General features: G+C 43.9%; 3 protein-coding genes across 4 annotated transcripts in view; all 3 read left to right on the forward strand.

Moving 5' to 3' along the window:
- The window catches only part of LOC106566385 (S-adenosylhomocysteine hydrolase-like protein 1), a 69,816-nt gene extending 65,267 nt beyond the window's left edge, over positions 1-4,549 (forward strand). The window contains exons 13-16 of one of the 2 annotated variants that reach the window (XM_045692884.2): positions 338-406; positions 755-833; positions 1,203-1,323; positions 3,633-4,549. In XM_045692884.2, the coding sequence (XP_045548840.1) occupies positions 338-406; positions 755-833; positions 1,203-1,323; positions 3,633-3,639 (276 nt within the window). In that variant the 3' untranslated portion in view covers positions 3,640-4,549. Of the gene's footprint in view, positions 1-337; positions 407-754; positions 834-1,202; positions 1,331-3,632 lie in introns of those variants that run through there. The other variant, XM_045692885.2, reaches the window with a different exon arrangement.
- An 87-nt stretch (positions 4,550-4,636) lies between these two features.
- On the forward strand, positions 4,637-8,400 carry hspa1b (heat shock protein family A (Hsp70) member 1B). Its single transcript, XM_014134360.3, has 4 exons — positions 4,637-5,243; positions 5,598-5,808; positions 5,918-6,022; positions 6,530-8,400. Exons 2-4 carry the CDS (start codon positions 5,629-5,631, stop codon positions 8,177-8,179), a joined length of 1,935 nt encoding a protein of 644 aa, XP_013989835.3. The 5' UTR covers positions 4,637-5,243; positions 5,598-5,628; the 3' UTR covers positions 8,180-8,400.
- A 3,230-nt stretch (positions 8,401-11,630) lies between these two features.
- kcnc4 (potassium voltage-gated channel, Shaw-related subfamily, member 4) lies at positions 11,631-79,432 on the forward strand. The gene is made up of 5 exons (XM_014134361.3): positions 11,631-13,033; positions 47,010-47,153; positions 49,476-50,271; positions 51,376-51,600; positions 77,209-79,432. The coding sequence occupies exons 1-5, from the start codon at positions 12,413-12,415 to the stop codon at positions 77,274-77,276; spliced, it is 1,854 nt and encodes a 617-aa protein (XP_013989836.1). The 5' UTR covers positions 11,631-12,412; the 3' UTR covers positions 77,277-79,432.
- The last annotated feature ends 26,940 nt before the right edge of the window (positions 79,433-106,372 follow it).

Raw genomic sequence — 106,372 nt, forward strand, 5'->3', positions numbered from 1 at the left:
ATCAGGGTGTACTCTGAGGTGTAGTATTAGAGTGTACTCTGAGGTGTAGTATCAGGGTGTAGTATTAGAGTGTACTCTGAGGTGTAGTATTAGAGTGTACTCTGAGGTGTAGTATCAGGGTGTAGTATTAGAGTGTACTCTGAGGTGTAGTATCAGAGTGTACTCTGGGGTCTTCGTTCATAGCTGGACTCATCTGTGTGTTATTCTCTTCTCTCTCTTCTAATCTCTGTTTTGATTTCAAAGTGCAATGTCAGTTTCCCTGTGAATGGCTACATGAGTGACTAGTTGATTCGTGTAATGTGTGTGCTTGCTGAGTGTGAATTGTGTTTCCCTATAGGGTCGTCTGTTGAATCTGAGCTGTTCCACAGTCCCCACGTTTGTTCTGTCCATCACAGCTACTACTCAGGTGAGGCATCTAGTTTATTTAGATGACAGTTGTGTCAAAAACACACAGAAAAACTATTTATTTTCTATTCCTAAAAATATTCATTTAGGTTTTTTTATGTATTTGTTCTTGCTTGTTGTATAAACTAAGACAATAGTCAGTACCAATAATATCTAAGCACCCCTAAATTGAATGTGAAAATACTGAGGTGTTTTTTTTATTAGTCATACTTGTTGCTTTAGAGGTTTGCTGAAGACAAGACTTGAGTTAGGATATCTCCTGCTCCCCTGTTGTTCTGCTGTTACCTGAGCTTTGTGGGAATGGGATGTTGGCAGCGTTGAGACTCTGTGGTGGTCTGTGTCTCTGCAGGCCTTGGCTTTGATTGAGCTGTTCAATGCTCCTGAGGGACGCTACAAACAGGACGTCTATCTGCTGCCTAAGAAAATGGGTAAGACCTGGGCCCATCCGTAATGGCACCCCATTCCCTTTATAGTGAATTACTTTGGACCAGGCCATAGGGCTCTGGTCAAAATTAGTGCACTATGTAAGGAATAGGGTGCCATTTGAAGAGCAGACCATTTATCTGCATACATACAAGTAGTCTCTCTGACTGAGCCTTATTGATGAAAATCTTAATGAATTCATGTGATAAATGTGTACCGCATAGGTTTCAATGGGTTTGTTGTATGTGGCTCGACGTCGCCACCTAGTGTTTTTTACCGCAACACTGCATTTTCCAAACAAGTATGTGTGGGTTATAAGTAGTGAACTACAAAAGAGGCGTCCTCTTCACATTCCACCTGTGTCTTCCATCCAGATGAGTACGTGGCCAGCTTGCACATGCCCAACTTTGATGCCCACCTTACAGAGCTGTCTGACGAGCAGGCCAAATACATGGGCCTGAACAAGAATGGACCCTTCAAACCCAACTACTACAGGTACTGAGACATTCTACTTGTTCTTTCTCTACCTGATTGTCTCCCTATTAAAACATTTAAGTGAACCTTGTCCGAACCAGAACTGTCCATATCTCCTGTTACAGGACATCTGGTCAAAAGGGCCTTGAGATCCATTAGGTCCCATTTTTAGAGTCTTTGGTATGACTCAACTGGGGATCAACTCTGCGATAGGGTTGGAGTGAGGACCACTATCAAAAGTCAATCTAAACAATTAGCCTAAGCTACAAACAAAGGAATATAAAACAAATCTAAAAGTGAAATAAGAAATTCTAAATGCAAAAGGTCAAGAATCAAGTCAGCAAGAAAAAAAAAGTAAAAATAATAAGTATTCTCTCCTCAAACATTTGAGGTAATATTACCGGTTGCCACGGTAATTACTCTGATGAGGTTGTCTGTATTTGAGTGAGTGTGGTGATGGGTGTTGGGGAAAACAGTCAAGTAGGATGTTCTGGGGTTTGGGTTTTAGATGTGGGTTAGTAAGTGGTACTAACTAGTTCTGGAAAAGGGAAAGTAATCATACACTCAAGGGACAGCAACAAAAATAAATCATATGGCATGGTACTGTATTACACGGATATTACACTGAGGGAAAAAAGTATTTGATCCCCTGCTGATTTTGTACGTTTGCCCACTGACAAAGAAATGATCAGTCTATAATTTTAATGGTAGGTTTATTTGAACAGTGAGAGACAGAATAACAACAAAAAAATCCAGAAAAACACATGTCAAAAATGTTATAAATTGATTTGCATTTTAATGAGGGAAATAAGTATTTGACCCCCTCTCAATCAGAAAGATTTCTGGCTCCAAGGTGTCTTTTATACAGGTAACGAGCTGAGATTAGGAGCACACTCTTAAAGGGAGTGCTCCTAATCTCAGTTTGTTACCTGTGAGTGCTCCTAATCTCAGCTCGTTACCTGTATAAAAGACACCTGTCCACAGAAGCAATCAGATTCCAAACTCTCCACCATGGCCAAGACCAAAGAGTTCTCCAAGGATGTCAGGGACAAGATTGTAGACCTACACAAGGCTGGAATGGGCTACAAGACCATCGCCAAGCAGCTTAGTGAGAAGGTGACAACAACGATTATTCGCAAATGGAAGAAACACAAAAGAACTGTCAATCTCCCTCGGCCTGGGGCTCCATGCAAGATCTCACCTCGTGGAGTTGCAATGATCATGAGAACGGTGAGGAATCAGCCCAGAACTACGCGGGAGGATCTTGTCAATGATCTCAAGGCAGCTGGGACCATAGTCACCAAGAAAACAATTGGTAACACACTACGCCGTGAAGGACTGAAATCCTGCAGCGCCCGCAAGGTCCCCCTGCTCAAGAAAGCACATATACATGCCCGTCTGAAGTTTGCCAATGAACATCTGAATGATTCAGAGGACAACTGGGTGAAAGTGTTGTGGTCAGATGAGACCAAAATGGAGCTCTTTGGCATCAACTCAACTCGCCGTGTTTGGAGGAGGAGGAATGCTGCCTTTGACCCCAAGAACACCATCCCCACCGTCAAACATGGAGGTGGAAACATTATGCTTTGGGGGTGTTTTTCTGCTAAGGGGACAGGACAACTTCACCGCATCAAAGGGACGATGGACGTGGACATGTACCGTCAAATCTTGGGTGAGAACCTCCTTCCCTCAGCCAGGGCATTGAAAATGGGTCGTGGGTGGGTATTCCAGCATGACAATGACCCAAAACACACGGCCAAGGCAACAAAGGAGTGGCTCAAGAAGAAGCACATTAAGGTCCTGGAGTGGCCTAGCCAGTCTCCAGACCTTAATCCCATAGAAAATCTGTGGAGGGAGCTGAAGGTTCGAGTTGCCAAACGTCAGCCTCGAAACCTTAATGATTTGGAGAAGATCTGCAAAGAGGAGTGGGACAAAATCCCTCCTGAGATGTGTGCAAATCTGGTGGCCAACTACAAGAAACGTCTGACCTCTGTGATTGCCAACAAGGGTTTTGCCACCAAGTACTAAGTCATGTTTTGCAGAGGGTTCAAATACTTATATCCCTCATTAAAATGCAAATCAATTTATAACATTTTTTTACATGCGTTTTTTTCTGGATTTTTGTTGTTGTTATTCTGTCTCTCACTGTTCAAATAAACCTACCATTAAAATTATAGACTGATCATTTCTTTGTCAGTGGGCAAACATAGAAAATCAGCAGGGGATCAAATACTTTTTTCCCTCACTGTATGTACGTAGACAAATTCAATCAAACTGTAGTCACATGATTGTTTTTTAATTAAATCATATCTACTGTCTATGTCTCCAAGGTATTGATGGGAATGGACAACGCGGCAACATCTGGAATAAGTGAATATAATATCTCTATTTTATTTCATAAGTTATTACAAAAGGGAAGAATAATCATTATTTTGCTTTTGCTTTTGCTGAATGTAAATGTTATTATTAACATTGTCATGCATAATAATATTGATTATAATATCTAACTTGCCTGTCAGGTACATGAATCTAACCATGCATATCAAACAGCAGAGACCAAGGACTTGTCCCAAATGGCACGCTATATCATTTGTAGTGCACTACTTTTGACCAGCGCCTATGGGTAGTAGTGCACTACATAGGGAATAGGGTGCAATTTGGGACTTAGGCTAAGAGAGAAACCATAAAAAAATGTTAGTCATATATTTTAGTCTGCTGGCTATGCTTTAATCTCTTGAAGTATCAATTTAGTCACAATCACAATGTTTATTAATGTCATTATGTCACTGTTACTGTGTATACACACACACACACCACCACACACTGACATTTTAAATGAAGTACATTCCATGAGCCAGAATTGGGTTTGTGATCCTAACTGGGCTGTTTTAATGTCTGGTGAAGCATTGAAGAAGCTACATGTCATTAAGCTAAGAGTCAATGTGTCTTCACAGCCACTTGCTATCAGATCATCTCAACGTTAAGTTAATTCGTGGCTATTTCTTATGTTTGAAATTCTTCTCGATTTTAGGGATTTGAAAGCACAGTTTGTCCTAGTTGATCTGTATATTATCTCATAGAAACTGTTCTGTTGAATTTGAAGTCGTATGTTGACAGATGCCTTGTGGTGATTTCTGCTTATGTTGATCATCTAAATAATTTCTACTTGTGATTGTTGTAACTGGATGTATGCTATAGCAGCAATAAGCTCATCCTATAATTAATAAACAGAAATATACGTTTATAATTAGTTTGTAGAATTTGTGTGTGTGTGTGTGTGTGTGCGCGCATTGGCAATTTTAGCATGTAAATCTTGTTGAGCAAAAAAATTATAATAAGTGGGATGCATGCCACTATACAACACAACTTTTGACCAGTAGTGTATATATATTTTATTTTATTTATTTTTGCTAAAAAATGTGGGGCTCAAAACAGGTGGTGCTCTGCCACTGTGCGTGTCAGAGAGAAGCGCCCATTTCCAGTGTTACATTCTTTTCATTCTTCCAGCTAGGCCCCGAGGCCCACGTCTAAAATGACTTTTCACGTTCATAAATGCTCTTTCGCGCACTTTCTCGAACCTGTTGCCTATTGCCTTTTCAAAACAGTCCAGCATGTTAGCTCTCCGCCCCTGTGTTCAGAGTTACTGGTGTGGTGTCGGGTTGCCTCCCGCTCTAGAATATTCACAGGCTTTCCCGAGCGTCGCAACGGCTGCAGTAACTAATATTAGCGGCTGTATCACAGACGTGTCACAGAAGAAGTGTGATCATTCTAGAAAGCTGTTTTTATGTATATAAGCCATGGATCTCTCTCAGTTGAGGTATATCTTTTTGGAATAACCACACGACTCAAGAGCAAAGACCCGACCAGGCGGGAGGAAACCACTCAGGACTCAAAACGAGGTCCATCAATATATCAAGAGAAGAACCAAGCTGTCTACCGTTGTAAGTTATAATGTTGACGCTGACAGGCATTTCGTAGACACCTTAGATGGATTGGTTATTGATTCTTCTGACTATGAACAAGAAGAGAAAAAACATGATATTACCAAAACCGTTAAAAAAAAAGTATAATCTAATGTAAATAAGCAGTTATTTACATTAGTTCAATTGTAGATATGTAGACTATATCCATGTCCAATATTAGACTATACACCTCTAGACATCTGAGTGAATCATATCTTAAAGTATAAACGTCATAATAATAATAATAATAATAACAGTAGGACCTTTAATAAAATACAGAAAATATTCAATCATGATAATAAAATGTTGTTGTTCTTAATCTTACTCATGCAGGAAACCAAAAAATCAATAATTATTAACCAAGATGTCTTCAGCAAAGGGAGTATCCATTGGCATTGACCTGGGCACCACCTACTCCTGTGTGGGGGTGTTCCAGCATGGCAAGGTGGAGATCATCGCCAACGACCAGGGAAACAGAACAACACCCAGCTACGTGGCCTTCACCGACACAGAGAGACTCATTGGAGACGCAGCAAAGAACCAGGTAGGTCCCACTTTGGAAAGTCTGTCTGTCTGTCTGTCTGTCTAATCTTGTAGATTAATGTATTTTGTTTTCCCAAAATAAAATTATATTTTAATTAATTTCAATGCAGGTGGCCATGAACCCCACTAACACTGTGTTCGACGCCAAACGCCTGATTGGCAGGAAGTTCGACGACCAGATTGTTAAGTCAGACATGAAGCTGTGGCCCTTCAAGGTGATTTGAAGTTTATTTTTTTTCCGTTTTGAAAAATACAAGCTCAAATGTATTACAACCAAGTGCTCATTCTTCTACAAATTGTAAGAGAAAAATCACAAACAAATACAAAAACACGTACAGTGTACATAGATACAGGATTACATACGGGGTTACATAGATACAGGATTACATACATACATACGGGGTTACATAGATACAGGATTACATACATACATACGGGGTTACATAGATACAGGGTTGTCGGCTCGGGGATTCGATCTTGCAACCTTTCGGTTACTAGTCCAACACTAACCACTAGGCTACCTGCTGCCCCAGGTTACATACATACATACATACATACATACAAGGTTACATACATATGGGGTTACATACATAAAGGTTACATACATACATAAAGGTTACATACATACAGGGTTACATACATACAGGGTACATACACTAAAAGACATGAAAAGCTTGAGTATATCAATAGACTTCATGACCTTGTTGTTCTCACTCTTCTAGGTGATCAGCGATGGTGGAAAGCCCAGAGTCCAGGTGGAGTACAAGGGAGAGACCAAGGCCTTCTACCCCGAAGAGATCTCCTCAATGGTCCTCGTCAAGATGAAGGAGATTGCTGAGGCCTACCTGGGCCAGAAGGTTTCCAATGCAGTCATCACAGTCCCAGCCTACTTCAACGACTCCCAGAGGCAGGCTACTAAAGACGCTGGGGTGATCTCTGGACTGAACGTCCTGAGGATCATCAATGAGCCCACGGCGGCGGCTATCGCCTATGGCCTGGACAAAGGCAAGAAAGGGGAGCGCAACGTTCTCATCTTTGATCTCGGCGGAGGCACCTTTGACGTCTCCATCCTGACCATCGAGGACGGGATATTCGAGGTGAAAGCAACAGCTGGGGACACACATCTGGGAGGGGAGGACTTTGACAACCGCCTGGTCAACCACTTTGTGGAGGAGTTCAAGAGGAAGAACAAGAAGGACATCAGCCAGAACAAGAGGGCAGTGAGAAGGCTGAGAACAGCCTGTGAGAGGGCCAAGAGAACTCTCTCCTCCAGCTCCCAGGCCAGCATTGAGATCGACTCCCTCTTCGAAGGCATGGACTTCTACACCTCCATCACCAGGGCTCGCTTTGAAGAACTCAACTCGGAGCTCTTTAGGGGAACCCTGGACCCGGTCGAGAAGGCCCTGAATGACGCTAAGATGGACAAGGCTCAGGTCCACGAGATAGTCCTGGTCGGTGGCTCCACTCGAATCCCTAAGATTCAGAAGCTCCTGCAGGACTTCTTTAATGGAAGGGAACTCAACAAGAGCATCAACCCGGATGAAGCGGTGGCTTACGGCGCTGCTGTCCAAGCGGCCATCTTGATGGGCGACACCTCTAAGAATGTCCAGGACCTTCTCCTCCTTGACGTGGCTCCTTTGTCCCTGGGCATCGAGACGGCTGGAGGGGTCATGACCGCCCTGATCAAACGTAACACCACCATCCCCACCAAGCAGACACAGATCTTCACCACCTACGCTGACAACCAGCCAGGTGTGCTCATCCAGGTGTACGAGGGAGAGAGAGCCATGACCAAGGACAATAATCTGCTGGGAAAGTTTGAGCTCACGGGTATCCCTCCCGCTCCGAGAGGAATTCCACAGGTCGAGGTGACCTTCGACATTGATGCTAACGGCATCCTGAACGTGTCGGCGGTGGATAAAAGTACAGGCAAGGAGAACAAGATCACCATCACCAACGACAAGGGGCGACTCAGTAAAGAAGACATAGAGAGGATGGTGCAGGATGCAGACAAATACAAAGCTGAGGATGATGCCCAGAGGGAGAAGATTGCAGCCAAGAACGGTTTGGAGTCCTACACGTTCAACATGAAGAGTAGTGTAGAAGACCCAAACCTGGCAGGGAAGATCAGCGAGGATGACAAGAAGAAGGTTGTTGAGAAGTGCAACCAAACTATCTCCTGGTTGGAGAACAACCAGATGGCTGAGAAAGAGGAGTTTGAGTACCAACAGAAGGAGCTGGAGAGAGTGTGTAAGCCAATCGTATCCAAGCTCTACCAGGGGGCGGGAGGGGCTCCTCCAATGGGGAGTTGTGGCAGCCAGGCTGGGGGCGGTGCTAGCTCTCAGGGCCCTACCATTGAAGAGGTGGACTAAATAATCAATCAGTAAATCAATTGCCGATCAATCACTAAAGAGGCCTCATAAGCTAATGGTGCTTCGAATATAAGTACTGTATGTCAGCTAGCTCAGCTTTCATAGCACTATATATGTACATAGATTTGCTGTCACTACAAGTGCACTTTATTTTTTGTGTCAAAACTTCAACCCTAAACTGTTTGCAGAAATTCATTAAATGGTGATTACGTGCATCAGAATTATGAGTGCAATATTTATTTGTTATTTATTTGACCACTTTAAGTGAAATGCCATGCTCAGTTTTGTTTTGTATCATTCTTCTCATGTACACTCTCTCACAATACAACCACAGTTCAGATAAATGTTTTTTTATTTTTTATAAATCCTTTGTATATTATATTACCGTTCAAATGTAAAAATACAAATACTATACTCAAGTTTATACTCAAGTAATAATCATGTTTATAAACAATGTACTCTACAACAGTAGAGTGATTGACATTGATATTCAAACCAAACGTGATTATGTATGTTTGGATGGATTATTCACTCAATACTCAATTAAATGAACATGAAACCCTATTCCCCATATAGTGCACTACTTTTGAACAGTGCCCATAGGGTAGTGGACTAAGTAGTGGACTATGTAGGGAATAGGGTTTCATTCAATTATGTGTTTAATTAAACCCTTAACAGTTTAAATGATTGGTTTCATTAGTTTATTCTCAAGATGTTATGCATCAATATGTACACTAGATGGCAGAGTTAGGCAAGCCAAAAAACCTCATTATTTCAAAATAGGTTATTTTGAACCTGTTCACCCCGTTGAAGCCGACTGTCTTATGTAATGAATATGAATATGCTAATATGCTCATCAGAATACTCTCTACAAGTGTAAACACTAAGCAGCCTATGTGAGCAGAATTAAATTGAATTTTACTCTGAAAATAAAACGCATCACAAGATGGGGGATGACATGAAAGTATTACACGACGCTGAACAAAAAATATAAACACAACATGCAACAATTTCAAAGATTTACAGTTCATATAAGGACATCAGTCAATTTAAATAAATTCATTAGGCCCTAATCTATGGATTTCACTTGACTGGGAATACAGATATGTTTCTGTTGGTCACAGATACCTTAAAAAAAAAGTAGGGGGCGTGGATCAGAAAACCAGTCAGTATCTGGTGTCACCACCATTTGCTTCATGCAGCGTGACATTTCCTTCGTTTAGAGTTGATCAGGCTGTTGATTGTGGCCTGTGGAATCTTGTCCCTCTCCTCATCAATGGCTGTGTGAAGTTGCTGAATATTGGCGGGAACTGGAACACGCTGTTGTACACGTCGATCCAGAGCATCTTAAACATTCTAAATGGGTGACACGTCTGGTGAGTACACAGGCCATGGAAGAACTGGGACATTTTCAGCTTCCAGGAATTGTGCGACATGGATTGCATTATCATGCTGAAACATGAGGTGATGGTGACGGGAGAATGACACGACAATGGGCCTCAGGATCTCGTCACGGTGTCTCTGCATTCAAATTGCCATAGATAAAATGCAATTGTGTTTGTTGTCCGTAGCTTATGCCTGCCTATACCATAACCCCACCGCCACCATGGGGCACTCTGTTCACAATGTTGACATCAGCAAACCGCTCGCCCACACGACGCCATACACGCCGTCTACCATCTGCCCAGTACAGTTGAAACTGTGATTCATCCGTGAAGAGCACACTTCTCCAGCGGGCCAGTGGCCATCGAAGGTGAGCATTTTACCACTAAAGTCCATTACGACGCAGAACTGCAGTCAGGCCAAGACCCTGGTGAGGACGACGAGCATGCAGATGAGCTTCCCTGAGACGGTTTCTGACAGTTTGTGCAGAAATTCTTCGGTTGTGCAAACCCACAGTTTCATCAATTGTCCAGTTAGCTGCTTGCAGACGATGAAGAAGCCAGATGGGGAGTTCCTGGACTGGCGTGGTTACACTTGGTCTGTGATTGTGATGCCAGTTGGACATGCTGGCAAAATCTCAAAAACTATGTTGGAGGTGGCTTATGGTAGAGCTATGAACATTCAATTCTCTGTCAACAGCTGTGAACATTCCTGCAGTCATCATGCCAATTGCACGCTCCCTCAAAACTTGAGACATCGTGGCATTGTGTTGTGTGACAAAACTTCACATTTTAGAGTGGCCATTTATTGTCCCCGGCACAAGGTGCACCTGTGTAATGATCATGCTTTTTAATCAGCTTATTGATATGCCACACCTGCCAGGTAGATGGATTATCTTGGCAAAAGAGAAATGCTCACTAAAAGAGATGTAAACAAATTTGTGCACAGCATTTGAGAGAAATAAGCTTTTGGTGTGCATGGAAAAATTCTGGGCTGTTTTATTTCAACTCATTAAACATGGGACTCACACTTTACATGTTGCGTTTATATATTTCTTTGTTCTGCGTTCACACTTATTTCCAAAGTGGTCATGGCATTAGGACACAACAGGTAGCGTTAATGCTTATTCTATCCCCATGAAATTGTTTTTTTTTTCTTTCTTCATTCGGCAGTTAAGTTGATACAAGGATAACTTGGTGATAATGCGTTTATGTAAAATCCGCCTCCTCAAATGAAGGAGAATTATCTTAGTCAAAGAGCATCAGTGCGAGGAAGAGAACATTCAAGAGTGAAGTACAGGCATCGCATCATATTCGCTCCTGATTGCAAGGGCACATGTGTTACGAGAAGGAGAGGTGAAAGCCCCTCTTGCACAGCATCACTTTTTAATAAGATAGAAGAAAAAGAATCGTTGATAATATAGAAAATATAATCACGATGCCTCCGATTATAATAATTTCTAATGATGTTGTTATGAAGAGGTTATCCATGGGTAATAACGACTGTTACTTCTTGACCGTGTCTCAAAGGACTTGTATAAGTGCTGATCGGCATTGCACCATGGTAGCAACACATGAGAGGAATTTCTATAGACAATTATGTATAGTTTGAAGTGCACCTGCTGCATTACAGCAAAGGAAGCTACCCATCTTTCAAGGATCTCACAGTAGTGTAACTCATATCATTTCATATTTATAGAGGTGTTTGTGTGTGTGTGAATTCATTGTTTAGCTATCCTAATTGAGTCTCTCTCTATATATAATGAGGTGTACCCCCGATGTAGCCTCAGCCTACATTGCACAGCGTACCCAACAAGTAGTTGAAACAGGCCTGCATGAATCTACAGTCAGTGATATTTTAAAGCCCTTTTAGTCCTAGTCACGTTTTCAAATGATATCAACTGAGTTCATAAAGGGAGTGGTATAGAATAATATCTCCTTCAAATGACTCCTCGGCGCAAAAAGGGTTAATTTATTGGGGCTGTTGCACGCCCCAGGCAGCCTACAGGATGAGTTGGTTGCGTCGTCTCTGACTGACTATGGTGAGGCTGAGGGAGGAGGAGGGAGGATACTTCTGGTTGGAGAAGCAAAAGATCCTGAACCTTCCTGGAAAACAACCTCACACATCTCACGCGCCTCTCTGCATCGAGGACGACATCGTCGCAAATTGATGGAATATTCCAAGCGCGTTTATCCGTTTGGATCATAGGGGTCAACTTTCATGTTAAAGAAACTTGATCGAATTTTTTTTTTTTTTTGGGGGGGGGGGGACTCAGATGGATTTCGTGACTAAGGTGAGGACCTTGGGTTATTGCTTTTAAGCGGCTCCAATCATTTCACAAAATTCACATAGAAATTAGCAGCTCTTTAAATTTGCACAATTTGTAGATTTGATGTAGAATACAAAACTCCCAATATTCCATAAATTGAAACTGTCGTTTAAGGTCGCGAAGTCGGTATCCTTGATTGAACTGTTGAATTATTGAAGCTACATCATTTGCTTATTAATTTATATTATTACACAAATATTTTGCCAACAAAAGCTTTACAAGCCCAGATTTATAGAGATATTTTGAGATTGCGAACATAAGAGTATTTAGGGGAGGTGTAGCCAATAGCAGGTGGTTTTATTCAAGGCCACTCTGCCTGCAGCGCGCATTGGGACTTGTTGAAGCAGAGAACAACTGTCGACAGGACGAATAGTTGGATAAATGAGTAGTATCATAACGACTGACATGAGAACGAACTCTGAACCGTCACCGTGTACTCGTTTTTTATTTTGCATCAGGGGTATATAATAACGGATAAACACAAACCAACGGAATAACCAACCGTCTATTCAACTAAATCTATGATCAGCTCGGTGTGTGTTTCGTCTTACCGAGGACGAAAGTCAGGTAACAAACCTCCGTCCAAGACATGTCTAAAGGAAGAGATGACCAGGGGGGAAGACTCGGAAAAAATTGTTATCAATGTTGGTGGCACAAGACACGAAACCTACAAGAGCACACTTAGGACCCTACCGGGGACACGCCTGGCCTGGTTAGCCGACCCGCCAGAGCCAAACGCAAACAAGGAATCCCTCCCCGTAGGACCCATATCGACAACTACAAACGAGTTATTTTTCGACAGGCACCCTGGCATATTCGCTTATGTGTTGAACTATTATAGAACTGGCAAGCTTCATTGCCCCGCCGATGTCTGCGGGCCTCTTTTTGAAGAGGAGTTGGCGTTTTGGGGGATAGATGAGACCGACGTGGAGCCGTGTTGCTGGATGACATACCGGCAGCACCGGGACGCAGAGGAGGCACTGGACATATTCGAACCACCGGACCCAGATGACACGGACGATGAACTACCCAGACGGTTCGGCATTGAGGACTGCCCGGAAAGATCGAGGGGATGCTGCGAAGTTTGCCAACCAAAGATATGGGCACTCTTTGAGGACCCCTACTCATCCAGGGCTGCTAGAGTAAGTGTACCTTTTATTTTGTTTTTGCATAATAAACCATGCTTATAAACCAGGGTCGCTACAATACTATTGTAATTTGTAGGAATAGGCTTCCTGTTCATAAACCCCCACAGTTAATCATTAGAGTAATGCAATGCAATCAACAGGTGTTCTAGAGAGCGTGTCCGCAGACGCGCCACCGACAATCAACAGGTGTGTGTGTCTGTTCTCTCAGTTGCATCTGGCTGCTGTGGAACACCAAACAAGACAAGCCGCTAGCCGGAAAGAACGCGCTGGTGTGGAAATAGCATCGTACAGAGAATGATGTTGTGTCACTAAGTTCAAAGGCATATAATTTTCCTGGGGTCGTTTAATTAGCATAGGTTATACATATGAAATCACATTTTATTGGTCACATACACGTATTTAGCAGATGTTATTGAGGGTGTAGCCCTAAATGTTACCATTAATGACATGAGGATTCTATGACTGGAATGCAATCTCTGGCATTATGTACTACTATATGGTAACACACTAAAGTAAACCATTCAAGTCCAATTCAGACGTTGAAGTCTTATAGGCCTATTTTCAAGTTCACCTATGACTGTCCCTATGACTGTCCCTATGACTGTCTGGCCCTGGCACCTTATTGTAGCAGTAACAGCCATCAGCAGCATGAATGGTTGTTATCTTTCTGTCATGAATGTGTGTCATATTGTGTCTCATGCTCGTCACTTAAAAATAGACTCTTATATGTTTTTTGTAAGTAGGCAGGTTTCCATTGACCCAGGTTTATTTGACAAAAGCAATGCCGCAAAAAAAGAATATTATTGGACACGTCCCAGCTAGCACAGTGGATCTGGGCCGATTCCGGCTGAGAGTCAGGGGAACTCGGCTGAGAGTCAGACTCGGCCGACATCATGTTGCCGATCATCGGGCCGATTCTGGTGAGAGTTATCTGGCCCAAATGTATTACTTTGGGGCTTTAGCCGATTCCTGTGTGAGTTATCTGGCCCAAATGTATTATTTGGGGCTCGAGCCGATTCCAGTGTGCGTTATCTGGCCCAAATGTATTACTTTGGGCATGGGCCGATTCTGGTGAAAGTTATCTGGCCCAAATGTATTACTTGGGGCTCGGGCCGATTCCGATGTGAGTTATCTGGCCCAAATGTATTACTTGGGGCTCAGGCTTATTGGGTCTACTCTCTGGCAGATGATTACACGGGCTGCTTTATATAATTGACATTTCATGATTTATTTTTTCCATACTCTCTCATTGTTTCTATGATAATTGTATTTTTTTAACATTTAAATGACATTTTTTAAGAGTCCTGACCGCGTTCGGGAGACCCATGAGGCGACACACAATTGGCCGAGCGTCGTCCGAGTTAGGGGAGGTTTTGGCCGGCCCGGGATGGCCTTGTTCCATCGCGCTGTAGCGACTCCTGTGGCGGGCTGTAACGTTCGTCGTAGAGAGGAGACCAAGGTGCAGCGTGGTAAGTGCTCATGATACATTTTATTATAACTCAGAACACTAAACAAAACAACAAACAAAGGAAACCGAACGTCACGTTCTGCGGGCTTTACTGAGCTGTACAAAAACAAGATCCCACAACTGAAGGAGGGAAAAAGGGCTGCCTAAGTATGATTCCCAATCAGAGACAACGATAGACAGCTGCCTCTGATTGGAAACCATACTCGGCCAAAACAAAGAAATACAAAAACTAGATTGCCCACCCCACATCACACCCTGACCTAACCAAACTAGAGGAAATAAAACGCCTCTCTAAGGTCAGGGTGTGACACGGGCCAGGTGCATGCACGCTGACATGGTCACCAGGTGTACGGTGTTTCCTCCGAAACAAAATGTGTTTTTTTGTGGATGGGTATAATTTTTATGTATAAAATAGTAATATTTAAAATGACTAAATTGGTTAATTTTGTATACATTTATTTAAATTTGCATCGGGGGGGGATTCTGGTAAGATGCCGAAAAAGTCGGCTGAATTCCGATGGACAGAAACAGGCCGATTCTGGGCAGTCATTCATTTTGATTCCAGGCCAAGTCCGACACCCGATTCCGAGTCGATTCAATCAGTTCCGGCCCCCCCCATTGCTAGCTGGGATGTAATGGAAACGGCATATATAGGAGACATTTTATCTGTACGACAGGGGTGGATTTTTATTTTGTCTAACTTTCTGTATTACAACAAATGATGATGGAAACTGTGTTTTTCCAATAAATTATTATTGTAGAATACTTTTGAAAGTACAAGGGGCACGTGATGTCATCACGTAATTATAAGCTCTATCAAATCGAATTGTATTGGTCACATACACGTATTTAGCAGATGTTATTGCGGGTGTAGAGAAATGCTTGTGTTCCTAGATATCTAACAATTCACAACAATACAAATAAATCTAAAAGTAAAATAATGCAATTAAGAAATATATAAATATTAGGACGAGCAATGTCGGAGTGGCATTGACTAAAATACAGTAGAATAGAATACAGTATATACACATGAAATTAGTAAAGCAGTATGTAAAAATTATTAAAGTGACTAGTGTTCCATTATTAACCTCTCCAGCGTCTCATCCCGTCAGCGGGATCAAAATCCAGCGAAAAATCATATCGCCAATTAGCATTAAAAAAAAATCATAAATAAAATAAAATAATTTTTTTTTTTTTTTTTTTTATAGATACACCTCTCCTGAATCGACCCACGTCGTCCGATTTCAAAAAGGTTTTACAGGAAAAGCAAATCATTAGATTATGTTAGATGCGTCCCGGTAAACAATGCTACAATTCCCTAAATTACTATCCGATAACGATTTTTTAAATTTATATTGTCAATCTAACATTTATAGATGAATATCTCTTGAGAACACCTGTCATACCAGATTTTAAATTAACTTTACTGGGTAATCACACTTTGCGATAAAAGGAGATGCGATACTCAGAAAATGAGCTAATATACAGAGCTCGGCGCCATCTTGGCACAATCGCATGTCACATCTCATCTTGTATAATATTGTCAATAATCGCCTACCTTTAGTTGTCTTCATCAGAAAGAATCCCAGGTCCACAACAGATGTATTTTCGGTCGAAAAAGTCCATACTTCACGTTCCATTAGCCTGCTGTTGGTAGCGCGTCCTTGGGCTCTCTCCAAATTCTCCGATGTGCGCAGGGCTGAAGTTTCGGATAAAATGATTCTCCCGCCTGTAGGTTTGTTCAAACATGTCAAACGTTGTAAAACATTAATCTTCAGGGCCTGTAACACCAAGAGAGCCAATAAGATTCGAGGGGGATGATTTAATTGTCTTTCAAACCGTTTCCAAAGGTGGGGGTAGACATGGCCGCCGGCGTCATAATGGTGATGGCCCATCCCCTGTGACCAATTTCCAAAGAGTCTCATTCACTGAGTTTCGACTGTATAAGGCTCAAACCACTGTGAAAAGACTGGCGACATCTAGTGGAAGCAATAGGAAGTGCTCACTGAACCATGGTTAACGGTGTGATTTATAGGGAAAGATGAGAAGTCGAGTCCACAATTCTGAATTCCACTTCCTGTTTCAATCGGTCTCGGGGTTTTGACTGCCATTTGAGTTCTGTTATACTCACAGACACCATTCAAACAGTTTTAGAAACTTTAGGGTGTTTTCTATCCATATATAATAAGTATATGCATGCCCTAGCTTCTGAGTTTGATTAGTAGGCCGTTGAAAATGGGAACGATTTTTTTTCAAAATGCGCTGTGGCGCCCCCTATCCTAGGGTATCCTCAAGAGGTTTTAAAGTGGTCAGTGATTCCATGTCTATGTCTATAGGGCAGCAGCCTCTAAGGTACAGGGCAGGGTACTGGGTGGAAGCCGGCTAGTGATGGCTATTTAACATTCTGATGGCCTTGATAGAAGCTGATTTTCCGTCTCTCGGTCCCAGCTTTGATGCACGTGTACTGACCTTGCCTTCTGGATGGTAGCGGGGTGAACAGGCCGTGGCTCGGGGGGTTGATGTCCTTGATGATCTTTTTGGCCTTCATGTGGCACACGGGAAGGGTAGGGTAGGTAGCATGAGTTTTTACTCACCAAAGTAACAACGTGGTCAAAGACTTAGTAACTTAGTTGTAGTCACAATGTGGTTACCTATAACTACAAAAGTAGTTGTGTTTTGGGGTTTTGAAATATTTATCACCTTTTTTTAGGACATCTTTGAAACTACCCACAAAGCACTCTTTCACAACATCTTATGGAGAATCTACTCTTCGTTTGCTAGCTCGAGCTGGCTAATGTTAGCCAGCCATGCTAGCATGTAATTACATTCCAGACCGAGCATTGGCAGTGGTGAGTTACAATCCACCAAGCACAAGGAGGTGTGATGTAAACAACAAATCACATGATCTTGCTCGGCTATTCCAGGCAGCTCTGACTTCTCCTCTGCTGGCAGACTTGCCTCTGGCTCAAAATGAAAGTAGAAAATCATTCTTACCTGCTCTAATTGTTTAGTACCTTGTCTGTTCTTTCATTGTCCTATATTTGTTTTGTCAACTTTTAGACCTGTTCTCTGTGAACTAAGCTACCAGAGGTTTTCAACCTTGGTTTAGTGCTCGCTATATCACTTCTGGATTAGCTACCCTCACTGATTTCCCCTCGGCTGATGAAACTGCCTCACTCTCTGAAGCACCTCTCTTCTCGGCTCTTCCTTGTTAGTTACCTCAGCTGCTCTTTACCATGGTATGGGCATCAACCGTGAATCGGTAAGTATCCGCTCTGTCTATACTTTTTTATCTGAACGTACTTTGGTGCGAAAAGTGTGAATCAATCCCAGAACAACAGCAAAGTACCTTGTGAAGATGCTGGATGAAACGGGTACAAAAGTATCTATATCCACAGTAAAACGAGTCCTATATCAACATAACCTGAAAGGCCGCTCAGCAAGGAAGAAGCCACTGCTCCAAAACCACCATAAAAAAGACAGACTACGGTTTGCAACTGCACATGGCGACAAAGATCGTACTTGTTGGATAGTTTTGTACTCGTTTCCTCCAGCATCTTCACAAGGTCAGTTGCTGTTGTTCTGGGATTGATTTGCACTTTTCGCAGCAAAGTACGTTCATCTCTAGGAGACACAACGCGTCTCCTTCCTGAGCAGTACGGCAGCTGCGTGGTCCCATGGTGTTTACACTCGCGTACTATTGTTTGTACAGATTAACGTGGTACCTTCAGGCGTTTGGAAATTGCTCCCAAGGATGAACCAGACTTGTGGAGGTCTACAATTTTGAGTTTGAAGGTAGGCCTTGAAATACATCCACCTCTAACTGACTCAAATGATGTCAATTAGCCTATCAGAAGCTTCTAAAGCCATGACATCATTTTCTGGAATTTTCCAAGCTGTTTAAAGGCACAGTCAACTTAGTGTATGTAAACTTCTGACACACTGTAATTGTGATACAGTGAATTATAAGTGAAATAATAACAATTGTTGGAAAAATGACTTGTGTCATGCACAAAGTAGATGTTCTAACCGACTTGCCAAAACTATAGTTTGTTAACAAGAAATGTGTGGAGTGGTTGAAAAATGAGTTTTAATGACGTCGGCGTTAAACTAGACATTTTGCCTATGCCGATGTTGGCATTTATAGAAAATATCGGCCGATTCCAATATGAGTACCGATATATCGTGCATTCCTAATATTTATGTCAGAGTTTACATTGTCGGGAATAGGCTGACAGGACAAGGATTGCCCTGACTTTCAAGAATGTCTGAATTGCTTCACCTTGCTCTTCTGGTTGGCTGGCAAGCTTTACCATCCAATTATTTCAGGTCTACCGGAGTGCACGTTTCACCATGGCACGGACTGTGGCAATACGTTGGCACATGAGGAATATTCGAATATGGCAAATATTTGTCAATTAATGCATTCTATCCATGCTGGCTTTCCTGGGCTACCAGAGACATGTAACAGAGAGGTGGGATGGCTGAGACATGTAACAGATTGGTGGGAGGGCTGAGGCATGAAACAGATTGGTGGGAGGGCTGAGACATGTAACAGATTGGTGGGAGGGCTGAGACATGTAACAGATTGGTGGGAGGGCTGAGACATGAAACAGATTGGTGGGAGGGCTGAGGCATGAAACAGATTGGTGGGAGGGCTGAGGCATGTAACAGATTGGTGGGAGGGCTGAGACATGTAACAGATTGGTGGGAGGGCTGAGGCATGAAACAGAGAGGTGGGAGGACTGAGACATGAAACAGATTGGTAGGAGGGCTGAGACATGAAACAGATTGGTGGGAGGGCTGAGAGATGAAACAGAGAGGTGGGAGGGCTGAGACATGAAACAGAGAGGTGGGAGGGCTGAGACATGAAACAGATTGGTGGGAGGACTGAGACATGAAACAGATTGGTGGGAGGACTGAGACATGTAACAGATTGGTGGGAGGACTGAGACATGAAACAGAGAGGTGGGAGGACTGAGACATGAAACAGATTGGTGGGAGGACTGAGACATGAAACAGATTGGTGGGAGGACTGAGACATGAAACAGAGAGGTGGGAGGACTGAGACATGAAACAGATTGGTGGGAGGACTGAGACATGAAACAGAGAGGTGGGAGGACTGAGACATGAAACAGATTGGTGGGAGGGCTGAGACATGAAACAGAGAGGTGGGAGGACTGAGACATGAAACAGAGAGGTGGGAGGACTGAGACATGAAACAGAGAGGTGGGAGGGCTGAGACATGAAACAGAGAGGTGGGAGGGCTGAGACATGAAACAGCGAGGTGGGAGGACTGAGACATGAAACAGAGAGGTGGGAGGACTGAGACATGAAACAGATTGGTGGGAGGGCTGAGACATGAAACAGAGAGGTGGGAGGACTGAGACATGAAACAGATTGGTGGGAGGACTGAGACATGAAACAGATTGGTGGGAGGGCTGAGACATGAAACAGATTGGTGGGAGGGCTGAGACATGAAACAGAGAGGTGGGAGGACATACAGGCTGTCACCAATATGTTATTGCTAAATTTTCCTACATGGGTAATATAACACTTCAACCAATATATACTTTGTCAACACAGTAGGTTTTTGCGAAAAAGTTACATTTTGTGATTGATGATAACACTTTCAAATGAGAACATCACTTCAATAGAATATAATAGCATTTGGGAGCCTAGAATTAGGAACATTTACCTTTTGATCATGCCACAACGGTTACATGTCATTAATTAATGACATCATACTGTATCACTTATAGCCAGCCTATAAATATATTCTTTGGTAGACTATAATTTGGAGAATTTCCCTTCGATTTTGCGACTACTGTAACCTATATAATAATCATATAAAGTGACCATAATAAGAACCACAAAAGGTGGATCAGGTGGTATTTTGTGTGTAATTCACTGGATCATCAGTGGAATAATTAATGTCAATATTTCTAGCCAGTTGAGATAATCTTCGATTTTCAGCTAAATATTTCCCAGAGGACGTCACATTATGAGGCAGACGTGTGAGAGAGCAGAGTGCTCCACAGTTAATGGCTAGCATCTAGCCGCTAATGGCTTCTCAACCAATGAGAGAGAGAGAGAGAGAGAGAGAGAGAGAGAAAGAGAGAGAGAGAAAAAAAAGAGAGAGAAAGAGTTGGAGAGAGATGGAAAGAAAAAAGAGATGGAGAGAGAGAGATGGAAAGAAAAAAGAGATGGAGAGAGAGAAAGAGAGAAAGAGAGAGAGAGAAAGAGTTGGAGAGAGATGGAAAGAAAAAAGAGATGGAGAGAGAGAGATGGAAAGAAAAAAGAGATGGAGAGAGAGAGAGAGAGAAAGAGAGAGAGAGAAAGAGTTGGAGAGAGAGATGGAAAGAAAAAAGAGATGGAGAGAGAGACAAAAGGAAAGAAAGAGAGAGAGATGTAAAGAAAGAGAGTGCTTATTGAGGCAAATGCGAAGGCAGGTATCAAGTTACATTATATCAGCAACTACCTCATAAATGGGAAGCAAGGCCAGGCTGCTGTATATATATTGTCATCAAGTGTATTTATCATTTGATGGACCTATGATTGCATTGCATTCAAGGAGAATGCATTACTAGCCTAAGGCTTTCGATCAGGTCTATTGACAGTTTCCTAATATTTAGCTTTTAATGCCTTGGTGGAAAGGTGCCACACCAGCCTTCTCATCTCTTTATAGAAACAGGATATTTCCCATTCATATATATTAAGTCTATAGGCCACACTGTCCTGTTCTACCAGACAGCTTAGTACCTCCTGGTACATACAGTCTGTCACAGTGCAGTGCAGAGAGCAGACAGACATCACAGTGGCTTGCAACCGTATGTCTTGTCTGCTGTCATAGCTGAGCTTCTAGAATTGTGTGTGTGTATGTATGTGTGTGTGTGTGTGTGTATGTATGTGTGTGTGGTGTATGTATGTGTGTGTATGTGTGTGGTGTGGTGTGCAGCGGTTGGAACTGGTTCAGGGATTTTTTTCTTCTTCGAGGTACAGAATCAGAACCGGGTTACGAAAGTGATCTATACTGGTCTGGGACGGAACCGTTATTTAAAAGCATGGGAATCGGAACCTGTTAGGGACCTGTTGGGGATAGAATCCCACTGACGGGATCGCTAGCATGGCGGGAAATTCAAAACAGCAAAAATCTAATAATTTCAATTTCTCAAACAATCAATTTTACACCATTTGAAAGATAAACATCTCCTTAATCGAACCACATTGTCCGATTTCAAAGAGGCTTTACGGCGAAAGCATAAAGTTAGATTATGTTAGGAGAGTACATAGCCAAAAAAGTACACACATCCATTTTCAATTCAAGGACAGGCGTCACCAAAAGCAGAAAACCAGCTAAAATTAAGCACTAACCTTTGACAATCTTCATCAGATGACACTCCTAGGACATTATACATGCATTTTTTGTTCTATCAAGTTCATATTTATATCCAAAAACAGCATTTTACATCGGCGCGTGTCGTTGAGAAAATGTGTCTCCCCCAAAACTGCCAATGAATTTACAAAAAATACTAATTAGAAAACGTGGTTAAAGTATTAAACTGTTATTCAAAGAATTATAGATTAACATCTCCTAAATGCAACCGCATTGACAGATTTCAAAATAATTTTACTGGGAAAGCACACTTTGCAATAATCTGAGTACTCTGCTCAGAAAAATACACTACGCAATACAGATAGCCGCCATTTTGGAATCATCTAAAATCATAAATAACATTAGAAATATTCCCTTACCTTTAATAATCTTCATCAGAAGGCACTTCCAGGATTCCAGGTCCACAACAAATGTTGTTTTTTTCGATGAAGTTCATAATTTATGTCCAAATAACTCCATGTTGTTCCGTGTTGTTAGCGCGTTCAGTAGGCTACTCAAAATGTAGGGTGCGGGAGGGAAAAGTCACGACGAAAAGTAAAAAAAAAAATCTATTTACGTTCGTTCAAACATGTCAAACGTTGTTTAGCATCAATCTTCAGGGCCATTTTTAACGTGAAACATCAGTAATATTTCAACCGGACCTTTCCTGTGTCTTGAAAAACGTTTTGAAAAAGGTCTCATCTCACATGAACGCGCATGAATGCTTCTCATCCGGTCTCTGTTCATCATAGACGCTTCAAACAACTTTATAAAGACTGTTGACATCTAGTGGAAGCCATAGGAAGTGCAAAATGAATCCTTTGTCACTGTGTGTTTTATTGGCAATGACTTGAAAATAGTACAGCCACAAGATTTTCATTTCCTGCCTGTATTTTTTCTCAGGTTTTTGCCTGCCATATGAGTTCTGTTATACTTAGAGACACCATTCAAACAGTTTTAGAAACTTCAGAGTGTTTTCTATCCAAATCTACTAATAATATGCATATTCTATTTTCTGGGCCAGAGTAGTAACCTGTTTAAATTGGGTATGTTTTTTATCCGGACGTGAAAATACTGCCCCCTAGCCCCTAGAGGTTTTAATAACGATCTTTTACATTCTGGGCATTTTCTTTCCAGTCCCACAAAAAACGTAACAAAGTGCCTATGCAAAGCCCTCACTCTGTCACTCAGAAACATATCCCAGTGTCTGCATGCCAGCTGGAAATCTTTGCCAGTGTGTGTGCGCGTGTGTAGGCAACTTGCCCCTCGCACGCTTCATGCTCCAAAGCATTGTCTAGTAGCTGTTATAAGCGTGGATCAGAAATTAGGGAGAGAGATGTTTCATTAGAGAAGAATGGATTAACTTTTTCAATGCTAGTTAAGGATACTTTAGTTATCACATTTCACATTGGATTTATTAACTACAAAAAGTTAAGACATGTTTTTAATTCTGATACCACTCTGCACACACACGCTTGTTAGCTAGGTAGCTCTGGTCCAACGGTAAGCCAACTCTCTGAAGTTCAAAGACATTTAAAGTTCCTTCATAGAAGCCACTCCTCCGTAGGTATAGTTCTGTGGGCCTAATTCAGATAATGTATGTCATAACAAGATGCCCAACGCTTCAAGCCAAGCCTCCATCCTCCACTCTCTCTCGCTCCCTCCAAACTCGCAAAATTTCAGTTGCATTGGACAGACAAGTGTAGGACGCGAGACGCATGTAAACAACTATAGCTTGCCTGCTCCACAGCAAGCTGCTCTATCCGCATTGATTGCGGAAGTAATTTAATGTCGAGCTAAATGTAAAATAAAATTGATTTTATAGGTTTAAAAAGGAACAGAAAGTAATGATATAAACCATAACTTTTTTGGGGGTTCAAACCGGTTCAGAACTTTATTTTACAGGTCCTCCTCTCCTGACTGCATCTGCAACCAAATTGATTGAATAGATTGCAAGTGTACCACTAGGAGCAAAGCAGAAAGTAAAAGCAGGAAGTTGTTACCCACCAATATGTGCTATGAACTCGGATAGGCGAAGTCAAGGTCTGTACTAGCATCCCAGCTAGCAATGAGGAATCGGCCCAGAAGCGGCCCTCTTCCGGGGGGGCCGGAACTGATTGAATCGGCCCGGAATCGCGTGTCGGACTCGGCCTGGAATCAAAATGAATGACTGCCTAGAATCAGCCCAAGTACATCGGGTCGTTTCCGTCTACCGGAATTCAGCCGACTTTATCGGCATCTTACCAGAATCCCCCCAGAAGCGGCCCGATGCAAATTGAAATAAATATATACAAAATTACCCGATTTAGTAATTTTAAATATTACTACTATACATTTTATACATACAAATTATACCCATCCACAAAAAAACTGTGTGTGTCGGAGGAAACGCCATACACCTGGTGACCGTGCATGCCCCTGGCCCGCCACAGGAGTCGCTACAGCGCGATGGGACAAGGACATCCCGGGCCGGCCAAACCCTCCCCTAATTCTGACGGCTCTGCGCCAATTGTGCGTCGCCTCATGGGTCTCCCGGTCGTGGCCGGCATGGGTCTCAAACCAGCATCTGTAGCAATTCAGTTTGCGATGCAGTGTCTTAGACCACTGCGCCACTCGAGGCTCCATCCACAACGTTTTTAGTGCTTATCAATTGCCTTGCACAAAGTATCAAATTACTAAAATACTATCCCAGCCATAAGCAATACTGCCGAAGGCGGCCCAGAGTCGGGCCACATGACGTCGGCCGAGTCTGACTCTCAGCCGAGTGCCCCGACTCTCAGCCGGAATCGGCCCAGATCCACTGTGCTAGCTGGGATACTCACTTAAAATGCCTTCGCTTGAAAAACAAGAAAAAAGCGGCAACATTACTGTTTGTCCCTCTTGAGATTCCGTAGCCAGTACACTTCCTCAAAATAGTCTGAATTAATCAAAGATAACTCAAGAAATCTGTCATTGATTTAGAAGTTTTCCAAGAAGGTCTTAGTCGCAAATTATTTTACTTTTTTGGTGCAGTAGTTCTTAAGTGAAAAAATATACATCAAAACTAGTCGTCTGTCATTGAACAAACAATTAATTCAAGAATTACATAATACATAATAGTAAATAAGGTTATCCAAACAATAATTACATCCCTAGAGCAGTACAATAACATACATACATACATACATACATACATACATACATACATACATACATACATACATACATACATACATACATACATACATACATACATACATACATACATACACAGTAAAAACAAAACAGCTCTCAGGCATAACCGCCTTCAAACAGGTAACACAGAGATGTCAGTCTTTTGGATGTTATTTGACTTTAAAGCCCCAGTTCTGGGTCTGAGTTTCTGTCCAACAGCAGCCTCTCCACTTGGTTTGGTATACAGTGCCTTTGGAATGTATTCATATCCCTTGACTTTTTCCACATTTTGTTACGTTATAGCCTTATTATAAAATTGATTAAATACATTTTTTTTCTCAGAAATCTACACAGAAGTCCACCTGTGGTAAATTCAATTGATTAGACAGGATTTGGAAAGGCAGGTCCCACAGCTGACGGTGCATGTTAGAGCAAAAACCAAGTCTTGATGTCGAAGGAATTGTTCGTAGAGGTCCAAGACAGGATTGTGTCGAGACACAGATCTGGGGAAGGGTATCTGCAGCATTGAAAGACCCCAAGAACACAGTGGCCTCCATCATTCTTAAGTGGAAGAAGTTTGGAACCACCAAGACTCTTCCTAGAGCTGGCCGTTGGGCCAAACTGAGCATTCTAAAGATAAGGCCCTTGGTCAGGGAGGTGACCAAGAACCTGATGGTCACTCTGACAGAGCTCTAGAGTTCCTCTGTGGAGATGGGAGAACCTTCCAGAAGGACAGCCATCTCTTCAGAACTCCACCAATCTGCCTTTATGGTAGAGTGGCCAGACGGAAACCACTCCTCAGTAAAAGGCACATGACAGCCCGCTTGGAGTTTGCCAAAAGGCACCTAAAGACTCTCAGACCAAGAGAAACAAGATTCTCTGGTCCAATGAAACCAAGATTGAACTCTTTGGCCTGAATGCCAAGCGTCACGTCTGGAGGAAACCTGGCACCATCCCTACGGTGAAGCATGGTGGTGGCAGCATCATGCTGTGGGGATTGTTTTCAGCGGTAGGGATTGGGAGACTAGTCAAATCAAATCAAACTATTAGTCACATGCGCTGAATACAACAAGTGTAGACCTTACCATGAAATGTTTACTTACAAGCCCTTAACCAACAGTGCAGTTCAAGAAGAGTTAAGAAAATATTTACCAAATAAAGTAAAGTAAAAAAAATAACACAATAACATCAAATCAAAATCAAATCAAATGTATTTATATAGCCCTTCGTACATCAGCTGATATCTCAAAGTATTGTACAGAAACCCAGCCTAAAACCCCAAACAGCAAGCAATGCATGTGAAAGAAGCACGGTGGCTAGGAAAAACTCCCTAGGAAAAACTCCCTAGAAAGGCCAAAAACCTAGGAAGAAACCTAGAGAGGAACCAGGCTATGAGGGGTGGCCAGTCCTCTTCTGGCTGTGCCGGGTGGATATTATAACAGAACATGGTCAAGATGTTAAAATGTTCATAAATGACCAGCATGGTCAAATAATAATAATCATAGTAGTTGTCGAGGGTGCAACAAGCACGTCCGGTGAACAGGTCAGGGTTCCATAGCCGCAGGCAGAACAGTTGAAACTGGAGCAGCAGCACGGCCAGGTGGACTGGGTACAGCAAGGAGTCATCATGCCAGGTAGTCCTGAGGCATGGTCCTAGGGCTCAGGTCCTCCGAGAGAAAGAAAGCAAGAGAGAAAGAGAGAATTAGAGAGAGCATATTTAAATTCACACAGGACACCGGATAAGACAAGAGAAATACTCCAGATGTAACAGACTGACCCTAGCCCCCCGACACATAAACTACTGCAGCATAAATACTGGAGGCTGAGACAGGATGGATCAGGAGACACTGTGGCCCCATCCGATGAAACCCCCGGACAGGGCCAAACAGGCAGGATATAACCCCACCCACTTTGCCAAAGCACAGCCCCCACACCACTAGAGGGATGTCTCCAACCACCAACTTACCGTCCTAAGACAAGGCCGAGTATAGCCCACAAAGATCTCCGCCACGGCACAACCCAAGGGGGGGGGCGCCAACCCAGACATGAAGACCACGTCAGTGACTCAGCCCACTCAAGTGACGCACCCCTCCCATGGACGGCATGGAAGAACACCAGTACGCCAGTGACTCAGCCCCTGTAATAGGGTTAGAGGCAGAGAATCCCAGTGGAGAGAGGGGAACCGGCAAGGCAGAGACAGCAAGGGCGGTTCGTTGCTCCAGCCTTTCTGTTCACCTTCACACTCCTGGGCCAGACTATGCTTAATCATTGGACCTACTGAAGAGATAAGTCTTCAGTAAAGACTTAAAGGTTGAGACTGAGTCTGCGTCTCTCACATGGGTAGGCAGACCATTCCATAAAAATGGAGCTCTATAGGAGAAAGCCCTACCTCCAGCCGTTTGCTTAGAAATTCTAGGGGCAATTTTGGGACTTCACCATGTTTCATTGAAATGTACAGCTGTGTGTCGTCCGCATAGCAGTGAAATTTAACATCATGTTTTCGAATGACATCCACAAGAGGTAAAATATATAGTGAAAACAATAGTGGTCCTAAAACGGAACCTTGAGGAACACCGACATTTACAATTGATTTGTCAGAGGACAAACCATTCACAGAGACAAACTGATATCTTTCCGACAGATAAGATCTAAACCAGGCCAGAACTTGTCCATGTAGACCAATTTGGGTTTCCAATCTCTCCAAAAGAATGTGGTGATCGATGGTATCAAAAGCGGCACTAAGATCTAGGAGCACGAGGACAGATGCAGAGCCTCGGTCTGACGTCATTAAAAGGTAATTTACCACCTTCACAAGTGCAGTCTCAGTGCTATGATGGGGTCTAAAACCAGACTGAAGCGTTTCGTATACATTGTTTGTCTTCAGGAAGGCAGTGAGTTGCTGTGCAACAGCTATTTCTAACATTTTTGAGAGGAATGGAAGATTCGATATAGGCCGATAGTTTTTAATAATTTCTGGGTCAAGATTCGGCTTTTTCAAGAGAGGCTTTATTACTGCCACTTTTAGTGAGCTTGGTACACATCCGGTGGATAGAGAGCCGTTTATTATGTTCAACATAGGAGGGCCAAGCACAGGAAGCAGCTCTTTCAGTAGTTTAGTTGGAATAGGGTCCAGTATGCAGCTTGAGGGTTTGGAGGCCATGATTATTTTCATCATTGTGTCAAGAGATATAGTACTAAAACACTTTAGTATCTCCCTTAACATAACAATAACGAGGTTATATACAGGGGGTACCGGTACAGAGTCAGTGTGCAGGGGTACAGGTTAGTTGAGGTAATTTGTACATGTAGGTAGGGGTGAAGTGACTATGCATAGATAATGAGGGGGGTCAATGTAATAGTCCGGTGGCCATTTGATTAATTGTTCAGCAGTCCTTTGGTTTGGGGTAGAAGCTGTTAAGGAGCCTTTTGATCCAACACTTGGCACTCCGGTACCGCTTGCCGTGCGGTAGCAGAGAAAACAGTCTATGACTTGGGTGACTGGAGACTCTGACAATTCTATGGGCTTTCCTCTGACACCGCCTATTATATAGGTCCTGGATAGCAGGAAGCTTGGCCCCAGTGATGTACTGGGCTGTATGCAGTACCCTCTGTAGCGCCTTATGGTCAGATACCGAACAGTTGCAACCGGTCAGGATGCTCTCAATTGCGCAGCTGTAGAACGTTTTGAGGATCTGAGGACCCATGCCGAATCTTTTCAGTCTCCTGAGGGGGAAAAGGTTTTGTCGTGCCCTCTTCATGACTGTCTTGCTGTGTTTGGACCATGATAGTTCGTTGGTGATGTGGACACCAAGGAACTTGAAACTCTCGACCCGCTCCTCTACAGCCCCATTGATGTTAATGTGGGCCTGCTCTAGCCCGCCTTTTCCTGTAGTCCACGATCAGCTCCTTTGTCTTGCTCACATTGATGTCCTGGCACCACACTGCCAGTTCTCTGACCTCCTCCCTATAGGCTGTCTCATCGTTGTTGGTGATCAGGCCTAACACTGTTGTGTCGTCAGCAAACTTAATGATAATGTTGGAGTCGTGTTTGGCCATGCAGTCTTGGGAGAATAGGGAGTACAGGAGTGGACTAAGTACACACCCCTGAGGGGCCCCCTGTGTTGAGGATCAGCATGGCGGATGTGTAGTTACCTACCCTTACCACCTGGGGGCGGACTATCAGGAAGTCCAGGATTCAGTTGCAGAGGGAGGTGATTAGTCCCAGTGTCCTTAGCTTAGTGACGAGCTTCGTTGGCACCATGGTGTTGAACGCTGAGCTGTAGTCAATGAACAGCATTCTCACATAGGTGTTCCTTTTGTCCAGGTGGGAAAGGGCAGTGTGGAGTGCGATTGAGATTGCGTCATATGTGGATCTGTTGGGGCGGTATGCGAATCGGTGTGGGTCTAGGATATTTGGGAGGATGCTGTTGATGTGAGCCATGACCAGCCTTTCAAAGCACTTCCTGGCTACCGACATCAGTGACTACCGATGACTTCCTGGCTACCGACGTGATTACCGCTACGGGGCGGTAATCATTTAGGCAGGTTACCTTTGCTTACTTGGGCACAGGGACTACGGTGGTCTGTTTAAAACATGTAGGTATTACAGACTCAGTCAGGGAGAGGTGGAAAATGTCAGCCACTAGGAGCGCCGCCTCTGCATGGTCATTTTCTTGTTTGGTTATGGCCTTATACAGCTGGTTGAGTGCGGTCTTAATGCCAGCATCGGTTTGTGGTGGTAAATAGACGGCTACGAAAAAGAAAGATGAAAACTCTTGGTAGATAGTGTGGTCTATAGCTTATTATGAGATACACTACCTCAGGTGAGCAAAACCTCGAGACTTCCTTAATATTAGATTTCGTGCACCAGCTGTTATTTACAAATAGACACAGACTGCCACCCCTTGTCTTACCGGAGGCAGCTGTTCTATCTTGCCAATGGACCGAAAACCCAGCCAGCTGTATGTTATCCATGTCGTCGTTCAGCCATAAGATATTACAGTTTTCAATGTCCCGTTGGTAGGATAGACTTGACCGGAGCTCATCCAGTTTATTATCCAATGATTGCACTAATCACCCAAGACTGTTGGAAAAGCATTCCAGGTGAAGCTGGTTCAGAGAATGCCAAGAGTGTGCAAAGCTGTCATCAAGGCAAAGGTTGGCTACTTTGAAGAATTTCAAATATAAAACATATTTTGATTTGTTTAACACGTTTTAGATTACTACGTAATGCCATATGTGTTATTTCATAGTTTTGATGTCTTCACTATTATTCTACAATGTAGAAAATAGTACAAATAAAGAAAAACCCTTGAATGAGTAGGTGTGTCCAAACTTTTGACTGGTACTTTACATATAACTTGGAATAAAGTGACTTGGCAACAGGATAGATAATAAACAGTAGCAGCAGCATAAGTGGTGAGTCAAAAATTGTTATTACTAGGGTAATTATTAGGTTAATTACTGCTCATGAAGAATGTTTCTTTTCACTATTAAATCAGATATTGTCTTTCTACTTTTTGGCCATTCTTTTCACTTGAGCACCTTGTTTAAATGGACCTGTTTGATTGTGTAATGGAGTGTTTGTTTGTGTAATGGAGGTCTGGAATGTTCTACATTGCCATGGAGGATGTGTAACCAGGCCAGTACTGTACAGCTCGGCATGGCACCCTTTGGGTCAGTATGGTGAAAAGGGTACTGTCAACACAGCGGGCGGTAATAGCTGGTGAGTATTCTCTCTCTCTCTTCGAGGTGGGAGGTAGCAGATGGGGAGTCCTCACAGATTCCCATCACTTCCAGCTGTTTAGCTTCACAGTCTGTTAGCAGCACGGTGACACTGTTTCAGACAGACTTGTGTGGACAGCCTTGTGTGGACAGCCATGTGTTGACAGTCTTGTGTAGACAGTCTTGTGTTGACAGCCTTGTGTAGACAGTCTTGTCTGGACAGTCTTGTCTGGACAGTCTTGTGTAGACAGCCATGTGTAGACAGCCTTGTGTTGACAGCCATGTGTTGACAGGACAATGGAATAACAGCTGGAGACGTAATAAGAGCAGTCACTGCTGATTTCATGTCAAACTGGATCATATATCTGTAGTGAAACAGGTAGCAGTGAACCCAGGTACTCCTACTGTCTCTCTCAGTGAACCCAGTTAACCCTACTGTCTCTCTCAGTGAACCCAGGTACTCCTACTGTCTCTCTCAGTGAACCCAGTTACTCCTACTGTCTCTCTCAGTGAACCCAGGTACCCCTACTGTCTCTCTCAGTGAATCCAGGTACTCCTACTGTCTCTCTCAGTGAACCCAGTTACTCCTACTGTCTCTCTCAGTGAACCCAGGTACCCCTACTGTCTCTCTCAGTGAACCCAGTTGCTCCTACTGTCTCTCTCAGTGAACCCAGTTTCTCCTACTGTCTCTCAGAGAACCCAGGTACTCCTACTGTCTCTCTCAGTGAACCCAGTTTCTCCTACTGTCTCTCAGAGAACCCAGGTACTCCTACTGTCTCTCTCAGTGAACCCAGGTACTCCTACTGTCTCTCAGAGAACCCAGGTACTCCTACTGTCTCTCTCAGTGAACCCAGGTACTCCTACTGTCTCTCTCAGTGAACCCAGGTACTCCTACTGTCTCTCAGTGAACCCAGGTACTCCTACTGTCTCTCTCAGTGAACCCAGTTGCTCCTACTGTCTCTCTCAGTGAACCCAGGTACTCCTACTGTCTCTCAGAGAACCCAGGTACTCCTACTGTCTCTCTCAGTGAACCCAGTGGCTCCTACTGTCTCTCTCAGTGAACCCAGGTACTCCTACTGTCTCTCTCAGTGAACCCAGTTGCTCCTACTGTCTCTCTCAGTGAACCCAGGTACTCCTACTGTCTCTCTCAGTGAACCCAGGTACTCCTACTGTCTCTCTCAGTGAACCCAGGTACCCCTACTGTCTCTCTCAGTGAACCCAGTTACTCCTACTGTCTCTCTCAGTGAACCCAGGTACTCCTACTGTCTCTCTCAGTGAACCCAGTTACTCCTACTGTCTCTCTCAGTGAACCCAGGTACTCCTACTGTCTCTCTCAGTGAACCCAGGTACTCCTACTGTCTCTCTCTGTGAACCCAGGTACTCCTACTGTCTCTCTCTGTGAACCCAGGTACTCCTACTGTCTCTCTCTGTGAACCCAGGCACCCCTACTGTCTCTCTCTGTGAACCCAGGTACTCCTACTGTCTCTCTCTGTGGACCCAGGTACTCCTACTGTCTCTCTCTGTGAACCCAGGTACTCCTACTGTCTCTCTCAGTGAACCCAGGTACTCCTACTGTCTCTCTCTGTGAACCCAGGTACTCCTACTGTCTCTCTCAGTGAACCCAGGTACTCCTACTGTCTCTCTCTGTGAACCCAGGTACTCCTACTGTCTCTCTCTGTGAACCCAGGTACTCCTACTGTCTCTCTCAGTGAACCCAGGTACTCCTACTGTCTCTCTCAGTGAACCCAGGTACTCCTACTGTCTCTCTCTGTGAACCCAGGTACTCCTACTGTCTCTCTCAGTGAACCCAGGTACTCCTACTGTCTCTCTCAGTGAACCCAGGTACTCCTACTGTCTCTCTCAGTGAACCCAGGTACCCCTACTGTCTCTCTCAGTGAACCCAGTTGCTCCTACTGTCTCTCTCAGTGAACCCAGTTTCTCCTACTGTCTCTCAGAGAACCCAGGTACTCCTACTGTCTCTCTCAGTGAACCCAGTTTCTCCTACTGTCTCTCAGAGAACCCAGGTACTCCTACTGTCTCTCTCAGTGAACCCAGGTACTCCTACTGTCTCTCAGAGAACCCAGGTACTCCTACTGTCTCTCTCAGTGAACCCAGTTGCTCCTACTGTCTCTCTCAGTGAACCCAGGTACTCCTACTGTCTCTCAGTGAACCCAGGTACTCCTACTGTCTCTCTCAGTGAACCCAGTTGCTCCTACTGTCTCTCTCAGTGAACCCAGGTACTCCTACTGTCTCTCAGAGAACCCAGGTACTCCTACTGTCTCTCTCAGTGAACCCAGTGGCTCCTACTGTCTCTCTCAGTGAACCCAGGTACTCCTACTGTCTCTCTCAGTGAACCCAGTTGCTCCTACTGTCTCTCTCAGTGAACCCAGGTACTCCTACTGTCTCTCTCAGTGAACCCAGGTACTCCTACTGTCTCTCTCAGTGAACCCAGGTACCCTACTGTCTCTCTCAGTGAACCCAGTTACTCCTACTGTCTCTCTCAGTGAACCCAGGTACTCCTACTGTCTCTCTCAGTGAACCCAGTTACTCCTACTGTCTCTCTCAGTGAACCCAGGTACTCCTACTGTCTCTCTCAGTGAACCCAGGTACTCCTACTGTCTCTCTCTGTGAACCCAGGTACTCCTACTGTCTCTCTCTGTGAACCCAGGTACTCCTACTGTCTCTCTCTGTGAACCCAGGCACCCCTACTGTCTCTCTCTGTGAACCCAGGTACTCCTACTGTCTCTCTCGTGACCCAGTACTCCTACTGTCTCTCTCGTGACCCAGGTACTCCTACTGTCTCTCTCTGTGAACCCAGGTACTCCTACTGTCTCTCTCAGTGAACCCAGGTACTCCTACTGTCTCTCTCTGTGAACCCAGGTACTCCTACTGTCTCTCTCAGTGAACCCAGGTACTCCTACTGTCTCTCTCTGTGAACCCAGGTACTCCTACTGTCTCTCTCAGTGAACCCAGGTACTCCTACTGTCTCTCTCAGTGAACCCAGGTACTCCTACTGTCTCTCTCAGTGAACCCAGGTACTCCTACTGTCTCTCTCAGTGAACCCAGGTACTCCTACTGTCTCTCTCTGTGAACCCAGGTACTCCTACTGTCTCTCTCTGTGAACCCAGGCACCCCTACTGTCTCTCTCTGTGAACCCAGGTACTCCTACTGTCTCTCTCTGTGAACCCAGGTACTCCTACTGTCTCTCTCAGTGAACCCAGTTACTCCTACTGTCTCTCTCAGTGAACCCAGGTACTCCTACTGTCTCTCTCAGTGAACCCAGGTACTCCTACTGTCTCTCTCAGTGAACCCAGGTACTCCTACTGTCTCTCTCTGTGAACCCAGGTACTCCTACTGTCTCTCTCAGTGAACCCAGGTACTCCTACTGTCTCTCTCAGTGAACCCAGGTACTCCTACTGTCTCTCTCAGTGAACCCAGGTACTCCTACTGTCTCTCTCAGTGAACCCAGGTACTCCTACTGTCTCTCTCAGTGAACCCAGGTACTCCTACTGTCTCTCTCTGTGAACCCAGGTACTCCTACTGTCTCTCTCAGTGAACCCAGGTACTCCTACTGTCTCTCTCTGTGAACCCAGGTACTCCTACTGTCTCTCTCTGTGAACCCAGGTACTCCTACTGTCTCTCTCTGTGAACCCAGGTACTCCTACTGTCTCTCTCAGTGAACCCAGGTACTCCTACTGTCTCTCTCTGTGAACCCAGGTACTCCTACTGTCTCTCTCAGTGAACCCAGGTACTCCTACTGTCTCTCTCTGTGAACCCAGGTACTCCTACTGTCTCTCTCAGTGAACCCAGGTACTCCTACTGTCTCTCTCTGTGAACCCAGGTACTCCTACTGTCTCTCTCTGTGAACCCAGGTACTCCTACTGTCTCTCTCTGTGAACCCAGGTACTCCTACTGTCTCTCTCTGTGAACCCAGGCACCCCTACTGTCTCTCTCTGTGCGAGCACAGTACGGTTGCAGCGAGCTCAGAGCTGTGTACGTCACCTTCCCTGGGAGTGTATAGTAAAGCAGACCCCGTTAATACAGCCACCTTCCCTGGGAGTCTACAGTAACTTGACCTGTCATAAACCCTGTTCTTCATTTGAACAGTACGACCCTGCCTCACACAGGAAGCGGCGCAGGTCCTAATCCAGGCACTTGTCATCTCCCGTCTGGATTACTGCAACTCGCTGTTGGCTGGGCTCCCTGCCTGTGCCATTAAACCCCTACAACTCATCCAGAACGCCGCAGCCCGTCTGGTGTTCAACCTTCCCAAGTTCTCTCACGTCACCCCGCTCCTCCGCTCTCTCCACTGGCTTCCAGTTGAAGCTCGCATCCGCTACAAGACCATGGTGATTGCCTACGGAGCTGTGAAGGGAACGGCACCTCCATACCTTCAGGCTCTGATCAGGCCCTACACCCAAACAAGGGCACTGCGTTCATCCACCACTGGCCTGCTGGCCCCCCTACCTCTGAGGAAGCACAGTTCCCGCTCAGCCCAGTCAAAACTGTTCGCTGCTCTGGCACCCCAATGGTGGAACAAGCTCCCTCACGACGCCAGGACAGCGGAGTCAATCACCACCTTCCGGAGACACCTGAAACCCCACCTCTTTAAGGAATACCTAGGATAGGATAAAGTAATCCTTCTAACCCCCCCCCCCCTAAAATATTTAGATGCACTATTGTAAAGTGGTTGTTCCACTGGATATCATAAGGTGAATGCACCATTTTGTAAGTCGCTCTGGATAAGAGCGTCTGCTAAATGACTTAAATGTAAAATGTAATGTAAATGAACATCAATACTTCTTACCCCATTGAAGCTTTTTCATAGGCCTCCCATCCCCAGCTTGGCGTTACGTGTTTCATTTGACTTGTATAACACTGAGGGATTCTTCAGTCCAACATGGCAACGCACCCTGGAAAGAGTCTAACACTGGCAACTGTTCAAACATTGTGACACTGTTTAAATTCTCTGATACTTAATAGTCAACGTTAATATCTTTGTTTGTGCGTTCCAAATTTCACCCTATTCACCTATATAGTGCACTACTTTTGAACAGGGTCCATAGGGCTTTGGTCAAATGTAGTGCACTATATAAGGACTAGGGTATCATTGGGAACACTCCCCTGGTAGACTCTGTTGTCACGGTATAAACAGACAATCAGATCAGTGCTATCCAGGGGAATAGCGGATGTTTTGGGGGTATTGGTTGGTGACACTGCATTGGAGCTGTCAAATCGCTGAGCAGCTGCTCTTGCTGTCATTGTCACAAAGCCATACCTGCACCACTTTCTTTAGAAAATGTAGGAATAATATAATTCTATAAATAATTTACGCTTAAATGGAAAAATCATGAAACAAAAATAATGAGGATTTCTATCAACCTAATCCAGGGGTGGATTACATCTCACATTCCAGTGTTCGAACTTGTAAACATAGTCTGCATTCGATTTCTGTTCATGTCCGCATTAGGTATAATGCCGGGAGCCACTTGTGGATTTGACAGCTCGCAGTTACACCTCATGCGCATGTTGGCTAAAGCATATCTGATTGAATGGAACCCTAACACTCTCACCCATGAGTACAGATAGTATAGACGTCTAGGCTTGGTCTCTTTCACACACTGGCTAAAAGCCTAGGTAGAAAGGGTCATGCAGACAGACAGACAGACAGACAGACAGACAGACAGACAGACAGACAGACAGACAGACAGACAGACAGACAGACAGACAGACAGACAGACAGACAGACAGACAGACAGACAGACAGACAGACAGACAGACAGGGAAGGGTGCGTGCATGTTTTTTGTGCATGCTTGCCGTGTGTGCGTGTGTGCGTGCGTGTGTGCGTGTGTGTGTTAGTCTGTGTGTGCGTGCGTGTGTGTGTTACTCTGTGTGTGCGTGTGTGTGTGTGTGTGTGTGTAGTCTGTGTGTTAGTCTGTGTGTGTGTATGTGTGTGTTAGTCTGTGTGTGTGCGTGCGTGCGTGCGTGCGTGAACTACCATCTTCACTCCAAAAGCGTCTCGGTGGACCAGATTGTGTTCAGACCAGATCTCCAGCTCTGTTTATGTCTGGGGTGTAAACTAAACCGTGTTTCAATAATCCAGATGCTGAAATGGCCTGTTCTATTGGGCTCTCCACACAGATACATAGACAAGCTGTTGGGCTCTCCACACAGATACATAGACAAGCTGTTGGGCTCTCCACACAGATACATAGACAAGCTGTTGGGCTCTCCACACAGATACATAGACAAGCTGTTGGGCTCTCCACACAGATACATAGACAAGCTGTTGGGCTCTCCACACAGATACATAGACAAGCTGTTGGGCTCTCCACACAGATACATAGACAAGCTGTTGGGCTATCCACACAGATACATAGACAAGCTGTTAGGCTCTCCACACAGATACATAGACAAGCTGTTGGGCTCTCCACACAGATACATAGACAAGCTGTTGGGCTCTCCACACAGACCAGCAGCGGGCCTCCCCGCTAGACAAGCTGTTGGGCTCTCCACACAGATACATAGACAAGCTATTGGGCTCTCCACACAGATACATAGATAAGCTGTTGGGCTCTCCACACAGACACATAGACAAGCTGTTGGGCTCTCCACACAGACACATAGACAAGCTGTTGGGCTCTCCACACAGATACATAGACAAGCTGTTGGGCTCTCCACACAGATACATAGACAAGCTGTTGGGCTCTCCACACAGATACATAGACAAGCTGTTGGGCTCTCCACACAGATACATAGACAAGCTGTTGGGCTCTCCACACAGATACATAGACAAGCTGTTGGGCTCGCCACACAGATACATAGACAAGCTGTTGGGCTCTCCACACAGACACATAGACAAGCTGTTGGGCTCTCCACACAGATACATAGATAAGCTGTTGGGCTCTCCACACAGACACATAGACAAGCTGTTGGGCTCTCCACACAGATACATAGACAAGCTGTTGGGCTCTCCACACAGATACATAGACAAGCTGTTGGGCTCTCCACACAGATACATAGACAAGCTGTTGGGCTCTCCACACAGATACATAGACAAGCTGTTGGGCTCTCCACACAGATACATAGACAAGCTGTTGGGCTCTCCACACAGGTAAATAGACAAGCTGATGGGTCAGCATTTCATCGACCAACTAGCCTGATCCCAGATCTGCAGTATTGCTAAATCCTATGGTCTGTTAGTACAGTATTGCTAACTCCAATGGTCTGTCAGTACAGTTTCGCTAACTGCTATGGTCTGTCAGTATAGTATTGCTAACTCCTATGGTCTGTTAGTACAGAATTGCTAACTCCTATGGTCTGTTAGTACAGTATTGCTAACTCCTATGGTCTGTTAGTGTAGTATTGCTAACTCCTATGGTCTGTTAGTGTAGTATTGCTAACTCCTATGGTCTGTTAGTACAGTATTGCTAACTCCTATGGTCTGTTAGTGTAGTATTGCCAACTCCTATGGTCTGTTAGTACTGTATTGCTAACTCCTAAGATGTGTTAGTGCAGTATTGTTAACTCCTATGGTTATTGTCACATCAAGCAAATGTTTTTAAAAATAAAAACAGAAATACCTTATTTACATAAGTATTCAGACCCTTTGCTATGAGACTCGAAATTGAGCTCAGGTGCATCCTGTTTCCATTGATCATCCTTGAGATGTTTACACAACTTGATTGGAGTCCACTTGTGGTAAATTCAATTGATTGGACATGATTTGGAAAGGAACACACCTGTCTATATGAGGTCCCACAGTTGACAGTGCATGTCAGAGCAAAAACCAAGCCATGAGATCGAAGGAATTGTCCGTAGAGCTCCGAGACAGGATTGTGTCGAGGCACAGATCTGGGGAAGGGTACCAAAAAATTTCTGCAGCATTGAAGGTCCCCAAGAACACAGTGGCCTCCATCATTCTTAAGTGGAAGAAGTTTGGAACCACCAAGACTCTTCCTAGTGATGGCCGCCCCTGCCAAACTGAGCAATTGGGGGAGAAGGACCTTGGTCAAGGAGGTGACCAATATCCCACTGGTCACTCTGACAGAGCTCTAGAGTTCCTCTGTGGAGATGGGAGAAACTTCCAGAAGGACAACCATCTCTGCAGCACTCCATCAATCAGGCCTTTATGGTAGAGCGGCCAACCGGAAGCCACTCCTCAGTAATTGGCACATGACAGCCCGCTTGGAGTTTGCCAAAAGGCACCTAAAGACTCTCAGACCATGAGAAACAAGATTCTCTGGTCTGATGAAACCAATATTGAACTCTTTGGCCTGAATGCCAAGCGTCACATCTGGATGAAACCTGGCACCATCTCTACGGTGAAGCATGGTGGTGGCAGCATCATGCTGTGGGGATGTTTTTCACCGACAGGGACTGGGAGACTAGTCAGAATCGAGGAAAAGATGAACGGAGAGATCCTTGATGAAAACCTGCTCCAGAGTGCTCAGGACCTCAGACTGGGGTGAAGGTTCACCTTCCAACAGGACAACAACCCTAAGCACACAGCCAAGACAACGCAGGAGTTGCTTCGGGAATCGGTCTCTCAATGTCCTTGAGTGGACTAGCCAGAACCCGGACTTGAACGCGATCGAACATCTCTGGAGAAACCTGAAAATAGCTGTGCAGCAATGCTCCCAGTCCAACGTGACAGAGCTTGAGAGGATCTGCAGAGAAGAATGGTAGAAATTCCCCAAATACAGCTGTGCCAAGCTTGTAGCGTCATACCCAAGAAGACTTGAGGTTGTAATCGGTGCCAAAGGCGCTCCAACAAAATACTGAGTAAAGGGTCTGAATACTTATGTAAATGTGATATTTCAGATATTTTTTGCTTTGTCATTATGGGGTATTGTGTGTAGATTGATCAGTGAAAAAAAAATACAATTTAATCAATCTCAGAATAAGGTGTAACCTACCACAATGTGGAAAAAGTCACGGGGTCTGAATACTTTACAAAGACACTGTACATACAGACATAGATCTGATACACTTGTTGGTCTGTGAGTTTTGTCAAGTCTGAGATTCAATTAATTTATCTCACAGATGTAAAACAACACTTTATTGCTAGTTATTTAAGAGATATTACTGTGAAAGTGATTCTGACAGAATACAATTTCCTTTTCTAAGTACTTGTTTTCTATGTGCGGCCACAGATTGAATTTCTAGATAATTGTGTAATTTAATCAAAGAGGCGATTAGAACGGTCACTGAGAGATCAATTTGATTTGCCAAGTTGTAAATAGGCTACCATAAATCAACAATGCATAATTAAATTGAAAAAAATTATGCAGACAAACCTATCCATCCATAGTAAGTGCCATTCCCCGACACAGATTCAAGTGGAATTCATTCTCATGCATCCTATTTTCTACAGTATATAGTGCACTTCTTTTGACCCCCATAGGGCTAGGGAATAGGATTCCATTCAGGACAGCCTCAGACATCATTACCATGTTAAAATAGTCCATTCATACATTCTCAGAGCTTCGTATTATACACGATTTCATGTGTGCGCACATAGGATTATTGAAGTGATGAGGTTTCACATTCAGTAAATCTTACAGTATTGCGTCCTACTGGTTTTTCTGTATACACTCACTTTACTGTAAGTCACTTTTTGTCTTATTATTATTATTATTATTATTATTATTGTTATATTGATGACGTATATGAGTGTGATCGGCAGCCCCCAGTTCAATAGAGGTCAGTGTCTCTACAGACATGATACAAGCATCCCAGTTCAATAGAGATTAGTGTCTCTACAGACATGATACAAGCATCCCAGTTCAATAGAGGTCAGTGTCTCTACAGACATGATACAAGTATCCCATTGGCATATATATGACTGTATTATAATCATAGTGATGAGTAGTGCCATTAGAAGGAGTTACAGAAACTCTACAGACATGTTATTTAACCAGAGAGACTAGAGTGCAATATAAAGGAGTCAGTGATAAATAAGGAATGGCCTTTTTAAAAGTAGCTTTATATGCAAGTTATTTAACCAGGGGTGACAATGGAACAGACTATTGAGCTGGCCTTCATCCTCCATAGAAAATGGTGTGTTTTATGATTCTGGTGTTATACAGTACCTTACATATCACCATCACAAAGATATACAGTCGTGGCCAAAAGTTTTGAGAATGACACAAATATTAATTTTCACAAAGTCTGCTGCTTCAGTGTGTTTAGATATTTTTGTCAGATGTTACTATGGAATACTGAAGTATAATTACAAGCATTTCATAAGTGTCAAAGGCTTTTATTGACAATTACATGAAGTTGATGCAAAGAGTCAATATTTGCAGTGTGGACCCTTCTTTTTCAAGACTTCTGCAATCCTCCCTGGCATGCTGTCAATTAACTTCTGGGTCACATCCTGACTGATGGCAGCCCATTCTTGCATAATCAATGCTTGGAGTTTGTAAGAATTTGTGGGTTTTTGTTTGTCCACCCGCCTCTTGAGGATTGACCACAAGTTCTCAATGGGATTAAGGTCTGGGGAGTTTCATGGCCATGGACCCAAAATATCGATGTTTTGTTCCCCGAGCAACTTAGTTATCACTTTTGCCTTATGGCAAGGTGCTCCGTCATGCTGGAAAAGGCATTGTTCATCACCAAACTGTTCCTGGATGGTTGGGAGAAGTTGCTCTCAGAGGATGTGTTGGTACCATTATTCATGGCTGTGTTCTTAGGCAGAATTGTGAGTCCACTCCCTTGACTGAGAAGCAACCCCACACATGAATGGTCTCAGGATGCTTTACTGTTGGCATGACACAGGACTGATGGTAGCGCTCACCTTGTCTTCTCACCTTGTCTTCAACAAAAAATAAAAGCATGTACTGTATGACAGTGACAGACCATTTCATCAACTTGAAAGAGAGGATGGCATTGGTGTTTCTCTACAAGTAGGGTTAGTCAACATGTTTTTCTACTTGCACACACACACGCACACACACACACACACACGCACACACACACACCACGCACACACACACGCGCACACACACACACACACAGAAATCAGAACCATGGACAGCCACATCATATTTATCTTATTGGACTGAGTTGTTTTGGGTATATTTTAGTTGTCACTGTATTAGACTAAGCAGAGGTGATTTGATGATGTTGAAATGCTGCTGCAATAGTGGAGGCAGCTCCTGTTTTTCTTTACGCCTTACGGTAACTCTGTGGTTTTAAATCAATAGTTGTTTAGCCGTCCTAAAATATCGGAAATATTAACTTGCTTGACCATGCTGTAAGTAACTGTCTGTTACTGTACATGTAATATGCTTTGTGGACTTCACTGGACGGAGGATTCTATCCGGTTTTGTGATGAAACAAAGGTGTGGTTGAATTTATTCTGCTACTGTGTCTTCTTATTGTCTCGGCCTTCAGGCCTTTATATCACGGTAGAAAGACATATGAATTAACAGGTTATAGATCTAACACAATTACCACAACACAGAGGTTTTAATATGGTGGTGGGCTTGGCTTCCCCAGTGATTTTATCCCTGCACCACTACTGCTAGGAGCCAAGACCTGCACATCGTCTCCTGCTAGGAGCCAAGACCTGCACATCGTCTCCTGCTAAGAGCCAAGACCTGCACATCGTCTCCTGCTAAGAGCCAAGACCTGCACATCGTCTCCTGCTAGGAGCCAAGACCTGCACATCATCTCCTGCTAGGAGCCAAGACCTGCACATCGTCTCCTGCTAGGAGCCAAGACCTGCACATCGTCTCCTGCTAGGAGCCAAGACCTGCACATCGTCTCCTGCTAAGAGCCAAGACCTGCACACGCCCGCTGGGCCGCCTGCCCCCGTCTCCTGCTAGGAGCCAAGACGCCTCGCCCCGGAGCCGACGCACCATCCACGCCCGCTGGGCCGCCTGCTCGTCCTGCTAGGAGCCAAGACCTGCACATCGCCCTGCTGGCCCGCCTGCCACGCCCGCTAGGAGCCAGACCGCCACCTGCTGGGCCGCCGCCACGCCCGCGGAGCCGACCTGCACATCGTCTCCTGCTAGGAGCCAAGACCTGCACATCGTCTCCTGCTAGGAGCCAAGACCTGCACATCGTCTCCTGCTGGGCCAGCCGCCACGCCCGCGGCCAAGACCTGCACATCGTCTCCTGCTAGGAGCCAAGACCTGCACATCGTCTCCTGCTAGGAGTCAAGACCTGCACACATCACATCGTCTCCTGCTAGGAGCCAAGACCTGCACACATCATATCGTCTCCTGCTAGGAGCCAAGACCTGCACACATCACATCGTCTCCTGCTAGGAGCCAAGACCTGCACATCGTCTCCTGCTAGGAGCCAAGACCTGCACATCGTCTCCTGCTAGGAGCCAAGACCTGCACATCGTCTCCTGCTAGGAGCCAAGACCTGCACACATCATATCGTCTCCTGCTAGGAGCCAAGACCTGCACATCGGCTCCTGCTAGGAGCCAAGACCTGCACATCGTCTCCTGCTAGGAGCCAAGACCTGCACATCGTCTCCTGCTAGGAGTCAAGACCTGCACATCATCTCCTGCTAAGAGCCAAGACCTGCACACATCACATCGTCTCCTGCTAGGAGCCAAGACCTGCACATCGTCTCCTGCTAGGAGTCAAGACCTGCACATCGTCTCCTGATAAGAGCCAAGACCTGCACACATCACATCGTCTCCTGCTAGGAGCCAAGACCTGCACATCGTCTCCTGCTAGGAGCCAAGACCTGCACATCGTCTCCTGCTAGGAGTCAAGACCTGCACATCGTCTCCTGCTAGGAGTCAAGACCTGCACACATCATATCGCCTCCTCAAAATGCACCTGTTAGTCAGACTGATGGTTCTGTTTTAATTTTCTGGCTGTCTGGTTGTGAGTTTAGATGGTGTCTGTCTGTCTGTCTGTCTGTCTGTCTGTCTGTCTGTCTGTCTGTCTGTCTGTCTGTCTGTCTGTCTGTCTGTCTGTCTGTGTGTGTGTGTGTGTGTGTGTCTCTCTCTGTGTGTGTGTGTGTGTGTGTACAGACTGTAGGTCTGCAGTATCTCTCAGTGTAGTGTAAATATGCTTGCCACTGGTACTCTCCAGAGCCATACTCAACATTTCACGTTCTGAAAGACAAAGAGGAGCAGACAGGGAGGGAGGGAGGGAGGCAGACAGGGAGGGAGGGAGGGAGGGAGGGAGGCAGACAGACAGACAGACAGACAGTGAGGGAGGCAGACAGGGAGGGAGGGAGGGAGGCAGGCAGGAAGACAGGGAGGCAGGCAGACAGGGAGGCAGGCAGACAGACAGGGAGGCAGGCAGACAGACAGGCAGGGAGGCAGGCAGATAGACAGGGAGAGAGGGAGGGAGGGACAAGGAGGGACAGGGAGGGAGGGAGGCAGACTGGCTGTCTTTGTCCTCTGGCTGGCCCCACAGATCCACACTCCTCTGTTGTGCAGGAGAAACCCCAGGGACCTGCACTCTCTGTGGGGCAGAAGAGGGCCTTGTGAGTCACCCCTGCGGCTAGAGACCCAGGAGACCGTGCTTTACACACACTGATGAATGTTGTTATGATGATAGACTATATGGGCTCAAATCGATTTTCTGTAGATATTTGTCTTTCCATCCCAAGATTTATTCCACTCATTCTACGATCAAAAGTAATACTTATTGTAGTTCCCAGAACCTATACTCCAGAGACCAAAGAGACTAGAGACCAGGGACCAGAGACCAGACACTACAAAGACCAGGAACCCAGGTACCAGAGCCCGGGGACCAAGGGACCAGAACACAGAGACCAGGGACCTAGATACCCTGGACCAGAGACCAGAGACCAAAGACCAGACACCAGAGATCAGGGACCAGAGACAAGGGACCAGACACCAGAAAGACCAGGAACCCAGGTACCAGAGCCCGGGGACCACAGCCCGGGGACCAGGGACCTAGATACCCTGGACCAGAGACCAGACACCAGAGATCAGGGACCAGAGACAAGGGACCAGAGACCAAAGACCAGAGACCAGACACCAGAGACAAGGGACCAGAGACCAGACACCAGAAAGACCAGGAACCCAGGTACCAGAGCCCGGGGACCAGAGCCCGGGGACCAGGGACCTAGATACCCTGGACCAGAGACCAGAGACCAGACACCAGAGATCAGGGACCAGAGACAAGGGACCAGAGACCAAAGACCAGACACCAGAGACAAGGGACCAGAGACCAGACACCAGAAAGACCAGGAACCCAGGTACCAGAGCCCGGGGACCAAGGACCCAGATACCCTGGACCAGAGATCGGGATCAGAGACCAAAGACCAGACACCAGAGATCAGGGACCAGAGACAAGGGACCAGGGACAAGGGACCAGGAACTAAGTACCAGAGACTAGGGACCCAGAGACCCAGGGGACCCTCCCTCTGCTGTTTTACACTAACTGATTAATGTTGTAATGATGATAGAGGAACTAAAGCTTTTCTTTGTGGAGATGTACTTTAGATGTCTTTCTATCACACTTTTTTATTACATCAATAAAGATTGATGGTATTCATTCTATTAAAAAAACATCAAACATGTGATGTACCCATAATGATGGAGCAGTTAATAATTTAGCCTTTAGTGTGATTTATCCCTTAGTGTGATTTATCCCTTAGTGTGATTTAGCCTTTAGTGTGATTTATCCCTTAGTGTGATTTAGCCTTTAGTGTGATTTAGCCTTTCGTGTGATTTAGCCCTCAGTGTGATTTAGCATTTAGTGTGATTTAGCCCTTAGTGTGATTTAGTCCTTCGTGTGATTCAGCCTTTAGTGTGATTTAGCCCTCAGTGTGATTTAGCCTTTAGTGTGATTTAGCCCTCAGTGTGATTTAGCCTTTAGTGTGATTTAGCCCTTAGTGTGATTTAGCCCTCAGTGTGATTTAGGCTTTAGTGTGATTTAGCCCTCAGTGTGATTTAGCCTTTAGTGTGATTTAGCCCTTAGTGTGATTTAGCCCTTAGTGTGATTTAGCCCTTAGTGTGATTTAGCCCTCAGTGTGATTTAGCCCTTAGTGTGATTTATCCCTTAGTGTGATTTATCCCTTAGTGTGATTAGCCTTTAATGTGATTTAGCCCTCAGTGTGATTTAACCTGTAGTGTGATTTAGCCCTCAGTGTGATTTAACCTTTAGTGTGATTTAGCCCTCAGTGTGATTTCGCCTTTAGTGTGATTTAGCATTTATTGTGATTTAGCCAATAGTCAACTAGCTACTAATACCAGCATGGTGTTGATTATGATGCGGCCACAGTACGGAGGTTGACAAATGTCACCTATCGACTATCAACACATCTGAAAATTAGCTGTTTTCATATTCCCTTGTATAGTCTGAGTGTACATTCGAAATGACACCCTTTTCCCTATATAGTGCACTTCTTTTGACAAGAGAGCCCTATATGTCCCGGTCAAAAGTAGTGCACTATGTAGGGAATGGTGTGGAATTTGGGACGGCGCTGTGACTGTGAGAGGACTCAGGGGTTATTAGTCTTGACTATATCACCATGGACAGATTGGATTATCTCTCTACTGTACTTCTCTCTGCTCCTCCTCCTCCTCTGGCAGCTGGATAAATACGTGTATGTCCCGTCAATGCCATTCAGGTACTTAGTACCTGCCATCTCTACATTCAGCCCTCCCACACAAATCAATCAGCAGTACAGTACATTGTTTGGATTTGTTTTCCAATGGATAACACAAACACAAATGCTAACACAAACACAGACAGACCAGAGTTATTGTGGGAGATGAGCAGGAAAGCAGGTGAATGGTGAGCTTTCCAGTGGTGAGTTTAAGGTCAGAGTAGAGCTGGGTGATATGGGCCCAAAAAAATCCATATCCCAATAAATGGACTGAATTATCACTGTAATGATACAGTTAACGATACATTCATAACAATGTGTACCAGGTACTTTTATTTTTTTATTACCCAATAAATCTACTACTACTACTTTGAATGTTATCAGCTATCAATTGTCCAGTTAGCAATAGCCTGTACTAGCAGACTTATTACATTCTGTTAGTAAAGGCTACTTGTTGTTATTATCGATATCAGTAAAAAGTCCTCTATATATTCAGTCGGTATTGGTCAGAGGCAGAGTAGACACCCGTCATGATTATCTTCTGTAAACTGTTTAACTAGGGCAGCAGTTGAGTTGTACTATGAAGGCACTTTCTGAAATCTGCTGGCTTTATGAATACATTTCAATGATTGGTTAACTGAGTGATTGGTTAATTGAGTGATTGACTGGTTGATTGTCTTGTTTCAGGGCATAGCGTTTGCCTCCCTCTTCTTCATTCTGGTTTCCATCACTACGTTCTGTCTGGAGACCCACGAGTACTTCAATGACCTGCAGAACCGCACGGAACACGTGGTGGTGGGGAACCACACGGAGGTGGTGGTCTCGGTGGAGGTAAGAGAGAGGGATCCTCATTGTCAATAGACTATGATGCTTTCCAGAAAGAACCCAGAGCCTCTAGCCTCTAGTGGAGAACCCAGAGCCTCTACCCTCTAGACTCTAGTGGAGAACCCAGAGCCTCTACCCTCTAGACTCTAGTGGGGAACCCAGAGCCTCTAGTGGAGAACCCAGAGCCTCTAGTAGAGAACCCAGAGCCTCTAGTCTCTAGTAGAGAACCCAGAGACTCTACCCTCTAGACTCTAGTGGAGAACCCAGAGCCTCTACTCTCTAGACTCTAGTGGAGAACCCAGAGCCCCCCTCTAGACTCTAGTGGAGAACCCAGAGCCTCTAGCCTCTAGTGGAGAACCCAGAGCCTCTAGCTTCTAGTGTAGAACCCAGAGCCTCCACCCTCTAGTAGAGAACCCAGAGCCTCTAGCCTCTAGTAGAGAACCCAGAGCCTCTACCCTCTAGACTCTAGTAGAGAACCCAGAGCCTCTAGCCTCTAGTAGAGAACCCAGAGCCTCTACTCTCTAGACTCTAGTGGAGAACCCAGAGCCTCTAGACTCTAGACTCTAGTAGAGAACCCAGAGCCTCTACTCTCTAGACTCTAGTAGAGAACCCAGAGCCTCTACCCTCTAGACTCTAGTGGAGAACCCAGAGCCTCTACCCTCTAGCCTCTAGTGGAGAACCCAGAGCCTCTACCCTCTAGCCTCTAGTGGAGAACCCAGAGCCTCTACCCTCTAGCCTCTAGTGGAGAACCCAGAGCCTCTACCCTCTAGTCTCTAGTGGAGAACCCAGAGACTCTAGCCCTGCCTCTAGTGGAGAACCCAGAGCCTCTAGCCTCTAGTGGAGAACCCAGAGAACCCAGAGACTCTAGCCTCTAGCTTCTAGTGGAGAACCCAGAGCCTCTAGCCTCTAGTGGAGAACCCAGAGGCTCTAGCCTCTAGTGGAGAACCCAGAGTCTCTAGCCTCTAGTGGAGTACTCAGAGCCTCTACCCTCTAGCCTCTAGTGGAGAACCCAGAGACTCTAGCTTCTAGTGGAGATCTGAGATTGGACAGGTGAAAACAATATGGTGATCATTTCATTGTTTCTGGATAGGGACCTAAATGTATTGGACCTTTTTTCGATGTATTGTACTGTATTGTATTGTATTGTACTGTATTGTACTGTATTGTATTATACGGTACTGTATTGTATGGTACTGTAGGGTATTGTACTGCATTGTATTGTACTGTATTGTATTGTACGGTACTGCGTTGTACTGTATTGTACTGTATTGTATTATACGGTACTGTATTGTATGGTACTGTATTATACTATATTGTATTTTACTGTATTGTACTGTATTGCACTGTACTGTACTGTACTGTACTGTACTGTACTGTGCTGTATTGTGCTGTATTGTACTGTATTGTACTGTATTGTATTGTACGGTACTGCGTTGTACTGTATGGTACTGTATTATCTTGTATCTTTGTGGTATGGCCAACATTTTTAAGCACATTTTCGTGATCAAATGAATTTAAATAATATATAGATTAATAGATTGATACTTCAATGATCCCTGAATTGAAATCCAATAATCTAATGTATAATCTAATCTACAATGAAATCTAACATATACTCTAATCTAATGTATACTCTAATCTAATGTATACTCTAATCTAATGTATAATCTAATAGAATGTATAATCTAATGTATAGTTTAATCTAATCTATAATCTAATAGAATGTATAATCTAATCTAATCTATAATCTAATGTAATTTACAATCTAATGTATAGTCTAATCTATAATCTAATGTAATGTATAATCTAATCTATAATCTAATGTATAATCTAATGTGTAATCTAATCTAATGTATAGTCTAATGTCTAATCGAATCTATAATCTAATGTATAATCTTATATATAATCTAATGTAATGTATAATATAATATATCATCTAGTCTAATGTATAATGTAATGTATAATGTAATGTATAATCTTATATCTAATGTAATGTATAATATAATATATAATTGAGTCTAATGTATAATGTAATGTAATGTATAGTCTAACATAATGTATCATCTAATGTATAATGTAATGTAATGTATAATCTAATGTGTAATGTAATGTATAATCTAATGTAATGTATAATCTAACAATGTATAATCTAATGTGTAATGTAATGTATAATCTAATGTAATGTATAATCTAACAATGTATAATCTAATGTATAATGTAATGTAATGTATAATCTAATGTAATGTATAATCTAACATAATGTATAATCTAATGTAATGTATAATATAATCTAATGTATAATCCAATGTATAATGTGATCTACTCTAGGTGGTGACCAAGCCCATTCTGACAGTGGTGGAGGGCGTTTGTGTGGTCTGGTTCACCTTGGAGTTCTTTGTGCGCATCGTTTGCTGCCCCGACAAGCTGCTCTTCATCAAGAACATGTTAAACGTCATTGACTTCGTGGCCATCCTGCCCTTCTACCTGGAGATGGGTCTCAGCGGCCTGTCCTCCTCTAAAGCAGCCTCCGACATCCTGGGGTTTCTACGGGTAGTCCGCTTCGTCCGAATCCTCCGGATCTTCAAGCTGACCAGGCATTTCGTCGGTCTGAGGGTTCTCGGCCACACGTTGAGAGCCAGCGTCAACGAGTTCTGCCTGCTTATTGTCTTCCTGGCGTTGGGCGTCCTCATCTTCGCCACGATGATCTACTACGCAGAACGGATAGGGGCCCAACCGGACGACCCGCGCGGCTCTAAACACACCCACTTCAAAAACATCCCTATCTCCTTCTGGTGGGCCGTGGTCACCATGACCACCCTGGGCTACGGGGACATGTACCCCCAGACGTGGCTGGGCATGATGGTGGGCGCGTTGTGCGCCCTGGCGGGGGTGCTGACCATCGCCATGCCCGTGCCTGTTATAGTCAATAACTTTGGGATGTACTACTCCCTGGCCATGGCTAAACAGAAGCTGCCTAAGAAGAAGAAGGCGCACAATCCGAACCCGGACGCTCCCACGGACACGGTCTCGTTCGGGAAGTCTGTCACTAACTCTCCCAGGGACAGTACTCAGAGTGATACATGTCCTCTGGCTGCGGAGGAGACTATCAACAGGAACCGCTCAGGTCAGACCAATTCAAATTACAATCTGAATACAAATTTCGATGTTTTGGCACTAATTTTACCCTATACTCTACTTATTCATCACACTGTTACTACACACTTAAATGTTTTTGAAACATTGATATGAGAAAATCAGCTAGAACAACTCAGGTCAGAGACACATTCAAAATGATTTAAATCAAATTCAAATTCTGTTGGCAGTAATATCACTCCATACACCATGCTTTGTCTTCCCATCCCTGTGCCAGTATGTGTTTGAAGCATCGTTATGATATGCCATAGGCCACAATGATAAGTGGATGTTTCATTATTCAGAACCATCAACCATTCCACCCAATCACACTCAGACCATATTCAAACTTTTTCAAACCCACTACTCCTCTTTACACATCAAACTGAATCATTGTGTACGAACCAACGCCATAATGATAAATGGATTTACCATTCATTTATACCATCACTCATTTTACCCATTCAAACTCAAATTGAAGGCATCAGTAATGAATACTACTGTAGTGCATTTTTACACCAATAGGTATTAGATGATGTTGTATATGTGGTGTTGTTTTACAAACGGTAAAATAGAACTCTTTCTTTTGTACTGTAATCATGTACTGTAGTATCATGGCTTTTTTTGATTTTTTTGCGGTAATAAAATAGGCTTACTGTACTTAGCCCTGAAGACAGTAACACAACATGATACAATCATTCTCATACCCTTCCCAGATAATACATTAGGTTCAGTTCAGAGTTTACCCAGGGAGAAAATGTGTGTTTTCACAGTAACGTTACATTGTAGCTCTGTAGTTCAACCTTCTCTCTAAAACCTGAGGAGATGTTGAGTAAAATCTTTGGCATTAAACTGTCAGTCCGGGCCCTGTGTCTCTTGCAGACCTGGGTTCAAATACTACTCAAAACATGTCCAATAGTTTGACCGTTTGCTTCCAGATGGGCAGGGTTAGAACTTTGGAGAATAATCCATTGGTTCCATTGCGCTGATCATGGATCAGTTTAGCCATTTATACCCTAATGAATAAGATGATATGGACAGGGAGGACCTGATCCTAGATCCTATGCTTTATGAACCAAGTCTGTCCTCCTGTCAGACTCTAAGCAGAACGGAGACGCCAACTTGGCTCTGTCGTCGGATGAGGGGTGCAGCCTGACCCAGCCGCTGTCACCCAGCGAGAAGTGGAACCTACGGCACGGCCATGGCCGCAGACACGCTCGGTCGGTCAGGGGGAACAAGGCCACCAAGAAAGAGGCAACCTGCTTCCTGCTTACCTCTGGGGACTTCTCATGCACTGGAGGAGAGCACACCATACGCACTGGTAGGTTGACCCACAGACAGGCACGCAGGCACTGACACTCCTCTCTCTCTCTCTCTCTCTCTCTCTCTCTCAGAAACATGGAGCCCACCATTCTCAACCATAGGTCCTACACACAACGCACACTCTGAATTAGAGGAACGGATGGGAATGGTAACTGTGAATACAATGACAAAGGAGGCTGCAGACTCGAGGTCAATAGGTCGAAACCTAGACAACCTCAAAGCCATACTACTCATTGTATCCATTATTCAGAACCTTCTTATCCTCACCATGACAACCCTGAGAACCATAACATCCCAGAATAGAATAAGTCATGTTTCACCTGAAGCTTTACTGGAAAATCTATTGATCAGCTTTACATCAACTATCTGGTTCATCAGTGAGGCACAATTTAAACTCTGTGGGAATAACCCTTAGATGAGCACTGTGAGGCAGTAGTCCCAGGTCTGGTAACAGCCAGCTTCAGAAGTAGCATCATTTACATTTTTACATTTCAGTAATTTAGCAGATGCTCTTATCCAGAGTGACTTACAGTAGTGTGTGTATACATTTTCACTCTGGTCCCCCCGTGGGAATCAAACACACAAGCCTGGCGTTGCAAGTGCCATGATCTACCAAGTGAGCCGTGTGTATGTCCCTGTCCTTGTCCCCTGCTCCCTCTCTCTTGATTTGATAAATATGTTTGTGATGGCAGGCTACACATCCTCAGCCCTCAGGTAAATATTTACAACATCAACTCACCTTTTTAGCAGCTTTTAATTGGTGGAAATGGTATGGCACAATGTGGTTTTATCATTCACATGGTATGACTAGCCTGCTTTGAAACAGGATGCTTGAAGGGGTTGAATGAGACAGAAATGATGTCGGAGTAGATTTTCTAGCGTTTGTATTGTGACGGTATACCTTCTCAGGTGAATACTAGCAACACAATACAATGTATTTTTTGGTGGTGCATGATTCAGTGTTTTATCATTTAAATCAAGAGTTTGATTTGAAACAGGAGGCTTGGAGGCATTGAACAAGACAAGAGAAATACAGAAAAGCCTCTTCCGATAATTCCCTTCATTACCATCTGGCTGTCAGACTGGCAGCAATTATTCTCTGCTTGAATAGGCCTGCTGCTGCCTGAAATACATACACACACACACACACACACACACACCACACACACACACTGTGTAAAGCATCTCATCACAGCTCCCCAAAATCCCCAGAGCCTGGAGTGACAACCCGACTCTATATTTGGACGTAATGGATTCATTTTTCACATCCTGAACAAACATTTACCACCCATTAGCATCCTGAATCTTATCTACAGATGGTGTGTGTGTGCGTGTGCGTGTGTGTGTGCATACAGTGGTGCCTGGAGAAGTGGGTATACTCAAATCTTGCAAAAATGTCCCAAACGGCCCGCCCGAGAAACAGTGACATTACCTAAAATGATGATTTCCACATTGTTCTTTCAGAGTCAGGCCAACCCAAGCTGTACTGTTCAAGTAGGCTATTAGTAGGCCTACTATTGAAATAGATAAATGAGGCTGTCAACTGAGTCATAAATGCACAGGTTTCAAATTTGTTTATTTTTTTCCCTGTGTCAACTAAATTGGATGTTCTAAGTAAATCCATAACAATGTTTAAACCACGTCAGGAGACCACTTTGAGGTCTGGGAAAAATCTAGGGAAATGTCGATTTTTTTTTTTTTTAGTAAAGTTACTAAAAGTGCACAGGCAACTAGCACTGTTGTTTGGTTAGCACATGAGATGGAGTGTGCAAAACAAATGGCTACTGGATTGATGCAAATAATCATGCTATCATCATGCCAGGAAGGCCTAGCTAGTTAACATTTTATTGAGAAGGTTTTTGGGAAAGCCTTTCCATAGAGCAGAAGATGGTTCCCACTGGGAAAAAAAACTGATTGAACCAACATTGTTTCCACCTCATGTCAACCCAAACAAGGCAACGGTAAACATGTCTTCTCCCATGAATGATGCAGCGCACCCCCCCCCCCCCCCCCCCTTGGGCCAATCAGTGTCATTTAGTAAATGTTGGATCTCTATGGCAAGACAAGTAATTCACCCAAGTTTAGTCAAAATGGGGCCAGTAGTGTCTGAGCTATCACGTGGGTTAGCTATAATCATATCCCTGAGCATGTGTGCCAAATTTCATCACTCTGAGTCAAACAGATCAAGAGATATAAACATGTGCCTGTTATAGCACCACTGTGTGGTCGATATGAATGTTATTACATATGTTGAGTCTTGGCAGTGTTTGCAACATGTGCACCAAATGTTGTTACAATACGAATATCCTTGACTGATTTATGTGCCAGACCACGCCCACTTGAATGTTTATTGGTCAGTGTTGTTTTAGGTACTAGTCTGGAAAATATTGCGTTGAGAGATATTTGTCCATAGATACCACATATTAGGTTTTGTGCAGATCGGTCATTCAGTGCCAGAAGAGTAGCGTTTTAAGTGTTTTTCACAAAATTCTAAATGGCGGAAAATACATCATGGCAGATCTTAAACATTCACGTGGGAATCTGAGGCAAATTTGCTCCTTGTGAGGAGAGGGACCTATGTACCGAATTTCGTGACTTTGGGTCAAACAGGGTGAGGGGTGTGACCTTTCAAAGTTTGCATTTTTTATATCTTGTTATAGCGCCACCATCTGGCCAATCAGTGTCATTTTGTTAATGCCAGATCTCTATTTCAAGATGCATCATTCACCCAAGTTTCGTCAAAATTGAGCCAGTGCTATCTGAGATATTGTGTGTGACTAACTGGTACGTCCTGACCATAGAAAGCTTTTATTTTTCTATGGTAGAGTAGGTCAGGGTGTGACAGAGGGTTTTGTCTAGTTTATTTATGTCTATGTTGGTTTTAGTTTCTTTTTTCTATGTTGGGGGTTTTGTCTAGTTTATGTGTTTCTATGTGGGGTGATCTATGTGATCTCCAATTAGAGGCAGCTGGTCATCGTTGTCTCTAATTGAGGATCATATTTAAGTGGTTGTTTTTCCCACCTGGGTTTGTGGGAGATTATTTTTGAGTAAGTGTATGTTGCTCTTCTTCGTCACGGTTTGTTGTTTTGTGTATTAGTTTATTTGTATGTCTTGCATAGTTTCACAGTTTATATAAAATGTGTAACGAAACACACGCTGCGCCTTGGTCCCATTCTTCAGACAACCGTGACAGAATCTCCCACCACCAACGGACCAAGCAGCGTGGTCAGGAGGACTGGACCTGGGAGGAAATCCTGGATGGGGCAGGACCCTGGACAAGGCCCAGGGAGTATCACCGTTCAAAGGAGGAGATTGAAGCAGCGAGTGCAGAACGGCGATATTACGAGGCGTTATACCATCACGGCAAGCAGGCAGAGACAGCGAGAGAGGAACGGCGACAAAACGAGGAACTAGCATGGCAACGACGGAAGCCCGAGAGGCAGCTCCAAAACATTATTTTGGGGGGGGGGGGGGGGGGGGGGAGTTTGGTGGAGTCAGGTTTGGGACCTGAGCCAACTCCTCGTGCTTACCGTGGAGAGCTGAGGGGTGAACCAGAGCCAGTCAGGGAGACAATTGAGGAACTCGACGCCAGATTCCAGAGAGAGGTGTTGGCATTGAGAGCGCTGCAGAGCGGGCGTGCTGAGGAGCATGAAACCAGTCCGGTGTCATATGCACCAGTTTCACGCATCTGGCCTTCAGTGCGCCTCCCCAGTCTGGTACGTCCTGTGTTTCCTCCACACACTCGCTTGAGGGAGCGTGTGACCTGTCAGACACCATGTTTCGCGGTGATACGCACGGTGTCTCCAGTGCGCATTCACAGCCCAGTGCGTCCTGTGCCAGCGCCCCGCACTTGCCGGGCTAAAGTGAGCATCCAGCCAGGACGGATTGTGCCAGCCCTATGCTCCAGACCTCCAGTGCGCCTCCACAACCCAGTACGCCCTGTGCCTGCTCCTCGTACTCGCCCTGAAGTGCGTGTCACCAGTCTGGCGCCACCTGTGCCAGACTGGAGCCTCCTGAGACGGCCCGCGGTCCGGAGCCTCCTGAGACGGCCCGCGGTCCGGAGCCTCCTGAGACGTCCCGCAGTCCGGAGTCTCCAGCGACGTCCCGCAGTCCGGAGTCTCCAGCGACGTCCCGCAGTCCGGAGTCTTCAGCGACGGTCCGGAGTCTTCAGCGACGGTCCGGAGTCTCCAGCGGCGGTCCGGAGTCTCCAACGGCGGTCCGGAGTCTCCAACGGCGGTCCGGAGTCTCCAACGGCGGTCCGCAGTCTGGAGTCTCTGGCGATGATCCACGGTCCAGTGACACGAAAGCAGAGGGATCAGCTAGCGGAGTGGGGGCTACACCCCGAACCGGAGCCGCCTCCTATGCTGGCGGATAAGCAGGATGTGAGGGTTCTTCATCCCACACCAGAACCGCCTCCGATGCAGGAGGATCCGTGGGATGTGAAGGTTCTTCGTCCTGCACCAGAGCCGCCACCGACATTAGACACCCACCCTAACCCTCCCTGTTTTTTTGTTGTTGTTTGGCGTAATGCGTTCGGAGTCCGCACCTTTGGGGGGGGGTACTGTCACGTCCTGACCATAGAAAGCTTTTATTTTTCTATGGTAGAGTAGGTCAGGGCGTGACAGAGGGTTTTGTCTAATTTATTTATGTCTATGTTGGTTCTAGTTTCTTTTTTCTATGTTGGGGTTTTTGTCTAGTTTATGTATTTCTATGTGGGGTTCTAGTTGTTGTATTTCTATTTTTTTCGGGGGGATGATCTCCAATTAGATGCAGCAGGTCATCGTTGTCTCTAATTGGGGATCATATTTTGGTGGTTGTTTTTCCCACCTGGGTTTGTGGGAGATTATTTTTGAGTAAGTGTATGTTGCTCCTCATCGTCACAGTTTGTTGTTTTGTTTATTAGTTTTGTATGTCTTGCATAGTTTCACAGTTTAAATAAAATGTGGAACGAAACACACGCTGCGCCTTGGTCCCATTCTTCAGACAACCGTGACACTAACGTACGAATGAACGTACTAACGTACTAACGGACGGACACATATCAACAATCCCCTCACAGATTTTATTGTGGGGGACAGCTGCCTAGCAGCCAAAGGCATTATCGTAGTCATATTAGCAACCTATGCTAGTTGTTGCATCTTTAGATCTCCCCTCTTTCTAAATTTCGAACAGATATTTCCATCTCTGTCCATGAAACCACTTGCATGAGCGGTGCTCATTTTAGAACTGTTTTTTTCCCCCGCAAATTACATTTTGGAATATATGCACGTAGGCCTACTGCCGTGTGCACATTACTGCGCCTAAAATGTGAAGAAATAATAGTTTATCAACATTTTAAGCTAAACATTCTGATCTGTTCCATCAGCCTTAATAATTGATACGGTGTATACCTCCACTACACTACTTTGATACGCATCATGGGTATTAAGAAGCGAGTATACACAATATATAACAATATTACTAACTTCCCTCTCCTTGCCCCACCCTGGGCTCGAACCATGGACCCTCTAAACATATAGACAACAGTCACCCAAGAGTATCGTTACCTATCGCACAGCAAAAGCTGTGGTCCTTGCAGAGCAAGGGAAACAACTGCTTCTATGTCTCAAAGGAAGTGATGTCACCAATTGCAATGCTACTAGTGTGCACCGCTAACTAGCTCGCCATTTCACACCAGCTACACTCATCCCCCTTTGACCTCCTCCTTCAGAGCCCAACTGAGTGATCCGTGTCACGGCACCAATGTAACAGTATCGTTTCCGTCCTTTTCCTTGCCACAACCTGGGCTCGAACCAGAGACCCTCTGAACACATTGACAACAGTCACCTCAGAAGCAGCGTAACCAATCGTTCCACAAAAGCCGCGGCCCTTGCAGAGCAAGGGGAAACAACTACTTCAAGGTCTCAGAGCGAGTGACGTTGCCGATTGAAATACTACTTGCTTGCACCGCTAACTACCTAGCCATTTCAGACCGGTTACAAATGCCCATTGAAAAATAAATGGGTATAGAGCGTACACCACTGTGTGTGTGTGTGTGTGTGCGTGTGTGTGAGTCTGTGTGATGTGTTCTGAGCTATGTACCCATAGTATTGTCGTGAGACAGACAAGACCTCAAAACTCATTAGAAAAGACCACAGATGACTCACTTTTCTAAAGGTCTGATGTGAATGTCATCTTGGTTTTTCACCCTTTCTTTCTCACACACACATATCAAATGAAATTAGGGGAAGGGGAAAGGGGATACCTAGTCAGTTGTACAACTGAATGCATTCAACTGAAATGTTTTTTTAACCCAACCCCTCTGAATCAGATTTCAGTGTTTTGATTCAATCCTGGCCAAGTATGGAGGAACGTGTTGAGTGGTGGAGATGTGAAGAATTTGATTGTGTAGTGTTCCATTGCTCTTGGCTGATATAATCCATAATTATTCCAGAACTTTAGTCAAGAGGATGAGAGGGGATGTGTTATTGATGTGTGTAAACCTGTTGTGACAACCAAATTAGACTTTCTTTATTCTATCTTGCTCTAAGGTCAACTCTGCCTCAAGGGCAAGAATTCGGTAGAGCTGCACTCAGAACAAGATTGAATAAGGATTTTGTTTTTTTAATAAGGAACTACACTGAGCCTTGTCCTCTGAGTGATAAGCCTTGTGATTCTTCTCATCCCTCCCTGCCCCCTGCCTCTGACTCTGCCCCCCGATGATCCTCTGCCTGCCTGTCTTTCCTCTGCTTGAGAAGCCTTGTGATTCTCCTTACCCCCTTCTGGCCCATGCCTGTCTACCAGCCCAGAGAGAGAAAGAGAGAAAGAGAGAGCAGAGAGAGAGATAGAGAGAGAGAAAGAGAGCGCAGAGAGAGAGAGAGAGAGAGAGAGAGACCACAAATTCCAATTGGCTATACTTTAACTTTTTAACATCATCCTCAGCTCTGGCAATTTCCCCAATATGTGGAACCAATCCACAAAAGTGGAGTCAAATTTGACCCCAATAACTACTGTGGGATATGCGTCAACAGCAACCGTGGGAAAATCCTCTGCATTATTATTAACAGCAGACTCGTACATTTCCTCAGCAAAAACAATGTACTGAGCAAGTATTACATTGGCTTTTTACCAAATGACCATCTATTCAGCCTGCACACCCTAATTAACAAACAAACAAACCAAAACAAACGCAAAGTCTTCTCAGGCTTTGTTGATTTAAAATAATATTTTGACTCAATTTGGCATGAGGTTCTGCTTTGCAAATTGGTGAAAAGCGGTGTTGGGGGAAATACATACAACATTATAAAATGTACACAAAAAAATTGGCAAAAAAACATCAATTTCTTTCTTCAGGGCCATGGGGTGAGACAGGGATGAAGCTTGAGCCCCACCCTCTTCAACATATACATTATATCAACCAATTGGAGAGGGCACTAAAACAGTCTGCAGCACCCGGCCTCACCCTACTCGAATCTGAAGTCAAATGTCTACTGTTTGCTGATGATCTGGTACTTCTGTCCCTATCCAAGGAGGGCCTACAGCAGCAACTAGATCTTCTGCAGAGATTCTGTCAGACCTGGGCCTTGACAGTAAATCTCAGTAAGACAATAATAATGGTGTTCCAAAAAAGGTCCTGTTGCCATGACCACAAATACAAATTCCATCTAGACACCGTTGCCCTAGAGCACACAAAAAACTATACATACCTCGGCCTAAACATCAGCGCTACATGTAACTTCCACAAAGCTGTGAACGATCTGAGAGACAAGGCAAGAAGGGCCTTCAACGCCATCAAAAGGAACATCAAATTTGACATACCAATTAGGATCTGGCTAAAAATACTTAAATCAGTCATAGAACCCATTGCCCTTTATGGTTGTGAGGTCTGGGGTCCGCTTACAACCCAATAATTCACAAAATGGGACATACACCAAATTACACACAAAAATATCCTCCATTGTACAACATAAAACACCAAATAATGCATGCAGTGGAGAATTAGGCCGATACCCGCTAACGACCATAATCCAGTAAAGGGCCGTTAAATTCTACAACCACCTAAAAGGAAGCTATTCCTACACCTTCCATAACAAAGCCATCCCCTGTAGAGAAATAAACCTGGAGAAGAGTCCCCTAAGCAAGCTGGTCCTGGGGCTCTGTTCACAAACACTAACAGAAACCTACAGAGCCCCAGGACAGCAACACAATTAGACCCAACCAAATCATGAGAAAACAAAAAGATAATTACTTGACACATTGGACATAATTAACCAAAAAAACATAGCAAACTAAAATGCTATTTGGTCCTAAACAGAGAGTACACAGTGGCAGAATACTTGACCACTGTGACTGACCCAAAATTAAGGAACACTTTGACTATGTACAGACTTAGTGAGCATAGCCTTGCTATTGTGAGAGGCCGCCATAGGAAGACCTGGCTCTCAAGAGAAGACAGGCTATGTGCACACAGCAAATCCTATTTTGATAAACTCCCATATCTATTGGGTGAAATACCACAGTGTGCCATCACAGCAGCAAGATTTGTAACCTGTTGCCACAAGAAAAGGACCACCAGTGAAGAACAATACCATTGTAAATACAACCCACATTTATTTTTATTTATTTTCCCTTTTGTACTTTAATTATTTACACAATGTTACAATAGATGTAATATGACATTTGAAATGTCTCTATTCCTTTGGAACTTTTTTGTATTTTTTATTTCACTTTTGTTTATTATCTATTTCATTTGCTTTGGCAATGTAAACATATGTTTCCCAAAGCATGAATTGAATTGAATGAGAGACAGAGAGAGCAGAGACAGCGCGAGCAGAGAGAGAGCGAGAAAGAGAAATAGAGAGTAGAGATGGAGAGAGAGTAGAGACAGAGATAGCAGAGAAAGAGCAGAGACAGAGATGGGGGGAAGACAGAGAGAGAGACAATGATAGAGAGAGAGAGAGAGAGACCACAGCATCACCAGCCACACCCAACCAGCGAAGACCACCTCAAGCAAACCCTGGCCACACCCTATATAGCCCCCCCCCCCATATCAGACCTATGCCCCTTCTGCCCACACCATGCCCCACCATGCCCCTGCGGCAAGGACCTCAACATGACAGCAGGACATATGCCCAGGCCGTGAGCAGAGCAACAGGCCCAACCCCCACTATTACACCTGCCCAAGCCCCATCCTGCGAACTAAGAGGTATGTATCAGGTGCTCAACATGCTCTGTTCACACCTACTGTGATGGTCCGGGCCTAAACCACACGAAAACAACACTAGACACTATGGAACACAAAGCTTTTACTATCTCATCCTGTAATATAGAAGGTTTGAGGTCATCTGCATTTGGCCTAAAGAGCAGGAACTCAGACTTCATCAAATAAATCAGAAATACAGACATTGTCATCCCACAAGAAACATGGTATAGAGGAGACGGACCCACTGGTTGCCCTCTAGGTTACAGAGAGCTGGTAGTCCCATCCACCAAACTACCAGGTGTGAAACAGGGAAGAGACTCAGGGGGTAGGCGAATTTGGTATAGAGCAGACCAAACCCACTCTATTAAATTAGTCAAAACAGGAACATTTTACATCTGGCTAGAAATTAATAAGGGAATTATCTCAACAGAGAAAAATGTCCTCATGTGTGCTACCTATATCCCCCAAATGGAATCCCCATACTTTAACGATGACAGCTTCTCCATCCAAGAGGTGGAGATCAACAATTTCCAGGCCCAGGGACATGAACTAGTCTGTGGCAACATAAATGCCAGAACTGGACAAGAACTTGACACCCTCAGCACACAGGGGGACAAACACCTACCTGGAGGTGACAGCATTCCCTCGCCCATATGCTCCCCCTTAGACACAACTACGACAACATAACCAACAAATACAGGTCACAACTCCTGCAGCTCTGTCGGACGCTGGGTATGTACATAGTGTTAGGTTCTAATGCAGAGTAAAAACTCAAAGGAAACCAAAGCTCAAACCAAGTTTATTCTTTCCAGAGGGTCAATACAGCTGCATTAGACAAAGACATGGTTCCACCCGTGGTAGTATTCATACCCCACTTTGGGTGGAGTCTCCTCCTTATCGCCAAATATTGCATCATTATTTCCTGTCAGGAAGCTGAGTGATATGGGCCTTAAACGGTTCCTCCCCTTATCTGTACTGCCATGTGATTGTTTTCCCTGCCAAGCTTCATCATGGCACCCCTCATGTCTCTTTTAGAACTAATGATTAATAATAGTTAAAGCTCATAAATCCTAACCTATCAGTAGTCAATGGTAGGCTTTGAGGGGACTCCTATGGTGTGTACACCTAATGCTCGTCTCTTGGCAGTAGTACTGTAAACTACTTTATCACTGACCTCAACCCAGTCTCTTAAAGCATTCAGTCAGTCCACTGACAGCCCTATCAGATCACAGCAAAATCACACTCTACTTGACACTACTTTGATGCCTCAATCATGAGGCATCAAAGCCAAATGAACTGAGTAATATTAAGAAATACTATAGATGGAAGGAAAACAATTAGGCAACAACAAATTCAATCCCTTCTAGACAATTTCCTGGACAAAAGGTTTCACTGTAAGAGTGAAGGTGTAAACTTGGCAGTAGAAAACCTAAACAGTATATTTGACCTCTCAGCTTCCCTATCAAAAATAATCATTTCAAGCAGACAACCTAAGAAAATTAACAACAATGACAAACGGTTTGATAAAGAATGCAAAAACCTAAGAAAGAAATTGAGAAACCTGTCCAACCAAAAACATAGAGACCCAGAAAACCTGAGCCTACGCCTTCGCTATGGTGAATCACTAAAACAATACAGAAATACACTATGGAAAAAGAAGGAACAGCACATCAGAAATCAGCTCAATGTAATTGAAGAATGCATAGAATCTAACCACTTCTGGAAAAATAAGAAAAACTCTAAACAAACAACAACACGAAGAGTTAGCTATCCAAAACGGAGATGTATGGGTGAACCACTTCTCCAATCTATTTGGCCCTATAACAAGGAACAAACAAGAAAAACATATACATGATCATATACAAATCTTAGAATCAACTATTAAAGACTGCCAGAAACCACTGGATTCTCCAATTACATTGAATGAACTACAGGACAAAATACAAGCCCTCCAACCCAAAATGGCCTGAGGGGTTGATGGTATCATAAATGAAATGATAAAATATATAGACCACAAATTCCAATTGACTATACTTAACCTCTTTAACATCATCCTCAGCTCTGGCATCTTCCCCAATATTTGGAACCAAGGACTGATCACCCCAATTTACAAAAGTGTAGAAAAATGTGACCCCAATAACTACTGATTCAGAGGGGCTGGGTTAAATGCGGAAGACACATTTCAGTTGAATGCATTCAGTTGTACAACTGACTAGGTATCCCCAGTACAATAGACCACATATTCACCCTGCACACCCCAATTGACAAACAAACAAACAAACCAAAACAAAGGCAAAGTCTTTTCATGCTTTGTTGTTTTCAAAAAAGCTTTAGATTCAATTTGGCATGAGGGTCTGCTATACAAATTGATGGAAAATGGTTTAGGGGGTAAAACAAATGACATTATAAAATCCATGTACACAAACATGGAAAGAATTGGCAACAAACCACACATTTCTTTCCACAGGGCTGGGGGAGGGGGGTGGGGGGGGGGGGGGTGATACAGGGATGCAGCTTAAGCCCCACCCTCCTCAACACATACAGTGAGGGAAAAAAGTATTTGATCCCGTGCTGATTTTGTATGTTTGCCCACTGACAAAGAAATGATCAGTCTATAATTTTAATGGTAGGTTTATTTGAACAGTGAGAGACAGAATAACAACAAAAAAATCCAGAAAAAAACGCATGTCAAAAATGTTATAAATTGATTTGCGTTTTAATGAGGGAAATAAGTATTTGACCCCCTCTCAATCAGAAAGATTTCTGGCTCCCAGGTGTCTTTTATACAGGTAACGAGCTGAGATTAGGAGCACACTCTTAAAGGGGGTGCTCCTAATCTCAGTTTGTTACCTGTATAAACGACACCTGTCCACAGGAGCAATCAATCAATCAGATTCCAAACTCTCCACCATGGCCAAGACCAAAGAGCTCTCCAAGGATGTCAGGGACAACATTGTAGACCTACACAAGGCTGGAATGGGCTACAAGACCATCGCCAAGCAGCTTGGTGAGAAGGTGACAACAGTTGGTGCGTAAGTCTCGTGTGGCTCAGTTGGTAGAGCATGGTGTTTGCAACACCAGGGTTGTGGGTTTGATTCCCACGGGGGACCAGTATGGAGAAAAAATGCATGGAATGTATGCATTCACTACTGTAAGTTGCTCTGGATAAGAGTGTCTGCTAAATGACTAAAATGTAAAAATGTGCGATTATTTGCAAATGGAAGAAACACAAAAGAACTGTCAACCTCCCTTGGCCTGGGGCTCCATGTAAGATCTCACCTCGTGGAGTTGCAATGACCATGAGAATGGTGAGGAATCAGCCCAGAACTACACGGGAGGATCTTGTCAATGATCTCAAGGAAGCTGGGACCATAGTCACCAAGAAAACAATTGGTAACACACTACACTGTGAAGGACTGAAATCCTGCAGCACCTGCAAGGTCCCCCTGCTCAAGAAAGCACATATACATGCCCATCTGAAGTTTGCCAATGAACATCTGAATGATTCAGAGGACAACTGGGTGAAAGTGTTGTGGTCAGATGAGACCAAAATGGAGCTCTTTGGCATTAACTGAACTTGCTGTGTTTGGAGGAGGAATGCTGCCTTTGACCCCAAGAACAACATCCCCCACCGTCAAACATGGAGGTGGAAACATTATGCTTTGGGGGTGTTTTTCTGCTAAGGGGACAGGACAACTTCACGGCATCAAAGGGACGATGGACGGGGCCATGTACCGTCAAATCTTGGGTGAGAACCTCCTTCCCTCAGCCAGGGCATTGAAAATGGGTCGTGGATGGGTATTCCAGCATGACAATGACCCAAAACACATGGCCAAGGCAACAAAGGAGTGGCTCAAGAAGAAGCACGTTAAGGTCCTGGAGTGGCCTAGCCAGTCTTCAGACCTTAATCCCATAGAAAATCTGTGGAGGGAGCTGAAGGTTCGAGTTGCCAAACGTCAGCCTCGAAACCTTAATGACTTGGAGAAGATCTGCAAAGAGGAGTGGGACAAAATCCCTCCTGAGATGTGTGCAAACCTGGTGGCCAACTACAAGAAATGTCTGACCTCTGTGATTGCCAACAAGGGTTTTGCCACCAAGTACTAAGTCATGTTTTGCAGAGGGGTCAAATACTTATTTCCCTCATTAAAATGCAAATAATTTTATAACATTTTTGATATGCGTTTTTCTGGATTTTTTTGTTGTTATTCTATCTCTCACTGTTCAAATAAACCTACCATTAAAATTGTAGATGGATCATTTCTTTGTCAGTGGGCAAACGTACAAAATCAGCAGGGGATCAAATACTTTTTTCCCCTCACTGTACAGTACCAATCAAAAGTTTGGACACACCTACTTATTCCAGTGTTTTTCTTTATTTTTTACTATTTCTACATTGTAGAATAAGAGTGAAGACATCAAAGCTATGAAATAACACATATGGAGTCATGTAGTAACCAAAAAAGTGTTAAACAAATCAAAATATATTTTATATGTGAGATTCTTCCAAGTAGCTAACCTTTGCCTTGATGACAGCTTTACACACTCTTGGCATTCTCTCAACCAGATTCATGAGGTAGTCCCCTGGAATGCATTTCAATTAACAGGTGTGCCTTGTTAAAAGTTCATTTGTGGAATTTCTTTCCTTATTGCATTTGAGCCAATCAGTTGTGACAATGTAGTGGTGGTATACAGAAGATAAGTCCATATTATGGCAAGAACAGCTCAAATAAGCAAAGAGAAACAACAGTCAATCATTACTTTAAGACATGAAGATCAGACAATCCGGAACATTTCAAGAACTTTCAAAGTCTCTTCAAGTGCAATCGCAAAAACCATCAAGCACTATGATGAAACTGTCTCTCATGAGGACAGCCACTGCAGAGGATAAATTCATTAGAGTTACTAGCCTTAGAAATTGCAGCCCAAATAAATGCTTCACGGAGTTCAAGTAACAGACACATCTCAACATCAACTGTTCAGAGGAGACTGCGTGAATCAGGCCTTCATGGTCAAATTGCTGCTAAGAAACCACCACTTAAAATCACCAGTAAGATAATTGCTTGGACCAAGAAACACAAGCAATGGACATTAGACCGGTGGAAATCTGTCCTTTTGGTCTGATGAGTCCAAATTTGAAATTTTTGGTTTCATACGCCGTATCTTTGTGAGACGTAGAGTAGGTGAACGAATGATCTCTGCATGTGTGGTTCCCACCGTGAAGCATGCAGGACGAGGTGTGATGGTGTGGGGGTGCTTTGCTGGTGACACAGTCACTGATTTATTTAGAATTTAAGGCACACTTAACCAGCATTGCTACCACAGCATTCTGCAGTGATACGCAATCCCATCAGGTTTGCGCTTAGTGCGACTATCATTTGTTTTTCAACAGGACAATGACCCAACACACCTCCAGGCTGTATAAGGTCTATTTGACCAAGAAGTAGAGTGATAGAGTGCTGCATCAGATGACCTGGCCTCCACAATCACCCGACCACAACCCAATTGAGATGGTTTGGGATGAGTTGGACCGCAGAGTGAAGGAAAAGAAGCTAACAAGTGCTCAGCATATGTGGGAACTCCTTCAAGAATGTTGGAAAAGCATTCCAGGTGAAGCTGGTTGAGGGAATGCCAAGAGTGTGCAAAGCTGTCATCAAGGCAAAGGTTGGCTACTTTGAAGAATCTAAAATATAAGATATGTTTTGATATGATGAAGCAGATGCTAAACGACAGGACTGTTTTGCTATCACAGACTGGAACATGTTCCGGGATTCTTCCGATGGCATTGAGGAGTACATAACATCTGTCACTGGCTTTATCAATAAGTGCATTGAGGACGTCATCCCCACAGTGACTGCACGTACATACCCCAACCAGAAGCCATAGATTACAGGCAACGTTCGCACTGAGCTAAAGGGTAGAGCTGCCGCCTTCAAGGTGCAGGACTCTAACCCAGAAGCTTACAAGAAATCCTGCTATGCCCTCTGATGAGCCATCAAACAGGCAAAGCGTCAATACAGGGCTAAGATTGAATTGTACTACACCGGCTCCGACGCTCGTCTTATGTGGCAGGGCTTGCAAACTATTATAGACAACAAAGGGAAGCACAGCCGCGAGCTGCCCAGTGACACGAGCCTACCAGATGAGCTAAATCACTTCTATGCTCGCTTCAAGGCAAGCAATACTCAGGCATGCATGAGAGCATCAGCTGTTACAGACGACTGTGTGATCACGCTCTCCGTAGTCGACGTGAGTAAGACCTTTAAACAGGTCAACATTCACAAGGCTGCGGCCAGACGGATTACCAGGACGTGTGCTCCGGGCATGTGCTGACCAACTGGCAGGTGTCTTCACTGACATTTGATTGAGTCTGATTGAGTCTGTAATACCAACATGTTTCAAGCAGACCACCATAGTCCCTGTGCCCAAGAACATGAAGGCAACCTGCCTAAATGACTACAGACCCGTAGCACTCACGTCCGTAGCCATGAAGTGCTTTGAAAGGCTGGTAATGGCTCACATCAACACCATTATCCCAGAAACCCTAGACCCACTCCAACTTGTATACCGCCCAAACAGATCCACAGATGATGCAATCTCCATTGCACTCCACACTGCCCTTTCCCACCTCGACAAAAGGAACACCTATGTGAGAATGCTATTCATTGACTACTGCTCAGTGTTCAACACCATAGGGCCCTCAGAGCTCATCACTAAGCTAAGGATCCTGGGACTAACACCTCCCTCTGCAACTGGATCCTGGACTTCCTGACGGGCCACCCCTAGGTGGTGACGGAAGGTAGCAACACATCTGCCACGCTGATCCTCAACACGAGCCCCTCAGGGGTGCATGCTCAGTCCCCTCCTGTACTCCCTGTTCATCCACGACTGCATGGCCAGGCACGACTCCAACACCATCATTAAGTTTTCAGATGACACAACAGTGGTAGGCCTGATTACCGACAACGATGAGACAGCCTATAGGGAGGAGGTCAGAGACCTGGCCGCGTGGTTACAGAATAACAACCTATCCCTCAACGTAACCAAGACTAAGGAGATGATTGTGGACTACAGGAAAAGGAGGACCGAGCACGCCCCCATTCTCATCGATGAGGCTGTAGTGGAGCAGGTTGAGAGGTTCAAGTTCCTTGGTGTCCACATCACCAACAAACTAGAATGGTCCAAACACACCAAGACAGTCGTAAAGAGGGCACGACAATGCCTATTCTCCCCCAGGAAACTAAAAAGATTTGGCATGGGTCCTCAGATCCTCAAAAGGTTCTACAGCTGCAACATCGAGATCATCCTGACTGGTTGCATCACTGCCTGGTATGGCAACTGCTTGGACTCCGACAGCAAGACACTACTGTGGGTAGTGCGTACGGCCCAGTACATCACTGGGGCTAAGCTGCCTGCCATCCAGGACCTCTACACCAGGCGGTGTCAGAGGCATGCCCTAAAAATTGTCATAGACCCCAGCCACCCCAGTCATAGATTGTTCTCTCTACTACCGAATGGCAAGCGGTACCGGAGTGCCAAGTCTAGGACAAAAATACTTCTCAACAGTTTTTACCTCCAAGCCATAAGACTCCTGAACAGGTAATCAAATGGCTACCGGGACTTTTTGCATTGTGTGCCGCCCCCCCAACACCTCTTTTACGCTGCTGCTACTCTCTGTTTATCGTATATGCATAGTCACTTTAACTATACATTCCTGTACATACTACCTCAATTATCCCCACCAACTGGTGCCCCCGCACATTGGCTACCCGGGCTACCTGCATTGTGTCCCACCACCCGCCAACCCCTCTTTTACGCTACTGCTACTCTCTGTTTATCATACATGCATAGTCACTTTAACCATATCTACATGTACATACTACCTCAATCAGCCTGACTAACCGGTGTCTGTATATAGCCTCGCTACTGTTATTGCCTCGCTACTGTATATAGCCTCGCTACTGTTATTTTTCACTGTCTTTATACTGTTGTTTTTATTTCTTTACTTACCTATTGTTCACCTAATACCTTTTTTTTCTAACTCTAGAAATTGCACTATTGGTTAAGTAAGCATTTCATTGTAAGGTCAAAATCAAAATCAAAATTGAGAAAAAAACATGAAAACATGAATAAATAAATAAATCTGTACATTAAACAACACTCTGTCATGTTTTCATGTTTTTTTCTCAATTTTGATTTGGTTAAGACTAAGTCTGTCTTGACTAAGTCTGCCTGCACCTGTTGTATTCGGCGCACTTGACAAATAAACTTTGATTTGATTTGTTTAACACTTTTTTGGTTACTACATGATTCAATATCTGTTATTTCATAGTTTTGATGTCTTCACTATTATTCTACAATGTAGAAAATAGTTAAAAAAAAGAAAACCCTGGAATGAGTAGGTGTGTCCAAACTTTTGACTGGTACTGTATATCAACGAATTGGCGAGTGCACTAGAACAGTCTGCAGCACCCGGCCTCACCCCTTCGAATCTAAAGTCAAATGTCTACTGTTTTCTGATGATCTGGTACTTCTGTCCCTATCCAAGGATGGCCTACAGCAGCAACTAGATCTTCTGCAGAGATTCTGTCAGACCTGGGCCTTGACAGTAAATCTCAGTAAGACAATAATAATGGTGTTCCAAAAAAGGTCCTGTTGCCATGACCACAAATACAAATTCCATCTAGACACCGTTGCCCTAGAGCACACAAAAAACTATATTTACCTCGGCCTAAACATCAGCACCACATGTAACTTCCACAAAGCTGTGAACGATATGAGAGACAAGGCAAGAAGGGCCTTCTATGCCATCAAAAGGAACATAAAATTCGACATACGAATTAGGATCTGGCTAAAAATACTTGAATCAGTTATAGAACCCATTGCCCTTGATGCCTGTGAGGTCTGGGTTCCGCTCACCAACCAAGAATTCACAAAATGTTCCAAACACCAAATTGAGACTCTGCATGCAGAATTCTGCAAAAATGTCCTCTGTGGACAACATAAAACACCAAATAATGCATACAGAGCAGAATTAGGCCGATACCTGCTAATTATCCAAATTGAGAAAAGAGCCGTTAAATTCTACAACCACCTAAAAGGAAGCGATTCCCAAACCTTCCATAACAAAAACAAATTAACTTGGAGAAGAGTCCCCTAAGCAAGCTGGTCCTGGGGCTCTGTTCACAAACAGACCCCAAAGAGCCCCAGGACAGCAACACAATTAGACCCAATCAAATCATGAGAAAACAAAAAGATAATTACTTGACACATTGGAAAGAATTAACAAAAGAACAGACCAAACTAGAATGCTATTTGGCCCTAAACAGAGATTACACAGTGGCAGAATACCTGACCACTGCGACTGACCCAAAATAAAGGAAATCTTTGACTATGTACATTTTGTGAGCATAACCTTGTTATTGAGAGAGGCCGCCGAAGGCAGACCTGGCTCAAGAGAAGACAGGCTATGTGCACACTGCCCACAAAAGGAGGTGGAAACTGAGCTGCACTTCCTAACCTTCTGCCAAATGTATGACCATGTTAGAGACACATATTTCCCTCAGATTACACAGACCCACAAAGAATTAGAAAACAAATCCAATTTTGATAAACTCCCATATCTACTGGGTGAAATACCACAGTGTGCCATCACAGCAGCAAGATTTGTGACCTGTTGCCACAAGAAAAGGGCCACCAGTGAAGAAAAAACACCATTGTAAATGCAACCTATATTTATGTTAATTTATTTTCCCTTTTGTACTTTAACCATATGCACACCATTACAACACTTTATATAGACATAATATGACATTTGAAATGACCTTATTCTTTTGGAACTTTTATGTAATGTTTGCTGTGCATTTTTTATTGTTTATTTCACTTTTGTCTATTATCTATTTCACTTGCTTTGGCAATGTAAACATATGTTTCCCATGCCAATAAAGCCCCTTAAATTGAAATTGAATTGAGAGAGAGAGTTACAGAGAGACAGACAGAGAGAGCAGAGACAGAGAGCGACAGAGAGAGCAGAGACCGAGAGTGCAGAGAGAAAGAGAGAGTGAGAGAGATCCATCGAGGGGAATGAGAAGATCAATAAAAGGGTGGGCAGCTCTAATCCTGACAGTCCTGACCTGCTGGGTAAATGAACTGTGGTTACAGGGAGTAAAACCTTGACTGGGATCTGTCCTGACCTGCTGGGTAAATGAACTGTGGTTACAGGGAGGAAAACCTTGACTGGGATCTGTCCAGACCTGCTGGGTAAATGAACTGTGGTTACAGGGAGGAAAACCTTGACTGGGATCTGTCCTGACCTGCTGGGTAAATGAACTGTGGTTACAGGGAGGAAAACCTTGACTGGGATCTGTCCTGACCTGCTGGGTAAATGAACTGTGGTTACAGGGAGGAAAACCTTGACTGGGATCTGTCCTGACCTGCTGGGTAAATGAACTGTGGTTACAGGGAGGAAAACCTTGACTGGGATCTGTCCTGACCTGCTGGGTAAATGAACTGTGGTTACAGGGAGGAAAACCTTGACTGGGATCTGTCCTGACCTGCTGGGTAAATGAACTGTGGTTACAGGGAGTAAAACCTTGACTGGGATCTGTCCTGACCTGCTGGGTAAATGAACTGTGGTTACAGGGAGGAAAACCTTGACTGGGATCTGTCCTGACCTGCTGGGTAAATGAACTGTGGTTACAGGGAGGAAAACCTTGACTGGGATCTGTCCTGACCTGCTGGGTAAATGAACTGTGGTTACAGGGAGGAAAACCTTGACTGGGATCTGTCCTGACCTGCTGGGTAAATGAACTGTGGTTACAGGGAGGAAAACCTTGACTGGGATCTGTCCTGACCTGCTGGGTAAATGAACTGTGGTTACAGGGAGGAAAACCTTGACTGGGATCTGTCCTGACCTGCTGGGTAAATGAACTGTGGTTACAGGGAGGAAAACCTTGACTGGGATCTGTCCTGACCTGCTGGGTAAATGAACTGTGGTTACAGGGAGGAAAACCTTGACTGGGATCTGTCCTGACCTGCTGGGTAAATGAACTGTGGTTACAGGGAGGAAAACCTTGACTGGGATCTGTCCTGACCTGCGGGGTAAATGAACTGTGGTTACAGGGAGGAAAACCTTGACTGGGATCTGGACGCCTCTCTGTAGAGGCTTCTCATTGGAACGCACCAAGCATTAATGGGCCATGCTCATTAGATCATCAAACAACGTGAATATTTTGCAATGGAAATATTTAAAATGAGTGTTTCAGTTTGGACGAGTCCAGCTATATAGTCCCTCCCTGTTTTAGACTGTTTTCTGGCATTTAGAGCCTAATGGACACAACCCCATGCTCTGGCTTGCATTATTCAGCTGGCTAGAGGTCATCAGGTCATTATAGGAATAGAGAGTGTGTTCTCAATAACTTACTTGGTTAAATAAAGAGGCAATAAGGTGGCTGATCAAAGTGTTCAGTTTATAACCCGCAACCACAATAGCAAGTGATACATGTTCCACGGGTAATTGTGGCTAGTTTGTGTTGTCAACTACATAGAGATGACATGAGAGATAGGAAAGAGAGAGAGAGAGAGAGAGAGAGAGAGCGATAGAGAGGGGAGATAGATAGGAGAGAGAGGGAGAAATAAAGAGAGATAGACGGAGAAGGGGAGAGAGAGAGCGATAGAGAGAGGGGAGATAGATAGGAGAGAGAGGGAGGGAGAATAAAGAGAGAGATAGACGGAGAAGGTGAGAGAGAGAAAGTTACAGAAGGACAGAAGGCTAAGTAATTCAATAGCACGGGCTCTGTATCTGGTGAGTATGTGGGTAATGACATCCCGGCCTGTGAAAGGGGAACATCACACATACACTCTCACATTTTAGTGCACATTAGCTGCAGGGAGACAGGGTCTACATCCCAAATGGCATCTTATTCCCTACATAGTGCCCTACTTTTGATCAGAGCCCTGGTCTAAAGTAGTGCACTATATAGGGAATAGGGTGCCAGAGTCCTACTGACCCTGGTCTAAAGTAGTGCACTATATAGGGAATAGGGTGCCAGAGTCCTACTGACCCTGGTCGTTTACAGAGTCTGGGTGGGTTTTGGCTCAGCATTCAAATTGATAGCCGCTAGAAACATAGAAACAAGGATGTAGAAACATCCTTTGTGATGTTTCTACAACTCGATTGGAGTCCACCTGTGGTAAATTCAACTTGATAGCCACTAATAGGTTTCCAATTAGGAATTGTGGTCATGACCATCATAGCCTGAGGCTTCCGCTTCCACTGGACTCTCTCTCACTGGTCCAGGTTATGATCTGCAGACAGTAAAGCTTTTCATTTGCCTGAGGGCTTCCTTTCAACATTTTGCTGAATTACAGTCAGCGTGTAGTCTTAAAAAAGGTGCAGTGAAATGTGTTGTTTTACAGGGTCAGCCATAATAGTACAGCTCCCCTGGAGCAAATTAGGGTTAAGTGCCACATCGACAGATGTTTCACCTTTCAGTTACTGGCCCAGCACTCTAACCGCTAGGCTACCTGCCGCCTAGTGTTCATAAATACATGTAGGGGAGAAGGGGTAAGTTGAACCACCCTTGTTCCTAGGAAACTACAGTGCCTTCGGAAAGTATTCAGACCACCTTGACTTTTTCCACATTTTGTTACGTTACAGCCTTATTCTAAAATTGATTTAAAAATAAATACATCCTCAGCAATCTACACACAATACCCGATAATGACATCACAATACCCCATAATGACATCACAATACCCCATAATGGCAAAGTGAAAACAGGTTTTTAGAAATTTTTGCAAATGTATTAAAAATAACTAACTGAAATACCTTATTTACATAAGTATTCAGACCCTTTGCTATGAGACTCGAAATTGAGTTCAGGTGCATCCTGTTTCCATTGATCATCCTTGAGATGTTTCTACAACTTGATTGGAGTCCACTTGTGGTAAATTCAATTGATTGGACATGATTTGGAAAGGCACACACCTGTCTATATAAAGTTGACAGTGCATGTCAGAGCAAAAAACAAGCCACAAGGTCGAATGAATTGTCCGTAGAGTTCCAAGACAGGATTGTGTCGAGGCACAGATTTGGGGAAGGGTACCAAAAAATGTCTGCAGCATTGAAGGTCCCCAAGAACACAGTGGCCTCCATCATTCATAAATGGAAGAAGTTTGGAACCACCAAGACTCTTCCTAGAGATGGCCGCCCCTGCCAAACTGAGCAATCGGGGGAGAAGGGCCTTGGTCAGGGGGATGACCAAAAACCAGATGGTCACTCTGACAGAGCTCTAAAGTTACTCTGTGGAGATGGGAGAACCTTCCAGAAGGACAACCATCTCTGCTGCACTCCACCAATCAGGCTTTTATGGTAGAGTTGCCAGACAGAAGCCACTCCTCAGTAAAAGGCACATGCCAGCCCGTTCTGAGTTTTCCAAAAGGCACCTAGAGACTCTCAGACCATGAGAAAAAGATTCTCTGGTCTGATGAAACCAAGATTTAACTCTTTGGCCTGAATGCCAAGCGTCACATCTGGAGGAAACCTGGCACCATCCCTACGGTGAAGCATGGTGGTGGCAGCATCATGCTGTGATGTTTTTCAGTGGCAGGGACTGGGAGGCTAGTCAGGATCGAGGCAAAGGTGAGCGGAGCGATCCTTGATGAAAACCTGCTCCAGAGTGCTCAGGACCTCAGACTGGGGCGAAGGTTCACCTTCCAACAGGACAACAACCCTAAGCACACAGCCAAGACAATGCAGGAGTGGCTTTTGGACAAGTCTCTGAATGTCCTTGGGTGGCCCTGCCAGTTCCCGGACTTAAATGCGATTGAACAGCCCTGGAGAGACCTGAAAATAGCTGTGCAGCAACGCTCTCCATCCAACCTGACAGAGCTTGAGAGGATCTGCAGAGAAGAATGTGAGAAACTCTCCAAATACAGGTGTGCCAAGCTTGTAGCATCATACCCAAGAAGACTCAATCCTGTAATCGCTGCCAAAGGTGCTTCAACAAAGTACTGAATAATTGTCTGAATACTTATGTAAATGTCATATTACATTTTTATTTTTTATAAATTTTCCAAAAATTCCTAAAACTTGTTTTTGCTTTGTCATTATGGGGTATTGTGTGTAGATTGCTGAGGGGAGAAAAAAAACAATTTTATAAATTTTTGAATAATGCTGTAACATAACAGAATGGAAAAAGTCAAGGGGTCTGAATTCTTTCCGAAGGCACTGTATACATATAAGTAACCACTCTGGCACCCCAATGGTGGAACAAGCTCCCTCACGACGCCAGGACAGCGGAGTCAGTCACCACCTTCCGGAGACACCTGAAACCCCACCTCTTTAAGGAATACCTAGGATAGGATAAAGTAATCCTTCTAACCCCCCCCCCCCCCTTAAAAGATTTAGATGCACTATTGTAAAGTGGTTGTTCCACTGGATATCATAAGGTGAATGCACCAATTTGTAAGTCGCTCTGGATAAGAGCGTCTGCTAAATGACTTAAATGTAAATGTAATAATTAATAGTCTGACCAAGTATGAATTGACTGTCCCATAATTTCCTGGAGTCTCTGAAGGAAGTAACCACATGGAAAAAGTGGTAAACAAGATAAGCAAGTAAGTTCCACAAAACAGGTTTTTCACCAAGTCAAATACATTTATTGTGTTCAAATCAAATTGTATTTGTCACATACACGTATTTAGTAGATGTTATTGCAGGTGTAGCGAAATGCTTGTGTTTCTAGCTCCAACAGTGCAGTAATATCTAACAAGTTATATCTAACAATTTCACAACAATACACACTCATCTAAGGTAAAGGAATGGAATTAAGAATATATAAATATTTGGGCGAGCAATGTCGAATAGTATAGAATACAGTCTAAACATATGAGATGAGTAGTGCAAAATATTTAAACATTATTAAAGTGACTAGTGTTCCATTATTAAAGTGGCCAATGGTAGAGGTTTTCTTGTTTCTAGGAAACTGTACACATAATTAATATTTTGACCAAATATTTAGGAAGAAGTCATAATTGTATGGAGTTTGTGAAGTTAGAAACCACATGGAAAAGGTGAGAAGATAAAAAAAAAAGTTTTTCACCAGTCAAATGAATTGATTGTGATAGAGATTTCATATTGCTTGTATCGAAACCAAAGTAGATTGTTTTATACATTAGTTGGGGTCTCTATAAGCTTCAATATGAGGTCCTAAACCTAGCATGAAAGTGCATAATTATAGCTGTGTATCCTAATACAGCCAATATGTTTGCCTTGGGGTAAATTGATCCAATGGCCATGGAGTAAGCTGAGCCAATGGTTGAGCCAATGGCCATGGGGTAAATTGATCCTATGGCCATGGAGTAAGCTGAGCCAATGGTTGAGCCAATGGCCATGGGGTAAATTGATCCAATGGCCATGGAGTAAGCTGAGCCAATGGTTGAGCCAATGTCCATGGGGTAAATTGATCCAATGGCCATGGAGTAAGCTGAGCCAATGGTTGAGCCAATGGCCATGGGGTAAATTGATCCAATGGCCATGGAGTAAGCTGAGCCAATGGTTGAGCCAATGTCCATGGGGTAAATTGATCCAATGGCCATGGAGTAAGCTGAGCCAATGGTTGAGCCAATGGCCATGGGGTAAATTGATCCAATGGCCATGGAGTAAGCTGAGCCAATGGTTGAGCCAATGGCAAGTTGAGCAAATTGAAGCAAATGTTCTTGCTAGGCGTGATGCAAGTCAATATTGCTGGGATATGAGTTAACAACAGGGCCTGGCCTATGTTAAAAGTGTTTTTAAAAAAGTGTTTGTTAGGTGTTAAGCCTCTGTTAAAAGATGCTTAAACATTTATTTATTTTTTACTGAAAAAGCGATTGCGATTGTGTTGAATTGTGTCTGGGAAATAAAGACAGTCATGGTTTTAAAAACATAGTAGTAATATTTAATTCACTTCAGAAATTTGTAAGCAGCTTAACTGACCCTTTCCCACGACTCACCTTACCCCATAGCCAGGGTAAGTTGAGTCAGGAGATTACTTTTGTTTTGGACAAACTATGTTTTCATGAGTGTTTCCATTAATTCAGATTATTTCCAGGGATACACAACATCCTGAAATATATGTAGATATCTTTGTTAGAAAGAATACTATGTTTCCCTTGACGGAGTGTTGCTGAATGTAAACAATGGCTCAACTTACCCAACTCCCCCGTAGTATGTATTCATGCCTTTACCACTATGGTTGGCAATGGATTTCTGATCCCATAATGTATAGGATATTTGTCTCAAAGTCCCAATATTGAATGAATGTTATATTATCCTTCATCCAGTGATGTTGCCAACTCTTCCATCATTGTCATGCCATACATACACAGAACATTGTTTTGACTTTCCTGTCTCTAATTTCCACCCCTTATGTTTCTCTGTTACAGAGAGCTGTAAAGACATCCTGGCAGCTACTGGGAACTATGCCCAACCAGAAATCACCACTCTGACCTGAAGAAGTTGATTGGTCGATGAAGGAGAATTACGTGTAAACCAGGATGCAGCACTGAAGGACATGGGGTGGAGCTTCAGGTCTAGGTCCCTCCTTCCTCTAACTGAGATGAAGGTCCGGGTCCTTCCGGGAAGGTTCTGGAAGAAGAACTCTTGTCTTTCTGTCAAGTACACAGTACCCAAACTCTATTGTAGAATACGTATATCTGATGCTTTAGGGGGTATAGTTATGTATGTACACACATCTGTCTGTTTCCAAGCATTTAGCATGTATTGTATTGCATGATCTAGCACTATATAATGTACCATGAAAGAAAATAACATCAGTGAGCTTAATGTTAAGGGACACATCTAAAGTTGAGGAGTGTTTTGAATATCTGATGGAAATACTAAGAGTTTCAATCAAGCAACAATATTTCCAAATGGTGTTTTCAAAAAATTGCTACTATTTGTGAAGGATTCGAGTCCTGAGACCAGAAACAATATTTGATGTGTATGTAAAAAACGTCTGCTGTCTTTCATCAATGAAGCGTAATTGGTAAATATTGTATAACTAAAATACAATACAGAAATGTGGAGTTGCACTGTTGCATGGGGCGGCAGGTAGCCTAGTGGTTAGAGCGTTGGGCCAATAACCAAAAAGTTGCTAGAGTGAATCCCTGAGCTGTCAAGGCAAAAATCTGTCGTTCTGCCCCTGAACAAGGCAGTTAACCCACTGTTCCTATGCTGTCATTGAAAATAAGTATTTGTTCTTAACTGACTTGCCTAGTTAAATAAAGGTAAAATAAAATAAATCATAAATTAAAAAAGTGACTGTTAACAGACTAAAGTGGGATTGGAACTAGGAGTTGTTGTTCCCAGACGACTGACTCCCAAGTCCAGCTTTGTTTTGATTAAGTAAAAGTTAAAACAGGTTGGTCTCTGCCTGGTGTCATGCCAGTCAACAGACAGGCCGTAGTCAAGCAGTGGCATGTGACTATGAAATCTCATGCTATTTTCCTTTCACAAACAAAGTATCTTGCAAATCCTTATAGAAAGAATAAAAATAATGTATGAAAAAATTAAAAAATCATGTTTTTCTATTACAGTACAGTACGTAAACAGTTCTGTTTCAGGAAGAGGAGAGTCAACATGCAGACAGTAGTAGCATGTGACTATTAAAGCTCACACTACTGTTCACAAACACAGTGTCTTTAAGTCGTTGTACAAAAAAAAAGAGAAATACGAATGTAAAAAATGCATTGAGATGCAGTCAGACAGTAGCCAAGATTTAGCATGTGACTGAAGAAGCTCACACTACTTGTCTTTTCACAAACAAAAAGTGTCTTGCAAATAATATATAAATGCTATTGTATTTCTTTGACAATACATTTGCTGGTTGAAAAAGGGGACCAAAAAATGTGGGCGGCCATATTAGATTAAAAGAGATTATCTCAACGTCATCATTGCTAAATGCATCATCAACGTTGTTAGTAAATGCATTGTTAAGATCCACATCTGCACATGCTGTGACATCATCCGCCCGTTCCAGTCGTGCTTAATGTCAAAGTGATGGAGCTTAATGTTGCTATGGAGTAATGTGATGAGACTTAGATTTTGTTCCTAAAACGCCAATCTTGGTCCTTTAAGATCTTGGTTATTTTTAAGATCTTGGTTGTTTGATAATCATTGTACATGTATCTAACATGCTGACCACACCGGCAGCGTAACGTGTGCGAACGTTGCAAAATAAATGTACACATACATGTTATTCAGTCATTTCGTCCAAACTGCTCGCGCGCACAACGAGCGTCTGCTAGCCAGGCGCTAAAATAAAACTTTGGTTCTATTTTAGACGCTTGATACGCTGCAAGTCCCACCTCTTCCATCTCCTTATTGGTTTTTAGGAGCATATTGGGTGAACTGAGGTCCACACTCCAGTCCAGTTGGTTGTAGTAACGCACCTTAAAGTTGGTAGCCAACCACCATATAAAATCCACAGAAGAAGAATACTGAACTAGGAGAGATTACTAGAAACTAACTAGGTTTCCCCTTTTATCTGTGGATTTATTGTCAGAGTATAGAACACACTATTTTGTGTGACTCAAAATGGTTCGATATTCTACAAAGATCCAGCAACAACAAAAAAAGGACCTTGTGCATTTCAAGTAAAATAACAACCCAATGTTTATATCCCAGGACAAAATGAGCTAGCAACAGCAAGCTAGCTAGCTAAATGTCCATGAATGTTTCGTATATGTTTTGACCTGTCTCCAAATGAATATATTTGGTTCAGAGATCTTTTTGATATTTCAACCTGTGTGTCCTGATCGCGTCTGGTGTGGATAGACAAAATCGAAGGCACGCGCATGTCCGGTTTAGTCAACGTGCTCGGTTTAGTCGCCGTGCTCGGTTTAGTCGCCGTGCCCGGTTTAGTCGCCCGGTTTAGTCGCCGTTCCCGGTTTAGTCGCCGTGCCCGGTTTAGTCAGCGTGCCCGGTTTAGTCACCGTGCACGGTTTAGTCAGCGTGCCGGTTTAGTCAGCGTGTCCGGTTTAGTCGCCGTGCCCGGTTTAGTCAGCGTTCCCGGTTTAGTCGCCGTGCCCGGTTTAGTCGCCGTTCCCGGTTTAGTCGCCGTGCCCGGTTTAGTCGGCATGTAAGGTGGAAAAAGGTTGCTTCTCAAATGGTACCTTGTTGTGTTTTGAAAGTGGGATTTGGGACGCAGTCAAAGAGAGTGTGTTTTGAGAGTGGGATTTGGGACGCAGAAAAAGAGAGTGTGTTTTGAGAGTGGGATTTGGGACGCAGGAAAAGAGAGTGTGTTTTGAGAGTGGGATTTGGGACGCAGGCCAAAGAGAGTATGTTTTGAGAGTGGGATTTGGGACGCAAGCCAAAGAGAGTATGTTTTCTTTCACGTGGTGTCTTAATATATTTCTCTTGGTCGACCATAGTTGCCTTGTGTTTACTATTAAAGAAAGTAAAGTTTTATTGAAATGTATTTTAATTTATATCGCAACGCTATTTTGACTCCTCTGACACAAAAGTCTGTATATAGAAGCACAGTTGTATGTAGCACAGTATAAGCCTAGTGACTTTACCTTAATCCTGTAGAAAACCCCTCTCGAAAATTGATTATCTGCACATTTAGTAACAATATATTACATTATATGAAGATAATTTTATTTTGATAATTTAAATCTAGAATCCTTAGTTGCTACATCCATTTTTGGACTTATAAATGAATGATTCTTGAAGAATATAACTTGTAAATGCCTCGTGAGCTTAGTTCAACTGTCGTACCCCATCAGAACCCAATATATAAAGTTGTTATACTCCAATGTTTGTAAACAAAGTAAATGTAAACAAACACTGTATAGTCTCAAAACATGGTTCAAACTATAATGTTGATACATGGATGGTCAGTCCTTGTATCCATACCGTAGCTCTGTCTATTAATTTGAGAGTGGTTACATTTCTCCAGCCTCATCCCTCAACTGTTTACCAAAACACAGACGGGGTGACCCTTTGTTATTGTTTCAATTAAGGATTCCAGCTTTATCTATATCTACCTATACAGCCTCCTTTTCCACTTTTACTGTTGTGTTTTAGCAGGGGTGAACTGAATCATAGCTATATGAGTCTAAGCTTGTTTCTAGAATGATTACAATGAGAATTAGAATGATTACAATGAGAATTAGAATGATTATAATATTCTCCATAGAATTAGCATGATTCTAAGATTCTCATTGTAATTCTATGGGGTTCTGATCATGGGCTGGATGCTTTGTATGGACCTGTGTATCTGGTGCAGTTTGTAAAGTTGAACGGTCGATTTTGGGAATGAAACGCAGTGAAACTGTCAGATGTTGTGTGTCTTAAAGCATTGCAGTTGACATAATGTATCATGTAGGCATGTGAAAATAAAATCCATTTTCTCTATGACAAAAGAAAAACCAAGTGTGCCACTGTCTCTGCCTTTCCACAAGCTGATAGCTGTTATTGTTTCTGTCTCCGAGGCTGTATGTTTCCATCCATGGTGACGTCTTTGCCCCATGGCCTTTATTCTTCAACCATTTACTGCACAACGTGGAGCCAACTTGTCGTGCTTTGATTACTACTGTCTTCTGTTCTTAGTGGGATCAAAACTAGAATCAGTGGGATTGCTGTTGTGGTTGTGCAAAAAGAAAAAAAAACAGTGTTTTGTGCTCAAAAAACAGGAGTAGAGGGGCTTAGAATGTGCATGTGATTTTTATTGGGGTTATTAGCAGCTACCAGAGCACCAGACTAGAGTGTGTGTGTGTGTGTGTGTGTGTGTGTGTGTGTGTGTGTGTGTGTGTGTGTGTGTGTGTGTGTGTGTGTGTGTGTGTGTGTGTGTGTGTGTGTGTGTGTGTGTTACTGTGGTTATTAGCAGCTACCAGAGCACCAGACTAGAGTGTGTGTGTGTGTGTGTTATTGTGGTCTGTTGTAAAGTAGTGTAATGAAAGTCATAGACATGCCTCCTACTCCCCAGTGTTTGTGTGATCACTCGCTGAATGTGTAGATGGAACACAACACACAGCCGTCTCCACGGAGATCTGGAATGACAGGCTACTAATTACTGTTCAGTTGCTTCTCTGCTGCTGCTCCTCACACTTGGAAGCGCACACACACACACACACACACACACACACACACACACACACACACACACACATAATAAGAAAGTGTCTATAGAGACACAGAGGGTGGACTTAAATCAATGAGTCACAAATCAGGCTAGCTGTTTTCTTGATGAAAGCAGACATACTCCTTTAGTGAGCTAAAAATGGGTACAAATAGTAAATTCTGTTCAACATGTCAGATACTGACTGAAGTGTGTTACTCTATTATTTCCTGGTAGCACCTCTTAGTTGAATTAATGGAACAACTCACTGGAATGGAACACATATGGAATGGAACACCCAGTGAATGGCAATGTTCTTTCTCAGACCCTCACACACCCATTATATTGGTTGTCTCCCAAAAGGCACCCTATTCCCTATTTAGTGCACAACTTTTGACCAGAGCCCAAAGGCACTATAGGGAATAGGGAACCATTTGGACACACAAGTGACTCAAGATCTAGCACTGAGCTCACTCTGAGTTTACTCTCTATGGCGCCGACAGAGAGGGCTGCTGTGCTTCTAGCTCTTAGGAAACTTTGCAGTATTTTGTTTTTTCATGTATTATTTCTTACACTGTTAGCTCAGATTTTTTTAGATGTTATTATTTAAGGCCAGGAAGAACTATTGGATATCAGAGCGGCGGTAACTCACCAGCACTTCCAGCACTGCAACCAGGAATACGACTTTCCCAAAGCGGATCCTTTGTTCGCACCCCCAGGGCAATTTAACTGATTCCAGAAGTACCCATGCTAAGGACTATTCAATGCTGGTCTGACCAATTGGAATCCACGCTTCAAGATTTTTTGATCACGCGGATTAGGATATGTTCCGGGTAGCTTCCGAGAATAATATTTACGAATATACTGACATGGTGACTGAGTTTATCAGGAAGTCTATAGGAGATGTTGTACCCACTGTGACTATTAAAAACCTACCCTAACCAAAAACTGTGGATAAATGGCAGCATTCGCGCAAAACTGAAAGCGTGAACCACCGTATTTAACCATGGCAAGGTGACTAGGAATATGGCAGAATACAAACAGTGTAGTTATTCCCTCCGCAAGGCAATCAAACAGGCAAAGTGTCAGTATAGAGACAAAGTGGAGTCGCAATTCACCGGCTCAGATACGAGACATATGTTGCAGGGTCTACAGACAATCACAGACTACAAAAAGAAAACGTCTCGACACCAACGTCTTGCTTACAGACAAGCTAATCACCTTCTTCGCACGCTTTGAGGATAACACAGTGTCACCAACACGGCCCACTACCAAGGACTGTGGGCTCTCCTTCTCCGTGGCCGACGTAAGACATTTAAGCGTGTTAACCCTCGCAAGGATGCCAGCTCAGACGAGCTAGCATTGGTATCTACGTCGGCACCAATGATGTTAGGATAAAACAGTTAGGGGGAGTGATGAGTTCTACAGCAGTCTCGGACAACTCAATCACTGGTTGAAAACTGTTTTCTGACGCACCCAAAATAAGGAATTTGTAGATAACTGGCCTTCTTTCTGGGACTCTCCCACAAACAGGACTAAGCCTGGCCTGCTGAGGAGTGACGGACTCCATCCAAGCTGGAGGGGTGCTCTCATCTTATCAATCAACATAGACATGGCTCTAACTCCTCTAGCTCCACAATGAAATAGGGTGCAGGCCAGGCAGCAGGCTGTTAGCCAGCCTGCCAGCTTAGTGGAGTCTGCCACTAGCACAGTCAGTGTAGTCATTTCAGCTTTCCCCATTGAGACCGTGTCTGTGCTTCGATCTAGATCGGGCAAAACTAAACATGGCAGTGTTCGCCTTAGCAATCTCACTGGAATAAAGACCTCCTCCATTCATGTCAATATTGAAAGAGATTGTGACAATATCTCACATCTCAAAATCGGGCTACTTAATGTTAGAGCCCTCACTTCCAAGGCAGTCATAGTTAATGACCTAATCACTGATCATAACCTTGATGTGATTGGTCTGAATGAAACATGGTTCAAGACTGATTATTTTTCAACCATTTTACATGGTGTGTGTGTGTGTGTGTGTGTGTGTGTGTGTGTGTGTGTGTGTGTGTGTGTGTGTGTGTGTGTGTGTGTGTGTGTGTGTGTGTTGTGTGTGTGTGTGTGTGTGTGTGTGTGTGTGTGTGTGTGTGTGTGTGTGTGTGTGTGTGTGTGTGTGTGTGGTTTAAATGAGGCCTCTCCTCCTTGTTACACTAGTGGCCATATACACCGCACATCCCGCAAAGGCGGAGGTGTTGCGAACATCTCAAGAATATTTCAAGGGCTGTTTTTTTCCCATATTCGTAACATTTAAAAAATCAGATTTTTTCTCCCCCAAAAAATGATGCAGAAAAGTTCATCAATACTTTTGTCACTTCTAGATTAGACTACTGCAATTCTCTACTTTCTGGTTACCCGGATAAAGCACTAAATAAACTTCAGTTAGTGCTAAACACTCCTGCTAGAATCTTGACTAGAACCAAAAAAATCGGATAATATTACTCCAGTGCTAGCCTCTCTACACTGGCTTCCTGTTAAGGCTGGGGCTGATTTCAAGGTTTTACTGCTACCCTACAAAGCATTACATGGACTTGCTCCTACCTATCTCTCTGATTTGGTCCTGCCGTACATACATACATGTACGCTATGGTCACAAGATGCAGGTCTCCTTATTGTCCCTAGAATTTCTAAGCAAACAGTTGGAGGCAGGGCTTTCTCTTATAGAGCTCAGTTTTTATGGAATGGTCTGCCTATCCATGTGAGAGACGCACACTCGGTCTCGACCTTTAAGTCTTTACTGAAGACTTATATCTTCATTAGGTCCTATGATTGAATGTAGTCTGGCCCCGGGGTGCGAAGGTGAACGACAAGGCACTGGAGTGATGAACCACCCTTACTTTCTGGTCGGCTCCCCTCTCTCCGCTGGGATTCTCTGCCTCTGACCCTATTATGAGGGCTGAGTCACTGGCTTACTCGTGCTCTTCTGTCCCTAGGAGGGGTACGTCATGTTGTGCCAGGCTTTTTTTTTGTTACTCTGTCCTATAGTCTTGTCTGGTGTCCTGTGTGAACTAAAGATTCCCCCCTTTAATTCTCTCTCCCAAACATAACACTTTATATTCAGGACATCAAGTATGATAGTGAGTTTAAGGGTACAAGAATGGATATATCTGTCTGTGTTGGCAGAATCACTACTGACTGTATCCCATCGAGCCAAGGCTGCCCTTTGTCACAGTTCCAAGACCAGTCAGAAACGCCCGGATAACCCGACGCCAATGATCCCGGTTGATTTTAAAACTGAACTTGGATCCACGTTAAGTAGCAATGATATCCTTCGTCACCGTCTTCTTACGACAGGAGACAGATTGTAGAGCTGGCGGCGAGAAGTTTGAATTGAGATGGAATGCATAAATCAGACTTATATTTAAGGAAAACGAATCGACATACAATCCCGAAATCAACTATAACTGTCAATAGTAAAACAAAGCTTAAAGCGATGTTTGAGTGAACCCTGAATACAGGAAATGACTGGTGAAATCACTTCTGAACATTGTAGACTCCTCAGTTTGTGTCAGTCAAGATCAAACGCAGCCTCTACGGGATCGGTATCCCTAAACTGGGACAGTTAAAGTGACTAGAATGACATTGTAAACAATAGCCAACTCCGGGAAATAGACATGTCTTACAAGGGCAGAAAGCTTAAATTCTTGTTAATCTAACTCAAGTGTCCAATTTACAGTAACTATTAGAGCAAAAAAACCACGCTATTGTTTGAGGATAGTGCACAACAACAAAACACTTTTATCACAGCAACTGGTTTGATACATTCACCTTTGTAGGTAAATAATGTACTTACATTCAGTAATCTTGCTCTGATTTGTCATTCTGAGGGTCCCAGAGATAAAATGTAGCATAGTTTTGACGTGTGAAGGTTAGTGTATTTTCTGTAGGGAAGCTAATGATCCATCATGTATGACATTCCTGGATGTGTGTAAACTTACATTTTTTATTCCCATAGCATTTTAGTATGTTCTCTATAGTTATGTACTTGGAAATGTATAAATTGACCAATTTAGCACATTTGGACAAAATATTGTGTAGTGCAGTAATTATTCACTGGATCAATCTGAAACGTTGCATGCACACTGCTGCCATCTTGTGGACAACATCTAAATTACACCTATCTAAATTTATTTTTTTGTATATATTGTTTTTACCTTTATTTAACCAGGTAAGCTAGTTGAGAACAAGTTCTCATTTACAACTGCAACCTGGCCAAGATAAAGCAAAGAAGTGTGACAGAAACAACAACACAGAGTTACATGGAATAAACAAGCATACAGTCAATAACAAAATAGAAAAAAAGAAAGTCTATATACAGTGTGTGCAAATGGCATGAGGATGTATGGCAATAAATTGGCCATAGTAGCAAAGTAATTACAATTTAGCAGATTAACACTGGAGTGATCGATGAGCAGATGATGATGAGCAGATGATGATGAGCAGATGATGGTGTGTAAGTAGTGATACTGGTGTGCAAAAGAGCAGCAAAGTAAATAAAAACAATATGGGGATGAGGTAGGTAGATTGGGTGGGCTATTTACAGATGGACTATGTACAGCTGCAGCGATCAGTTAGCTGCTCAGATAGCTGATGTTTAAAGTTAGTGAGGGAAATGTAAGTCTCCAGCTTCAGCGATTTTTACAATTCGTTCCAGTCACTGGCAGCAGAGAACTGGAAGGAAAGGCGGCCAACGGAGGTGTTGGCTTTGGGGATGACCAGTGAGATATACCTGCTGTAGCGCGTGTTACGGGTGGGTGTTGTTATCGTGACCAGTGAGCTGAGATAAGGCGGAGCTTTACCTAGCATAGACTTGTAGATGACCTGGAGCCAGTGGGTCTGGCGACGAATATGTAGCGAGGGCCAGCCGACTAGAGCATACAGGTCGCAGTGGTGGGTGGTATAAGTCGCTTTGGTAACAAAACGGAAGCCACTGTGATAGACTGCATCCAATTTGCTGAGTAGAGTATTGGAAGCTATTTTGTAGATGACATCGCCGAAGTCAAGGATCGGTAGGATAGTCAGTTTTACTAGGGTAAGTTTGGTGGCGTGAGTGAAGGATTCTTTGTTGCGAAATAGAAAGCCGATTCTAGATTTAATTTTGGATTGGAGATGTTTGATATGAGTCTGGAAGGAGAGTTTACAGTCTAGCCAGACACCTAGGTATTTGTATTCTCGGTCAGTCAATGTATGGCCTTTCTCTTGCAATTCAAAGATGATGTAACGAAAAAATAAATAGAAAACAATTTTTTTTGTTTGTATTATCTTTTACTAGATCTAATGTGTTATATTCTCCTACATTAATTTCACATTTACACAAACTTCAAAGTGTTTCCTTTCAAATGGTGTCAAGAATATGCATATCCTTGCTTCAGGTCCTGAGCGACGGGTAGTTAGATTTGGGTATGTCATTTTAGGTGAAAATTGAAAAAAAGGGTTCGATCCTTAAGATGTTTTTAAAGTTTCAAATTCTTTAAAAACCTCTTAGGGATCGTACCCTTTAAAAAAAAAAATCATCTAAAATGACATACCCAAATCTAACTGCTCGTAGCAGGTGAACCCAGGCCTGTACACGTGTATCCACCTCAAGATGTAGCAGGCATCATCACCACCACCAGCCGTAGGCCAGAAAACACATCCCAGATAGACAGGCAGGAGGTTAACAGATGCTCTTCTTGGCAGTTATGGCTAAAGGAAATGCTTCCAGCTCAGATAAGGTTGAGATAACATTAGTCAATCTGTATCCCAAATGGCACCCTATTCCCAATATTGTGCACTGTTTTAGACCAGAAACCCCCATAGTACTCTGCCTGTCATTCCTTATTAGGCTCTTTCATTTCATTCAATGTTTTTCCTCCATTTGTTGTTGTCGTATTTTTACCCCCTTCCCAAATATGGTTGTCATGGCGATATCGAACACAGTTTCCATGGAGAAGTGCTCATCCGTTCAGCACGCAGCCTCAGCACCAGCCGGGTCACGGGAGTGGCCAGATGGTTTAACCCCTGGAAGAACACAGACATCTTCATATCCTGGGGGGAGGCTGTGTGTGTGCTTGTGAATGATACGTGTGTGTGTTTGTGTATTGAACAGCATCCTTTGACCTGCGCTTCACTTTTGTCACCCCCCCCTGAGCTAATGCCTAGCCTTTAGCTCATCCGACTAACACAGTCGTGTAGTATGCGGTCAGAAGGCCCTGGTTTGAGCCCAGAGAATCATGGTTTGAATTTTGTTCTGTAATCATTTCCATTGCTAAAGTACTGCACTCTACAGCTAGGGTTGTAAACACAGATAGCTGAAATAGTAACAGGAAAGAGCCATACAGCTACAGATATTACAACGAGTCTAAAAGCCCAGAAAGGCATGAGAGAGAGAGAGAGAGAGAGAGAGACACAAAGTGGTTTAGATTCCTTTGTAGTACACAACACTCACATTTTTTTTCTCTCTCTCTCTTTGCCTCTCTCTCTCGCTGCCTTTCTCTCTTTGTCTCTCTCTCTCTGTCTGCCTCTCTCTCTGCCTCTCTCTCTGTCTCCCTCTCTCTCTCTCTCTGCCTCTCTCTCTGTTTCTCTCTCTCTCTCTGCCCCTCTCTCTCTCTGCCTCTTTCTCGCTCTCCCTCCATCTCTTCTTCTCTCTCTGCCTCTCTGTGTCCAGCTGCTATGAGGCACTCTCTCTCCCTCTATCTCTCTTCCTCTCTCTCCCTTTCTGTGTCCAGGTGCTATAAGGCACTCTCTCTCCCTCCATCTCTCTTCCTCTCTCTCCCTCTCTGTCCTGCTGTTAGGAGGCTCTCTGATAGACAGACAATCCATCCACTCCTTGTGTCAACGCTGTCAAACCATGGGGAATGCCAAATGGCACCCTATTCCCTACATAGTGCACTACTGTATACCAGATAGAGCCCCAGTAATGGGAATACGGTGCCATTTGAGATGCAAACCCATGTTTGACCATTAATTCTCTACGTTGTTGGTTTCTGGTTTCATTCGAAGTGGATAAAACGGAGCGCAGTAAGTAAGATGGAGAGCTCAATTTAAGTGTTGAATAGTATTCAGTAGAAACATGAGTGGAGGTGGTTTGTTTTTCCGGGTTTTTTTTGTTTGTTGTAGAAGTGTGAACTACTTAGAATCAAGGAATTTCATTGTATCCCCATCCTTTTAATCATCCGTTCAGCACGCAGCCTCAGCACCAGCCAGGTCACAGGAGTGACCAGATGGGGTTTGGGGGGTGTATGTGTGTGCTTGTGAATGGGTATGTGTGATTTAGCAACCTGTTTGAGCTAATATATGTTTTGTGTCATATCAACCACCTGCATGATTCTCCATCTGATGCAAGGAAATGTAATTCAATGAAAAGTAAACGTTCAAAGCCGCTACAAACACTTCAGATCTTGTACTATTGCGGTCAGAACACCCTGGTTCGAGCCCAGTCGGTCACATCAGCACCAGAGAATCATGGTTTGAATTTAAATTTAAATTTGTTCTGTAGTAATTTCCATTGCTAAAGAAGTAATTTCCATTGCCTCCTCACCTCCACGCTACCATGTCTAAAAAAGAATAAACAGGTTTAATTGGCTCTGACTCAGGCCCTGGCTTAATCAGTATTCTGGTCCTCTTCTCTCCACACCACTCCTGTTCCATTCCACCAATCCCTCGCCTCTTATACATCACATGACAACCGAATGGAAGGAAGGAACAACAACAGACAGAGCCACACGGCCACCTGTGGTTACCATGGTGACACTGCTATAGGGCGTTGTTTTTCCTCTCCTCTCCCCTTCTTCAACACAGTCATCGAGCATCAAGCATCATCCCCCTATTTGGAGAGCCTACAGCCATTAGCCCTTGATGTGGAGAACTGTGGCCATCTAGCCTCATCACTGGCAGTCATCAGTCAGTCATTGTCAAGCCTTCAATGTCTACTTTAGAGTCGTAGGTCATTTGGTGATATCTGTAAGCTGAACACCTGTTGAGTCTGTATCTGTTCTAAGCCTCTAAAGACAAGCCAGAGGCTCAAGAGTCAATCAATATGGCTGGCTGCTTGTAGAGAGAGAGAGAGAGAGAGAGAGAGAGAGAGAGAGAGAGAGAGAAATAGATTTAGGTTTTTAACCTTTCGATTTGTCCATCTTGTCGTCACTGAGGAGCGGGTAGAAGTAGCCTACATGCAATCAACATGTGTCTCGAAATATATAACAATCACACAAGAATTGTTCAAGTGCAGTACATGAATCTTGAAGTGATGTAGCTTTCATGTCTGCAGACTAATGCACATTTCAGTAAATTAGATTTGAGATAAAACAAAACAGGTCATCATTGTATTAAAATACTTTTTGGTATGGTATGTCCGCCCAGGTCTGCTTGTCTGGGTGTCCTCTGAGAATAGGCTGAGGAACGACATGCAATGACAGTACAAAGAAATGACTCAATACTGTGAGACATATCAATCCATGAAGAGCAGAAGGATAACTATTTATTGGTCAACACACCTAAAAGGAAAAACTACCAATCTAGTTTTATCTGTTGTTCAACAGGAGAGCACTCAGTGGTGTGTGCGTGTGTATATTGTACTTAACAGGTAAGTTGACTGAGAATACATTCTCAGCAACAACCTGGGGAATAGTTACGGGGGAGAGGAGATGAATGAGCCAATCGTAAGCTGGGGATGATTAGGTGACCATATTGGGAATTTAGCCAATACACCCCTACTCTTACAATAAGTGCCATGGGATCTTAAGTGACCACAGAGAGTCAGGACACACGTTTAACATCCCTCTACACAGGGCAATGTCCCCAATCACTGCCCTGGGGCATTGGAATCTTTTTTTAGACCAGAGGAAAGAGTGCTTCCTACTGACCCTCCAACACCACTTCCAGCAGCATCTGGTCTCTCATCTAGTGACTGACCAGGACCAACCCTGCTTAGCTTCAGAACCAAGCCAGCAGTGGGATGCAGGGTGGTATCCTGCTGGTATTGTGTGTGTTTATTGTGTGTATGTGTGTGTGTGTGTGTGTGTGTGTGTGTGTGTGTGTATTGTGTGTATTGTGTGTAGTGTGTGTGTTTATTGTGTGTGTTGTGTGTGTGTGTATTGTGTGTATTGTGTGTATTGTGTGTAGTGTGTGTGTTTATTGTGTGTGTTGTGTGTAGTGTGTGTGTTTATTGTGTGCATTGTGTGTATTGTGTGTGTTTTGTGTATGTGTGTGTGTATTGTGTGTTGTGTATTGTCGGTGCATTGTGTATGTGTATTGTGTGGGTGTATTGCGTTTATTGTGCGTGCGTATTGGGTGTGTGTATTGGGTGTATTGCGTGTGTGTGTAGTGTGTGTATTGTGTGTGTAATGTGTGGGTGTGTATTGTGTGTATTGTGTGTGTGTATTGTGTATTGTTTGCATTGTGTGTGTGTTTTGTGTGTATTGTGTGTGTGTGTATTGTGTAGTGTGTGTATTGTGTATTGTGTGTATTGTGTGTGTATTATGTTTATTGTGTATTGTGTAGTGTGTGTAGTGTGTGTATTGTGTGTAGTGTGTGTATTGTGTAGTGTGTATAGTGTGTGCATTGTGTTTATTGTGTATTGTGTGTAGTCTGTGTAGTGTGTGTATTGTGTATTGTGTATAGTGTGTGTAGTGTGTGTAGTGTGTGTATTGTGTATTGTGTATAGTGTGTGTATTGTGTGTATTGTGTGTATTGTGTTTATTGTGTGTTGTGTGTATTGTGTATTGTGTATAGTGTGTGTAGTGTGTGTATTGTGTGTATTGTGTATAGTGTGTGTATTGTGTGTATTGTGTATAGTGTGTGTAGTGTGTGTATTGTGTGTGTGATCTGTAAACAGGAGAGCACCAGTCCCAGTAGAGACGATAATGGACATCACTCCTTGCTCTGCCCCTCCTGTGACTTCTCTATGCACTCTGTGGTGTTTGGGGAAAACAGGGATGGAGAGAGAGAGGGGGAGTTGGGACAGGGAAAGATAGAGGCTATTGCGTGAATGAGAGAGAGAGAGAGAGAGAGAGAGAGAGAGAGAGAGAGAGAGAGAGAGAGAGAGAGAGAGAGAGAGAGAGAGACCCAGAAAACCTGGGCCTACGCCTTCACTGTGGTGAACCCTTAAACAATACAGAAATACACTATGGAAAAAGAAGGAACAGCACATCAGAAATCAGCTCAATGTAATTGAAGAATCCATAGAATCTAACCACTTTTAGGAAAATTGGAAAACTCTAAAGAAACAACAACACGAAGAGTTATCTATCCAAAACGGAGATGTATGGGTGAACCACTTCTCCAATCTTTTTTGCTCTATAACAAAGAACAAACAGAAAACAACATACAAGATCAAAAACAAATCTTAGAATGAAATATTAAAGACTACCAGAACACACGGGATTCTCCAATTACGTTGAATGAACTACAGAACAAAATACAAACCCTCCAACCCAAAATGGCCTGTGAGGTTGATGTTATCCTAAATGAAATGATAAAATATATAAACCACAAATTCCAATTGGCTATACTTAAACTCATCATCAGCTGCAGCTTAAGCCCCACCCTCTTTAAAATATATATACACTGCTCAAAAAAATAAAGGGAACACTTAAACAACACAATGTAACTCCAAGTCAATCACACTTCTGTGAAATCAAACTGTCCACTTAGGAAGCAACACTAATTGACAATAAATTTCACATGCTGTTGTGCAAATGGAATAGACAACAGGTGGAAATTATAGGCAATTAGCAAGACATCCCCAATAAAGGAGTGGTTCTGCAGGTGGTGACCACAGACCACTTCTCAGTTCCTATGCTTCCTGGCTGATGTTTTGGTCACTTTTGAATGCTGGCGGTGCTTTCACTCTAGTGGTAGCATGAGACGGAGTCTACAACCCACACAAGTGGCTCATGTAGTGCAGCTCATCCAGGATGGCACATCAATGCGAGCTGTGGCAAGAAGGTTTGCTGTCTGTCAGTGTAGTGTCCAGAGCATGGAGGCGCTACCAGGAGACAGGCCAGTACATCAGGAGACGTGGAGGAGGCCGTAGGAGGGCAACAACCCAGCAGCAGGACCGCTACCTCCGCCTTTGTGCAAGGAGGAGCAGGAGGAGCACTGCCAGAGCCCTGCAAAATGACCTCCAGCAGGCCACAAATGTGCATGTGTCTGCTCAAACGGTCAGAAACAGACTCCATGAGGGTGGTATGAGGGCTCGACGTCCACAGGTGGGGGTTGTGCTTACAGCCCAACATCGTGCAGGACGTTTGGCATTTGCCAGAGAACACCAAGATTGGCAAATTCGCCACTGGCGCCCTGTGCTCTTCACAGATGAAAGCAGGTTCACACTGAGCATGTGACAGACGTGACAGAGTCTGGAGACGCCGTGGAGAACGTTCTGCTGCCTGCAACATCCTCCAGCATGACCGGTTTGGCGGTGGGTCAGTCATGGTTTGGGGTGGCATTTCTTTGGGGGGCCGCACAGCCCTCCATGTGCTCGCCAGAGGTAGCCTGACTGCCATTAGGTACCAAGATGAGATCCTCAGACCCCTTGTGAGACCATATGCTGGTGCGGTTGGCCCTGGGTCCCTCCTAATGCAAGACAATGCTAGACCTCATGTGGCTGGAGTGTGTCAGCAGTTCCTGCAAGAGGAAGGCATTGATGCTATGGACTGGCCCGCCCATTCCCCAGACCTGAATCCAATTGAGCACATTTGGGACATCATGTCTCGCTCCATCCACCAACGCCACGTTGCACCACAGACTGTCCAGGAGTTGGCGGATGCTTTAGTCCAGGTCTGGGAGGAGATCCCTCAGGAGACCATCCGCCACCTCATCAGGAGCATGCCCAGGCATTGTAGAGAGGTCATACAGGCACATGGAGGCCACACACACTACTGAGCCTCATTTTGACTTGTTTTAAGGACATTACATCAAAGTTGGATCAGCCTGTAGTGTGGTTTTCCACTTTAATTTTGAGTGTGACTCCAAATCCAGACCTCCATGGGTTGATAAATTGGATTTCCATTGATTATTTTTGTGCGATTTTGTTGTCAGCACATTCAACTATGTAAAGAAATAAGTATTTAATAAGATTATTTCTTTCATTCAGATCTAGGATGTGTTGTTTAAGTGTTCCCTTTATTTTTTTGAGCAGTATATATATATCTATATCCACGGTAAAATGAGTCCTATATCGACATAACCTGAAAGGCTGCTCAGCAAGGAAGAAGCCACTGCTCAAAAACCATCACAAAAAAGCTAGACTACAGTTTGCAACTGCACATGGCGACAAAGATCGTACTTTTTGGGAGAAATGTCCTCTGGTCTGATGAAACAAAGATAGAACTGTTTGGCCATAATGACCATCGTTATGTTTGGAGGACAAAGGGGGAGGCTTGAAAGCCGAAGAACACCATCCCAACCATGAAGCACGGGGTGGCAGCATCATGGTGTGGGGGTGCTTTGCTGCAGGAGGTACTGGTGCACTTCACAAAATAGATGGCATCATGAGGGAGGAAAATGATGTGGATATATTGAAGCAACATCAAGACATCATTCAGGAAGTTAAAGCTTGGTCGCAAATGGGTCTTCCAAATGGACAATGACCCCAAGCCTACTTCCAAAGTTGTGGCAAAATGGCTTAAGGACAACAAAGTCAAGGTATCAGAGTGGCCATCACAAAGCTCTGACCTCAATCCTATAGAACATTTGTGGGCGGAACTGAAAATGCGTGTGCGAGCAAGGAGGCCTACAAACCTGACTCAGTTACACCAGATCTGTCAGGAGGAATGGGCCAAAGTTCACCCAACTTTTTGTGGGAAGCTTGTGTAAGGGTACACGAAACATTTGACCCAAGTTAAACAATTTAAAGGCAATTCTACCAAATATGAATTGAGTGTATGTAAACTTCTGACCCACTGGGAATGTGATGAAAGACATTTCACATTCTTAAAATAAAGTGGTGATCCCAACTGACCTAAGACAGGTGATTTTTACTAGGATAAAATGTCAGGAATTGTGAAAAACTGAGTTTAAATGTATTTGGCTAAGGTGTACAGTTGAAGTCGGAAGTTTACATACACCTTAGCCCTTTTGCACCCTTTTTAGAGTGCAATTTGGGACAGAACCATGGCCTCTTCTTTCTTTACCAGTGTACTGTAGCATAAAGTCTGTTGTGTCGCCACTTAGCTAGCTAGGTATCAACACATTTAGCTAGCTAGGTATCAACACATTTCCTGGCACCTAGCCTCCACTGTAGCCCCACAGTCATTTACACCATGGCTGAACTGGACTGTTGACCAATTGTAAATATTAACGACAGATGTTATGGAAACACAAAGTTTCAGTACAATTTTATAAACGCTGACAGATAATTTATTAATTTATTGGTGGTGGGATCTTTTTTTTTTGTGTCTGTAAAATTAATTATGTGAGAAATGGCAGTAGAAATGTCTTTATGCGCAAATATTGATATAATAACCATCATATTGAACTAAACTTGTTAGTGGTGATGATATGGTGTGTGGACCTCCCACTACAACTCAGGAAACCAGTTCATTAGTCTACAGACAAAATGCATTCTGATGAACTTCACAGGGGGGGAACCTCTAGTATACAGTTTATTAGTCTACAGATGAAATACATTCTGATGAACTTCACAAGGGGTGAACCTCTAGTATACACTTTATTAGTCTACAGATGAAATACATTCTGATGAACTTCACAGGGGGTGAACCTCTAGTATACAGTTTATTAGTCTACAGACAAAATACATTCTGATGAACTTCACAGGGGGTGAACCTCTAGTATACAGTTTATTAGTCTACAGACAAAATACATTCTGATGAACTTCACAGGGGGTGAAAGTGCAGGGATCTTGATGCTCCTTTCTAATAAATATCAAAGGTCTTATTCTAGTGACATGATGATCGATGCTTGACTGATCGATGATTGACTGACTCAAAAATATTTTCACTCTTATCCATAATAATCTCATCATGTAGACTAGCCTACCCGTACTGTATCTGAGAGCTGTAAGCACCAAGACCAGAGTAGAAACATTTGCTATTTAACGCAACAGTTTTTTGTGACATAACTAGTTGAAAATGAGATGGAAATGTAACGGTGTAGGTTCCGTCCCTCTCTTCGCCCCAACCTGGGCTCGAACCAGGGACCCTTGCACACATCAACAACTGACACCCACGAAGCATCGTTACCCATCGCGCCACAAAAGCCGCAGCCCTTGCAACGCAAGGGGAACAACCACTTCAGGTCTCAGAGCAAGTGACGTCACTGATCGAAACACTATTAGCGCGCACCACCGCTAACTAACTAGCCATTTCACATCGGTTACACTCACCCCCCTTTTGACCTCCTCCTTTTTCCGCAGCAACCAATGATCCGGGTCAACAGCATCAATGTAGGTTCCGTCCCTCTCTTCGCTCGAACCAGGGACCCTTGCACACATCAACAACTGACACCCACGAAGCATCGTTACCTATAGCGCCACAAAAGCCGCGGCCCTTGCAACGCAAGGGGAACAACCACTTCAGGTCTCAGAGTGAGTGACGTCACTGATTGAAACGCTATTAGCGCGCACCACCGCTAACTAACTAGCCATTTCACATCGGTTACAGAAACATATTGAGATTTAGATTTTTATTTGATTGGCTACATGAAAACTTAAGCAAAAAAAGTAGATGTTGTGTGGACTACGTCTATGTCTATGTCGCCAATTGGTTGGAAACCTAGCTAGTGACATTGGGGGCATTCTTTATGTATGTTGTGTTTGAGCAGAAACCTAGCTTGACGTCCCTTTATATTCTGGTCTGAAAAACCATGGGAATGTTTGATTTGCACCCTGTTGTTACTACTGATTGGGCTGCCATGAATAAGTAACCGGTCGTGATTCGAGCTTAATCAATTCTGGGTTTTGGGATGATTCTGAGTTTTGTAAGGCATTGGAAAGTCAAATGCGTTTGATTCAGTGATTAACTCAGGATAAGTTTATGATATAAAGCTTAAGATGTGATGTCACTAATGGTTCTTAGTTCTTTCTATGAAAAGCACTTTTCATGTATCTCTGATGTATCAGGTCCAACAGTATAACTCCTCACAGTCTGGACTCTGACTGGCCTTCCTCTCAGACCAGGAAAGGGCAAATGGTGGTATTTATTGGTATCAGTCGGGGTCTCAATTGACTGTGACCCCCCAGGGCAAAATGTGAAGAATTTCAGAAAACTTGCTTTAAAACAGCAACAATATTCCTACACCCCATGGCAAAAATGTTAGAATTGCACAAAATGTACTGGGGTGGGGGGTTTGGCGGCGGTGCAACTGCGGCCCTTCATGATGAGTTCAGATTTTCTGTGGCCCCCACTCCCATCAAAGTTGCCCATCCCTGTCTCAGACCAACCAGAACCTCTTCTCCCAAACATTGAAGTGTATTTTCTCCGTACAATACATCAGGGAAGCTATGCTATCTGGTATACAGAGCACTTTAGGGGGGGGGGGGGGCATATTGCCTTTGAAATCGTGTCTCATCTTGTTCATATTCACCACCATGGTTTCTGATAGAATATTGTATTTCCATCAAGGTGTCTTAATGACTTCATGACTATACTGTGAATTTGGTAGGTAGGGTTTTAAAATACACTGTTCTCATTGAAAGACCCCCTCTCCTATCCATTGATGCCAGACACAAGAAGAGAACAGATAAGCCAGTAGCCTAGCGCTTCTTCTGTACAGCTAGTTAGCATCCCAAAAAGCACCCTGTTCCCCTACATCATGCACTACTTTAGACCAGGGTCCATATACTTGAATTATATGCATGAACCATATTGCTCTGGTCAAAAGTAGTGCGCTAGATAGGGACTAGGGTGCCATGTGGGACACCCCTAGTCTTGTTTGCCAGGTGGTGGGAAGAGACCCCTCGCTATCCTGTTTTGACAAACACTGGTTGTGTTCCTGCCTGATTAAAATACCAACAAGTGATGAATAAAGACAAAAGGGCACAGGTTGTTTCTGGTTTGTTTGTTTACTTCAGAATGGAGAGAATCCAGCCGGGGGTCTCTGCACTCCCCCTTTGCTTTTCCTGAGGCCTTTCAACCTCTTCCTGTTTATCTGTGACCCTTATAGCTGTGACCCTTATAGCAGGCTGAGACCAATACCCTTTAAAGGCAGAGATGAATGGAATGGCTAACTGAGAGAGAGAGAGGCTAACTGAGAGAGAGTGTCTAACTGAGAGAGAGAGAGAGAGAGACAGAGAGACAGAGAGCGAGAGAGACGGAAAGAGAGAGACGGAAAGAGAGAGAGAGAGAGAGAGACGGAAAGAGAGAGAGAGAGAGAGATGGAAAGAGAGAGACGGAAAGAGTGAGATAGACGGAAAGAGAGAGAGAGTGACGGAAAGAGAGCGAGAGAGACGGAAAAGAAGAGCGAGAGAGACAGGAAGAGAGAGAGAGAGAGATGGAAAGAGAGAGAGAGAGAGCGGGAGAAATAGGGAGAGGAAGAGAGCGGAAGAGATAGGAAGAGAGGGAGATGGAAAGAGAGATGGAGAGACGGAAAGAGAGACAGAGAGAGAGAGCGAGAGAGAGAGATGGAAAGAGAGAGACGGAAAGAGTGAGACGGAAAGAGTGAGACAGAAAGAGAGAGAGAGACGGAAAGAGAGAGAGACAGAAAGAGAGAGAGAGACGGAAAGAGAAAGAGAGGGAGAGCGGGAGAGATAGGGAGAGAGGAAGAGAGTGGGAGAGATAGGGAGAGAGAGAGAGGGAAAGAGAGACAGAGAGAGAGAGACAGAGACAGACAAAAAACAGAGCAAACTAGATTGCTATGTGGTCCTAAACAGAGAGTACACAGTGGCAGAATATCTGACCACTGTGAGTGACCCAAACTTAAGGAAAGCTTTGACTATGTACAGACTCAGTGAGCATAGCCTTGCTATTGAGAAAGGCCACCATAGGCAGACCTGTCTCTCAAGAAAAGACTATGGGGTGGAAACTGAGCTGCACTTTCTAACCTCCTGCCATATGTATGACCATCTTAGACACACATATTTCCCTCAGATTACACAGACCCATAAAGAGTTTGAATACACACCCAATTATGATAAACTCCCATATCTACTGGGTGAAATACCAGTGTGTCATCACAGCAGCAAGATGTGTGACCTGTTGCCACAAGAAAAGGGAAACCAGTGAAGAACAAACACCATTGTAAATACAAGACATATTTATGTTTTTTTATTTTCCTTTTTGTACTTTAACTATATGCACATCGTTACAACACTGTATATATACATAATATGACATTTGAAATGTCTTTATTCTTTTGGAACTTTTGTGTGTGTAATGTTTACTGTTCGTTTTTGTATTGTTTATTTCATATTAGTTAATTATGTATTTCACTTGCTTTGGCAATGTAACATTCATATACTGACTATCTCTGAAACTCATCTAGATAATACATTTGATGATACAGTGGTAGAAATGCAACATATTCCCAAAGAGACAGGAATGCCCGTGTGTGTCACGTCCACTCCCAATCCCCCTCTCCGGCGCTCGACGTCGCCGGGCCAACTAACCACCGGTCCTGGCACCCATCTTTACGCACAGCTGCGTCTCATAATCAGTCACACCTGGACTTCATTACTCCCTGATTACTTACCCTTTATATAGTACTCTTCTGTTATCAGTTAGTATTGGTTCTGATTCCCCGTCAGATGTTTCTCTTGTTTTGCATCGTTCTATGTTCATTCACATTAAACTCACTAACTGGGCATCTGCTTCCTGACTCCCTGCGTCGACGTTACAGTGGGTTGCTGTTTATCTTCAGAGTCATATTTATGTAAAGCTTAGGGAGAATATCATGTCAAATGCTGTTGAAGTAATATGGCTACAGGTTCACCTGCCTCACATAAAGACTGTTCTTGTGGGAAGTTCCTATAGACCAAGTGCTAACAGTCAGTATCTGGAAAAGACTGTATGTGTGAAATGCTTGATAATGTATGTGATACCAACAGAGAGGTATATTTTCTGGGTGACCTATATATTGACTGGATTCCATCCAGCTGCTCACTCAAGTAAAAGCTTCAAACTGTAACTAGTGCCTGCAACCTGGTTCAGGTTATCAATCAACCTACCAGGGAAGTTACAAACAGTACAGGAATGAAATCATCAACATGTATTGATCACATCTTTAGTAATGCTGCAGAAATCTGCTCTAAAGCAGTATCCAGATTCATCGGATGTAGTGATCACAATATAATAGCCATATCTCGGAAAACCAAAGTTCCAAAGGCTGGGCCTAATATAGTGTGTAAGAGGTCATACAATACATTTAGTAGTGATTACTATGTTGAAGATGTAAATAATATTTGCAGGTCTGTGGTGTGTAAAGCGGAGCAAGCAGACACTGCACTTGACACATTTATGAAATTGCTTATTCCAGTTACTAATAAGCATGCACGCATTAACAAAAACTGTTAAATCCCTGTGGTTTGATTAAAAATGGTATGTTTGAGAGGAATGAGGCAAAAGGACTGGCACATAAGTCTGGCTGCACAGCCGATTGACAAACAAACTATAAATTGAGAAATCATGAAACTAAACTGAACAAAAGAAGAAGAAACTGTACTATGAAACAGATAAATGCCATAAAGAATGATAGTAAATCGCTTTGGAGCACCTTAAATGACATTCTGGCCACTCAGATGGCTTATTCATCACAAATTCCACTGATATTGCCAACTAATGATTTTTTCGTTGGCAAGATTAGCAAATTTAGGCATGACGTGCCAACAACAAATTCTGAACCTACACATCCATGCATAACTGACCAAATTCTGAAAGAAAAACATTGTAATTTTGAATTCTGTAAAGTGGGTGTTGAAGAGGTGAAAAAAATTATTGTTGTTTATTAACAATGACAAGTCACCTGGGTTTGACAATTTTGATGGAAAATTACTCAGGATGATATCGGACGATATCGCCACTCCTATTTGCCATCTCTTCAAGCCTAAAGGAAAGTGTATGCCCTCAGGCCTGGAGGGAAGCAAAAGTCATTTCGCTACACAAGAATAGCAAAGCACCCTCTACTAGCTCAAACAGCCGACCAATCAGCCTGTTACCAACCCTTACTAAACTTTTGGAAAAAATTGTGTTTGACCAGATACAATGTTTTTCACAATAAACAAATGAACAACAGATTTTAAGCACGATTTTTGGGAAGGGCATTCAACATGTATGGCACGTACATAAATGACTGATGATTGGCTGAGAGAAACTGATAATAAAAAGATGATGGTGGCTGTTTTATAAGACTTCAGTGCAGCGTTTGACATTATCGATCATAATCTGCTGCTGGAAAAAAAGTATGTGTTATGGCTTTATACCCCTGCTATATTGTGGCTCAAGAGTTACCTGTCTAACAGAACACAAAGGGTGTTCTTTAATGGAAGCCTCTCCAACATAATCCAGGTAGAGTCAGGCATTCTAAAGGCGAAAGAAACGCACACCAATTTAGGCGAGGAGTAGACATCTGCCCTGGAGAATGCCTGACTCCTGAAAAATTAAAGGAGAGCTGCACACTCTAGGAGCTCAGATGCAATAATTTAATAATTACCTTGATGAGGACAGTTTGTCTATCGAAACGTTGATTATTAAATTATTACATCTGAGTTCCTGGAAGTGAGCGGCTCTCCTTTAACTTTTCAAGAGTCAGGCATTCCCCAGGGCAGATGTCTAGGCCTCTTACTTTTTCGATCTTTACTAATGAGCTGCCACTGGCTCTGAGTAAAGTCTACCGTATGTGTCTATGAATGCAGATGACTCAACACATCAGCTACCACAGCAAGTGAAATCACTGCAACATTTAACAAAGAGCTGCAATCAGTTTCAGAATTGGTGGCAAAAAACAAGTTAGTCCTAAATATTTCAAAAAATGAAAGCATTGTATTTGGGACAAATCATTCACCAAACCCTAAACCTCAACTAAATCTTTGTCACGTCCTGACCAGTATAGGGGTTATTTGTTATTGTAGTTTGGTCAGGACGTGGCAGGGGGTATTTGGTTTATGTGGTTCGGGGTGTGTGTCTATGTAGAGGGGTGTTTGATTTATGTATTCCGGGGTTTTTGGGCACTGTTCTATGTTAGTGTATTTCTATGTTCTGTCTAGTCTAGTCTATTTCTATGGTTAGTTAATTGGGGGTTGGACCTTCAATTGGAGGCAGGTGTTTTCTCGTTGCCTCTGATTGAGGGTCCTATAAATAGGTATGTGTTTGTTAGGGTATTGTGGGAGGTTGTTCGTTGCAGAGCTGTGTGTTGCATGCAAGGCTGTTTGTTGTTCGTTCGTTTGTTTTTCTTGTTTTGTTCAATAGTGTTCAAATAAAGTGAATATGAGCACTCAACCCGCTGCGCCTTGGTCCATCCACCACGACGACCGTTACAGAACCTCCCACCAAACCCGGACCAAGCAGCGGGCCCAGGAGGAGGAAGGATCCTGGACCAGGGAGAAAAGTGAGTGGAGGACATCGTGGACATGGGAGGAGATAATGGCAGGGGACAAGACCCTGCCATGGAAACAGGTTGAGAAAGCAAGAGAGGAACGGAAAAAGTGGAACAAAGACCGGAACATTTACATGGGTACACGGTTGGCATTTAAGCCGGAGAGGCAGCCCCAAGAATTGTTTTGGGGGGGGCACACGGGTAGTTTGGCGGGGTCTGGACTGAGCCGCAAGCCAACTCCCCGTGCTTATTTGGGCCAGACTATTACTGGTCAGGTCCCGTGCGTTGGAGTAATGCGCACGGCGTTGAGGCCAAGCATTTATAGGCCGGTGTGCGCGGTGCCAGCGCCCCATATTTGCCAGGGGAAAGCGGGCATCCAGCCAGGAAGGGTGGAGCCAGTACCGCGTTCGAGACCGCCAGTGCGCCTTCATGGTCCAGTATGTCCGGTTCCCGCTCCTCGCACTAGCCTTGAAGTACGTGTCTCCAGTCTGATACCTCCAGTACCAGCCCCACGCACTAGGCTTCCAGTGCATTGGCCCAGTCCAACTCGTCCTGTTCCTGCTTCCCGCACTAGCCCTGAAGTGCGTGTCTCCAGTCTGGTACCTCCAGTACCAGCACCACGCACCAGGCTCCAGTGCGTCTGCCCAGTCCAGCTCGTCATGTCCCTACTCCTCGTACTAGCCCTGTGGTGCGTGTCATTAGTCTGGCGTGTCCTAAGCCAGCCCCACGCACCAGGCCTTCCGGCAACAGTGCCTCGTCCAGAACTTCCGGCAACAGTGCCTCGTCCAGAACTTCCAGCAACAGTGCCTCGTCCAGAACATCCGGCAACAGTGCCTCGTCCAGAGTGTCCGGAAATAGTGCCCCGTCCAGAGTGTCTGACGACAGTGCTCCGTCAAGAGTATCCGGCAACGGCCCACTGTCCGGAACCGAGTGAGACGGCCTACAGTCCGGAACCGAGTGAGACGGTCTACAGTTCGGAACCGAGTGAGACGGCCCACTGTCCAGAACCGAGTGAGACGGCCCACTGTCCAGAACCGAGTGAGACGGCCCACTGTCCGGAACCGAGTGAGACGGCCTGCAATCCGGAACCGAGTGAGTCTGCCTATAGTCCGGAACCGAGTGAGTCTGCCTACAGTCCAGAACCGAGTGAGTCTGCCTACAGTCCAGAACCGAGTGAGTCTGCCTACAGTCCAGAACCGAGTGAGTCTGCCTACAGTCCGGAACCGAGTGAGTCTGCCTACAGTCCGGAGCTCCTAGAGTCGCCCTGCAGTCCAGAGCTCCTAGAGTCGCCCTACAGTCCAGAGCTCCTAGAGTCGCCCTACAGTCCAGAGCTCCTGGAGTCGCTCTACAGTCCGGGGTCGACGGAGAGGGACATCGCTGTAGAGACATTGTGTGAGTGGAGTGAGCCAGGGGTGGAGCGCGGTCTGCGTCCAGCTCCTGAGCCACCTCCTAAGGGGGGAGTATTGGGGAAAGGGGAGGTGTTGTAGGAGCACGGTGGCCACCCTCCCTTCCCTCCCATGTAATTTGGGGATTTATTTTGTTTTGGGGGGTTATTTTGGGGTTTTTGTGTGAGGTGCATCCGGGGTCTGCACCTTTGGGGGGGGGGGGTACTGTCACGTCCTGACCAGTATAGGGGTTATTTGTTATTGTAGTTTGGTCAGGACGTGGCAGGGGGTATTTGGTTTATGTGGTGTCTATGTAGAGGGGTGTTTGATTTATGTATTCTGGGGTTTTTGGGCACTGTTCTATGTTAGTGTATTTCTATGTTCTGTCTAGTCTAGTCTATTTCTATGGTTAGTTAATTGGGGGTTGGACCTTCAATTGGAGGCAGGTGTTTTCTCGTTGCCTCTGATTGAGGGTCCTATAAATAGGTATGTGTTCGTTAGGGTATTGTGGGAGGTGGTTCGTTGCATAGCTGTGTGTTGCATGCAAGGCAGTTTGTCGTTCGTTCGTTTGTTTTTCTTGTTTTGTTCAATAGTGTTCAAATGAAGTGAATATGAGAACTCAACCCGCTGCTCCTTGGTCCATCCACCACGACGACCGTTACAATCTTGTAATGAATAATGTGAACATTTTGCAAGTTGAGGAGACTGAACTGCTTGGAGTCACCCTGGATTGTAAACTGTCATGGTCAAAATATATTGATACAACAGTAGCTAAGATGGGGAGAGTTCTGTCCATAATAAAGCGTTGCTCTGCCTTCTTAACAACACTATCAACAAAGCAGGTCCTACAGGCCCTAGCGTTGTAGCACCTGGACTACTGTTCAGTCGTTTGGTCAGGTGACACAAAGAGGGACAATTACAATTGGCCTAGAACAGGGCAGCACGGCTGGCCCTTAAATGTACACGGTGAGCTAACATAATATGCATCTCTCCTGGCTCAAAGTAGAGGAGAGATTGACATCATCACTACTTATATTTGTGAGAAGTATTGACATGTTGAATGCACTGAGCTGTCTGTTTTAAACTATTAGCACACAGGTCAGACAACCATGCATACCCCACAAGACATGCCACCAAAGGTCTCTTCACAATCCCCAAGTCCAGAACAGACTATGGGAGGCGCACAGTACTACATAGAGCCATGACTATATGGAACTCTATTCCAAATCAAATAATTCATGCAAGCAGTAAAATCAGATTTAAGGTATATTTATTGGGATACATAATAAATACAAATAAAAAGACACTTGCCAGCTGGTCAGTGCATGCTTTGAATATGCGTTCTGGTAATCCGTCTGGCCCTGCGGCCTTGTGAATGTTAACTTGTTTAAAGGTATAACTCATATCGGCTACGGAGAGCGTGATCACACAGTTGTCCAGAATAGCTGGTGCTCTCGTGCATGGTTCAGTGTTGCTTTCCTCGAAGCGAGCATAGAAGGCATTTAGTTCGTCTGGTAGGCTACCGTCACTGGACAGCTCTTTGCTGGGTTTCCCTTTGTAATCCATTATAGTTTGCAAGCCCTGCCACATCTGACGAGCGTCAGAGCCGGCGTAGTATAATTTGATCTTAGTCCTGTATTGACGCTTTGCCTGTTTGGTGATTCTTCGGAGGTCGTAGTGTGATTTCTTATATTATTGTCCCGCTCCTTGAAAGCGACGGCTCTAGCCTTTAGCTCAGTGAGGATGTTTCCTGTAATCCATAGCTTCTGGTTGGGATACGTATGTACGGTTACTGTGGGGACGACGTCATCGATGTACTTATTAATGAAGCTGGTGACTAATGTGGTAAAATTCTCAATGCCATAAGATGAATACCGGAACATTTTCCAGTCTTTGCTAGCGAAATGCATCCGCTTCATCTGACCACTTCCGTATTGAGCGCGTCACTGGTACTTCTTGTTTGTGTTTTTGCTTGTAATCAGGATAGTTATGGTCAGATTTGCCAAATGGAGGGTGAGGGAGAGCTTTGAATGCATCTCTGTGTGTGGAGTATAGGTGATCTAAAGTTGTCTCCTCTAGTTGCCCAGGTGACGTGCTGGTAGAAATTAGGTCAAATGGATTTCGGTTTTTCTACCTTAAATTCACGGACCACTAGGAGCGCCACTTCTGGATAAGCATTTTCTTGTTTGCTTATGGCCCTATACAGCTCGTTGAGTGCGGTCTTAGTGCCAGCATTGGTTTGTGGCTGTAAATAGACCATTACAAAAAATATATACGCTAAATAGTATGGCCTAAGGCTTATAATTAGGTATTTTAACTCAGGCGAGAAGACTTCCTTAATATTAGAGATTGCTAACAAAGAGACACGCCCCTCCCCCCTAACCTTACCCGACACTTGACGATGCATAGAAAAAAACATCTAGATGTGTATTATCCATGTCCTTGTTCAGCAACGACTCCGAGAAATTGAATATTACAGTTCTTCAGGTCCCGTTGATAGGATAGTATCGAATGGAGCTCATCCAGTTTGTTTTCCAGTGATTGTAGGTTTGCCAATAGAACGGAGGGTAGAGGAGGATTACTTTAATT

The sequence above is a fragment of the Salmo salar genome, chromosome 13, assembly GCF_965601325.2.
Source record: "Salmo salar chromosome 13, fSalSal1, whole genome shotgun sequence".
Taxonomy (NCBI): Eukaryota; Metazoa; Chordata; class Actinopteri; order Salmoniformes; family Salmonidae; genus Salmo; species Salmo salar.

Bases quoted from the DNA above. Each gene is read 5' to 3' on its own strand.
- hspa1b (XM_014134360.3), top strand. From the start codon at position 5,629: ATGTCTTCAGCAAAGGGAGTATCCATTGGCATTGACCTGGGCACCACC. The intron at 5,809-5,917 runs GTAGGTCCCACT...ATTTCAATGCAG, and splicing joins GAGACGCAGCAAAGAACCAG to GTGGCCATGAACCCCACTAA. The intron at 6,023-6,529 runs GTGATTTGAAGT...TCACTCTTCTAG, and splicing joins TGAAGCTGTGGCCCTTCAAG to GTGATCAGCGATGGTGGAAA.
- kcnc4 (XM_014134361.3), top strand. From the start codon at position 12,413: ATGATCAGCTCGGTGTGTGTTTCGTCTTACCGAGGACGAAAGTCAGGT. The intron at 13,034-47,009 runs GTAAGTGTACCT...GTCTTGTTTCAG, and splicing joins ACTCATCCAGGGCTGCTAGA to GGCATAGCGTTTGCCTCCCT. The intron at 50,272-51,375 runs GTCAGACCAATT...TCCTCCTGTCAG, and splicing joins TATCAACAGGAACCGCTCAG to ACTCTAAGCAGAACGGAGAC.